This window comes from Amphiura filiformis, chromosome 13, assembly GCF_039555335.1.
Source record: "Amphiura filiformis chromosome 13, Afil_fr2py, whole genome shotgun sequence".
In the NCBI taxonomy this organism is placed as follows: Eukaryota; Metazoa; Echinodermata; class Ophiuroidea; order Amphilepidida; family Amphiuridae; genus Amphiura; species Amphiura filiformis.
The window spans coordinates 49430640-49539404 of record NC_092640.1 but is presented as its reverse complement, the minus strand read 5'-3'; the positions used below and the strand labels follow the sequence as shown (position 1 = coordinate 49539404).

General features: G+C 36.3%; 2 protein-coding genes across 2 annotated transcripts; both read left to right on the top strand.

The window, feature by feature from the left end:
- The first annotated feature begins 18063 nt into the window (after positions 1 to 18063).
- Positions 18064 to 49892, top strand: LOC140168477 (uncharacterized). The gene is made up of 12 exons (XM_072191875.1): positions 18064 to 18443; positions 25244 to 25460; positions 28173 to 28395; positions 31836 to 31948; positions 33210 to 33307; positions 33746 to 33922; positions 37739 to 38000; positions 38405 to 38602; positions 41136 to 41296; positions 43956 to 44059; positions 45287 to 45694; positions 46747 to 49892. Exons 1-12 carry the CDS (start codon positions 18108 to 18110, stop codon positions 46865 to 46867), a joined length of 2418 nt encoding a protein of 805 aa, XP_072047976.1. The 5' UTR covers positions 18064 to 18107; the 3' UTR covers positions 46868 to 49892.
- A 7943-nt stretch (positions 49893 to 57835) lies between these two features.
- Positions 57836 to 70284, top strand: LOC140167313 (adhesion G protein-coupled receptor B2-like). Its single transcript, XM_072190640.1, has 6 exons — positions 57836 to 57963; positions 58164 to 58397; positions 63802 to 63963; positions 64270 to 64431; positions 67475 to 67618; positions 69976 to 70284. The coding sequence occupies exons 1-6, from the start codon at positions 57927 to 57929 to the stop codon at positions 70158 to 70160; spliced, it is 924 nt and encodes a 307-aa protein (XP_072046741.1). The 5' UTR covers positions 57836 to 57926; the 3' UTR covers positions 70161 to 70284.
- Positions 70285 to 108765: the final 38481 nt, after the last annotated feature.

The following is a 108765-nucleotide window of genomic DNA, read 5'->3' as shown; positions in this document are numbered from 1 at the left end:
TGTCTTTATGACCTAATCTTGTATATACCGAGTTACATGACAAGACAGGTATGTTACTTTTAATAGATTTCGAAAAGGCTTTTGATTTCGTTTCTCACGAATTTATATTTAAAACATTCAATTTTCTCAATTGTGGTTCTTCGTTTAAAATAGATTAAACTCTTTTACAATAATATTCAATCTTCAGTTTTAGTTATTAGTAAATGGTAATGCTTCAAAACAATTCGATTTGGGTGACAGACTGACAGGGAGATCCACTATCTCCTTACATCTTTTTAATATGAGATTTTGGGCTGCCTTAAGGGCTGGGGCATGAACGTTTGGACAGTATTTATTTTGGGACATTAGAGCACATCAGACATATCGAATTGCATTCTGAATATGAAATAATTTTGATTTTTTGAAATTCGCAATTTAATACACATTTTATGGCAAATCATTAAAAATTGATATTTTTGATATTTAACAGTACTTGAAGTAAACTTTATAAATCTGATTATGTTATTTACCTCCCTGAATGAATGACAAAAGACGACATTGCTTTTACGATTACTAAACAATCGCCACGCGAGACAAAATTGACCACGTTGACGAATATCAATGATACAAATGCGAAATACATTGATACAAAATAATATGAAATTCAATGACCGAATAAATGAAATTGCTTTTGAGTTTGTGCGGCTTCGCGGATTTTTTAGGACGAATTTAGACTGTCCTTTTTATGAATATGAATTAGTGCGAAATACTCTGGGAAACCTATATTATACGTAACATACGGAGTCTGCAGGCACCCTAACTGATTTTTCGTCTGAACAATGGACACTTGGTGACTATTATTTCAAGACACAATGCAACAAAGTATGACCCTATAGCAATTTTGCTTACCACTGTAGCACTTTGAATGAACATGCAACTAATATATAATATTCGATAATCATGATAATGGAGTCAAAGTTTTCGATAGGAAAACAATGGAACTCCGTGTAGGCCTAATTGTAAAATTTCACAATTATTTTTTAACTTTATGCAAATTTATGCAAATTTGAAATAAGTCGTTTTAAATATTTCGTTCTGTTAGAAACATGCGAGTATACAAGCTATATCGTGAAGGAATTTCATCATTATTCTCCATACCGTAGGCAGTTGAAGCATAATATTTGCCCAGTGAGATCTACTGCCGAGTTTCATGCAAATTGTACGTACGTGTTTGCTGACAAACGAGGACACACACAAGATTTTTCACCCTAAGCTGTGGACCTACTTCCAACCGAGGACTGTCCTCGGTCTCAAACTGCTGCAAAAGACCTCAAATGCATGCTATATGCTTTAAACGCTATTTGCCTGAAACCGAGGACCACACATGTAAAAACTACCGTCCGCAGGGTGATGGCTAAAATTCCGTTTCGTATTATACACAAAAAAATCCGCCATTTTAGTCCACGGTTAGGCGATGAAAACATCATACACGCGTCCTCGGTTAGATAGCAAAACACAATGTCCACGTTTGGAGGCAAACACAGACAGGTGTGTGTAAAAAAACCCAAGCAAACAACCCCCCCCCCCCCAAATAAAAACCCACTAAATTAGCTCATATCTACCCATGCAGAACATTTTAGATTTTACCTTCCCCGGGGTTTATATTTCAATATGAAATGGATATAGGTCAGGCTGACACGTTTCACGGTAAGGATCATTCGGTGAGAACAAAATGTACAAAATATGGGGTCATTGGGTGAGAGCATGATTTTTAGCATTCAGTGAGAGCAAAATGTACAAAATATGGGGTCATTGGGTGAGAACAGGACCTTTTTAAATGGAACCGTTGGGTGAGAGCCAAAACAGTGCCACAGAAACCTCGAACATTGAATTTGTAGTTCCAAATGGCTTCAAATTTCTTTGGTTTTTTTTCAAATAGTAGCAAAATCAGTGATAAATGAAAGTTATATACATTCAAATTGAAAAATAAGGGTCTTTGGGTGACTGAACAGATGGAAAAATAGCATGTCTTTGGGTTCAGTTCAGTTCAGTTCAGTTCAGTTTTATTTCATCAAATTCCATCCATTCAATAATTACAATGATAAAAAAGCTTTTACAAACATCGTATAATATGGTGAAAATGATGAGGATGCCACTGAACGCAGAGCGTGTTCTTGTGGCACCCTTTACAAAAGTTAGTATTAAATAATTATGATAAGCAAAATTTTAGAATAATAATAAATACAATAGCAAGACATATGCCTTGTGGGTTAGGTATATTAAACTTATTATCACATGAGCTAAGCTTTCAATTATAAATCAATGAGTAATGATGGTGACAGAGCATGTAAACATGTATGGGGTCTTTGGGTGACAACGCTGAAAAGGTGGTCTTTAAACAGCCGGCCCCACATATACGCGTCACCTCCAAATGGGAGTACCCCCTTGTTTACAAGCAAAACCCACAGACTCTCTTCTTTCCACACCAATGTTGTGCGTCCCGCTTTAATATAGGGATAGTCGCAAGGGTTAATTCATTAAATTAAATTAATTATAACATTATCAATCCCCCATCAAATTTGGATCTGTCAATTCTTTATGAGATTTGGATAGAATTGTGTTTAAGCTGTAACACATTATTGTATTCATATGACAAAACTTTCGGTGGCAATTGTGCTGTGGAAAGTTGAAAACAAGTGCGGTATACAGTACGTGTGCCCCACAGTCATTCGTATTATTTTGTTCATAAAATCCCTTTTCGCGGAGGAGCACCGTTTTTTAGATGATCTGAGAAGCCTGAGATGATCACGCATGCGTGCATGACTGACGTTAAGAAATTTCATTCAAAGACGATTAGGGATTGTAGGCAAAGTATTAATTTAAAATTAGATATATTTATACAATTGAAATTCGCAATGTAATACATGATGGCAAATGATTAAAAATTGATATTTTGATATTTAACAGTACTCGAAGCAAACTTTATAAATCTGATGATTTATACTTAAAGGTGGGATGAAAAGCCGACGATCAATTGAAAATTTTGACCTTTCGTATTGAAGATATGGATTTTTTCCCAAAACACACACAAAAATAGGTCTTTTTGGGAAAAAAATCCATATCTTCAATATGAAAGGTCAAAATGTTCAATTGATCGTCGGCTTTCCCCCCTAGCTGCATACACTTTAAGAATATATCATTAGATTTATAAAATTTACTTCGAGGACTGTTATAATATCAAAATGTGAAAAATATCAAATTTTTATAATTTGTCATAAAATTTGTATTATATCGTGATTTTCAAAAAATTAAAATCATTTGATATCAGAAAGACATTCTTCGTATTCAGAATGCAATTCGATATGTCTGATGTGCTCTCATGTCCCACAAAAAATACTGTCGAAACGCTCAAAACGCTCATTCCAGATCCCTTAATTTAATGATAACAGGCATGATTCAGCATTCAACAATAAAGGATCCGTTCATTATTCCTAATGGAGGACCGGGGGCAAACATCAAGTCTTCGGAGGAAATTCATACTCCCTCACCCCTTCCATTATGACCCCTTCGAGCTTCACAAAAACAAAATTAACAAAATAATAAAACAAATTTATAAAGGCATATAATGCAAAATCTAGTGTTGGAATCAGACCAGATTTGAATCCAAGTCTGCAATTGAGTCCTACCACCCGTCTAAAACTAATCATTAGCACCAACATTGTGTTTTGTGGGTATTTTGGGGTACGTTTTTGTCAAAACTTGGGGTGGGTTTTATTTTATTTTTGAGCCTTAATTATTATGACGTCGACACATCAAAAATTGTCAACCTAATTTGCAACCACTAACCCATGAGTAGGCCTAGTTTCATAATTTGAAAGTTCAATCTTGCAATGAAGCATTTTCCCATCCGTCATTTTCGAGTTCTATACCACCACGGTCTAAAACTAATCATTAGCACCAACATTGTGTTTTGGTGTTGTTGTTTTTTTTTTGGGGTGTTTTGGGGGATACGTTTTTGGGGTGGGTTTATTTTATTTCTGAGCCTTAATGACGTCGACAGATCAAAAATTGCCAACCTAATTTGCAACCACTAACCCCCGGGGAGGTGGGGGGGCTCAACTTTGAAGTGACGATATGTGCCTGTATAGGCCCTCTTTTGTAATTGACTATACCCGATGACCCCCTTTTTTTAAAAGTCATACCCGATGACCCCTCCCCCCTTTCTTTAGTTGAGGCTACCCAATGACCTCCTTTTTTGGGTGCGGCTACCCAATGACCCCATTTTTTCTAGATTTTCTAGAAAAGCATCATCAAAATGCAACAAAACAATGTCGAAACATTCAAATTTTGCTCCATTTTTTCAAAATTATGCCGAAACTTTCAAAATTTGGCTTCATTTTTTCAAAATTTCTACCCGATGACCCTTTTTTTGAAATATGATACTCAATAGCTCCCTTTTTTCAAATATTATACCCAATGACCCTCTTTTTGATGTTGTTTATACCCAATGACCCCCTTTTTTAAAATGACGCTTTGTACCCGACCATAGGTTCCTACTTCGCTACGCCTGTATGCACATACCTGTCACTTCTGAAGTTGAGTGCCCCCCCGGCACTAACCCATGAGCAGTTTCATAATTTGAAAGTTCAAGCATGCAATGAAACAATACCCCTGGGCATGTATACACCGAGAACCCGTCCTAAGACCTCTCAGTTATGAGTCCGCTGTCACCCAGGGAATCCATGCTTATTATTATTTTTTATTTATTTATTAATTTTGACATGAAAAGCCCCATTTTTTCAAAATTATGCCGAAATTTTCTACCCGATGACGCTTTAAAAAAAAAAATTATGATACTCAAGTTGAAGTATTGAAGTCGACTATACCTGATGACGCCCTTTTTTTAAAAGTCATACCCGATGACCCACCCCCCTTTTTTTTCTTCAGTTGAGGCTATCCAATGACCTCCTTTTTTGGGTGCGGCTACCCAATGACCCCCTTTTTCTAGATTTTCTAGAATAGCATCATCAAAATGCAACTAAATAATGTCGAAACTTTCACATTTTGCTCAATTTTTCCAAAATTATGCCGAAACTTTCAAAATTTTGCTCCATTTTTTTCAAAAATTTCTACCCGATGATCCTTTTTTGAAATATGATACTCAATAGCTCCCTTTTTTCAAAATATTATACCCAATGACCCCCTGCTGATTAAAAACTTTAAAGAAAATCTCATTTTACGTCACAATTAAGTTCACACATCTTTGTTTTGCACTGAACGATGGTTGCATGAGTATCTGAGGATCAGAGACAGAAAGGTGAAGGAAAATACCAAGAATTAAATCAACCTTAACATTAATACGATAACGTTTTCTACATTATGGTCAAGTGCAACTTTTTATGAAAATATAATTTTTGGAAAATGTGATTATTTTTGACGAAAAATATTGTTTTTTTCAAATGAAACAACTTTGGGAGGGTTGAAAACAATTCCGCTATTCACAGCCTTTTGATATTTTCAAATCAACAAAATGAATGTCAAGTTATGCAAAGAAATGTTGTTGTTGTGTGTTTTTTTTTGGGGGGTATTTCTTTTAAACCTTTCATATATCAAACTTTCGGCGGTGGTAATATCGTGCTGTGGAAAGTTGAAAACAAGTGCATCATTGATATACCATACAAGCTCAAACACGTGCCTCATAGAAGTTCGTACCGGTATTATTTTGTTAATAAAATCCCTTTTCGCGGAGGAGCACCGGTTTTTTAGATGATCTGAGAAGACTGAGATGATCGCGCATGCATGCATGACTGACGTTAATGAATTTGAGGAGAAGACATTTCATTCAAAGACGTTTAGGGATTGTAGGCAAAGTATTAATTTAAAATTAGATATATTTATACAAGTCTGCTTTTAATTTAATGATAACAGGCATGATTCAGCATTTAACAATAAAGGATCCGTTCATTATTCCTAATGGAGGACCGGGGGCAAACATCAAGTCTTCGGAGGAAATTCATACTCCCTCACCCCTTCCATTATGACCCCTTCGAGCTTCACAAAAACAAAATTAACAAAATAATAAAAGAAATTTATAAAGGCATATTAACTATATGCAAAATCTAGTGTTGAATCAGACCAGACTTGAATCCAAGTCTGCAATTGAGTCCTACCACCACCGTCTAAAACTAATCATGTAATCATTAGCACCAGCAGTGTGTTTTGTGGGTATTTTGGGGTACGTTTTTGTCAAAACTCACCCAGTTTTGGGGTGGGTTTTATTTTATTTTTGAGCCTTAATTATTATGACGTCGACAGATCAAAAATTGTCAACCTAATTTGCAACCACTAACCCATGAGTAGTTTCATAATTTGAAAGTTCAATCATGCAATGAAGCATTTTCCCATCCGTCATTTTCGTATCGAGATAGAGTTCTATACCACCACGGTCTAAAACTAATCATTAGCACCAACATTGGGTCTTGGGGGTGTTTTGGGGATACGTTTTTGGGGTGGGTTTTATTTTATTTCTGAGCCTTAATGACGTCGACAGATCAAAAATTGCCAACCTAATTTGCAAAACACTAACCCCCGGGGGGTGCAGCATTCAACTTTGGAAGTGACGGTATGTGCCCTCTTTTGAAATCGACTATACCCGATGACCCCCTTTTTTAAAAGTCATACCAGATGACCCTTTTTTTAGTTGAGACTACCCAACGACCTCCTTTTTTGGGTGCGGCTACCCAATGACCCCTCTTTTCTAGATTTTCAAGAATTGCATCATCAAAATGCAACTAAATAATGTCGAAACTTTCAAATTTTGCACCATTTTTTTCAAAATTATGCCGAAACTTTCAACATTTTGCTCCATTTATTCAACATTTTCTACCCAATGACCCTTTTGAAATCGGATACTCAATGACCCCATTTTTTGAAATATTATACCCAATGACCCCCTTTTTGATTTTGTTTAGACCCAATGACCCCCTTTTTAAAATAACGCTTTGTACCCGATCATAGGTCCCTACTTCGCTACGCCTGTCTGTATGCACATACCCGTCACTTCTAAAGTTGAGTGTCCCCCCCCCCCGCACTAACCCATGAGCAGTTTCATAATTTGAAAGTTCAATCATGCAATGAAACAATACCCCTGGGCATGTATACACCGAGAACCCGTCCTAAGACCTCTCAGTTATGAGTCCGCTATCACCCAGAGAATCCATGTTTATTTATTTATTTTTCCGTTTATTAATTTTGACATAAAAAGTCCACATTGTTCTCAACCATCAACCAATGATTCCATATATTTAGTAGTTTTATAATTTGAAAGTTCAATCATGCAATGAAGCATTTTCCCATCCGTCATTTTCGTATCGAGATAGAGTTCTACCACCACGGTCTAAAACTAATCATTGGCACCAACATTGTGTTTTGGTGTTTTTTTTGTTTGTTTTTTGGGGGGGGTGTTTTGGGGATACGTTTTTGGGGTGGGTTTTATTTTATTTCTGAGCCTTAATGACGTCGACAGATCAAAAATTGCCAACCTAATTTGCAACCACTAACCCCCGGGGGAGGTGTGGGGGGGGGGCTCAACTTTGGAAGTGACGGTATGTGCCTGTACAGGCCGTCTTTTGTAATTGACTATACCCGATGACCCCCTTTTTTTAAAAGTCATACCCGATGACCCCTCCCCCCTTTCTTTAGTTGAGGCTACCCAATGACCTCCTTTTTTGGGTGCGGCTACCCAATGACCCCATTTTTTATAGATTTTCTAGAATAGCATCATCAAAATGCAACAAAACAATGTCGAAACATTCAAAATTTGCTCAATTTTTTCAAAATTATGCCGAAACTTTCAAAATTTGGCTTCATTTTTTCAAAAATTTCTACCCGATGACCCTTTTTTTGAAATATGATACTCAATAGCTCCCTTTTTTCAAATATTATACCCAATGACCCTCTTTTCGATTTTGTTTATACCCAATGACTCCCTTTTTAAAATGACACTTTGTACCCGACCATAGGTTCCTACTTCACTGTATGCACATACCCGTCACTTCTGAAGTTGAGTGCCCCCCTCCCCCCGGCACTAACCCATGAGCAGTTTCATAAGTTGAAAGTTCAATCATGCAATGAAACAATACCCCTGGGCATGTATACACCGAGAACCCGTCATAAGAACTCTCAGTTATGAGTCCGCTGTCACCCAGGGAATCCATGTTTATTATTATTTTTTATTTATTTATTAATTTTGACATGAAAAGCCCCATTTTTTCAAAATTATGCCGAAATTTTCTACCCGATGACACTTTTTTTAAAAATAATTATGATACTCAAGTTGAAGTATTGAAGTCGACTATACCTGATGACGCCCTTTTTTTTAAAAGTCATACCCGATGACCCCCCCTTTTTTTTTTTTCAGTTGAGGTTATCCAATGACCTCCTTTTTTGGGGGCGGCTACCCAATGACCCCCTTTTTCTATATTTTCTAGAATAGCATCATCAAAATGCAACTAAATAATGCCGAAACTTTCACATTTTGCTCCATTTTTCCAAAATTATGCCGAAACTTTCAATAGCTCCCTTTTTTCAAAATATTATACCCAATGACCCCCTGCTGATTAAAAACTTGAAAGAAAATCTCATTTTACGTCACAATTAAGTTCACACATCTTTGTTTTGCACTGAACGATGGTTGCATGAGTGTCTGAGGATCAGAGACAGAAAGGTGAAGGAAAATACCAAGAATTAATTCAATCTTAACATTAATACGATAACGTTTATGGTCAAGTGCAACTTTTAAGAAAATATAATTTTGGAAAATGTGATTATTTTGACGAAAAATATTGTTTTTTCAAATGAAACAACTTTGGGAGGGTTGAAAACAATTCCGCTATTCACAGCCTTTTGATATTTTCAAATCAACAAAATGAATGTCAAGTTATGCAAAGAAATGTTGTTGTTGTGGTTTTTTTTTGGGGGGTATTTCTTTTAAACCTTTCATATATCAAACTTTCGGCGGTGGTAATATCGTGCTGTGGAAAGTTGAAAACAAGTGCATCATTGATATACCATACAAGCTCAAACACGTGCCTCACAGACGTTCGTACCGGTATTATTTTGCTAATAAAATCCCTTTTCGCGGAGGAGCACCGTTTTTTAGATGATCTGAGAAGACTGAGATGATCGCGCATGCATGCATGACTGACGTTAATGAATTTGAGGAGAAGACATTTCATTCAAAGACGTCTAGGGATTGTAGGCAAAGTATCAATTTAAAATTAGATATATTTATACAAGTCTGCTTTTAATTTAATGATAACAGGCATGATTCAGCATTTAACAATAAAGGATCCGTTCATTATTCCTAATGGAGGACCGGGGGCAAACATCAAGTCTTCGGAGGAAATTCATACTCCCTCACCCATGTTTTGTTTTGGTTTTTTTTTGGGGGGGGGGGGTGTTTTGGGGATACGTGTTTGGGGTGGGTTTTATTTTATTTCTGATAAAAGATCAAAAATTGCCAACCTAATTGTTTCCAAATAGTATTTGTCACTGAAAGGCCTAAAAGATGTCATATATATTGTTTCAATTATATAAGTGTTCTATACAGATGTGTTGATGAAGGTGTTCAGCAGTGTTCTAAGGGAACTTGAAGAATCCTGCATATATTCTATATGCAATGAACACTTTCTAGAAACCGATGCATCTAGGGTTCACCATATCCCAATGGTACCATTGTGCAATTTCTATTAATTTAAAAGGGTTAAAGTATTAGCTTCACTCAACTTCGATTTTGCAATCCAAGTCTAGTCCGAGTTCGACTCCAGTTGTGTCTGAGTCTATACCCCGAGTCTAAGTTCAAGGGTTCGATCCCTGCAACACGTGCCAAACCTGTGGCACTCAACTTTAAACGTGACGGTATGTGCCTGTCAACTGGTCCCCGTTTTTGAAGTCGATCGAATGTACCCGATGAACCCTTTTTTAAAACGTCACACCCGATGACCCCCTTCCTTAGGTGCGGCTACCCAACTGACCCCTTTTTTCTAGAATTGTATCATCAAAACCGGGCATCAAAATGCCACAAAATAATGTGGTCTTTCTTTCTTTATCGTGTTCTTTTTCATTTGACACATACATAATAATAAACATGCGAGCTTGATTACAAGCTATACGATCGTGAAGAAATTTCATCATTACACTCCATGTTTAAGCATTATATGAGGGTTGACAAACAAAAGGCCTTACCTCACTTTTGGCGATTTTGAGATTTTGGTATCTGTAATATACCCACAGATTCTTAAAATCATAAAGCCTTACTCAGCTCAACTTCTATGATTACATCTATAGCACAATAATACTTGGTCACATCTCAATGCAAAATATTATTTTACTCATTTTTCTCTTTTTGAGTTAAGGCCGCCTGTTTGTCAACCCTCGCATGATATTAGTCAAGTGAGATCCAATGCCGAGTTTTATGCAAATTGTATGTAAAAAAGAGTAATTAGCTCATATCTCCTATGGACCATATAGTACCCATGTAGAACATTGTAGATTCCCACGGGGGCAATATGAAATGGATATAGGTGTAGGGCTGACACTTTAAATCAGTAAGGGGCATTCGGTATGAGCAAAATGTAAAAAAATATGGGGTCATTAGGTGTGAGCATGATTTTTGGCATTCGGTGAGAGCAAAATGTACAACATATGGGTTCATAGGTGAGAAATGGAACCTTTGGTTGAGAGCCACAATGATAAAGCCGCAGAAACTCGAACATTGAATTTGTTGCTCTAAATGGCTTCAATGTTTTTGTTTTTTTTTTCAAAATAAGTAACAAAATTAGTGATAACTGAAAGTTGCTTTTCAAATTGAAAAATAAGGGTTTTTGGGTGACATGCAGATCAAATGGAAAAATAGGGGTCTTCGGGTGACAGAGCATGTGTTTGTAAACAAATATGGGGTCTATGGGTGACAGCAACGCTGAAAAAGTGGTCTTAACAGCCCTACATAAGCGTTACCTCCAAAGTGAGAGTGCCCCCCTTTTATTACAAGTAAAACCTCAGACTCGATCTCCTCATTCCAATTCCATACACACCAATGATGTGCGTCTGCTGTCGGTTATTCGTTAAAGCCTCTTTTCACGCCAGTCTCCCAATAGCTATACATGTACATGCATAGTAACTTTTTACACTCGCCACAAGCATGACAAGTGCTTATTTCAAATATTAATTAAATTACATTAATTATAACATTATCAATCTACCGTCAAATTTGGAGCTGTCAATTCATCATGAGATTTGGATCGAATTGGGTTTAAGCAGTAACACATACTACACGGTTCAAAAGAACCTCCCTAAAATTACAAAATATTTCTGTGCATAACTTGACATATTTGGTTGATTTTAAAAATTTCAAAACCTCTGAGTAAAGGAATCATTTTGCTCCCCTCCCAATCTTCTTTTTGTAAATCATTTTTGAACATCCTACATGTAAAACGTTCACGGTATCAACGTGATCAATGTTTTGATTGATTTAATAAATTTTTAGTTTATTTCCTTAAATTTAATGTATCCGATTACTTGGTCACCCATGGAGTCATCTTTCAGTATAAAACAATGAACATTGGTATCAATTTTGACATAAATGAGGTTTTCAGTCGGTATTTCAAAAATGGTAAAATCAATATAGGTGTAGAAATAAGGTTTGTAGTGTGATGTTCTTTCGTTGGCTATAATAAGAGATGAAAAATTTACTTGCAAATGGTAGACTGAAACAGTTGCAAAGATCTATAGCAACGGGTCTCTTGAATCAAGACGTACATGACAAAGAAGAAATGACCAGCATCCAGCCAAAAAAATGCAGCCAATATCTTGTTGCCACATCATGAGTGTTACACCTTTATCCAAGACAGCCGTTTAAATCAAAAAGCAAGATGCTTCGACCGACCCAATACAGGTAAATGTTTATCCTTTTGGTCAGATGTATGCGTGGAGAGCTCATTTCTCCTTCCTATAGTGATTTTATCATTATTTTTGAAACAACTGCTGATTAAAAACTTGAAAGCACTGAACGATGGTTCCATGAGTGCCTGAAGGATCAGAGACAGTGAGAAAGGTGAAGGAAAATACCAAGAATCAAATCAACCTTAACATTAATATCGAGAACGCTTTGTAAATAATGTGGTAGTGCAACATCATCTTTGGAAAATGTTTATTTTTGACCAAAATATTGTTTTTTCAAATGAAACAACTTTTTGATTTTTTTTTTAAGTCAACAAAATGTATATCAAGTTATGCAAAGAAATGTTTTTTTTTATTTATTGGGGGGGGGGGTATTTCTTTTAAACCCTTGATATGTCAAACTTTCGATGCCAATATTGTGCAGTGGAAAGTGCATCTTACAATACACGTGCCTCACAGTCATTCGTATTATTTTGTTCATAAAATCCTTTTTCGCGGAGGTACACCAATTTGAGATGAGCCCGGGGGGTACTCAAGTTTGGTTTTGGTAGGAACGTTCCGCTGAGATTTTGGAAGTAGACCCATAAATATACCGAATTTACCCAAAATTGTCTTAGTTTTTACAAATTTTCCCAACATTTTGGGAAAATTTTGAAAATTTTGGCTAGATTAAGGAAAAATTCGGCTGTTTTCCGAAAAAATTGAGAAAATTTTGAAAAAAGGACCCATTCATATACCAAAATAGGCTTTGAAAAAGGGGTCATTGATATACCAGAAGGCTGAAAATGCTACCCATGTTTGCGGCACGTCCCCGTATGGTCATTTGTACTCCCCAGAATACCCCCCCGGAGATGAGCTGCGATTATCACGCATGCATGCATGACTGACGTTAATGACTTAGAGGAGAAGACATTTCATTCAAAGACGTCTAGGAATTGTAGGCAAAATATTAATTTAAACTTAGATCATTATAATTATCCAAGCATGATTCAGCAGACTATCTAATCAAAGGATCCGTTTATTATTTCTAATGGAGGGGACAGAAGCAGACAGTAAGTCTTCGGAGGAAATGCATACTCCCCTTTTCAAAGATGAGGAAAACCTTATGAACCCTTTCGAGCTTCACAAAAACAAAATAATACCCTCTTTCATTTTGTTTGTATCCAATGATCCCCTTTTTCAAAATAAAAGTTGAATGTCAGATCAAAGTCATCCGAGGTGAATTAAGTAATGTCAATCACAAATTGTTACAGGTCATTTGAGGTGGACTAAGTTTATATTTGGATTGTCAGAACACCTTCCCCAATCAGACACATTTCTCTTGTTTGGCTTGACTTTGCAAAGAGCGTCTAATTTCGGTCTTGCTAGATTTACTTCGCAACTGTTTTGCTTAAAAGTATGCCCAGCTTAGAAATAAAACCACAATTTGCTTGGATTTTATTTTATTATTGTTTTCTGATATGTTCGGGATAAAATGTTGTGCGTATATTCTTTGTTTAAAATACAAATTAATGGACTTCTTTCTATGCTAATATTACATTATTGTTTTAAAGAGAAAAAAAAAGTATCCAAACAGTTGGGCGCTCATTCCTTTTTTAAAGGAATTTTTATTCAAAATAAGCATGGATAAAAAGCAGAAAAGACAAAAAGACAGAACAAGTTGGAGTAATGAAATAAAGAGTTGACATGAGTTAAAGGAGGGAGTTAATGTTTTTGCTGGTTCAGTGTGCATGTTCTCGTCATTGATGGTTTGGTGGACTGTCATGTAACATGGATGTAAGCGTGATTCTAAAAATGCCTTTCACGGTAACCCAAACTAATTACAAGACCTCTTCGGCATTGAGGCTGGCCTTCCCTTTTAAAGGGAATTTCTTATTTCAAAACAACGTTTTGCATCGATAGGCCCCTACTTCGCATCGCCGGTATAACCGTCACTACTAAAGTTGAGTCCCCCGGGCCAAAACAATGTGACCCCTTTCAAGAACTGAACTAATAATGAGCCTTTTTTCAAGATCTAACAAAAATGACCCCTTTTGGCGTGGTCAAAACCATATGACCCCCTAGTTTTCTCATGTCCCATATTGAACAGCCCTTTGGATGTGATGACACAAAAAATTAAGAAAATTTACAATTAGTGAAGTCATTTAATTTTAAAGATTTATTTCACATTTTTCTACTCGGACTGGACTCGGCTTCGAGTATACGTGACTTGCTATAAAAAAGTTTTTGGCACATTATTTTCACCACATGACGTTTTCTTGTTGTTGGTGATCAGGCCCGTAGCCGTAGCCAACATTGATGTGTGTGTGTGTGTGTGGGGGGGGGGATGCTGATTTTGAAAAAGTGGACTTTTTTCCAGGGAGGGGCAATTTGGTTAAAAGTGGACCCCTCCTTCCAATTTGGACCCTTTTTGACCAAAAAACGGGACTTTGAGACTTTTTGCATACTTTTGCGAATTTGAGGGGGGTGCGTCGCACCCCCGCACCTCATGGTAATGTTGTTGTTAGTTTTAATTGGGTGTTTTTCAGCAAGAATCCAGAGACATTTAAGTATGGTAATTTTCTGTGTGACTTTGAGACAAATAACATCAGTGTCTTCTTAAAAGAAATTGTGTATTTTCGTGTTTCGTTTTATTTCTGCAGCATGACCATATATTTTTTAAATTGAAAAGGCAACTTAGGATATCAAATCAACATCTTCCCATCTTAGGACACAACCTAAAAGTTCGATGAAGCCCTATAAACGAAAGTCCTTTCGTTAGCCATCCCCTCCCCTTGACGTAAGTTTTCAAATATCGAAAATTCCAACCCGGATTAAAAGGGGATACAGGACCGTCGCTATGGTGGATGGGGATGTGGAGGGGTGCGACAATGCAAGGATATTGAACACGTTTATGAAAAACCAAAATGTTATTTTAACTTAAAAATATTTTTCTTCATACCTTTTTTGGTACGAAAACAAATTATGACTCGCTGGATTTTGAAATAAAAAAGAATCAAGGTATTGTACAACTGATTAAAAAAATGAACTTACAAATTGCAGGTTGCAAGTACTGCACTCTATATTGATTTGAAATTATTTTGTAGCAACCATTGTAAAATGTCAATATCGTACTTCTGAAAAACTAAAATTTTAAAATTATATATTAAGTTAATTTCTTAAAAAAAGATCAACTTTGACCGATGTTTTAACTACTTTTTTTACAAACGTAATCGGACTTTTTGACCCCTCCCTTCCTAACGAAAGGACTTTCGCTTATACTTTTAGGGCTTCACCGAACTTTTGGGTTGTACCCTTACACCATTTAGAATATTATTGAAGTTAGTCTTTCTTTCTTTCTATCTATCTTTCTTTCTTTCTTTCTTTCTTTTTTTTCTTTCATTCTGTCTGTCTTTCTTTCTTTCTTTCTCTCTTTCTTTCTCTCTTTCTGTCTGTCTTTCTTTCTGTCTGTCTTTCTGACTTTCTTTCTTTCTGTCTTTCTTTCTTTCTTCCTTTTTTCTGTCTTTCTTTCTGTCTTTCTGTCTTTGTTTCTTTCTTTCTGTCTGTCTTTCTTTCTTTCTTTATTTTTGTCTTTCATTATTTCTGTCTTTCTTTGTTTCAGTCTGTCTTTCTTTCTTTCTTTCTTTCTTTCTTTCATTCCGTCTTTCTTTCTTTCTGTTTTTCTTTCTTTCTTTCTTTCTTTCTATTTTTCTTTCTTTCTGCCTTTCTTGCTTTTGTTTCTTTCTGTATTTTTCTTTCTTTCTTTCTTTCTTTCTGCATTTCTTTCTTTCTGTCTTTATTTCTTTCTGTCTTTCTCTCTTTCTTTCTTTCTGTCTTTCTTTCTTTCTGTCTTTCTTTTTCTGTCTTTCTTTCTTTCCTTCTGTCTTTCCTTCTGTCTTTCTTTCTTTCTGTCTGTCTGTCTTCTGTCTGTCTTCTGTCTTTCTGTCTGTCTGCCTGTCTGTCTGTCTTTCTTTCTGTCTGTCTTTCTTTTTCTTCTTTCTTTTTCTTCTTTCTTTCTTTCTTTCTTTCTTTCTTTCTTTCTTTCTTTCTTTCTTTCTTTCTTTCTTTCTTTCTTTCTTTTCTTTCTTTTTCTTTCCAAGAAGACCGACAAAGAAATAAAATTCATTCAAATCCTGATCAGTATATTGTGTCGGCAAATGGTCGACTTGCACTTTTGTTGTCCTTTCATGGTTTGTACAGACAAAAACAAACCAAAAAAAGACATCAAAATACTATTATATATAGTATATTATGAACATTGGCATGCACGGGTGTCTTTTAGATATGATCTCGCCATTTCATCATTCATTTACCATGTTTACGTTTAGAATGAAATTCATAGGCTAAGATAAATGTGCATGAATTATGTTTCTATTAAAAGGAGGTGATAGCGGCCCTTCAATCCGATCTATAGACAAGGTGCATTCTGTTATAGAGAAAACAAATCAAATAATTATAGGTTCTTAGGGGAGCGAAATTTTTCGTTGAACTAGGAGGGGAAATCTAAAATTTCAAATGGAGAAATTCGTGAAAACAAGGGGGAATCAGAAAAATTTTGAGCGGACGCGAGGGGGGAACGCGAATGTTTTTGTCGACGGGTATTTTTTTCCAAAACGCCCATTCCCGCATGCCGTAAATAATTATCGGTCCCCGGTAGATGAGAGGTGTACATCAGTACCTAATTTTAGGAGCCATGTTGTGAGCACATGAATTTGTCAAAATACGGCGTCTTTGTATGATAGTCTAAACAGACTCAAATAAGCCTTAAAGGAGTATTTCGTGATCCTAGCATCCTCTATTTATGTCATTTTTCATTAGATATCCACGAAAAAAACATATTCCCAAAATTTCAGTTGATTCCGATTTTGCGTTCGCGAGTTATGCATGATTATGTGTATTACACTGCTCCATAGACAATGCGTTGTAATTTCGTTCTGGTGCACCAGAACGAAATTCAAATTTCACAATATCTTTGCTAAACGAATTAATCTGCAAGAAATATTTTGTACATAAACATTATGTAGCCAGAGGTTTCCAGTGATATAAAAATCTCAACTTTTTTTGAGAAAAGTGGTGTTTAGGTGCCCATATACCGCTGTGTAAATGAAACATTGTTACATAAGCCAAACACCGCGACCGGGGTAGGGCCTAGAGGGGCCTACTAATAATTTTGGACACCATGTGATGGAATGTTGTTTGTTCATGTAAGTTCTAACCTTGTTCCAGTCATGCATAGAAAAATTGAAATAAATCGCCCAATGTGTATGTTTATGGTTCTCTCAATTGTAAACCTTGATTTTCCAATGACACATATATCCGCAAATTAAAGCCCGGATACCAGACCAACGTACTAAATAAAATGTGTACTTGAATTAGGTCTTCAACCCCTCTTTGCAATGATTTACTGTTCATTACCAGGCCAATGTACTTGGATTCGTACTTGAAGTCGGACTTCAACCCCTCTTTGAAATGATTTACTGTTCATAGGTGATGAGAAAAACAACTGTTCTACGGGCCCGACCGACCCAAAATTTGCGTTTTGGAGATTTTTTTTTTTATAAGGCCTATATAAATGCTGTTAAAATTATGTAAAATCAGCCGTTTTGGGCCTAGCAGAACATTTTAGAAAATATGTTTGCAAAAGAATCTTCAGATTTTTGTCAGATTTTGGTGAAATTTTAGGGTAATTTTACCCTCCAGAAAAAAATACTGTGAAGGTCCGTACGCCCGTAGAACATGTTTTTCTTTTTTTCATCGCCTTTTTTTACGGTACATTATTTTTTTATATTTTTTATTAAAGGACATTCACTACCGCAATGCCCTATTTGCAACACATAAACAATATTTACAAGTCATTATAAAAACACTATGTTTACAGCTTAAATGTAAAAACTATGTTTACGGCACATAAAAAGTGCCATGAAAATAAAGATCGCATAAAAATGAAGCGCTGCAGCCGCTGCTAATATAAAAACCACGAATGCAGCCAGCTCATAGTGCAGTGGCGTAGACAGTGAAGATGGTGAAAGTACGCGTGTATCTAAGGCCAGCCTGTAACATCACCTACGATTTGTGAAGACAAAAAGAAAGACGCGATGGCAAGTGGTAGTGAGGAGACTGTTAAACGTGGAGAGTATAAAAGACATTTACAAAATACGGCGACCCCGATTCCAACGTCCACGTTTTATAAAATGTTGGAAGAAACGAAGAACCTGGCCACAGAAGAGATGTTGGATCTTCTGAGAGTTGCCCGCCATCAGAAACCTCCAGTCGTAGAACAATGTGCTCCGCAACCTGAGACGAATATACCTAATCGTCTCAGTCCACAACAGGACACTGAAAAGGAACTTATTTATCGTGGCGCTAAGATTACATGCCGAGAATCTATGATTTCCATTTTGAACTTGGCCTCCAGACCAGATACAACAATGGCAACCCTGAGCATTGTGCTCGACTTGATCAGGCTCCATTTACCTGAGGAAGCAGGTGATGTCGAACATTTAAGATCACTATACAAGTTTAGACAGGTAGGCCTATTATCATGTATATACTTTGTTTGAATTCCTATATTGCTTTGCCTATGCTTTGCTTAGGCCAAAAATGTTCAGTGTTGCCCTCAGCGAACGACCCTAAAAATCCTGAAAAATCAGGATCGCATTTCTTTTTGAATGGCGATTTTTACAGATACACTCAGAACGGTAATTATATTGTTGTAGGCCCTACAAGGCTCACTCAGTCATTTATATATGAGCCAATACAAAGAATCGAATTAGGTGTTGAAATGAGCAAAATTTTGAGTTACACCTTTTCAATGTAAAATTAATTTGCTCGGCCAAATGAAAAGCAATAATTTTCATTTTTTTAGTAAATGTCAGAAGGAAACTAGTACTTGGTACTGTATTTTTTTTTTTTTTTCTTTTAAAACTTAGGCTTCTGGTATAAGATTTTCGATTTTCACATGATTCAGGCTTTTAAACTTAAGAGTTGCCCTGCGAGCTTTTTTGGGGGTCAACGTTTTTGCATTTCAAAGTATCATAATTCGTTAACAAAAGATATTTCCCAATTTTCTAAAGCATATCATATAAAGCTATATGTCAGAGTTTTGTTAGAATTTCTGTTTTGATTGCACCATTTTCAATTCCCACTGCCAATTTTGTCAAAATCAACTCGCGAATGTTCCCATGGATGGATGATTTTGCAAGCCACAATTAGAATATCGATTAGTTCTGCTGGTTATAAATAAAGTCCTGGTGAACATTTTGGCAGTCGCAAGTCAACATGGTCAAAAAGGTGAAATCAAGAAGGAGATTCTGATCAAACTATAATATAGGCCCTATAGCCCCCACACGATGTGCCTTGCAGTAGGTGGGAAGGCCTATAAAAAATCACAAAATGTCACACTAAAAGACAATTTCATGCCTAATTTTAACACCAGCGTTTGTTTTTAAATGTATGTCTTAGCACTATGTTTTTAACTGACATTTCCGAAGGAAAAAATATTGCTTTATATTTAATTTGACCGAGAAAATTAATTTCATAGCAAAAAAGGTGTATCTCTGTATTGTAAAAAATCAATGTTTTCACTTAGTTGATGTTTTTTGAAATACTAGTTTTAAATTGATTATCTAATAAATATCCAGTAGTCCAACTGTCCATAATGGAAGAAGCATTATTTATTATTTGGTATTTTTTTAAACTGCCAAAGGTTAAAAAAAAAACCTTTTCCATTTTCCTACTTGAGGGCAACACAATATTTTTGGCCTTATATAACATGTATAAATTCATTAGAATGTAAGCTATAGTGTGCAACGCTGAAATATTCTAGCCTACTCATTTTTAAATAGAAACTTTGAAAAGGGAAATTATCAGGTGGGGACATAACAGACTTCTTTTCAAAAATGACTCGAATATTCTCTTCAAATGACAATAAACTCATTAAATAGATATTGATGAGACTGCAGAGTCATTTAAAACAGCGAATCACGATTATATAAATTATTATTATACATTGTAGAATGCATAATATATAATATTATTCCGGTCAAAAATGAGACAACTTATCAAATTTGAGTAGTTGTCTTATCAAAAATGACCCTACATTTTGAATAGTTAGCTTGTCTTGTCATTGGGGACTTAATTAACAGAATCTTGTCAAAATGAAATGGATAATCTTGTTAAATAATGAGTTGGAGATGTTGTCAATACTTTGGTGAATGTGCATAATGTATCGCCTACCGCATGGAAAGTCCGATTCACATCACGTATCGCAGTACTATTTTAGCACGGGAGTCACCGTATTATAAGTACCGCAACATTCGAACTATACTTAAAACTAAAAACGCGCAAATTGTCAAAAAAGTGGCCAGGCGGGGACATTTTTGTAGGCGGAAATTGCCACTTTTAATATAGTTATAGACACTCAAAATTTTAGAACGGGGGACCGGAAATCGAGACCCGTGTCCCCGCTTGCGCACGTCACCGAACCGATGTTTACCGTGATGTTTACACCGACCAGAAGTAAATGCTTGGTTGGACTAGGGGAGCACCCGTCAGCCCGAAACACCGTCAATCCGAACACCTTCATCACAGTCTAATCTAATTGAAAAAGACATCAACCCTAATATAACCCTAACCCTAACCCGAATATTACACTGGGGGTGGTCACTCACTAAAAACAGGTGTGGGGGTGTGCGGCCACATTGACCCCCATTTTCAACTCCCTCTCAGCCAATGACCCCTTTTTTATTTTACTGAACTCCCTCTAATTTCTGATAATCTCTCACTGAATGACCCCGTTTTTTTCACTATTTTTCCTCAAATAAATTATTTCCAAAATATTTTCTAATTTTTTCATTTTTTTTTTTTTTTTTTGGGGGCTTCTTTTTTTCTAGACTCCCACCGAAAGACCACTAGTTTCGAACTGCTGTCCGCACATCCCCGTCACTTCCAAAGTCGAGTGCCCCCCGGATATAACCTTAATCCAACCCTAACTTAGATTAGATTTTTGGACTGATGGGAGTTCGGTTTGACGGTGTTTCTGACTAACGGCTATAGTGTGAACTACTGGGTTGGACACGCGGGGTGAAATGTTTTTTATTAGTGTAAGTTTATGGTCGTGTGTCTTATGGTGGGACCCCAAAATACCTGGTGACGTTACATTTTTCTCTCCTCTTTCTGATTTAACTTGTTGTCACAGGGCTATTCTTGGTCCAATTGCATCAAGTTTGGGCTCATTATACAGCCTGATTATTCTAATTTTCAAATATGTTTCTCAATTTGGAATGCCAATTTGTTTAATTAGTGACAAATACCAAAATGTTAACGAAGATAAACCTGGTGGATATTAAAGCGGTGGAGGATAAGCGGTGGAGGAGTATGTGCATTCTCTATGGGAGACATGGCATCTTTTTGAATTTTGAATTATATCATTGCCAAATAGTGTGTTATACTTGCAAATCATACCTCAAATGAAAGCTTGATCATTCATTATTCTTATTCAGCTATTAATTTGATCTAATTGTGTTTACAAGTATTCACTGAGAGCCGCAAGTCACAAGAATCTCAATTTTGCCTATTCACTTACACACAAATGTCAAGATTTTCAGTCACAACATGCGTTTTGGCTTTCAATTGTTGTGTCTTGAGAATTATACACCCTAAGATAGGAAATGTATACATTTTTGGAAAGCTTTTTACCCCAGGATCCAAATATGCAGTTAAAATAAATGTAGGATACACTCTAAAGAAAATATTTTTAAAAATGTAATCAACATTTTGTGCGTGAAGTTACGTATATTTTCAAACCCTGTATCATGACCACTTTGGTCATTCATAACATAGCAAAAGTATAAATCTTATTCAAGCTCATAGTGTTGCCTGCCACAAAATTAGACTACATTTGATGTATTCGATATCAGTAGTAAATGCAATAAATTATCAATTTACTAGTAAAATTTTTTTTTTTCATGATATCACCCGATATATTTTCTTACGCACCCTGTATACCAACTTCATTTTTGCATAGTTGGATTCCTTGGAACATAAGCTTTCCAAAAATGTATAGTTTTGTTGGTGTGAGATGTATAGTCTAATAGACATGCAACAATTTTAGTGAAAAGGAGGACAAATTATAAAAATCAGGGCTTGTAACGCAAATGTGCCCCACCATATGACACATGACCTTATGCCGGGTGTATAAGGGGCTGGCATTTTTTTTTTTGAAGGGGTGGGTTCCAAGTATGCGGGGGAAGAAAAAAGGAAAGAAAAATATTTTGATGACCAAATATAGGAGTCACAAGATGACCACAGATAGTGTGTATATTTTATTCAAAAAGGTTGATTTCAATACAAATTTCTTTACTGTTTAGGTGGTAAAGGTGTATCGGTGGTGGTGGGGTGGGGGTTAGTCATAGTAATTGGCTCCGCTCATTATCATTTACATTGTGTATTATCTTTTAAGCTCATTTAAACGTACAAATGATTATGAAAGGGTTCGATCTTCATATAGTTACTAGGACTAGGGTGGGGTCATAATTGTTTTGCTCCCTCCTTCCGAAGAAAATGCCAGCCCCCTAACTCAAAAAAAATTAATGTGAACACGATAGGATTGGCTTTTTGGAACAAAGGCAGTGCGATCAACTTTCATTGTGCAGAGTACCGTAAAACCCCGTCTACAAGCATATAATGTTTTTTATGAAAACTAAATTAATTCGAAGCAAGCGTAAATATACCAATACAATAGATTGGTCTTAAAATAATACTTGTTTGTATATGCTTGGATCCGTAATTTATTTGCTGAAACTCCATATTTTGGCGTCTGGATTATTGTAGCTTTCATTAGAAGCGCTCTATATTTGTAGACGGGGTTTTACGATATGTTGATGTCGTTAACCATGGACAATTTCTTGTTCTGATACTATATGCACAAATTTTTAATTCGTCGGTGCATCACATACCTACTAGTACGTGACTGCTATATTCGACGCAACACACCTTTCGGGAAAAAATTGAAAATTTTGTTGTTGGATTTGGCTTCATACTTTACGATGGCAACATCGCGACCTCTTTTGTTCGACATAAAATGTATACGGGTTGGTGAAAACGGTGTTACGTATCATGCAGATTTCTATTGTTCTACAAGGCTCACTCAGTCATTTAATGAGGCAATAGAAACGATCTAATTTGTTGTTGAAATGAACAACGTTTTGAGTTGCACCTTTTCAAAAAAATTAATTTTCTCTGCCAAATAAAAAGCAATAATTGTCATTTTTTGCAGAACATGAAATGGTATCAGCATATAATAGTATATGTTACTTCCTTACTTAACCTTTTGGTCTGAAATGGTCTGAAATGAAGGTATGACCCCCGAGTGGTATGAAATGAAATAGATAAAAGTAATGACTAGAGCAACTGTGCCCCTAAGTTAGGCGGATGACTGTGACGATCTGATCCAGCAGCCAATGTGCTGGATTGTATTAATTTTAATAAGACTGTTTCATTAATTGCCGTTTTAATATACCTTGATCATGGAAAGCTGGCATTTTGAAAACTTGACCCTTGACCTCTGTATGATCCTTAATGATCTTAAATGAATTTTAAAATATTTAAAACATGTTAAGAATGTCATAAGGATCATTGCATTTAAATTTCAGCTCAATTGGAGCATTTTCAGTTAAAATGACCTTTTTTTGACCCCTTGGATGACCTCTGACGTTAAACAACCCATAACTTTTGTAGCCAGCTACCCAATTATTATACTGCTTGTGACTGAGTTTGGTCGAAATCCAATCAAGGATGTGGAAGTAGTAGCAAATTGTGACAAGAAGAAAGAAAGAAAGAAACGGCAAGAAAGAAATAACTTTAATATAATAAAAATTATTTCCTCACCTGGGGTGACACTCCCCATAAGCCATGTGTCAATATTCATATTTTGGGTCCTTTTCATATCTCGAAATGCCAACAAGGTATGACCCCCCCCCCCCTCCACCACCCCGAGTGGTGTCAAATGAAAGAGAGAAAAAACTCGGTAAAGAATATAATAAAAATATATTCCTCACCGGGGATCACACTTCTAATGTCCGAAACATGTAACAGTGGTATACTAAAATATACTGCCAAAGCTACATGGCCACGGTTCAGCTCTAGTTCAGTAAATGTCATAAAAAACTATAATGTTTGGAAGTATTTTTTTAATCCTACTGTCTGTCCAATTAACTTAGAGACCCGGTTTTTATTACTTATTTCAAAATAAATATGTTTTCAAAAAAAAAAGTCAGGAAAGAAAAGTTGTTAGTGACTTTTGTCGAAATATAGTCAAAATTGAATAAAAGTTGACATGAAGAAAAATATTTTCAACATGTCACCGAAAATCTTGTTAGGTCCGAGGTCCACTAGAACATTTTCTTTCATGACTTTTTTCTAACCCATATATTTTTCCAAATAAATAATAAAAACGGAGTCTCTAAATTGTGTTAAACAAAATGCGTAAAATTCAGTCATTTAGTGTTTAGGCTTCAACTTGGCACGCGAGGTTTTTTGTTCGATCAACATTTTGGCTTTTCAAACGGTAATATAGTTCGCTAATAAAGGGTTTTCCCAACTTTCTATAACGCACAACACCGTAAGCTGTATATCACACCCGGGATATCACAGTTTGTCAGAATTTGGTTTTACAATATGATTGCACCATTTTTCAATTCCGACTACCAATTTTGTGAAAAACAACTCGCCAATGTACCCATATGGATGGATGATTTTGCAAGCCACGATAAAAATATCGATTAGTATGGCAAGCCATACATAAATACGACATTTTTTTGTGGGACATGAGAGCACATCAGACATATCGAATTGCATTTTTGATTTTGGCCATTTTGGACTCCTAAAATCACAAGTTGAAAGTGACCAAAGGGTCCTATAAAAACTGTATGGACTCCTTAATTTTACGATACTCAGAGGCATAAATCAGTAAAATAATAGAATTTCGGACAGATGGACTCCCGTGTCTCCCAACTCTGGAGGCTGGAGCTATTTCGCTAAAACACATTTGCCGGCCAAATTTTCAACATTTTGTTACGTATTACCGTGCTCACCAACCCGTAATAATTTTCTATCGAACAAAGGAGGTCACGAAGTTGCCGTCGTACTGGAAAGTTGCCGTCGTACTGTTACTCTCGATATTAATTTCCACGATAGTTATTTTTTTAATATAATGAAGAGACTTGGGGGGTTTCATTTTGGTGAAATTTAAAAGTCCGATATATTTGTTGTTGCTCCATATACAAAAGAGAAAAAAGGCTGTTATTTTCAATTCGAATTTTACCAACAGTTATGCGCAGAATCTACACAAACAAGGACTGTCAAACATCACCACGTATGTCCGAAGTGTTGCTATTTATTCAGCGATGGTGAAGATTGTTGTCCTACAAATACTGCTGGCAAGACATGTGGCGGACAACGATGGCATTATGTTGGACAAAGGCGGCAACCAAGTGCGTTTTTTATAGAGATGGATGCTGCCCATCAGATTGAGCAGTTTTTTCAAGGTAAGAACTTCCTTACAATTATCTCCCACTTATAGACGAATCCCAAAAAGACCTTTTTTTTTTTTTTTGGTGTTTTGGGGAAAAAATCCATATCTTCAATACGAAAGGTCAACATTTTCAATTGATCGTCGGCTTTTCATCCCACCTACATACACTTTAAGTATAAATCATCAGATTTATAAAGTTTACGTCAAGTACTGTTAAATATCAAAATATCAATTTTAATGATTTGCCATAAAATGTGTATTACATTGCGAATTTCAAAAAATCAAAATTATTTGATATCAGAAGGACATTCTTCGTATTCAGAATGCAATTCGATATGTCTGGTGTGCTCTAATGTCCCACAATAAATACTGTCCAAATGTTCATACCCCTTCCCTTAAGAAACGGGTTTCTCATTTTTTTATGTTTTGGTCTATTTCCGATTTTAGGCATCATTTTGTGCCAATAGGCGTTTGTGAATTTTAAAAAGTTCATTTTGATGCCTTATATGGTCAATACCTCAAAAAATAAGGCCAATATCAAAAAACTAAAAAAAAAGTTTTTTGAATGGTGCCTCAAGACTAAGAAAAAAAAAAAATTTGGAAATAGTGTTTTTTTGTTATGATGTACCGAACAAAAATTGCCAAAAATTTACTTTTTTTGTGATTTTCTTCATAATTGTTGTTTTTACACCAAATCTGTATTTATATCATTGTATATTGAGATTCATTGATGTCTTGCCTCTATAAAAATGTATGCTTTTATATGTCTTGCGTGAATAATATTACAAAATTATGGCACTTTTACTACATGCATGTCTGAGAGTACACAGCCTCCTTAATATAGTTTTGTTCGTGTTTTTTAAACGGATCTTCATAATTTATAATGAAATAATTCCAACACTCATTCAAATCAAATTCCGATAATAATAGGAATGGATAGTTTAGGATTGACAACCTGGCACTAGCATCATTGTTAATAACATTAGTGAGCTTTTCGATGGTTTTTAATGTATATTGTGATATTTCGGATATTCTCATGCGATTATTGCAGAGTTTGGAATATAAGGTAAGCATACCAAACATGATATAAATTTAATAAGATTCACTATTTGCAAGTGGCCATGCATTTTGAGTTGTCGGTCGGTAAGGCTGCGATGACATAGAAGTATACGGTATAGACGAATCCAACGAGCCAAATCATGGTCAGGATTTGGTCGGCCATCTTTTGGTACCCGCTAGCATACCTGATGTTTTGAGCGTTCAATTGTGCAAATAAAAGCCGCCTAATACCGAGAGAAGATGCCAGGACGAGGGGGGTTAATAGAATAATATATACAATATAGATAATTCCGCTGGTAATCCCGTCGCATCTATTCATACATAGTCCTTTTGTTCGCAAGTACATCAATGCAAAGATACCGCGTGTAGTTAATCCGATTATTATATCACTTCAGCAGAGAATATAGAAGCTGTGTGTTTTGACAAAGGGAACTGTATTTTGTTGTAAACTTTAATCATTCTTTTGTTCACCTGTGTTTTCGCGGAAGGTGTAAAACGGGTGACGGAATGCAGTTTAGAATTTCCGCCAATGCCGAATCATTTCACATTTTGGGTGCATTGTAGCCGTCGGATACCCAACAAAAGGCTGCTAGTCAGGTGTAGGAATGCGTGAATTTGGATTCCTCTATAATGGTATACGCTCATTTCGATCAGGCTGAGTTCACATAAGAGAATACTATGCGAACTCAGCCTGATCGTATAGCGAATACCGTATACTTCTATGTGATCGCAGCCTAATGCGTTACATATCTTCGCGAGATAAAAATTGCATGTTTTTTTCCATTTATATGTTTCACATATTATATACCCAATATAATATATAAAAGTTTACATTTTGCAGCAAATTAACCGAGGATTCCACATATGCACTTTAAAATGTCACAATGGTGTCCCAGCAAACACAAAACGTTTTCGACATCATTCGCAGAAGGTTATAAAAGGTTGTCAGAAAACGTTTAAATGTCGGGTTATATAAAGGGTATATTAAGAGTATAAAACGTTTTCATAACCTTAATTTGTTGTAGTGTGTTTTCATACAAAACGTTTTAAAACGTTATCATGACCTTTATATAACCCGACATTTTAATGTTATTAAAACGTGTTTACCTAAACCAAAAGCCAAAATATAAACAAATGCTGGGTCTGAAAAACAAAAATGTTCGATTTTTGGAATCTTTAAACGGTAAAAGTAAATAGTCTGATCGCCGTGGGTTGGACGTTGTTTTGGCGTTTTTGGTGTCCATATATAGTTCTGTTTGATAGATTTTACATCTCAAGTCCACCAGTTTCAAAAATATGTTTACTGCACCTCTGTCAGCATTGGGCATAGATATGGAATGTCAAAGTTCACAGAGAGGTCAAAATTCAATCTGCTCAAATGATGTTGAAAAGTTGACCAAATTATTCCTCTCGTCACATTTGTCCAGAAAAGATTACCTATCTACGACATTCCCTTCTGGAATTATAGGCAGAAAGGTCAAAGGTCATCATTTGACCCCCACATGGGTCAAAACCTGAATACTCCGATTTTTGTGAAAATAGTCTCAAATTGTTCGTCTTCTATAAACATAATATAAACATGATAACAGCAGAAATTGGGGATTTAACTCAGACCTCGTGATTACAAACCTTCTACCCTCACCACTAGATCATTTTTGTTTTTCAGACCCAGCATTTGTTGAAAATGTAAACCAGACACACGGCAGTCAAGACGGGGCCATTAGAGACGTTTATGACGGCAGTTTGTATAGAGACAACTATGAGTTCCTTCAGCAGGAAAACAACATATCTCTGCTTTGGCACACGGATGGTGTCTCCATTTACAACTCAGCTGACCTGCAAATTTGGCCCATGCAAGCAGTAATAAACGAACTTCCTCTGAGAAAACGGTAAGTATAGTATAGACATGCGTAGCTCCCTTCAAGTTAAGTCAACTCATAATAATAGTAGGTATGTCACAGTGGCTGCACAATAATTATGTCATACTGTGCACGCATACATAACAGTGAATCAAAAAGCGCGCGGATCAAAGTTGGCCAATTTTTGAAAACATACATGTCAAAAAACGATTTCCTCGTTATGTTTCATTGATCACAATAATTTGTCTTTTTAATATATGGTAGGTGAAACATTTCCTAAATCACTATCAACTCCGCCGAAATTAAACACTGCCTAGTTTAAGAGTTAAGACCTATTTTATGAATTTTTTTAGATCGTCCATAAATCAATAAATATAGGTCTCTCGAAATAGAGGACCTAGTACCACCGGTCTGAAATACCAGTGTTTGTTATCATGTATTTTTTTTCCTTGGACAATGAGTGAAACACTTCCCTATACCAATTGAAAACTCGGTGCACTTAGGCAATTAACTGCAGTTTCTTTATTCAACATCACAGCAGGTTCATATTTGACAAAATCATGCTGTATGAATAAAACATTGAAAAAAGTAAAAATTACATATGCCTAATTAACATAAGAATGGCATAAATATATAATTAGATGTAATTAGCTAATTTGCATAATTAATGACTTTTTGTGTATTTTTTGTTACCAAATGAAAGAACTTTGGGTACTTATGTGTGCAAAAAACCGCATCCTCATATCATGTACGGTTCTCTGTTGGCATTATTTTTGCATATTAATTAGCTGGACTTAGTCATTTTTTAAGCTTTTATTTGTCTGCAGGTTGGTCAAAATGGCTAAAATTGTATATTTGGTGGATTAATTACATTTATTCGAGGAGAGATTTTTTAATCTTGTTTTCTTTAACGAAGTCCGGAAAGATATGCAATTAATCTGTGATACTTAAATCAATGCTACCTTTTCAAGTAAGTGTCCGAATAAGCATTACAAATCCCAAAAATTACCATTTTGCCATTTATAGCAATTTGTGGCAGGTTTTCACCCGATTTCCGGGTATCTTCAAGTTGACGTTACATCACTTTGCATTATCCGATTTCAATTCTGTTTTTTGTTTTTTTGAAGCATTCATAACGATGATTCAATTAAAAGCGTCAAATAACATGTTTCTGCTGCGCTTATTTTTTGGGTGATATACCTAATAATAGGCTAAAAGTACTTGTAAGCATCCGCGTGAGTATAAGCAAACTCGAATTTATCATGTTTATAGGGTGGTTTTGATTAGGGTCTCAAAACACTCATTTTGGGTGTTTTTATTAAAGAACAAACAATATTCAATATCCAAAGCAATATCATCACTACAATATGCCCCAAAATTTAACTCCCCCACCCCACATAATCGCAAATTGACACGACAGCTTCATTCCAATTCAATTTATTTCATCCAAAACGGTCCTGTGATACACTTCCCCAATCAAACACATTTCTCTTGCATTTGATCATCTTCTACTCTTCCCTAGAAAAAATCATTATGATACCAAATCCCCGGGACCAAATCTAAACACCATGCCATGGAATTCACCATATCACGTCCAAGCTCACATAATTTGGGCGCCCCATTCCTTTTTTAAAGGAATTTTTATTTAAATTACCCAATTAACGGTCATTAGTGATGACATATTTGTTAAGTTATTCTGCGCAAAAAAGTGGTTTCCGAGCGATTTTACACACCATATTTTAAAAAAAAGTCAGAGCCGACTTCAACAGCACCTTGAATAGCCGATCATCATCACTGAATGACATACCGACGCGCAATATCTATCCTTGTTTAGGGGCAAATTCCTCGCTTAGGGTGTTTTTATTTGAGTAAAATCCTCATTAGGGTTAGTTTGGCAATATTGCGACATCCTCGCTTAGGGGCAATTTTGAAAGTCAATTCACGCGGATGCTTAGGACTTTTTATACATGAGTGGCCGCTGGGCGCGCTTCTCGTGCATTCCAGTCTTAGAATAAGGAATGGTTGAATAAAAATTCCTTTAAAAAAAGGAATGGGGCGCCCAAAGTATGTGAGCTTGGACGTGATATGGTGAATTCCATGGCATGGTGTTTAGATTTGGTCCCGGGGATTTGGTATCATAATGATTTTTTCTAGGGAAGAGTAGAAGATGATCAAATGCAAGACAACTGTGTTTGATTGGGGAAGGTGTATCACAGGACCGTTTTGGATGAAATAAATTGAATTGGAATGAAGCTGTCGTGTCAATTTGCGATTATGTGGGGTGGGGGAGTTCAATTTTGGGGCATATTGTAGTGATGATATTGCTTTGGATATTGAATATTGTTGAATTTCGTTATGCAGGGGGTATATGATGGATAGTAAGAGGATCTACCCCTATGTTGACCAAAAGAAAAGTTTTTATGAATGTATAACGTCTGTGATACATATACATCATAACGTGTGTGATACATATACATCATCTACTTGCTAATACACTGAAAATCTAATAGAGATGAAGGATAAAAGACAATTACAGAACATTCATTCTTCAAAAGTAGCTATATGGGTATACAATGTTTACAAGATAAGAACGTTAATGTTTTGTACATGAACGTAACATCTTTGATACATAGTTGTTAACACACTGAAAATCTGACTAGAGATTTACAATTTGATGATATCCAAAAGAATACTTACTAACTCCAACGCCTCTATCTGCTCGGTATCATTACTACATGCGTTCCATTTTTGAACACCAGTATTCAATATAATCATTCAGAACACTTGTGACACGTCTGATCAATAATGTGTGTTCTACATTATACTAAAAGAACATTAATGTGCAAGGCTTATCATATTTAAAATACACTAGTGTTCTAATTCTAAAGAGACAATTATGAACACCTCGGACGCGTCTGAGAAGCGTCATGTGTTCGGGAAAATTTGCAGTGTACCCTGCTTCAAATTCGTCATTTTTAACATGATCATGCTAAACCAGTCTGTGATACAGGCAGTGACGGCACCTTTTTTTTTTTGGGGGGGCAAGTGAATGGGGGGGGGGGTGGCGAAATCAACCAATTGTGCGGATAATTGCCGCAAAAAAGGGAAATTCTTCGTAAGTTAGGGTTTTTACGAGGGTTTTTAGGGGGGAAGCAGGGAGGCATTAGTTCTGACTGTGGGAGTTCCCCCCAATACATTCCCGCGGCCGCCACTGGATACTGGTCGATATGCTTATGGGCACAACGCTAAATCGTTAGGCCTATTATACGCATTTGGTGTAAATTTGTATAGTTCCGGTTAACAATATACCTACTGAGAGAAATGCGGTAGGCATATATCAGCCTTTTGAAGTTACCGAATTTGCATCTCACGAATGTCTTTTTAAAGACAGTTCTTGTTTTATGGTAGAAATATTCATTTATAACTTTCCTCCTTTTGTTTGACCTATTTCATATTTCGTTATCTATCAGATTTTCAAAGAAGAATGTAGTTCTCTTCGGCCTTTGGTTTGGACCTAGTAAACCAAACATGAACTGCTACTTGGCTCCCATAGTGGAAACGCTCCATGAAATATATGTGAAAGGTGAGGGTATTTTCCTTTTAAATTAAACTATTATACTATATTATAATAGTCACACCACCTTAATTGGATCAAACCATTCTTAATGCATGAGGCCGAGGTTTTTTTCCGTGAGGCCTCGGAACTATTCGGTAATCACTGGTAATGATAAGGCAACGCGACGGGCGAAACAGGCGATATAGCTCTGACCGACCGACCGACCGACCGAACATTTTGACACCCTCGTTTCGTCAAAATGGGAGCATGCATTTAGTTATGTCCCCTAGAGCCAAAAATTTGATCTTTGACCTTTTTGGAAACAATTCAAAAACGGTATCCTATATAGATGAAGATACATTTTGTGACTTCTTATTACTGGTAATAGCGGACTAAATAGTACGTATGCGCTGTAACATAATTAGAAGAAAGAAATAGACTGCAGAAACAGCAAAATCGCAATCTGCGTTTTATATCCTCGGTTCTTCGCTCAACTGGTTCCTCCAATCTTCTCGTTCAATTGCATTGGCTTCCTATCCAGGACCGAATTCTTCTTAAACGTGTGCTTTATCCGGTATGTTTTCAAGTGCTGGCCGTGCCCTTATCTTTGTGAGCTTCTTTCAGCCTATGCTCCAGGAAGAGAAGGATTGAGATCTTCTTCTCACAAGACCCTGCTCAGCCTAGGGCACGTAAAGCAGGACGTAAAGCAGCTGGTTTAAATACTTTCTCTGTCTCTGATCCGATATATGTATGCGGGTGTATGTACGTTTGTAAATGCCTCCAAACGAGGACCTACCGTATGGATACGCACCATACAACGAGGACACGCCTCCAACCGAGGACGTCTTCGGTTTGGTAGTATGACCAGGATGACGTAAATGATGCAAATACGAGTACGCATATAAGATTATAAGATAGGTTCCCCATAGGGGGTATAGGACGGGTCACAGTTGGATATTAAGTTGTCTCGTGTGTCTGTGAGGTCCACGGTGTGTCGATTAAAAACGGGTGTGCGAGTCCTCGGTTAGATTAAGTCGAGGTCCTCGTTTGAACGTATTTACAAACAGAATAGGGGTGTGTATGTAAAAACGTTTGTGTAAAGTGTGAGGAATTTTTATTCTAAACACTACAACGTTATCAGTATAGATGAAAAACTACGTGTGATGCCAATCCCATCGGTACCAAGAACCCTCCGACACCAAAGTTATTTAGTTATTTAATACAGAAATCTAATCTGTGACTTTCCAAAATTCATTCATTATACTTTTATTAACTATTGAATACACAGGTTTCGAAGTGACAATGCCAAATGGCGAGAAGTCCGTTTGTCGTGTGCTTGCTCTAGCCTGTACCATGGATTTGCCCGCAATGTCAGCGGTCAAGGAGGTAAAAAAAGTGCGAGTGTAATTAAGCGTGTTTTAGCGCAGGGAAATTGTACGTTAGACGTACAAACAATACGTTTCTTCTTTTTAACATGTTTTAGATGGCTTGGAACATTCCTCTGAAAATTAATCAATCGACAAAAAGCAAACAAACAAACAGTCAACAGTTTTTTTATTCTTTGAAATAGAGTCGATTCTATTTACAACTGCTGGAAATTCCCGAATTTTACCAAAGATAACATTTTGATATCCGAACATGCTACGGATATGAAAAAGGGTCAAAAGATGTGTTCTGCCATATCATTTGCTATCGGTTTCTGCCAAGAACTCAATTCGACAAAAGTGGAGTTAGAATTAAAGCTCTTCATATTATCAACAATAACCATGCTAATTATTGATCAACCTATCACATATTCATATTTTACATTGTTCTTTTATGCAGGTTCATCAATTCAATGGATCGTATGGATGTGGCCTCTGTGAGCACGAGGGAGTCCTGGCGCAGCGAAAAAGGGGAAAATGCAGAGTCTATCCTTATCAAGGGAACATCCAAATAAGGACCCATCAAAGGATTGTTGACCAGGGAAAAGCAGCGCTGCAATCAGGATGCAAACAAACTGTGAGTTATGTACTTGAGATAAGCAGTGGCATAGCCAGCTCTTTTTCAGTGAGGTGGGGGGGGCAATAAGGGACAAGCAAACTTTAAAGGGGGAAAACTTTGTCAAAATGAGCTTAAAAGTATACATATCGGGGAGGAAAAAAAGGAGGGGGATGTCCCTTTGTCCACCTTGGCTATGCGTCTGGTGATAAGTTACACATTAGTCCACTTTTACATCAAAGCCAAATTCTACGCAAAAACAGGTCTGCATTTCTGAACATCGAAACTCCTGGATGGCATAAGTTAGTTACCGCTGTCCATTGTTATTTCGATAATCTAATTCTAATTTTAATTCTCTCTCTCTCTCTCTCTCTCTCTCTCTACAAATTTTCAATTGATTCATCAATTCTACTGTCTGTTCAATAAGCTTAGTTTCTTGAATTTTTAAGATATTTGAAAAAATACAAAATTGTGGGAAAAGTCATCAAAGAAAAGTGTTAGCACAGCCTTAGACCTAACGTGATTTATACTTTTCAAATTCTGAAGTTCAATTTAAAATCCCATTTCTTCTCAATTTTGGTCTTTTCCCACAATATTTTTATAACAAGCCGTAGAACGTCGGGTAGTACCGTACCATGAACTTTTGGAATCAATCCATTTAGAGCAATGGGGACGAATGTCCTAATGCGATGAGATAGTATTTATTCGACCATCCGCAATTCCGCATCAAGAAGTATTGTCCAACAAAATAGCTATATTAATATTTGCCAGTATGCCTATAAAGCTCTATAATTTGTTGAAATCCTACTGTTGAAACATTACGTTATTATCACGAACTAAATTTTCTAAAATAGGCCCAGCTTATATAAATACATTCCTTGCGTATTTATTTATTTATTTTGCGATTGGGTCTGAGAAGGTGTATGCCTATAGGCCTATTATTATTATTATAAAACTACAAATTTATTATCAATTTTGTAACAAAAGAACTTTTGTACAAGAAAATATTATTTAAAACAATCAGGTTATAGAAAACAATTCTTGTAAAGTCACTATATCTGAAAATGTCAAGCGAATGCTGATATTCTTGGGAAGGAATGATGGTATTAAACAAAACTCAATTTACATTGTAAACCAGTTGAAATAAGTACGAAATCCATAATTTTAATGTCATTGTTTAGGAAAAACAATAATGCTCAGAATCAGAGCTGGCTCAGAATAATGTTATGCATAAAACGTAATCGCGCCATGTAATTTCGTGTAACAAAAACCGGTGGACTAATATCACCTATAGAACCTATCCAATAACCGGTACGGTATAACAATTGAAATGGCAGGAAAGATTTGTAGTAGATTGTTTTGCTAAATTGGATAGGATCTATGCCCCAAGTTGAGAATGGACCGTCCCACTCGATTTGTGAAAAGGTCGCGAACCCTTTTGGTCAGAGCCTTTTGGTGGACCCAAGTACCTATCTAATGGTACAGTTTTTACACAGAAAATATTTATTTGAAAAACCTGCCACTCGGCTTTTTCCGGAAAGGTCACAGGTTTGACGTGACCTGTGCAATAATTACAATTAAATTTTTGTTATTCTAACAGCAATCGTTTCTAAAATGCAGAATGTGGTGTAAGGTGTCATTAATCACCTGTTCATGTGAATGGCCGAGTAATCGTCCTCCTTACAACATAATAAAAACTTCCTTTAAAAGGGAAGGCCAGCCTCAATGCAGAAGAGGTCTTGTAAATAGTTTGGGTCACCGTGAAAGGCATTGTTTAGGATCACGCTTACATCCATGTTACATGACAGTTCACCAAACCATCAATGGTGAGAACATGCACACTGAAACAGCAAAAAACATTAACTCCTATAACTCCTGTCAACTCTTTAATTCATTACTCCAAATTGTTCGGTATTTTTGTCTTTACTGCTTTTTGCCCATGCTTATTATTAAAATCAAGAAATACACTGCAGTTGTTAGTTAATTCGCTATGTTAACTCAACTTACATGCACATTTTATTTTAAAATAATTTTATATTATTTCGCAATGTATAGTTTACTATAAAGTAGATAGTGGCAAGCACATGATAAAGGACTGATCATTCACCACAATCTTCACTTTTATACTGTATTTTTTGAATGTGTTGATTGTTAGTTCGAAACTCCTGCAAAGCTATGGACATGGCATCTTACCTACTCCATTCTGTAATAGTCTGCATTGTGTGTTTTCTCAGTCTTCAATCATTTTGTTGAATGTAATTTTATGAATCAAATAAAAAAGATAGAAATTGGCCTCACTTTAGTTATGTGTCATTTTACAGTATTTATAATTTATAAAGTAAGACAATAATGTATTTATTTTCTATAAGTGCATGTCAAAATATGGGATATATTGTTCAATATTATAGCTAGCCCCTAAAAACTTTATTTTCAATCGGATTTTTCCCGTTGAAAAGACAAAACTGATGTTAAAGATAGCAATAATATCATCAATAACATTTTGAGTCAATTTTATCCATAAAACGATACAGGATAGGATAGATAATTACTTTGACTTCAATGTGGTCCATATAATGAAGATTTTGATTCTACAACATTATTAGATCTGTTATCAACATATCAATTATGCACTCACAGGCAACCAAACATCATGCTATGCTCAGTAGTCCACTGATATGACGTCGTGATCATTCCCCCGCTTTTGATATGCTGATTGCTGAACAAGTTTATGTTTATATGTGTAGGCCTAACCTATGATAACTTTTTAAGTCATAATTAATTCAAACATAACTTTGGCAATACTCAATCGTTTTCGTTCGTGGAAACGGCAAAACATACTTTCTTTTCCTTGCAAAGCGAATTAGCAGACATCAAAAATATTTCCACCATGAGAAATAAAAAAAAAAAATTCATACCAATAGAAGAAGGCTATAATCTTAGCTAATCTTTAGTGTACACAAACCCCATCTCAGAATTAGGTACCAGCCCCATGGGCTGGCGAAAACTGTGACGGTTCCAAATGAAAAATGTCAAATTTACCATCAAAATAATTTGCATTATAACAAACAGGACAGCGCATAGCCGGGATAAGGGTACACGTTACTAGAATCAATTATAGGCCTTTGCTATACCATGATAAATAAATAAATAAATAAATGTAGATATTTATGTAGCGCTTTATGCCGTAAACAGCCTCAAAGCGCTTTACATTTATTCCGCCGACATTAGAATATGTCGGAACCACGTTTGCAGCCTACAATTGGCGCAGGATTCATCAGTACAACGACTGTGACAACCCCTAACAGCTTCCCATTGCACATGGTTGGGGTGAGGAAAGCGAGGCAAAGCGCCTTGCCCAAAAGCGACACGGTGGCGGGACGGAGACTCGAACCCACGCACGTCAAGCAAGCTCTCAGATTATGAGTCCAAGGCCGTAACCACTGAGCCACCGTGCCCGCCCGATACAGCACAAAAAATGACAATTTTGGCACATTTTCCTTGATACCTCTTTATGTTCTAATTCAAATTAAGGGATGGGGTATGAACGTTTGGACAGTATTTATTGTGGGACATTGGGGCACATCAGACATATCGAATTGCATTCTGAATACAAAGAATGTCCTTCTGATATCAAATAATTTTGATTTTTTGAAATTCGCAATGTAATTTTATTAAAATTATTTTCTATAATTTGCGGGCAAAAATAAATTAAATTACCCACCCAGTAAATTATCTTTATTTACCTCCCTGTTCTCCACTATCTACGCCACTGAATGATGCTGGTCAAAGGAACCGGGGAAATGACAGGATCTGTAATACTTTTATTTTGATGAACAGGTATATGGAGTGAAGGGACTCTCAGTGGTCATGTTGATCCCCAAGTGCGACATGGCAACCCACTTCTTACTCGACCATATGCATGGAGTGTGTTTAGGGGTAGTGAAGCGTCAGATGCAGTGTTGGTTTGATTCTTTGCTTAAAGAGAAGTACTGTATTAAAGGAAATGTGGATGCGCTAAACGAAGTATTCTTGCGGATCAAACCACCTAGTGATATCAGAAGACCACCCCAATCTCTACACAGGAAGGTCAACTTCAAAGGTACATAGAGTATGATAAAGTAGCCTTCGGTGAAAACATATCAAGTGAAGAGACAAATGAGCTTTGAATTCAGATAAAGAATATATGCCTAATAACTACATTATTAACGTTTTATCTATAGCATTGTCGTTTTATTAGGAATTTCAAACTGTCCTGTGCTCCCTAGTTATTGTGTTTTCTTTACTGAAACACGTTTTAACGTTTTATAACTATAAACCAGTATCCTGATGTAGCTAATGTGCATCAATTTATTTGTGGAAAGCTTCGTATTAGAGCATTGATAACGGTGTTTGTAACCAGGGGTTTGTAACGCATATCATCATGATCATGCTTGTCTAGAGCAGTCGATGTCATAATCATGACACTAAAAATTGAAATTAAATGATTTTTTTCCTTTCTTTCAGCTTCAGAGTACATGTATTTTCTGTTGTTTTATGGATTGCATGTCCTGAAAGGATGTCTGCCCCCTCTCTACTTTACCCACTTTGCCATGCTGTCAAGAGGAGTATACTTGCTCATGACGGACTGCGTGGAGATGTGTGACTTGGATGAAGCTGACAAGCTACTGGCTGAATGGTTGAAGAATTTGGAAAAGTACTATGGTAAGCTACTTGTGCGAAATGATTGGTTGACCACGGGAATAGGGTTTATGGGTAATATACGTCAACTTATTAGAGATCACGTGTCATACATAGTTTATAAATAAATAAAGAAAATCAATTATGAAAAACTGTCATGCATAGGCCTACTCTTTTAATATACTGTTTTCTCTGTAGCCGTCATAATTTCTAATACACACTATATACATTAAAGCCGTTGTATGATTTTTTTCTTCAGAATTATTTACCTTTGATTTTGTCAAACCTGATTTTGTAATGTTCCAACTTGAACTGAGGTGGAACAACTAAGGGACTTTTCAATATTTACGCTGGTGAGAGTTTTAACAAGAAATAAAATCAATGGCAAAATACACGCCCCCCTCGCATCCGCTCAAAATTAAGTGGTTTTTTTTCTTTATCGTTTTCGCACATGAAAAATAAATGTTTAAATCAATCGCTTTTTCCATTTATCATGTTTATATCTATGTTCGTTTTGTATGCGATAATGTCATGTTATAGAATTTAAGAACCGATCATAGTTGATTTTTTTTTGCTGAACCATGAAATGATATCAGCTTGTATTAGTGCACTATGCCTATATGTTAGGCCTACTTCTTACTTACTTTAGAACTTACTTACTAGGCTGAGCAACCTATTGGGCTAAACTGGACATATCTCGAAATGCCACGAATGTATGACCCCTGATTGGTGTCAAATTGAAGAGAAAAAAGTAAAGAATATAATAAAAAATAATTTCCCCACCGGGGGTGATACTCATAAGACCTGGGTCATTTTTCCTATTTTGGATTTCCCTAATGGGAGTGACACTTCCCACAAGACTCGGTAAATATTCCTACATGTATTTTGAGTTTATAACTTGAAATCCCAAAAAGTATGACCCCCGTTTGACAGTATATAGGCCTAGTAGGCCTATACCACAATATCCAGCCCCATGGTTCAGCTATGGCAATCGCTCTAGTTTAGTTTTTCTTTGTTGAAAACATAAAACAAAAACGATTGGCCAATTATAATACACGGACCTAAAGACAACGGGCTCATAGTGGGCCTTATTCGTTTTTGGGGCGCCCTCTACGGAGGGTGCACCATATAGGCATGACTTTGTGAAACGCTTCTAATTTCACTCTTGCTAGATTTACTTCGCAATTGTTTTGCTAAAATTACGCCCAGCTCAGAAATAAAACCACAATTTGCTTGGATTTTATTTTATTATTGTTTTCTGATATGCACGGGATAAAATGTTGAGCGTATATTCTTTGTTTAAAATACAAAATTAATGTACTTATAAAAACACCTAATAAATCCAGACCTTTGACCTTTGTATGGCTTAACCAGTTTACCGCCTCTTAGAACCCGATAGACAGTGACCAACACTATGGACTATAATAGCCTAATCTCAATGGCATAGTCCAAAAACCTCAAATAAACAATCATAGTGCAAAATTTGACATAATTTGCAGAGTATGAGTTTTGTACCCAAAGTTTACCGTGTGTCTTAGAACCCGATAGACGGTGACATTTGACCATACACTAGGATCCACAACATGCTCATCTATCATGGGAACAGTTCTTAAACCCTAGTACATTTGTACATTCATCCTTGAAGATTTGGGTACACAAACTCTACTCTGCAACTTGAGGTCAAAATTTGCACTATGATTATGTAATTGAGGTTATTGAACTATGCCATTGGGATGAGACTTTTGTGGTCCATAGTGATAAGATCAATTAACGAGATGGCTTTGTTTGCTAATTACCATAAAATCTATATAGCGGTTATTGCCAAAGTTGCAATATGGTGGCACAATTGGGCGGCAAACTGTATGCAAACAACACGGCATACTAATTATACATGTTCTACATTGTTGTATTTTAAAACACTGAAGACCAAAATTGACGTAAATGCCATCGGAACTGCATATGTGTTTAGTTGAGTTGTAATCACATTGACGCTACCCATTAATGTTTGCTTACAGACGTTATACATTTATAAAAACTTAACGTTTTCTATTGGTCAACATAGGTAACCCCCCCCCATATTTTGCCAGGGGAGCTTACTTATTTGTGTCTTCTATACTATTCATCATATACCCCTGCAACAATATTCAATATCCAAAGCAATATCCTCACTACAATAGGTCCCAAAAACAGAAATCCCCCACCCCACATAATCGCAAATTGACACGAAAGCTTCATTTTCATTTATTTCATCCAAAACGGTCCTGTCATACACCTTCCTCAATCAAACACATTTCTCTTGCATTGGATCATCTTCTACTCTTCCCTAGAAAAATCATTATAATACCAAATCTACACACCATGGAATTCACCATTCACGTCCAAACTCACATTGGGCGCCCATTCCTTTTTTAAAGGAATTTGTATTCTTTGTTGAAAACGAAATAAAGATTGGCCGGGAAGATTGGCCGGTCATATCATGGTCATATATACACGAACCCCGGACGCGAACTTCACACTATAGAAAATGACAGTGCAATTTCTTTGTCATGTTTTGCAGGGCCAGAACAATGCACCATCAACGCACATAATGTTGGTCAACACTTAGTGAACTCTGTGCGCCTTGGTGGACCATTATACACGCATGGGTGTTTTGGGTTTGAAAGCCGCTGTGGGGACTACAGTCACATGGTTACCAGCACCAGGAATCCAGCTCAGCAGGTATGTCCGAATGGCTTTTATTTTGTTAGAGTAAGAAAACAAAATGTTTAAATTGATCCCTTTTCAATCCAAATACTAACCCGGGATACTAACCGTTCATTGCCTAGCTGGGGGGGGGGGGGTACAACCCCACAGCTAGGGTCTGTTTTCTTCCGGTTTGGTCTCCGGCTGATATAGCATTAGAATACCTAGCTAGGTATTCTAATGCTATCCCATGCTTCTTTCACCCCAGCTAGGTATTCTAATGCTATCCGATTCTGCTTCTTTCTTCTTCTGGAAACAAAAACTAGGTGATTTCAAAATGCTTCTCCTCCTACATGTTACAGCCTATACTTATGTAACTTGCACATATGTATCGCCTATATCCAGTGCCCATAGGGTGTAAACAGAATTGGGGCTATAGATTATTAAAGGGGTATTTCTGGTATATAACCAAATACCTTCAAAATGCTTCATCTGCCACATATTACATAGCACAATGACATCACTTGCACATATGCATCGGCTTTACCAAGTGCCTATAACTTGAACATGGAATTGGGGTCAAAGGTCATTAAGGGAGTAAAATATTACAATTGCATTATCTGGACATCTGTAAGGGGTATGGGGCTCAAACACGGTGACAACAAATCTTATGACATTTTGTAGGGGTCAGGTCAAAGGTCATGCAGAGGTAAATCGTAGAAATGCATTTCCTGGACATCTGTAGGGGGTATGGGGCTCAAACTTGGTGACAATAAACGTAATGATAAGAGGAACATTTTGGAACACTTTGCAGGGGTCAGGTCAAAGGTTATCAGGGTCAAATCTTATAATTTCATTTTCTGGATATCTGTACGGTGTATGGAGCTGGAGCTCAAACTCAGTGACAACAGATTTCATGACCAGGGGAACATTTTGCAGGGTCAGGTCAAAGGTTATGCAGAGGTCAAATTTTTGAAATGCATTTTCTGGATATCTGTACGGGGCACGGGGCACAAACTTATTGATCAAGGGAACATTTTGGAACACTGCAGGGGGCAGGTCAAAGGTTATCTGGGTCAAATTTGAATTTCATTTTCTGGGCATCTGTAGGAAGAACAGGACTCAAACTTTGTGACAACAAACCTCAAGACCAGGGGAACATTAAAGAACATCATGCATGGGTCAGCTCAAAGGTCATCTGGGGTCAAATCTTAAAATTGTATTATCTGGCCATCTGTAAGTGGCTCAAACTTGGTGACAACAAAACTCATGACCAGGGGAACATTTTTGGAACATTTTGCAGGGGTCAGATACCTCTAAAACACCAACATGCTCCAGCTAGGTTTGTGGTCTATGACCACCATTTGCCACTAGTTCGTTTTCCTATCTCTTTTTACTAAGAAAAAAACCTAAAAACACATAATTTGTTTTATTCTAGTTTTTGTGATATTTTTTGATGTTTGCAATTAAGACCAGAATAAAAAAAAAAAAAAGAAAGGTTATATTAAGGGATCTAGAATGAGCGTTGATGGAGTTTCGACAGTATTTTTTGTGGGACATGAGAGCACCTCAGACGTATCGAATTGCATTCTGAATACGAAGCATGTCTTTCTGATATCAAATAATTTTCATTTTTGAAATTCACGATACAAATAATACAAATTTTATGACAAATTATTAAAATTTGATATTTTTCAAATTGTTGATATATAACAGTCCTCGAAGTAAATTTGATAAATCTAATGATATATTCTTAAAGTGTATGTAGCTGGGAGGAAAAGCCGACGATCAATTGAAAATTTTGACCTTTTATATTGAAGATATGGATTCCCCCAAAAAAAAGACCTAATTTTTTTTGTGTTTTGGGAAAAAATCCATATCTTCAATACGAAAGGTCAAAATTTTCAATTGATCGTCGGCTTTTCATCCCACCTACATACACTTTAAGTATAAATCATCAGATTGATAAAGTTTACTTCGAGTACTGTTAAATATCAAAAATATCAATTTTTAATGATTTGCCATAAAATGTGTATTACATTACGAATTTCAAAAAATCAAACTTATTTGATATTAGAAGGACGTTCTTCGTATTCAGAATGCAATTCGATATGTCTGATGTGCTCTAATGTCCCACAATAAATACTGTCCAAACGTTCATACCCCTTCCCTTAAGCTTACATTCTGAGCATATAAATAAAAGAATAAAACAAATTGAGTGTTTTTAGCCTTTACTGTAAATTAAAAAAAACTGATAGGAAAAGGAACTAACGGTAAGTAAGCCTATATCTGGATTTATTCATTTTATATGAAATTAACTTCAGGCTTGCGTTGGTAACAAGTCATTTTCATCTAGTCCACGGAAATTTTGTCTAAGTCACAAGTAAGTCAAGTCATTTTGCAAAAGTTGCAAGTCAAGCCACAAGTCGCAAAAACATTGACTCGAGTCCAAGCCACACGAATCGAGTCTATACAACTCTGCTACACATATATTCCAATTCTTAATTTGTTTTTCAAATTAAAAAATAAATAGCAGCATGACTCAATGTGGAATCATAGTTTCCACAATTTTTGTTTGTAAAAGAGAAAAAGTTTCTCCATGCATATATTTTAGGCTAATGTGAATCTTCCCAAGTCTTTCATAACTGTATGCATTTACTCCATTCTTTGTCTTCGCGAATATTATGTTTTACAGATTGTGTCTCGTGTTAGCATCGCTCAAGATTACAAGGCTTTGGAAGTGAATGACAGTGACACGCATCCAGAGCTACGCACACTTATCAACAGAGGAAAGAAAAGGTAGTTGTAATAGGGCTACCTATGTTGCCTTTTTGTTCGCGGAGTGAACTTCTAATCCCACTTCCTCCCACATCTCATATCAGGCATGAGAATTTTCAGGTTTAAGCCTGAATTCAGGCTTTTTTGTTGTCCAAATTTCCGCACTTTCTTTTAATTTCAGCCCGTTTTTGGCCTTTTTAGCCCAATTTCACGCACTTTTTCCGGCTTTTTCAAACACTTCAGGTTTTTTCATGGATAATCATTCTCATGCCTGTCATATACCCTCTTGAATATCTATTGTAGCCCACCAACCCTGTGGTTAAGAGGCTAGAAAATAAATCCTAATATTGCAATAATCGTTTGCATGCCTTTTTCTAATTCTGCCCCGCATGACAAGGACAATGTAACCCTTTCAATCTGGCAATGAGACTGTACAGTGTATGAAAATTTTAGCCTCTTTTTCTAATCATGTTTACTATTGGATTCTAGCCATCACCTGATTTTAACATGCTTGGTTGTTATGCTTGATTGGTGAGCAACAAATTTATGGATCCTATGTTGCATTTTGATGTGGCCGTCATGTCCATAATCACTGGAAACTGACGGGTACCAATCATTTTGATACAGCCTATATGCATGATCCGTGAACTTTGTTTTGTTTTAAAGACATTTCTTGTTAGCCTTAGATTGATCCATGCACTGCATGTGCAAGTCTAATTAGATTCGGAATGATCCTTAGGCCGTGCTGTTGCACTACAAATATGTAAATATATGCAAGTACACTGAAAATTATTATGTCTTGCTATATAAAGATCAAACTTAAGAAATTTAAACACGTTCGAGCCCCGCCGGCGCCTCTGCCGAACTAAAATTCCCTTTTTTTTTAAATTTCATATTATGTTAGGAAAATGTGGCTGGGAAGCACGGTTGTACAATGTGCACGCGGTCATGATGCGATCGATATTACCTAGAGGTCGTCTCGGGCTATGTCATAGACACGTGCTCCGTTTAATTTACAACTTTTAAAAATGTACAGCATTTCACTATAACGTATAGTACTGTTATCAATCTTTGTCATTGTCTTTTGGTAGCAAACGTGGCATCAAATTGGAGCTAAATAAGCCCGCAAGATTCTGCACATGACCGTATCAATGAAAATGTCATAACATTAACATGCGCAGGTTTAGATTTATGACGGGTTTTAATACGTATTAAGTGAAACAAATTTTGTATTGTATTTTTTCTTAGAAAATCGAGGGACTTGACACATGGTTTTGTACAGGGAGGAGCTACCAAGTTAACAACTTTGAAAGAGGCGCAAAAGAATGCACTGGTTCAATACGATTCCAGCCTGCAAGATGTTGCGCAGGTACATCAATACAGACGGGTGGAGAGAAGAGGTGTAGTATTCGAGGGGCATTCTAAGATCGACAAAGTGTACTGTGATCAATACGTGAAATACCAACACAACGAAGAAGAACTGTATGGATGCATTGACTTATTCTTATCTGCGAGAGGTCATGAAGTGGCTTTGATAAAGCCCTTTAAGGCAATGCCACAGGCTGACTTGAGTCAGTATACCCCCGACGAATGTTTGGTAAAACTTGGTGTCGGAGGAGTGTCCTTGTTCAACCATATTACCCCGGTGATGAAAAGGTTTGTATTTCTTGTTTGAAGTCTAACATATTTAAACTTTCAATGCAAAGTTTTTTTGGCTAAGGAAAACATAGGACAGTAATCATTTCATGTTTATGTAAATTTCCTGATCTTATTATAGCTTTTTATTTTCTTACATTTCCTGAAGAGTTTCATCCAACACCTCGGGACCAGTAGTTGTGACTACTTCCCCTCAAAACATGTTGTATTTGTATAATATCATTCATTACGTGACTCGGCGTCGTTCACGCGTGTCACGGCGTAGTGCTGCGCTACCCGCGCGGTATTGCTGCGCTACGCGAGCGGCTTGGCATTAGATACGCCCGTGCGACGCGCAGGGCTAGCTTATTAACTGACTCCTTTTTTGTTTACCTAGTATAGCAACCACAGAGGAGTAAGATAAGACAGAGCGCGTACCACCAGTCAAAGTTCCCGTGTATTGTATGATACCAGTTCTCGCATATTCATGAGGGCCGATTGTTCGACGGTGGCGTGTCTAACAATCACGCCAGCGCTGCGTGCCTTCGCGTATACGCGATAGAGCGTTGCGTGCTTTCGCGATTACGCGATAGACCATGAAAATACGCGGTAATTGCGTAGCAGTCTCGCCTGTCGCATTTCACGGAACAATCGGCCCTCATTATCGGATGAGGCGGAGACTTTGACTGGTGGTACGCGCTCTGTCTTATCTTACTCCTCTGTGATAGCAACGGACCACATTTTCACATGCAACATCTTCCGTAGACGCGTACATTATCTGCTTGCTTGCGTCTGGGTTGCGTCTTTGTCAAAGTCGTTGCTAAGCAGTGTCGGCTTCACTACGCGAGTCAAAGTCACTGGTCTAGGTACTTGTTTGTCTGGCCGGGCTGCGAGTGAGTGCAATGGAAATTTGGACTACTGCACTGACGCGGAGTGCAATAGTCATTTTCTACAAATAGCAAAAGTAATCAATAGTAATTGATCAATCAAATGATAAGAATCTTTATACGAGTTATATAAAAACAGTTGTAACACATTTGTTTATCAGCTTAAAATTTGCCTCTTTATTCCAGTGAGAATATCCATGCAGTACCATTGAACAGCTTGCTTAACAAACTGGTGTTCCTCAGCGGTGATAAGGACAGGACCTGGGGAAATGTCATCGAAGTACCCCTTAATTTAGAACATAACTGAACATCAGAGACTGAACATGCTGAATATCTGAACAAATTGAATCAGAAATAGCGAAAGGTGTTACAGTGGAGACAAGATTACGGATGAAGCACACTGCAGAAATGGAATTTGCAACTCTGGTAGTAGCGTTTGGACAGTATTTTTTGTTGGAGATGAAAGCACATCTGACATATCGAATTGCATTTTAAATACGAAGAATGTCCTTCTGTTATCAAATAATTTTGATTATATTTTTAAATAAATATAATACAATACGCCTTTTATGGCAAATGATTAAAGATTGATATTTTTGATATTTCACAGTCCTCGAGAAACTTTATAAATCTAATGATGTGTGTACTTATGTGTACGTCGCTTGCTTTGATGAACTTAAGCCGACGGTCTATAGGAAATTTTGTTACCAGTGTGTTATTAATTTTTTGAGCAAAATGCAAAAAATAGTCACAAATTTATCAAGGGGTGTAGTACCACCTTAATGATACAAATATGAGCTTTCACCTGATACCAAAATTTGCATTTTGATGAGTGAAAAGTGGGGACGAAGCTGTCAATTAGGTTACCCACCTTTAACTTAATGAAATGTTTATAGATACATTTTTTTAACGTAAATGTTTACAAGTCGCTTGAATTTACAAAATTAAAACAATTTTAGGTTTATTGTTGTTAATTTCACGTTGTTTTTCTTATTTTCAATAAGTACGTGTAGACATATACGATTAAGGTGAGGGGAATTAATAATTTGAGAGAACAAAGACCTTTTCCTATTTCATTATTCCTTTTGTGAAAAAAAGTATTTTCAGTTAGCTTTTCATAAAGCGACATACAGGACAAAATTAAGGAATGATTTTATTTTTTGGAAATTCGCCTTTTTGAAATATAACGTGAAAAGAGCAATTTTGTCACTCTCTTCAACAAAATATTGCACATGCATGTACTGATAATGGTGTATATTTTTACTGAAATAAGTATTTTGAAAAAGAAAAAAATGAGAAAACATACTCTAGACTTTGCCAAGTCTATGAACATGTAGGTCGAATTATTCATTTGAGGAGGTTTGGATTTATGTCATGTCACCGTGATGTCAGATCGAGATTTATGTCAGATCGTTCAGATTTTTACGAATGAACGTCAAGTTAAGTTTTTATATTTGTTCTACCGAATTCTGTGCTCGTAGGGTTTTTAACTCTCGCGTAGCACTCAGTCAATTAACGCATTTCAGATCAATTACGAGTCATCATCAGACATAAACCTTTCATATCTAAAAAGGCTTTTGATACGGTAAATAATGAAATTCTAATTAATAAACTTGATGATTATGGTAAATCATACCTAAGTAATATGACTCAAGCTATGCATGTGAATTCTTTACTGTCAGAGTTCAAAACTTATACATGTAATACTGGAATTTCTCAATGCTTAATTTTGGGCCCTATGCTATTTACGCGTATAATTCTTGTTAATTGTTTACCTGATGTTGTAACCTGTAAGAGAGAAATATATACAGGTGATACTTCTCTTGTGTGTAAAGCAAAAATACTCATGACTTTAAAGTGAAACTAGAATCAAACCTAAAAGCTGTTGCTAACTGGTTTAAAGCTAATTAGCTCACATTAAATACCGATAAAACTATAAGTTTATGATTTTTGGAACTTATCATACGCTTGATCATTACAATGATATAACTCTCACAATGTTGACATATTTATTCAAAGAGTTAATGTTTTTAAATATCTAGGTATAAGTTTGATAGTAATATGTCTTGGTCATCACAATATTGACTATGTATCTGGAAATCTTTCCAAGAGAATTGGTATTGTAAAACGTGTAAAGTATTTCCTTCCTCATAATGCCTTAGTTATGCTTTCTAAATCTAACAGTCTAATGCGCTTGTACACAGTGTTTGGTCGAGGGCGAGGTGGCCTGGTGGTCTAAGGCGCTGGACCATTAGGGAGGGTTGAACAAGGAGTCCGCGGTTCGAAACCCCATCCTGCCCGATCCTTGTTGCTCAATCTAAATAGTTCCAATAGGTCAGAAATATCATAATCAAATTCTCTTTCAGTCTAGTAGAATATAATTGTGATATTTCTCCTCGTTCCCATCCACCGTGTAGAATGTACACGGTAGGTGCCCGGTGTCTCGTGGTTTGAATGGTCACGTAAAATGGCGGTTCCGTGTGTCAGGCGAGGCAAACATGTGCACGTAAAAGTTGCAGGCCTTATCGAAAAGAGTAGGGGGATCATCCTACTGCTTGTTACCTGGCACCCCCGGCCTGCACCCTCCCTAGGTCCCAGGGCAGTAGTTGTTGTACATACAGTGATAATATATATATATATTATATAGATGGATTATGATTTTCATTTTGTTTATAAATGTACTTGTATACAATTTTCTTTGTTTGTAATTTATGCTATTTTTATCTGTTTCGGGTTGTGTAAAGCGCCTAGAGGCATTTACATTAGGCGCTATGTTAAATATGTCTTTATTATTATTATTAATCACATGCTTATTCTTACTTTTAAATGTATCAAAAATGCGTGTCCTGAATCTTTATGTAATCAGTTTGACTTTGTTCATAATGCTCACAATCACAATTCACAATACAAGGAGTCATTCTTCAAACACATTGATTGTGCCTAAATACAATATTCTAATAATAGTGGTAAACGTAGGCTACATTTATTGTCAGAGCTGCAAACTTGTGGAATAATTTACCACCTTCATTTCGTGTGAACCTTGAAACTCTGCCATTGCATACATTCAAGACAAGCGTCATTGCTTCTGAATTATAATCATTCATCATTATTGTGATGTGTTTTTAGATTTATTATATTGTTCAAGTACTTAAAATGTATTTATATTTTTGTGTACTATTGTAAATATTATGGTGGGTTTGCTTTTGTAGATATTCTGTAAAACATGTAAATATCATTTAACTTTATGCATGAGGGCCTGCTTGGAAAGCAGTGCTGGTGCTAACCACTGAAGTTGTTTAAACCCCTCAATAAAGATTTCACAAATCAATAAAAAATAATTCATGATCTACATTTGTATGTCGTTTTGTGTTCTTGGGGCGGCGGTAGAGTCTGCATCAGTGCGTACTTGGAATAAGTCTAAGTAAAGTGGGAAAAGTCTACGGCAATTTTTACAAACACGCGTTAAATGGGATGATGTGCATACAAACATTAATGTGCATGTTTTTCCTAGTCTTAGGCCTCCTTAAAGCCATTTTATAACATTTGCTAATTCATTTTTTACACGATCATATTGTACTTTATTAAACCAATATACCCTGCAAAAATCAAGACTCTAGATGCTGTAGTTTAGGTCAAAATCCGAGATTTTGAATAAAACGATGGAACCAGCGTTTTATTATTACGATGGAATTATTTGTCGAACGCATACAAGATGTTCATAACACATAGTACGTACACGGCGTACGGGACGGTGATCTACACAACAAAGGGTCGTACCATAACATGACCGAAGGAGTGGTACGTATTGGCGAAATATGCGCTGGTAGTAAATTCCAATTTTCTTTGCTTTGCCGTAGTTGTTCGGCTCAAAAATAAACGGGGATATATCTGACAGTAAAAACTAACATTTTATGGCAATGAAATGCTAATCTATTTTGTATGAAAAAGTTATAATATGGCTTTAAGTCTTTGTTTTATACGTTGGTTTTCACAGACAACACGTGACTTTTATTTCCGTATTAATTTCATTCTCTTGTGACTTTAAAAGATACTACTTACTAGAAAGAAACATTATAATTGATAGTTTTGAAATCGTTTTTAATGAAACATTCCAATATAAATAATAATTGTAAACTTGTCACTAAATGTATGTCAATTCACTATTTATGTATTTATATTTATATGATTTTTTACATGGAGACAATCAAAACTAATTATGAACTTGAGACGGCCAGATTTAATGACCTTCCCTATCAAAACATTATATTTTGAGTGAGAATGTTTCACTGGCAAATGCTTAATCAATGCTTAATTATTTTGATATAAAAAGTAGGCATACATCAAACAGTCTAGTGGAATAACTTGCATGATGGGAGCAGGAGGATTTTTTACAATTAATTTAGTATTTAGTGTAAGTATCCGATTATAATAGCATACTTCAATAGTAGTAGTTTAGTGGTTCCATCTAATTCAGTCTCTGATGAGAACAGCAATGCAATTCAAATCATAGATGTTTAAGAAGTGTGACCTCAGACCAGCCAGCCAGCTAGCCAAGTTCATGAATTAGTGGCCATGGCCATTCACCTGTCAACTTTCATATTGCAACATCATCCCTATATGTCAAAAAATAACTTCATCATAGGCTACAGAACAGCTGTATGAATATAGTTTTATGAATTTTGTCATGGGAGTGAGGTTAGTTTGTTAGTAGACTGCAGATCCATAGATACTCTGCATTATCCTGTAAAATAATTTTAATGATAACGAAGCAAATGAATTGGCTAAGTACTTCGTTTCAAAGTAGCCAATTTGGGTTCAAAGGACAAGGTCTTGACTGAATGTAATATCGCGAATAAGCAATTACTTACTAGGATACTAGAATAAGCAATTAGCCTATTAGTATATACTAGAATAAACAATTAGCCTACTTAGTATAGCCATTGTATATCAGTCCCCCTGATCATGCTACTGGTTGCCTGTAGAGCCAAGTAATACTTGTCGTGTATCGATAATCTTTAGCTATCTTTGCTAATTGCCCTAATTTATTTTTAAATTTTTTTATTGTTGAAGATTAATAGGTGTGATATGTTCTCCCTCCCCTCTAGCTACTTTAGGGCCTATATAGTGACAGGCCGGGCCTTCAGGGTGTTCTTCCTGTTGTCTGAAAGAGTGACAGTTGACATATCTGGACATATGGATGTGAAATCAGGGCACAGAATGGAAATTGTATAAATATTTGTGATAAAATTAGTAGTGAAACAATTCATATTAAATTATGTAAATTAGTCTTGGATGTTCATCGTAAAACTACAAATAATGCTGTCAGAGGTGATTTAGATAGTCACCCTCTTTTGATTTTTATGCTATCACTCTCGCTGAAAGTATTGGTTGAAAATATGTGATAATTGTTTCAACTTATTCAAGGGATCTGAATCGTTTTAGCTGTTCATGCACTTATTGATATTCTTCATAAAACATCTATTTTCAAACTGTAAGTTCTTGTTTGTCTAATGTGTATAATAATGAATGGTATTGTCAAATTTCTACAGTGCAATCCAAACTTCGTACCTATTGTATTGTACAAAACTCAGATCAGTCAGGAGAAATCGTAATCTTCGTTCACCATTTTGTAAACTACGTGTTAGTGCTCATCAACTCATGATTTAGATATGTCGTTATGCTATAGAGGTTTATATCCACTTTACTCATGCGTGACTTCTAACAAAAGGCGTCAATTCCCGTGGTATGTTCAAACCAATTCAAAGCACGACCCGAGTTACCTGCATAAATGTGGCGGGCTATAAAAAGTCCTAAGGTATAGCAGTCGCTGATAAGATATATGCAACTTATAGAACACGGATAACCTCTATTCCTTGGTTACCACCAGACAGGGTCTAATTCTGCATAAAACCGGGCAAAGTTATTTCTATAGATCTGCTGCGCATTCAAATTGCATTGTATTGCATCGTAATTTCATTTGTGTCTATGCTAATTATGTTTACACAACATGAACTCACGTGTTTTCAAGCAAATTCGCCGATAATAGGTGATCAAAAGCGATCGGAATGTTACAAAAGTACAGATCGCATTCAGCTTACTTCATATGAGATGATCTTTGGAAAAATACGGCATAATTTGTCTTGGTGTTTGCGGAATGCCATGCAGTAAAATATTAATACGTTGCGGCAATTCATGATTGACAACTAACAATCGGCGTGTCCTTCGTATCCTCCACTGTCAATTTCTTATCCACTCACTAATCCTCACAAAAGCTTTGTGTTGATTACGTAATGTGTGGAGGCAAATTGCAATAAGTACAATGAAATAATGAGTAGGGCGGGCTCCGAGGCGGGTTTCTTCTTCATCTTACGTAACAGTATTGTTCTTCAAAAAAACCCGGAAGCTTGTCGTTTGGAGCTCTAGCTGAAATACAGCAAGATAATGTAAGATAGTAAATGTAAACCTGTATTTTAGCTAGAGTATCTCGAGCTAGTTACCACCGAATTTGTCGGCTTTGTGATCTTAATGCCGCAGAAGATGAATTTCATTTTAAAATGAAATGCACTGCTTCAAATAACGTTCGTCTCGATCTTATGTCTAAAATATTAATGATACACTTGTTACCAACTATAAAGAATATACCAGCAATATAAGTTAACTAGTCATATAGGCATACTATCTGAATCCCGTTTTTTAAACGCAGTGAATGAAATTGGCAACTGCATTGGTGGTGTCAAAATCATTGGCACCCATGATAAGAAGAAACTTATCGTTTTCATTTGAATTGTTTGTATCAAAAATATCATCTAATAAGGTCATAAATCTATTACGGATATCGTTATAATTATAAGGAACATTTCACAGTGAAGGGAAATTTGTTCTCCATTTCATTGAGATCACAATATTTACAGATTCTCCGATCTCATGGTTCTGGAGGCAATTTATAGGTGAAACATATCTATCCATTTTAATCCTTAATTTATGACAACTAATTCTTAATTTACAAGAAGTAGATTTATGCTTACGTTTTAATAATGTTACATAATTTTCTAATGAAAATGAACATTTGAATTGACAGTAAGTTCGAAGTTTAGTCTGATGGGTTTTAATATAACATTTAACCATGAATTATTATAAACAGTTTTAAAACTATTAACCCATTGCAATATGAAGGATATTAGAGTAGATTCGTAAATTGTCGTGAAATGCATCTGTCAAAAACTTATTACTATTATGTTCACGTATCTGTGTACGTTTGCAAAAAAAAATCTACCAACTACTTGCAGTTATAGTGCCCACGTACTATTTATTTCAAAAGAAGACTGAAATCGGGTGTAATTTAAATCTGAAATTTTATGCAGACTGTACTGACTTTCCATTATTTTTCTGCATTAGTAAAACATCAATTAATCATGTTACGAGAGAGCATTATCAATTAATACACGTCATTACGTAAAACACTTCGATAAAATAGCTTGCGGTTGTTCATAAATAAAATCATTCTAAAGGAGAGCAGTTGGCGCTAACATTAAATTGCCAATACGATTACCAAAGCCTAGTATAAACACAATTGTTTTGGATCACCAATAATCCTAATAATAATAGTTTTCTTTGAGTTAACACAAAATCTAGTCATGGATACCGCGGGTATACCGCTGATAGTGGAAAACACAGTGAGCAAACTATCCATGCATTTCATAAAATGAGCAGAGGGCAGCAGGCATATTCAACCCAATTAAATTCACGAGGACTAGTACGCAATTTATATTTTGATTGACAGCATGATAATTCGCTACCGTTCGCTACCATTTCTCTACCACTGCCAATAAAAGCATCCTTCCACGTCCCATAATGCAAAAATAAGTGTATTTTTTCATGGGTTGAAAATTCACCCCCTAATTTCATGCCCATGAGTCCTTGATAGAGGATTTCATGCCATGTTCATGCCACATAAAAAACAAAAGATTCGGAATGTCTTGCCATGTTCATGCCAAGAACATGCCATGTTCATGGCATGATTTGCATAGCAACCAGTAGCGAATTTTGGGAATACCCATGAATTTTTTTTGCCTGGGTTAAGAGCTTGTGATCTGAAAAGACCGCCACTTGACGATAATTGTATTCATAGCATGTTTCACCGTTAACGTATTTCTGGTATTTATTCCTAGGTATATGCCTAATGACAAAGGTAAGAAAAATGAGGGCGGATAAAAAGAAAAAATGGGATGAAAAGAGAAAAATACAGAAAAGACGAAAAACGGTCGTGGGCAGTATACAAATAGGTCAAAACTGAGTTTTGAAGGGGGTAACCACCCTTACCACTTTTTGGTATGCTTTGGTGGGCGACAGAAAGAGGCTTTGCCTAAGGCGGCAAAGTCCCTAGGAACGGCCCTGACAATGGCAACCCCTTGGCGTAGTGCATGATGGGATAGAGGAAACATTTCGTTAGTTGATAAAAATCTCAAATGATGGAAACTAAACACTTTTCAAAATAATATTATATTCACCAGGCATCCTGGGAGAATCAAACATTATTATATTGCACTACAGGCATTATGTATTGAGCATACACTGGCAACCCCTTGGCGTAGTACATGATGGGATATATGAAACATGTCGTAAGTTGATAAAAAATGTCAAATAATGAAAATTAAACACCTTCGATATACCAGTATAGTTATTACGGACTAGATTTGCAGGTGTTAATGCAGCCATGTTATACATAACAATAATGTGAAAAATATTAAATATCCTCAATCTGATTATGTCAAACACGAATTGAATTCAGAGAGCAAAGCTAATAAGGTGATATTAAACGTTTTTATCGTCTTATGTCAAACACGGTTTGAAAACAGAGAGCAAACTAATAATAATATAACTGAACCAATGCGAGTATTTGAGTCGGATGTCGGAAGTTAAAGGCCTATTAAGTGATCCCCCAGCGCAAGTGTAAAAACATTATTTTTTTTATCTGCTTAAATGTGAAGGATAATCCATTCAAATTGTTATTTGGTATTTTTTAAATAAAAAAAATGGCACAAGACGAAGAAAACAGCAGTATTGACGAAGTTGAAGCCCCATTCAAATACATGTAGTTAATGTATGTACTGTCAGAATAAACCAAATCACCAATCAGAAACGTTCAGCATGTCAAAAGAAAGATGTGAAAATATGCCTTTTTTGCTGCAAGATATTGAGGTTAAACGTGTCGGAGTATAACCATAGAATTGGCTGTACGTACTTGGTTAGTATACTTGACTGGAGTTCTATGTGTGCGAGAGGTATTTCGTTTGAATGTATAGGAGTGGTCGGTGTATGTATTGGTACGTGGTGGGTTATACTTTCAACATGTTAAACCTCATTTTGTTAATGTGGATAATGGATATAAAGTGTAGTTATTTTTTTTTCTATGTCTGCGCAGTCGGCATTGATTTTGCTACTGGTGGATACATACACAAACTTCTTTCTTCTACTGAAGAATTGCTGTTCCTCGATCTAAAAGAGAGTCGGAGATAATTCCTTTGTTGTTTTGCACCTCGCCTTTGGAATATTATCCCCGTTGACATCAGGCAATCGGTGTCTGTGTCTATATTCAAAAAAATGCCTGAAAACACACTTGTTCCAGAGTTAATCTTTACTTTTTTTCTTTTTTCTGTATTATTGCTTGTGTGTTGTCGCTTTTGTAAGGCGTTGTGGGCTCCGTAGAGCGCTCTATAAGTATTGTGTAATAATAATAATAATAATTGACGCAGTTGAAAATAAAGATTAGGGCTTGGTTTTTATGACACAGTTGTAATTTCTTTTAGGGCGTGGACGTGGTTGATCAACAATTATTAATGATTCAATACAATTATTCTCAAGGTCCAGTGGTCCAATGTTTTATGCATTTATCCACTTCATTTTGCTCAGTTTTATTACAAAATAGTAATAACTAGATTTCGCGGTTCTCGGATTGGGTGGTTCTCGGGTTGGGTGGTTCTCGTGATAGGACTTTCTCTAATTACGCAACACCCGTTACCCATAGGCCTACCTGCCCTGACTTTTTAAACTAACTATGATATACGTCTCTCAATGATGAAGACTCAATTTGACACAATAATCAACTTAGTTGTTTTGTAGCTGTGACGTTTACTTGGCCGTAATCTGGAAACCCATCGTTCGCCTCTTCCAAGCCATGTCCTGCTACCACATATGAGCCCCCCCCCCAAAAAAAAGAATACCCTGGAAATAGCCATGTTCTGAGTAATAGGCCTCTGCACGTGTGTGTTGAAAATATGCCTATTGATCCGATCAGATGCGCCTGCACGATTAGCCACACTGTAATGCTTTCTGATGCTCGCACTGCGCCCGTTGGTACTCTGCGAACTACGTGATAGCGCACCGCGCGGACGCTCGCGATGCAGCGCGGACGCTCTCGATGCGCACCGCGAGCACGCGTTAGTGAGCCGCGCGCACGCGATAGCGCGCGGACATAGGACGGACGGACGGACGGACGGACGGACACGCCGTAATTAGTATTAAGATAATAATAATAATAATACCAATAATAATACTAATAATAATACTAATAATAATAATAATAATAATAATAATAATAATAATAATAATAATAATAATAATAATAATAATAATAATATTTATATGAATATAATATTAATATTTCTACCGGATAAAAATATTAATGCAATGGATATAAGCGGTATGTCACAATAAACAATCATATGGGAGCGTGTTTCATATCAAGAAGTAGCCTGTATGTATTACGTTGATATTTACATTACTAGGTTTTGCAATCTATATTAAGGTCTGTCATCAATATTTGAACGTTATAAGTTAAATAATTAATGTTTATTTGAATATAGCATGCAACCAGTACTCCGCTGAGGACACATTACCAGGTAGTTTTGGAAGAAGAATAGGCATATTACACTAGATTTCGCGGTTCTTGGACCATTGGCCCCACTTTACCTGAATGCGTCTAAACTACACTTTCGTGCTAACAACGAGTTCGTGTACACGGATACACGGATACTTCGTCACTGTAATACACTTTTAATATAACTATATGATCGTCTGAACACGGCTAATAACCAGCTACTGCATGCTTGACTAGGGTTAATACCAGACTGATAAAAGTTAATTGAAAAAAAAAATGAATTATTAACTTAAAACTATTAAAATACGCTACGCTGCTCCCTTTTAATGCTACTTAAGATAATGAAACAAATGTCTTATACGTACATATAGGAAGGTGTTCGTTTCAGCGAGTGTGAGACCTAGGCAATCAGAACTGAATACAGATGATCAACGTCGCGCCATAATCGTTTTCAGACAACATTGAACGACTGTATTAAACAACCAACTGAATGGGCGTAAAAGTGCTTAAACTCCTTTTCTTAGCAGGTAAGTCATTGATCGATCAATCAATAAATAAATCGATCAATCAGTCAATCAATCAATCAATCAATAAATCAATCAATCAATCGATTTATTAGCTGGTACCATGCAGAACTTCATTATAAACCAATAACACATCTTAACATTATAGTTCACATTAATTCATAAGTATAACATCTTACATTTTACTGTTTTCCATTTATTAGCTATCTGCAGCAGAGCAAGCACAAGAACCTGTACAATTGAACGCCAAACAGACACAGGCTCTGGCTTTAAGATGCGATGGGTGTTGCGTGGTAGCCACCAGACAGATCCATGTTCCTGTATAGGTTTCATATTTGGTGGCTTCAATGCAGTTCCTTTGTCAAAATCGGATGAATTGTATGAATTTGACAACCTCAACATGTTTCTGGAAGAGTTTGGATGTTTGGCAGATAGACGTGAGTGTGGTTATGGGTAAATCATGACCCGGGGTGGGGGCATTCTCACGTTTGGGGTGACGCGTATGTAGGGCCGTTAAGACCCATTTTTTCAGCGTCGCTGTCACCCAAATACCCTATATTTTTTACGAACACATGCTCTGCCACCCGAAGACCCCCCCCCTATTTTTCCATTTGATTTGTCACCCAAAGACCCTTATTGTTCATTACTTTCATTGATCACTGATTTTGTTACTTATTTTGAAAAAACAAACGAAGACATTTGAAGCTAGAAATTCGATGATCGATGTTCTCACCCAATGACCCCCATATTTTTTTACAGTTTGCTCTCACCGAATGCCAAAAAATCATGTGCTCACCCAACAGTGGACTTCGGGTATAAATGCGCTTTTATAAAGACGCACGTGACATCTACAAGTCGCCACATACCGTGTTCAACGATGTAAGGTACCCGGATGTACACAAATTCCACACACAAAAGTATAGGCGAAAATGACAGATTACAGGAAAATTGTTTTTGCAAAATAGTGGCATTGATTGCAAAGGGCAAAATAATTTGAGCGAAACATTCTTTATTTGGATTTTCCATTACGGACCAAAAAATAATGACGCAAAAGCTAGATATAGCTGATTTGAAAACTTGTATTTCAGTATTTCCGTCCTAAATGGGCGTGACAATTGGCCATATTGATGACGAAATGTGATTCTTACTGGCATTAAGGTCAGAACTGAGTAGCTCCCGATGATGTTATTTGATAATTTTTGCACGTGATGATAGGGAACTTATGGGGCTTTCATTTTCTTCGGGAGGAATGGGTCATGAATTTATTTATTTGGGAGTCAAGATAAGTATTTCCACCCCCCCCGTAGTGCCGCCACTGAACATATAACCCGGACCCTAATTTTAACTCTAATTTTAACATAAATTGACGAAACTATAACGTTAGCCCTTTGCAGAATAATGACCCTCTCGAACTTAATAGGCTGGATGTCCCCGCCCGACCTCCTCAACCTCAACTTACTCATTCGCTCCCTCACATTCAATTAAGTTCCAAAATGGACGAAAAACTAAATTCAAATGTGTTTTTAAGCACCTATTGTGTCCCCCATACTAAATCGGTAATCTGTACACCCTTTGACGTACACTTTAGAGAATAAATACGTAGATCACTGTACATGATCTAATCATCCCGGCTGGAAGATGTTGAGGAAGACTCGTATACTATACATCACGCTCATACGTTATAATGACAATTTGACGTACAATCACGTATGTTATGCATGGTTTATTCTTCTAGTATGGTCGTCATGCACATTATTGTCATGGTATTATTATATATTGTAATTGTATACGTCAATTTTGGTCAGTTTGGTTCAAAAGGCTTATAAAGTTTTACTTTACACGGAAGGAGAAACTTAGCAAAAAAACCCCAATTAATTTACGAGTGTAAAAGGGGGAGGGTGTGTTTTGCCTAGCCGAAAGGGGAACAAATAATATTTATAACATTATAAGTAAGGCTAAGAAAAAAGGAAACTCTGTTCTACGGGCGGACGGACCTTTCAAGTAGGGTCGGTCGGTTTTTTGTTGTTGAAATAACCCAAAAAAATCACCGAAATCTGTAAATAATTTGCAATTTGAGAAAAAAAAAAAAAAAAAACACATAATTTATTTGTACCGAAAAAAATATTTATCAATTTGTTTAAAATCTGGGTCAGTCGGGCCCGTAGAACAGGGTTTTCTTTTTTCGTCGCCTAAGTACATAAGTAATAATAAATAAATAAATAAATAAATAAATAAATAAATAAATAAATAAAAAATAAATAAATAAAAAGTAGTAATGTTTGTACATGGGGGAGGGTGCTGTGCAATAATCATGATCCTTCGATATCCATGATTTATCCTTGCAAATTTATAGCATCGAACCTCCAGCCAATGTCCCTTGCCAGTGCTAGCCTCGAAACAAGGATTATATAATAATAATATCTTTATTTATTCACGGTAAAACATGTTCAATATAAAAGTCATTGTTCTTCCACATGTCCGTGGCATATACACATTAAAGTAACAGAATTATAAATTAGTACGTACACTTATTAAAACATTATTAAAACAATAGTCAGTATATTACAAAATTATGAAAGCATAAGAACATATAATATTTTTAAAATTTTTAAAACCCAGTAAAACTCATTTCAATATGACATCAAAATCTAAGAAAATAGGCAAGAAGATAAATATAATCACCAGAATAAAATAAAAGTTGTAGACCTTATATTGCAACATATATATCTGAATACCACTTACACATTCACCAAGTTCACACTCGCGCTACAAACGCCTATACACACCCCAAGTACACCCCAACTCCAGCACACCCATAAATACCACACACCCACATAACCACACACCCCTTGCACCCACATCTTACTCCCATAGCGCACCTTCATCCTAAATCCACAAGCATGCATCCATAACACAATGACACGGTTTTAAAATATAAAATAGGTTATAAGCTATATTATAATGTACAAAAATATTAATTAAAAGAAGAGCACCAGCAATATAGGAAAATTAAACCACATTGACAAAAGTCTACATCAAATTCACAATTAAGGCGATTTTACAAATTGCACTAAACTAATACACATTTAAGGAACATCATATTGTACAGGAGCAAGAAGTCAAGATTGAATTTCTATGACACATAAATAAAAAACATTCATATAATACTATCAACATGGTTAAAGCAGTATTTAAAATGTTTAACATTACGGGCAGCTTTTAGATGGTCATCTAGCGCATTCAAGACACAGCACCCCGGTAACTTAGACTTCTCTTCTTAAAATTTGTGTTAGGTTTAGGAATGCTTAGCGCCCGATAGCCACGAAGGTTATATCTCTCATTATTTCTCAGATTAAAACGATCACTTAGATAGGGTGCCGTGTCGTTATTCATAATTTTGAACATTGTAACAACATCATGATAATCACACCTTTGCTTAATACAATCCCAACCTAGAACTGACAGTGCGTTTGAACTAGAATCAGACCATTTAGCGCCAGTGATAATTTTGGCAGCTCTATTCTGGAGTTTTTGAACAATATCCATATCATTAACATTACAAGTAGACCATATTACATCACAGTAGTCTATGTGAGGTGCAATAACACTTTTAAAAATGAGAGACATTGTTTCTGATGGTAATACATTTTTACATTTTCTGAGCATGTATAGACCTGAAAGAACTTTCTTCCTGATGTTGTTTACCTGATCATGCCAGGTCATACTATCATCTACAATGACACCAAGATGTTTACAGTTGTGTACCTGACGAAGTTTAACACCATTTATGTTGACATTGATGTCGTGGTCTTTGACTACAGCAAGACGTTGTCTTGACCCCATTAACATGAATTCTGTTTTGGACACATTCAAACTTAATTTATTACATGCAAGCCAATCACTGACATTTACTAAGTCTTTATTAATAATGTCAACTAAGTCATCAATATTGTTACTAACAGCATACAATGCACAGTGATGTAACGCAAATATGGCGCTAGCCATCTGGCCACGTGCGCATTTATAAAAGCGCATTATATAACCGAAGTCTACTGCCCAATGACCCATGTTTTTTACATGTTGCTCTCACCGAATACGCTGGCGAAGTTACGTAATTAATCGGATTAATTACCACAGCAATAGGTGAAAACATTTTTGAACATATCGCGCTGCACTACAAGCAGGCTACACTCATCACCTGTGTATGTCTGCAATCATAGATTGAATACAATACTGCTCTTTTCAAAGATACTAATCTTACAGGTGCTTACAGTAATCAGCATGATATGGTTCAATGAAGAGGTACCGCGTGAACGTATCAGTACAGCGCTGTATATTCAAAAATTGTTTTCACCTATTGCTATGGTAGTTAATCCGATTATTACGTAACTTCAGCGTATACCCCTTTACTGCAAAATTGCCAGCCCTACACCTATATCGATTTCTTATTGTAGCCCCCACCCCGACCTTCGGAATCATGAGGGATGCGTTGTTTTGTAGGGTGATTGGATTCATTATTCCGAAATATCATTTTAAGTACGCGGATTTACAGGTTGTGAAAGAAAAATTAAGGGCCTTATTAGAACAGATTCATCATCGATATAATATCAACATTGTCATGATGAGTTCGACGTGTTTGTATTTGTGCATGTTTTGGCGCCTTCGGGAGCAGCCCATACCACATAAGCACTGGTTCATGGGGTAATTCCTAATTAACCTTTCTCGAGTGTTATGGTGGTAAATTTGGTAACTCAATTAAAGTGACGACAAAAGAAAACGAAGTGCAATCACGTAGTTCCTAAGAAAGTAACATTTACTTGAGGCAATTCGTTGTCAAATATGTGACCCCTCGGCACAACTGAGCCCGGATGTCGCCAGTGCCACTATTGAGATATGCTCCATCGAACTTAACAATAATCAATAGGAAACAAAGGATTTATTGACTGTTTTATTAATTTTTCACTACTTAAATGTCAAGTACTATAGACACGATATACATCATTTTAAAGCTAATTTCAAGCAGAATATTTTGGTTGAATATCTCAAAAATGATGATTGGCGACTTCAGGGCTCAGTTGTGCCGAGGGTCACATATAATATATAGTTTCACTACATGATTTGGTACGACTACGATTGAATTTAATGACTATATTAAATCCATCACCTCAATAGCGATTCAAATGTATTACTCACTGGTGGGTAAAAGAACATATTAATTAAGCGTTATTTGCACTTGAAAGGGTTCCATTAGATTAAAAGGTTTTCTTCTACTTCGCTTATTCTTTCTTTCTTTCTTTCTTTCTTTCTTTCTTTTTTTTTCTTTCTTTTTTTCTTTCTTTCTTTCTTTCTTTCTTTCTTTCTTTCTTTCTTTCTTTCTTTCTTTCTTTCTTTCTTTCTTTCTTTCTTTCTTTCTTCTTTCTTTCTTTCTTCCTTCTTTCTTTCTTTCTTTCTTTCTTTCTTTCTTTCTTTCTTTCTTTCTTTCTTTCCTTCTTTCTTTCTTTCTTTCTTTCTTTCCTTCTTTCTTTCTTTCTTTCTTTCTTTCTTTCTTTCTTTCTTTCTTTCTTTCTTTCTTTCTTTCTTTCTTTCTTTCTTTCTTTCTTTCTTCCTTTCTTTCATTCATTTATTTATTTATTTATTTATTTATTTATTTATTTATATATTTATTTATTTATTTATTTATTTATTTATTTATTTATTTATATATTTATTTATTTATTTATTTATTTATTTATTTATTTATTTATTTATTTATTTATTTATTTATTTATTTATTTATTTATGTACTTATTTAGTTATTTAGTTATTTATTTATTTATTTATTTATTTATTTCTCATTTCTAGCCACGTGGATGGAATGGGGACCTTGGGATCCTTGTAGCGTGCAATGTGGTGTTAGTACTCAACAACGCATACGGATGTGTTTCCATAACGGTGGTCTTGTAGCAAATACATTTTGCAATGGTGATTCCACTGACATCAGAGATTGTAATGGCACGAATTGTCGTAAGTACTTTGAACTATATCATTTAAATAATACACAAACAGCGTAATGTTATTACAGCATCATTTTATTACTCGGATTTACACTCGCAAGGGTTTCATTAGATTGAAAGGTTTCTTCTGCTTCAATTTCTCAAAACACCTTTTTGTGAAGATACGTTATAATACTGTACCTTTAGACATGAAAGAAGGCTTAATATTACAGCAATACCTTTGCCGTTTGTTTCTTTCTTTGTTTGTTTGTTTCTTTCTTTCTTTCTGTCTGTCTTTCTTTCTTTCTTTCTTTCTTTATTTATTTCTCATTTCTAGCCACGTGGATGGAATGGGGATCTTGGGATCCTTGTGGCGTGCAATGTGGTGTTGGTACTCAACAACGCATACGAATGTGTTTTCAAAACGGTGGTCTTGTAGCAAATACATTTTGCAATGGTGATTCCACTGACATTAGGGCTTGTAATGGCACAAATTGTCGTAAGTACTTTGAACTATATCATTTATATAATACACAAACAACGTTTACAATGTTGTTACAGCGTGATTTTATCACTCAGAGTCAGATAAAATCGCTGCTGAATTGTTAACGGTAACAAGAACTCCAAATAATACTCAGCGTTGAAAGTCCACACGCCTTCGTCATTTAGAACTATTCATTCACTTTGGGGACTTCTTTTATCTCTCAACCAGATCTCACCCAATGCACCTCTTAACGGTTCGTATCTCACCCAATGGCCCCACATTAGGTACACCGAATGCCAAATATCACGTTCTCACCCAACGACCCTATTGTTTTATGTTCGGCTCTCACTGAATGCCTTACTGTGAACGTGCCAGCCCTACATAACAGTCCATTTTATATTGCACTCGGTGATGCAAGGCTTAGGTTAGGAGTAGGGTACACCTTTAAATATAGACTTTATTCTGGCAAACTCCTAGATATATTATATGCTTTTTAATACCCTTTATTCCTATAATCTTAAAACTAACCTCATTAGAAAAAGTTTTTGAACATTTCATATTCACCATGTATAGTAAATTTACTACGTAAAAATCTGACACTCATCCATATAGGCTAACTACAGGTATCAAGGTATCCACCCCTTTCTAAAGCCGTATCTTGCAAAACAAATGTATTTAATCCACGTGCTATCATTAAGGGGGTACTACACCCCTCGATAAATTTGTGTCTATGTTTGCATTTTTCTCGAAAGCTAATAACACACTGGTAACAAAAGTTATCTATATTACAGGGGCAAGGAATCCAATTACTATACTGGAATTTCAGTGACCAAAGACAAGCTCTTCGTTATTTATGATAAGAAATAAGGTACCGCTAGGATGTACCTCGTTCCCTATCATATACAGCCTGTCTCAAAAAAAAATTGTGCAAGTGCAAAGCGCCCTCGGTGGCAATTAGAAAATACCTTTGTGACATAATGGTTACATCGACGTCAAGGGCATAGTCTTAGCTCTCAAATGCCGTTTAGTCTGTTCAATTTGCTTGTTTTAATCTCGAGATATGCTTACTTAACAACGAAAGGGTAAAATCACAATTGTGCCACTTTTACTAGGGAATGGAGCGGTACAAAGTCATGTAAATCAATGATAGCATCAAGTTTATCAAGAGAAATCAAAAGAATGCATCAATTACACAACAATACAAAAGTGTCTTTAATGTTTTATCATGATAAAGGTATAATGATTCTATTTTTCCTCTGACGACAAATTAAACGATAAATAAATATTTCACATTCTGCTGTAAAATAAAATACATGTGCATGTCAATGATTTTACCATGGTAAATACTGTTCTTTTTGTCATTCAAGACATGTTAAAAGACAAACAAATATTACACACTTATGGGTTAATGAACTTTGACAAGGTTATGAAATTTTACAAATCAGACAAAATAATGCACGCGCGCTGGTGTTGATGCGTCTAATGCACGAATCCCGAAGGGGGGAGTGCATTAGACGCATCAACATCAGCTATCATTGATTTACATGTACAGCCCTATCCCTAGTAAAAGTGGCACAATTGTGATTTCACCCTTTCGTTCTTAACTAAACATATCTCAAGATTAAAAAGAGCAAATTGGACAGAACAAACGGTATTTGAGAGCTAAGACTGTGCCCTTGACGTTGATGTAAGCATCATGTCACAACGGTATTTTCTAATCGGCAATGAGGGCGCTTTTCACTTGCACAATTTTTTTTGAGACAGGCTGTATACTGAACCGCTTGTCTTGAGTCACTGAAATTCCAGTGTAGTAATTGGAGTCCTTGCCCCAATAATATACATAACTTTTGTTACCAGTGTGTTATTATTTTTTGAGAAAAATACAAAAATAGTCATAAATTTACAACAGGGGTGTAGTATCCCCTTAACACTAAAGGCTATTCATACAAATACCAAACTCAATCGATTGTATGAACCATAACGTATATTGGAGCCAAATATTGACATCATTTTTGTATATTTTCCTGTATTTACCATGTATATTCATAAATATTGGTGTCGGAAACCACCACTTTATGCAAATTTATCATGCACGACTCATACTAATTACTTGACGCAATTTGCCTTTTGCTTACCTCATCAATATTGCATAACATGTACACATTTCAACAACTGATTTGAACCGATATCCTTCACCGTAATCAGTAGCGCAGTACAGCCCATTCAAACTTGTCATCAACCTATTGATGGTAGTGCATTTGTCGCAGTAGATTGTGGTTCTCGTGGCTGTGTATGCGGTTCTCATGAATATGTGGCAAATAGGCAAATGATGCTCAAATTGTATTGGCTGTGGACGGCGATATGTAAATTGGGTGATGATGTCACAGCCCATTATAGTTTGTCACGCGGTCTGTGGTAACTTGTTGTAATGTTTTTTAGGCGAGGCTCTAGGCACGACCTAGGTCTTGCCTCAGCGAGCCCATACATGTGTCGAAAGGTGAGTTGATGATTTGCATAAAAAAAGTCATCAATAGTACTAGGTAAGGAAAGAAAAACACGCCAGTTGCAATATTGTGAGAGTTTTATATATCCATGTAACATCAATAGTTAAGCAGATCGAACTAGCACAAAAACCAACTTTTGTACATAAAAACAACTTTTGAAGGTTGAAAGTAGCCTAATCTTTATTTTAGGCATCATATGTGTCACAGCCTGAAAAAATCATTCAAATTACCGATTTTTTTTTCGCTGTGTGGGATAATAGGTTGCTAACATTGAGTTGGTAACATCAAACTAGCGCAAAAAAACGACAACTTTTGTACATAAAAACAACTTTTGGAAGGTTGAAAGTAGCTTAATCTTTATTTTAGGCATCATATGTGTCACAGCCTGAAAAAATCATTCAAATTGCCGATTTTTGGTCGCTGTGTGGGATAATAGGTTGTTTACAATGAGTTGGTTTCCTTCGTAGCTTCGCGCCTTGTTGACGCGCCTTCAGTATGGATCGCGAGGGTCGATGGAAAGACTAATCTATATACGATACATATTTTTTACAAAGCTTTCTGGGGTGCGTGGGGCAATTGGAGTGACTGTACTAACAACTGTGGAGAAGGCGAAAAAACACGTTCTCGTATTTGTCATGGTTTAATTGACGGACTGACTTGCACTGGAGAGACAACAGAGTTAGCGACGTGTATCAAGCGTAAGTAAACAAAATACAGAATTTGGATTCAGGATTATCAAATTAAACGACAATTTCAACTTACATAATCTACATTTTCTCCTCAAAACTATTTGAGTTCCAAATTTCATTCAGTTTTTATCCGTCATAAAACACGCACGCGTTTTCGCCCAAATGACCTAACCTAATCGTATATAAAACCTTTGCGCTCATTTTGTGATAACAATTCACCCAGTACCTTACCCGAGGTTAGGACCGGACATCAATTTGTGAAGCCCCAATGATTTTCATTTCTCTCTCATGTGAAATTATTTCAAGAGCTATTGACTTTTTACTTGTAAGTTAGGTGAAAATAGATTTAGCAGAAAATTCAGTGAAAATCGCACTTATGTAGATTTTTTTTCCAAAAATCAATTTTACATAATTTTATCCTTTTGTAAATAGCCGGAATTTCCCAAATTTGCATGGGCGCCCTCACATTATGACGTCATATCGACATTATGTGTACTTAATTTGGTATCACTGGATAGAGAATATCCATAGCTATACATTAGTACTAAATACAATTGAGTAGGACGTTTACAATTTTAAAAAAATGGGGTGGTCTTCGTAGTTCGTGTTACAAAATATGGCTCAGTAGTTCTAGGGATATAGCCCGGTGAAATGGGAGAATGGTGAAAATACGAAAAAAATATGGGTTTGAAGTAGAAGCATCGGACAATCGTTGAAGACTCTAGAGGAAAGGGAATCTTGAGTGACCATGGGTTGTCTGAGTGATTACAAGCCGAGCAGATTTATTCAATTTATTTACATTTTCGTTACACAGCCGTGACGTTGTGTCTTTTTTCTTACAGGTTCTTTCTTTCTTTCTTCTTTTTACACAGCCGTGACGTTAGTCACGGCTGTGTCTTTTTCTTACAGGTTCTTCTTTCTTCTTTCTTACAGGTTCTTCTGTCAACCATTACATTTGCTCTAGCACTCACATGCTTACATCGATTTTGATGGCCACAATGATCATTGACCGTGCCCCTACATGTCACATGAAACTTGTGGGGTCAAAGGTCATGCGGGGGTCATACACGTGATTTCAACTAAAAATGCATCTTCTCCCACAACTTAAGAATACCAGTGACGCCACTTGCACACATGAATTGCTATTACCCAGTGTCTATGTGGTGTACACAGATTTGGGGTCAAAGGTAATTAAGGGGTCACTTCCGGTATAAAACGAAATACCTTCAAAAATTGTATTAGCTAAACAAAACATAGGACAGTAACGGTATGTTCACATATGAATTGTTCTTACCCAGTTTATATGTGGTATTTTTTTAATTTGGGTCAAAGGTCATTAAGGGGTCACTTCCGGTATAAAACGAAATACCTTTAAAATGCATCTTCTCCCACAAATTACGTAGGGCAGTGACGCCACTTGCACACATGAATTGTTATTACCCAGTGTCTATAGGGTGTACACATATTTGGGGTCAAAGGTCATTAAAGGGTCACTTCCGGTATAAAACGAAATACCCTCAAAAATTTTATTAGCTAAACAAAACATAGGACAGTAACGGTATGTTCACACATGAATTGTGGTTACCCAGTGTATATGTGATATTTTTTTTATTTTGGGTCAAAGGTCATTAACGGGTCACTTCCGATATAAAAACGAAATACCTTCAAAAATATTTATTAGCTAAACAAAACATTGGACAGTAACGGTATGTTCACACATGAATTGTGGTTATCCAGTGTATCTCTGGTATTTTTTTTTATTTGGGATTAAAGGTCATTTAGGGGTCACTTCCGGTCTAAAACGAAATTCCTTCTAAATGCCTCTTCTGCCACAAATAACATGGCAAAGTGATGCTACATGCACACATACATTGACATTAGCCAATGTCTATGGGGTTTTCATATATTTTTGGGTCAAATGTCATTAAGGGACCACAACACGGCTGTGTTCGTGGTCTTAGACCACAGCTAAGTCTAGTTAATATTATTTCTTGTCAATGCAATTCATGAAAGATTTAGAGTAATGAAGCTCGGATTAAACGTGCAGCGCCCGACTACGGACACTAGGGTCACGGAAGATTCGAGGTACTATAGCGCAGCGTAGATCACTGGTGGAGACAGTCTAAAAGCAGATGACGTCATGACGTATACCATGCTCACTGACATCTACAGAGGTCAGTCACCAGGTTATTGTCAATAGCCTTAGCTGCATGTCCCTCGACCCATTATGCGTATCAAAACTATTAAACAGGTCGGAGCACACGGGGCGATGACACTGTGTGCCGCGATACTACGATAAATAACTTGATCAGGCATACTCTAGGAAAAACGGAATATTAATGGTACGTTCCTGTCTTCCCGTACAGATAACTTTTGTCGTTCAGATTCTCGTTGTGGCAGCCAATACGCAGCACCGGACGGTGAGCCTGCAAGATGTTTTGGAGGATGTTGTTCCAATAGTGGCTGGTGTGGTGCTACTAGTAATTACTGTGGCTCCGGGTCTGTTGACTACATGTGTTGTAACGGAGACGTCTGCACATCACCATGTTGAGTGGAGTAAATGTCTTCGTGACATTTGGTGTGGGAGGAGGTCGACGTGCATTCCGTAAACTGGAGCAAAAGGCATTTTCAAGCTAAACTGATAAAATACGAGGGTCATTCAAAAAGTTGTACCTCCACCCTAATATATCAACTTTTCAGATTTTTCTTATAACAATATATATTTGAATTTTGACAATTGACCATACGGTTCTTGAAATATACGAATGTTACGAAACTTCCTCATGTTCGGGCCTGTCCACGGATTCAAATATCAATTGACTATCTATAGTAAACGCAGTCAGATTAAAAAGTCGCCACTAGTTGCATCCCCATTTATACAGAGTCTGATGAGTATGTGGTAAAATAATGTATATAATAATTTTCTGTACACTTTCCTTCGAAGGTTGAACCCAAATTTGATTTCAAAAATTTAATCATCGTGAGCATAGGAACCGTTGTTTGAAAATTCGTGCAATTTTAAAAATGACAAATGACGAATTGATCACGCAAAAGTCAATGCATGGTATCAGCTTATTATGTGGCCCGAAGCAATCGGTACATGAATCATTGTACACTAGCCTGGGCACAATTAAGAGAGCGGGGTATTTGATTTGCATTTTGACATGCATGTGTAAACCTTTAATTACAATGAAATTAGACCTCGCAGATGTGTGTAGATGTGTAGATATTGACTAACCTGCCGGCCTATTCAGGCACATAATTCTTGGCACTCACGCTAGCTCCGCTGCATGATATCATACAACTCCCTATGTCATTTTTAAAATTGAACGATGAATAACCTTTTGATAACAAATTTGGTATCAAGCTTCGAAGGAAGGTGTACAGAAAAATAGTATATAAATTATTTTGCCATAAACTCATCAGACTCTGATTAAATAGGGATGGAACTAATGGCGATTTTATAATCAGAGTGCTAAGGCCATCTTGATATAATAGTTTGTCTCAAAGCCCCCTCGCGCATCAGTAAAATCGCCCGTTTTTTCGCGTTATTCCCACTGGATTGAGTAAATTTCAGGGTTTTTTTCTGCTATGTTTTCCCGAATCACCACACAAAAATCATTAGCATAGTCCAAAGCGTAAATCTCAATATTTTCTTATTCCTCTTGACCACGGTGCAACCTCCCTGAAAGATGAAAAGGTGGTCTATCCTTACCACAGATACACAAAATTAAAGAAAGTAAAAAAAAAATATAATAATTAAAACCGCATTCCGTATCAGGTTTATAAGGGGCCGTCAATAATTTTCGCCATTTTCACTTACGTACAAAGCGTACGTAACTTTACCCCCTCCCTCCCTCGAGTTATATAGAAATAAAATGGCAAAGGATTTCCATGAGTAGGCCTACTACTAATAGCAAAATTAAGATGTTGGGTTGGGGTTGGGGTTAGAGTTTTGGTTAAAGGTACGATTAGGGTTAGTGTTCCTGGAGTACAGTTGGTTCTGTAGATAAACTGAGAAATGCTGAAAAACATATTTTTTAAACCATATTTTCCTCAAAACGAGATCAACCAATAAATTAAAAATATAGTTTAAAATGCAGCCCGAATCTGAACCAAATGACTAAAGTACCCCAAAATCTGTTGGACATCCCAATACTCTCTTTTCCACTAAGAACTCCCGGTATCACATCATATCGTTATGAATTCGGCAGAGTGAAGAATCGAGAACTTTGAGTAAATTGAGTTATTGTATGCCTGTGATTATGTTTCAGATGATCTTTTATTTCCCCAAAAAAATTAATGGTGACTGTTACTCCCTGACGTAGATATCGAAATTTTGATTTGGACGGATCGCGCCTGAGTGCAATTAATAAATTCGACCAAAAGACGAATCGTATATGGTCAATTCCAGCCAAACCGGGACAAAATTCTCTCTGGGGGCCATTTTGAAAATGTTTTCCTTTTCAATTCTAGACTTATCAAATGAGAGGATCATATCTAGTGAATCATCAGGTGGAAGTGCCATCGGATTGAAAAATAACTTTTCCTACTAAACCAAATAAAGTGTTAAATGCGCATATGCATGTTACCCACGAATTCAAGCCTTTTTCACCTGTTGTACGCCATAAAATTTCACTTTCTTTAATATCTTTCAATATTTTATGTGTGACTCATTTACACTAGAAATCGGTGAAGACTTTGAACTTAAAATAGAATTTTATTACATATATCTACAAAGAAATATTTTGGTTATTACAAATTTTAAGAAAGAACCAGGTGTACAGTTAAGATTGTGTCAATTCTTCGAACTCTTTCCAAAGTGGCTGTCATTTAACATTACTGTATTATTTCGAAAGATTAGAATAAATGCTTCATATAAATATAAAGTTAGATTTTGTATCTCGTCGCAGGATGAGGATCTCGGATGGATTCGTGGGTAACAGCGTCTGGAAAATAGCAATTCCTATTAATTTTTTTTGATAAAAATAAAAAATACTTTTCCGTATGTCAATAATTCAGGCTGCAATGGCACTAAAATGAATTTTAATCAAAACACAAACTACATGGAATATTTAGAATGGATCATTATGGCATTTTGGGTATAAAAATTTTGAGAATAATGAAGTTGCCAAATTCAAATAGACAGAGCAAACAGTTTTATATTATTATTTTAGTAAAATAATTCCATATTTTCATGCAGCAATATTCTATTAACTCGTGTTTGACAGTTCCTATGAACTAAAACACTATCAATACATTGTTAACTATATAATTTAAGTAGGGATTCGTGGGTAACCAAAATGTTCGTGGGTAACATATATTTGAAGGTATGTATTGGTAAGCGGCAAAATAGAAAATATTACAGAAGGCTGGAAACCATCATGCGGTTATTCCTCCATTGTGTTTCAATGATTCCCGTTTCTCTAACCGATTGCATTTACCCAAAAAATGGTAATTTAGGATAATCAATCAAAACTTCATGATATAGCTTCAGTATACCTTCAAGAGGACGCTATTAAACAGGACTGTTTTGGAACCTATTTCGCATGTTTTCAAAATCTTAAGATGCATAAGCAACATATAATTTACGAGTAAATCCTTGGATTCGTGGGTAACGCCGAATTCGTGGGTAAAGCTATAAGTACTATAATACCGTTTGGGGTTTGCGTTTCTTAGGTGCATAAACTGTAAGTACTGTAAAAATTATAGCATACCCATGGCTTGAATATGTGCTGATTTAAACTTAAAATTAACAATCTCCTTGTTTTTCAAGGTTAGCATCTATTCGGGATTCGTGGGTAACAAAAGTTTAAACCGTCGTAGATTCTTTTTTAAAGCGGTGAACTTATTTTTACGATTTACAATTTCAAGCGCTTGTCAAACTAAATTCAGTGTCCAAAGTCATTAAATGTTAATTTAAGTTATGGCAATTATATTTGCTGGACTCGTGGGTAACAGTTGATACGTGGGTAACGTCAAATTTGATTTTATTGAATTTTATGGGTAAAACGTATTTGCATAAAATAATCACTTGGACCTCAGAATTATAGAACGAAACTTCGTTTCACGATATAGTCATTTATGGCATATTCACTTAACATTTTTCAGAACGATCATTTTATTTTTGATACGCGGGTAACAAAATTATTAGCCAAATTGACTTAATGGCCTCTAGAGCGCACAAACTTTGGTGGAATTCAATCGTTTTACATATGATGAGAGATCATGCAAACGTCTTTCTAATGGTAATAATTTCATTTTGATTGAAGGACATTCAATGACATATATGGTGCTTTATCTTTGAATTCGTGGGTAACGCCAATTCATTTAAGCCATCATTACTTGTCCCCTGGTATGACTTGCTAGTAAAGGCCTATGCACAAAGAGAGCACATTGGACGTGACATGATATGCTCCATCAATAACGTGATTTCCTTTATTAATGGCATTTTAAAGTGGAAAGTTAACATAGAGAGAATGTTGTCCCGCTTTCGCTGGAATTGACCATATACTTATCTGTACAAATCAGGTTGATCTGTAGTATTGTATAGCTGAAAACCCCAAATTTTCTATATTAAGTGTCCTATACTATTATATTTGATACCAATGGATAGCTATAGGTGTCTTCTATCCACTGATATAAGTACAAACATTCTCCACATGATATCGCTATGGCTTTATAATGTGAGTGCGCCCTCGTAAAATCCCAAAACTTGTATGCAAAATATAGGTCAATATTGTTATTTCTGGTTTTGCTAAATATTACAGGGACGATTTTTTTATAACTTATATATCAAATGTAAAGTCTACAGCTTTTGTACAATCAGTAATTTCTACACGAAAGCCCAAAATCAAGAATGCGTGCTATGGTTTACACGCAGTTGAATGCGTATTCGACCTCGTATACAACTATTTGCGCAGCGGTAGAGACATTTTGGATTCAGCATAAAGCCGAATACCTGTAAATACCCGTTTTGAGGGATGATATCGATTGTTTCAGAACATCTAATTATTTGCAAATAATTCGTGCACATTCACTGCTATAATATACATTTCAAATGAGTGCTCAAGAATGTCCTTTTGGAAGGACCAATGGAATGGTACCAATATTTACGCCGTTTACTCAGAACAGCAATTTTGCGTATTCGGCACTCTGGCGTGTTCATAACAATATTATATATAGGGGGAACCAGGGGGACATCGGCATGTTTGGTGTACATATTCTTCCAATGGGTTTCATGTCTTTTGTCGCACCACTGACAATGCACACTTGGGCCTTTGCTGACATTGGTCCTAGCGCAGATAGGAAATACTTTTTAATGTATATTGGTATGAAATGTGCATAGTAGACTACAAATTAAAGAGAAAATCATTGTTTGCATATTATGTTATAGAAATTGTTAAAACGAATTGAACAATTTTAGGTTAATTATTGGTTATAAGTTATAAATAAAATATTGAAAAATACTATAAATTTTAACTTTCATTTTTTTGCTCAAACAAATCGCCATTTTTTTACGTACACATACCCAGGATTTTTACCCACTCCCTCCCTCTAACGTACGCTTTGAACGTAAGTGAAAATGGCGAAAATCACGGACGGCCCCTAACTTGGGAAGACGAACTATTAAGATTAAAAATTAAGATGGCCTAATCACTGCTCATCATCAGCACATGATGCGTCTGTTCTCATTGATAGATATTGACTTTGTGGAAAGGCTTGAAAATGAGAGAGTTTCGTAAAATTAGTTATTTAGTTACGTTTGGTTTATGCGTTAAAGCAACCAACCATTAGAGTCTGACGATACAGTTCTTTTAGATTTCACACCACCAAATCAGAGTTCCATAGAGATATGTGCTAAAGTTGCGCTTTTGGTTTTTCTGAGAATTGAAATGAACGCCGCACAACCATATAATTCTATTTGGTGGTGTGAAATCTACAGGGACCTTTTGTAGCTACTACATAAGCTTCGTTTCAATAAAATCGGTGGTCTACAAACGAAGATATGGCCAATTGTGTAAATTAGTCCTGAAACAGATTGAGTTGAATCATGAACCATCTGGTCGATGCTAATACGATGGGTAATTTTAAACAACGGGGCTTTTAAAGTGATATTTTAATTGATAAAGTTTTATAATGTCGATTAAGTATGAGGAAAATTCATTTTCATTGTTCTCAACTCTTTGACGATAAGCACGAAAGTTCATTTTACGCGGAACAAACTTGAAACGTGCGAACATGGCAAATAAATATTTTAGAAAATGGGATTTTCTTTTCTTGGTGAGTTGTTGCATTTTTTTTAAAGTGGGTCACGCTAAGACTATGGGGTCATCAATAAGGGGCGTTTGCATTACTGTCTTTTTATTATTATTTTTTCTTGTTTTATTTGCATTTTGTACTATGTTTGCTAGAGGTAATAAAAGCCCTAACGGGCACGAAAAACTAAATAAAACAAAAATATACGTGACTCATACATGGGCGAAATTCCGGGGTCGGTCTGTTATTCCGCACGGCGTTATCACGAAGGGGAGTTATTCCGAATTGAGAAAGGGGGCATTACTAAAGGATTTGTGGGACGGGTAAGGTTACGGGTTAGGTTTAGTGTTAATACTTACTCCCTATTCCATAAAAATCTCATTTTTTTGGATTAAAAATCCTAATCCTTTAGTTAGTCCTAACTGGCAATGAAAGTAAAATTTTAAAGGTGCATTTCGTGATCCATATCCTCCTCCCCCCAAAAAAAAAAAAAAAAGTTGAGATTTTTATATCACTGGAAACCTCTGGCTATATAATGCTTATGTACAAAATATTTCTTGCAGATTAATTCGTTTTGCAAAGATATCGTGAAATTTGAATTTCGTTCTGGTGCACCAGAACGAAATTACAACGCATTGTCTATGGAGCAGTGTAATACACATAATCATGCATAACTCGCAAACGCAAAATCGGAATCAACTGACATTTTGGGAATAGGTTTTTTTCGTGGATATGTACTGAAAAATGTCATAAAAGGAGGATGCTAGGATCACGAAATCCTCCTTTAATATTAATTTTAATAAATCAATCATTGTTTTATACTGAAAGATGATTGCATGGGTGACTGAGTAATCGTATTCATAAAATTTAAGAAAATAAAACGCGAACGTTTTTGTACATTACATGAATAGGATGTTGAAAAGTGCAACTTATTCTGAAAGCATCATTTTTGGCAAATGTGATAAATTTTGACCAACAAAAAATATTAAAAAAAAGAAAAAAAAAAAGAAAGAAGATTGGGATGGTAGCAAAAAGATTCACCTAATCAAAGATTTTTTTTTTCAAATTTCGTTTGAACCCTGTATTTAATATATTCATAAATAGGTATAACAACGATTTGACATTTTTCCTCATTAAGTGATTTAAATATCAAAATATACGTTACGCCTAGTGGTGGTGCCAAGGGGTGCATGGAGTTTCTTTTTGTCAAGTGGCTAAATAAACACGTGTATAATCGTGTCAGGCTGTGCATTAAGGTAACAACATCAGAATTTACGAACGCTTTACTGCCATTAACTATAAATGTCTCCCTCTACATGTCCTGTATCATCATCTTGGATTCAAACAGCATAATCTAACATCAGTCCATTCACTGCTGAAAGCGGAAACAATTTTTTAGAAATTGAATAGCATGCCGTAGTAGCAGGAATTAGTCTAGGTTAGTCTACATGCACAAATAGTTGTGACTGATATCGCTTGTATGGGAGTCATTGAAATGTGAGCCAGTCCCACCAGACCAAAATATTTCAAATGTTGATTTTGATATGTTGATGCAGCTGTCGACTTTTATCACCAATCAATTGCCTCTCAGACGAATGTCATTTTCAATACACACCTGTAGGTTTTTTTTTTTTTTTTTTTTTAGATTTTTATGGCGCTTTCAACTACTGAGGTTATTTGCGCCAGAACTCACTCCTTTGTCAAATTGCACCTGTTTATCTTCGTTCAGTCACAATACGTAATTATCTGCTTCACTGCATCTTGTTATTTCTATCTTCTTCGTGCCTAGCTCGTTGTATGTCTCTTGCGGTATATGCTCGTACGATGAATCCGAATTTGTTTCTTAGTAGACGTGGTAAAAAAACAAACGGTATCTCTTCAGAGCCACACCAGGCTGAGTCAGCCGAGGAAGGGCTAGAACGGGGTCAACACTTTACATGATCCTCCGCTAGCTTGACTTCCTCGCATCCAAGCCCTTTCCCCAGAGCCCAAGTTTGCGTTACCCATCCGACACCACGTGGAGGTTTGGGTTGAGTTGCCCGCGAGCAAATACTATGCCAGCTCTGCGGGCCTTGCCGGACCACACATGTTGGTTACTCATTCCACAGTTATATACTGCCCCTAGCTTGTGTGATAACCTAGTTATTTGATCACCACTGGAACAGATTAGCAACACAAGTTCAGGCTGTATAGCCATTTGTTAGAAGAATTACTTTGGTGTGATGGGCGAACTGAAGTGATTAAAATCTTAAAGGATGATATAAAAACTCGATCGACGGTCGGACGGTTTCTTTTGGTTGGAGCCGGTTTCTATTTTTCTAAGCAATGAGACACGGTTCGAACCGTCAGTCGAGTTTTGATTTTGAAAGTAATGTTGTAATATTTCCAGAAAAAAAAATAAAGATCCATTTTTTCCCATAAACTAAATGTAGTGTAAATGACCATCTCAGGAACGGGGACAACCCTAAAAATCTAGCCATGGACGACACAATACACAAAGTGGATAAGTGAGTTTATCCGAACGTGGAGGAAATCACAGGCAGGTATGCAGTAGAGTCTAATAAACAGCGACGAGGGGGCTTTCCAACTCAGTAGGGGGCCTAACATTTATGACCAACAGATCCAGATAGCGTCATCTTCCGATGACGAAACAAGTGGTTTTTGGTACATTTACCGAATATGGTGCAACATGCTAGACTTGACATTACCACGATCATGGGCGTCAATCCTGGGGGGTGGGGCATTTTTGGTTCTTTTCAGCTACTTTTGACAATTTCGGCCGCACACATTTCAAGCCACAATGTGCAGGGAAGATGATGTCCTCATAATATTGTCACTCGCCCTCATTGCTAGTAAAATATGAACGTCCCCCTCTGCATCAATTTGTATCTTCTTGATATATGATAGCAGCACATCTTATACCATCTCTTTCTTCGCCCGTGAAAGGTAGGAATAATGTCCCATGAAAGATATATTTTAGAATATTATAAACTATAATATATTTAATGTTAGTGCTTGACAAAAGCTTGGAATATTTTTTTCACGAAGTGCTATAATACTCGTTTCTGAAAGGGGTTTGCACAAACGCATCTCTGGGGTGTGCTAGGGATGGAGATTTGCTTTACATGACTTTACAGTATGGTTGTTAAAACGTATTAGGTTTACAAAGAGCATTCGATATAAGGAGACTGGTGACTGAATTTAAGTTGGGGGGAGAGCTGAACTTCGGAATTTGTGCAACTTTGTCTTGTTATTATCATATTTATTGTGAGGTGATATTGCCTGACTTCGAGAGCAATTATTTCGGTTGTCAGAACAAAAGAACGCTTCTTATGTAGCAGTTCAGAAAATGGGAGGTGTTTACAAATATGGCTTTCAATATTGGTACGTGCTCAGAATGCTTGAGTGCCCCCTGTCCCTGGAGTCAAAGGTTATAAACTTAAAGATAATGCAAAAGGTACCATGTGAATGATGACTGTCTCATTATCTCACAATATTTCTCTTTGTGCTATAAGATTATAACATTTTAACCAATCGACACTTAAAATTTATCCTCCTTATATCCATCATTTTAGGTAAATTCACTTAATTATGAACACGATAATGTTAACTCATGTAGAGCACATTTCCAGCTCCAAAATATTTGTCACACTTCACCCGCCACATCTCAATGAATATGTATAACCCTTTCAAAATAATATTGACACTTTTTTGGTCAACTAATGAAACGGGGAAAATCGTCCAAATGAGTAGTAAAAAATCGCTACCAAACTTTTATGAAAATAAAATAAACAAAACTTCCATGCTCCCACCTGAAATTCTGTCTGGTGCGACCATAAATTTAGCATGGGTTTGGCGTTGGTTTTCAAAACTAAATTCTTTAGTTTGAGAAAGTTGTTGATATTTCGAAACAAATTTAATATTGTTAACCATTTATACTGTTGAAGAAAGCTCACTCTTTCTGAAAATAAAAAAGTTTTCTTTCGTCCTGCTTGTTTTTTCTTTCATGTTTCTTTCTTAGTTTTTCCCCAATGTAAATCATGACGCCCGATGTAGCTGTGTAAATGTTGCGCAAATAATACAAGTCTCGGAGTATTTTTGCATAATGGAAAAGTCGCCTCGTTTCGATTTGCCTCGCATCAAAAACATCAAACATGTGTAACGGGAAACAAGGAATCGACTATTATACAAGTGGTCGGGCGTTGGACAGGTTGCGTGTTTTTATATAATATATAAGATATCGCATGGATCGCAGGGGACTCTTGTTACCAACATTAAGGAGGGCACATGTTGAACTCTTATTCATTTTAACATTATTTGCTTCTATTTTGATATTGTTAATGAAAACATGAAGGCGTAAACTATATGTGGGTGACCCTATGGGTGTACGTCGCATGTGATTTGATGAGCGTAAATAGAACGTAAGAAATCCGCTATTGCGGCTTATGCTTTTTGTCTTTCTATAATTATTGAAAATGTGTGTATGCGCAGTTCCAAAAGTATACCTACATGAATTAGGAGTCCATGTTTTCCTTTTTTTGTGCGAAGTATTAAAATTTAAAAATATTTACATTCTAAAATACTGTCTCTTATAATTTGGATGCGTGCGTATAATAAAATGCTTGGTTTATTATTCTTTTTCTTAAAGATAAACAAACGTGTTTTAGGTGAGATTAAAATATTCCAATCCATTTTATCTTTAAGGGAATATAATTTCTTTTACTTTTCCCAAGCTTAACCTATAAAGGTCTCCCAGCGTAAATGGAGAGAGGGCTATTCTAGTTGAAATCCATACACCCCTTATGAAAGACATGATTTGAATCCCCCATACAGCGGATGTAGATTTCAAACGGATTTACCCATTCAGGAATTCGCACTCAATGTATTATTAAGATGATGTCATCGATAGGGGGGTGTATTGATCTCAAATGAAATAGCCCAACTCATTCCATTAGATGCAGACATTGTCAATATACATATACAAACACAAAATGTCTCATTGACATTTAAAATCGATAACAGGTGGACCATTAAAATCAATTTTGAAGAAGGAACATCGTTTGTAAGATTAAATTGAAGACAATGAAATGTAATTAATTATATGTTACTCCCTTCAATATAAGCGTTTGATCATTTGTATTCTACTGTTTCCATGTGTTTTGTTACTGCTTTTTCACATCTCCTTTGTGTATAAGTATTATAGGTATCCTTGGTTTGAACTTTCATGCACGTATCCTGAACAGAAGCTAGGGATTGACAGTAAACAAAATGTGTATTCTTTTATTTTCCACAGGTGATATACTGCAGGGAAAGATCCACGTTGGCCCGTGAATCAACATCAGTTTCGAAAAAGGAAGAAACTTAATTATTGTTGTTGATTTGATAGCGAGGCGTTGCTTCTTGTTCTGAATGTCCTATTTTCCGTGTATGAACGGACGCTAAAACTGTTCCTTAGTGAGTAGCCTTTTTTAATCCATTGCTTTTACCAGTGTTTCTCTATGTTGTGTATTAATATTCCGCGTATCGTTTTTCGGCCGAAATAGCAAAGCCCGGTAACAGAAACAAACTAATTCGTCCTTTCGATAGGACATAGATGCTTGTATCGATGCTTGGTCGATCCATATGAAATTAATTAATTAATCTACGATTGTTAATTGTGATAGAATATCACTCTTTTTGCCTGTAGTGATATTAATCATTATACATTAAGCTTTAACTCTGATTAATACGTTGCTAGTTTTATTAATAACAATCATCGAAGCAGCATCAATGGTCGAATGGGAATGGGAATCGGAGCCCAAATCCGGTCATTTGTCGGACATTGAACGATCGGATATAAGACGCGTGCAGGATTATTAGCGGCCACAACGCATAGAGAGACGAACGAGAATCGGACCCCCAAATCCGGTCATTTGTCGGACGTTGAACGATCGTATATAAGACGCCTGCATGATTATTAGCGGCTACAACGCATAGAGAGACGAACGGGAATCGAACCACCAATCCCACCGAATCTCCTGCCGGACTAGTGATTTTTCCACCGGATAAAATATTTTTGTATACGGTGATGTTCGTTAACCCAGTCCGTCGTAGTGTGACAGAGCTATAAAGAGTTTAACTTCAACTCTACACTATTTTTCCTTTAACTGGAACGTTTTTACAAGTTCGACTTGGGTCTTCAGCAGATGATGATGCTGTGATACTGCCCCTCGCTTGTGTGATAACTATTTTGGTCACCACTGGAACAGTTCGGACTGTATAGTCATTTGTTAAAAGAAATACTTACACATTTTGTTGGATGGGCGAACTGAAATGATTAGAATCTCAACAGATCAAATCAAAACTCGATCGACGGTCGGATGGACCCTTCCGGTTGGAGCCGGTTTCTATTTTTCTAAGCATTGAGACACGGTTCGAACCGCCAGTCGGGTTTTGACTTTGAAAGCAATATTGTACGATTTTCAGAAAAAATACATTTAAAAAATTCATTCACTAAATCTGCTGGAGTGTACTGAAAATTACCATTACCATTTTACCAACTGGGACAATTCTAAAATTCTAGTTATGGACGACACAATACACACGATGGATATGTGAGTCTATCTGGATGTGGAGGAAATCACAACCAAATATGAAGTTGAGCCTAATAAACAGCGACGAGGGGGCTTTCCAAATCAGTAGGGGCCTAACGTTTATGACTAAAAGATCCAGATAGCATCATCTTCCGATGACGAAACAAGTGGTTTTTTCCTTGAATTATATTGTAATCAATTTCGTTGTGAATTTTGGATCACCCATCCAAGGATGATAGAAAGTCACCATTATTACCCACACTCATGGTCATCATCCATCTTTCGGCAAATTGACCCATTGTTATTCTTTTCAGCTACTTTTAAACAATTTAATGTTGTTAACCATTTATAACCTACCTGACCTATGGCGTTCACTCCAACTTGGGGTTGAGTGGTGCCATCTGCTTCATGATGTTCTGCCACTTCATTCTGTCTTGAACTAGCCTGCTAGCGCTGACCAAGGGGCTGATGTTTACTTTATTACAGTCGGCTTTCAGGCAGTCACTCCATCTTTTTGGTGGTCTCCCTCTTGGGCGTTTGCCATGGATATGTGCCTCAAATGCTAGTTTAGGAAAACGTGATGGTGGTATTCTCTGTATATGGCCGAAGTACCGGAGTCTTTTTGTTGAGATTCTGTCCAGGATGTTATATTCCATGTCGAGGGTTTTGCGAATGGCGGTGTTTCGGATCTTGTGTTCTTTTTGGTGATTGCCTGTACTTCAGTTTTTCCTATGTTGATTTTCAGACCCAGTGTTGTACTACTCTCATGCACAAGGTTTACCAGAGTTTGTAGGTCTTTTTCACTCCCAGCTACAAGTGCGATGTCATCCCGCGCGAAGCGTAGGTTATTGATAAGCTGCCCCTGAATGTTTACTCCTATATTTGTGTCATGAAGTGCGTAACATGACCAGCTCAAGAAGGATGTTAAATAGCTGAGGTGATATCTCGCACCCTTGTCGCACTCCAACTGCAGTAGTAAACCATTCTGTTAACTCTCCATTAACCATTTATACTGTTGAAGAAAGCTCACTTTTTCTGAAAAAAAAACAGTTTTCTTTCGTCCTGCTTGGTTTTTTTTATGTCTATTTCTTAATTTTTATCCCAATGTAAATCATGACGCCCGATGTAGCTGTGTAAATGTTGCGCAAATAATACAAGTCTCTGAGTTTTGTTGCATAATGGTAAAGTCGCCTCGTTTCGATTTGCCTCGCATCAAAAACCTCAAACATGTGTAACGGGAAACAAGGAATTGACTATTATACAAGTGGTCGGGCGTTGAACATGTTGCATGTTTTTATATAATCCATAAGATATATCGCATGGGTCGCAGGGGACTCTCGTTACCAATATTAAGGAGGGCACATGATGAACTCTTATTCATTTTTACATTACTTGCTCCTATTTTGATATTTTTAATGAAAACATGAAGGCGCAAAATATATGTGGGTGTATGGGTGTACGTCGCTTGTGATTTGATGAGAGTAAATAGAACGTAAGAAATCCGCAATGGCGGTTTATGCTTTTTTTGTATTTCTATATTGAAAATGGGTGCATGCACAGTTCCAAAAGTATACTTGCATGACTTAAAAGTCCATGTTTTCCTTTTTTGTGTGAAGTATTAATCTAAAAATATTTACATTCTAAAATATTGTCTCTTATAATTTAGATGCGTGCGTATAATAAAATGCTAGGTTTATTTTTTTTTTCTTAAAAATAAGCAAACGTGTTTTAGGTGAGATTAAAAGATTCCAATCCATTTTATCTTTAAGGGAATATAATTTCTTTTACTTTTCGCAAGCTTAACCTATAAAGGTCTCCCAGCGGAAATCAACAGCGGTCTATTCTAGTTGAAATCCATACACCCCTTATGAAAGACATGATTTGAATCCCCCATACAGCGGATGTAGATTTCAAATGGAGTTACCCATTCAGGAATTCGCACTCCATGTATTATTAAGATGGTGTCATCGATTGTGGGGGTGTCTTGATCTCAATTGAAATAGCCCAACTCATTCCATTAGATGCAGACATTGTCAATACACAAATTATATACAAAAAAAATGTCTCATTGACATTTAAAATCGATAACAGGTGGAACATTAAAATCAATTTTGAAGAAAGAACATAGTTTCTTAGATTAAATGGAAGACAATGAAATGCAATTAAGTCTAAGTTACTCACTTCAATGCATCCGTCTATCTTATAAGCTTTTGATCATTTGTATTCTACTGTTGCCATGTATTTTTGTTATCGCTTTTCCACATCTCCTTTGTGGATAAGTATTGTGTAGCCTTGGTTTGAACTTTCATGCACGTATCATGATCAGAAGTTAGGGATTGATTGTAAACAAAATGTGTATTCTTTAATTATTCTTAAGGCATATTTAGAAAAAAAATACTCTTTGACTTGGAACATTATATGAAATCAAAAAAGCATATGGAGATTATTATTGTGCTTGCTTCATATAGTCAATTGTTATGCATACTAGAATACACGTGTTATTGAATTTGGCTATAAGAAAACCCAAACTGCTCGGCAAATTAAAGAAATGTGAAATTGGAGAAATAACTTATAGACTTGTCAAAAGTTAGAAAGACGTAAAGTAATATGTAAAAGTTGTGTTGTGCATGTATGATTGCAATTTCTTATAGCAATCTAATTAATCTCACAACAACAACATACCGAAAATAGCGCTAGGTTATTATAACTGTAATTGCTACGCGAATTGAAGAAATGTGAAGATTTGAGTAGTACATCGTTCAAACTTTTAAAACATTACAATGACGTTTTAAAGAAATATATACAATTTTATGGTGTGAATATGTGAATACACTTTCTTTACAAAGTTGTACCACCACAAACATACATACTCATCTGTCACGTCAATGTTCTCTGACCCCTATAGCCTTGTATACTTATAAAATGACCTCTGTATGTGTTGGGTACAAAAACTCGTAATCAACTATTAAAGGTCATCTTTGAAGTTATGGTTGTTGGATTGAGCGCTTATTGAACTTTGCAATAATCCATGGTGTTACTTAAGTTCATAATGTAACAACAACACTTCTGTTACGAAGGAAGCGTCTCACTCTCAAACTTTAATTGCTGTATCACACCACGCGTTAATGTATCCTATTGTTAAATTCTCAAAAAAGTGCAATATTTATATTTCAGCTTAAAATATATATAGCAAACTCTATAATTGCACGTTGTAATTACAAAAGTACAGAACATTAACTCATGTCATTGTAAGATTATAGTATAATTACATTGAAAAATCACGTGGCCGTGGTGGATAATCTGCTCGTACATGATAAGAACCGACGTAGAATACGTTTCAGAAATCATTCAGCGATTACTCATAATGCAAGTGTGTGTGGAAATGTGAGATTGCATGTGATCATGCCTTTCAAGGTAAGGATTTATGTAAAATAAACAAGATTGGTAGCAATAAAACAATAAGTAATATACATTCAGGCAGGCACGCTGACTGTTTGTCATGATAATGGGATTAGTTTGTCAAATATGCATATTAAAGTGTTCAATTGTATTAATATACATTCATTCCACAGGCCATGGGTTTCCTCGTTTATGGGCTGTGCAATAATTTTGAGCCCTAAACCCACCCAGGGTTAAATTTTCATTCAAATCGCGTGCCACAAATCGCTTGACCCCCACCCCGGGCCTGCCCCAAAACCACATCCCCACCAACACCATTTGCAGAGACGACAAACCGGGTCTTTCAAGGTAGGGATTTATATTTATGTAAAATAAACAAGATTAGTAGCAATAAAACAGTACGTAATAATACATTCAGGCAGGTACACTGACTTTTTGGTTTGATAATGCGATGGCATGTCAAATATGCATATTGACGTATTAAATTGTATCATTATACATCCATTCCGCAGGAAATGAGTTTACAGGTTTACATTATCGAGAAATATTGATTTGTTATACATATTTTACAAATTGCAACAATAATATTGCAAGGATCGACATTATTTTTGTCTCTTGTATTATACTCACGTTATTGACATGTCGTCAGCCTGCTACGTTAATTTCCTTGGTCATTTTTTGTAATTTTGAGAACAAAAAACAAAGATAATGTGGTTCAAGCATGTATTAGTTACGTAATCACCATAATTATTTCGGATTATTCACTTTTATTAGTATCATTATCATTTTGTTCTTGAGCAAAAATTGGTGAATAAATATGTTTAAATGCATGCTGAAACATATTTTGTACTTTGTTCTCAAAATTAATTTTGGTAATTAGCGTCGCAGGCTGACTTTTTTTTTTTTCAACTTACCTGTCATCTTTTATAAAGGGAACGATGGTGATGTTTGCTATCAACAACGTGATTGTTGCTTCACTCATGCTTATGGTCTGCGTTGATCGTGTTGCAACTTCGGACACGGGTAAGTAATTCCACAAAAATAATAATTAGTCAACTTCTCATCTAGACTAATAATACAGCTTCCGTTCCTGAAGTAATTCTTTCAGGATTCACATCATCTAATAGACTTTAATCACTTTATATTATTATATGTGCCAAAGACACTGAAGAATTTTTTTTTTATTGTTAAAATTCCGTGGTGCATTCATAACATTATATATTCGATAATGGTCTTAGCATGAATGATCAAGTCAATACCCTGTGGCTCAGTTCTGTTAATGTCCACCTGCGCAGTCTTGCAAAAATACGATGTTTTATTGGTCAAAACTCGTGTTCACATGCAGTAGAGATAGTTGATCTTTTTTTTGGCTGGATTATGGCAACTCCCTTTTAGTTGACCTTGGCTTTCAATCCGTGATATGCAAGGTCTCAAAATCGCGCGGCGCGTCTTATTTTACAAGTTAGCAAGCGCACTTTGTTGCGGGAGTTGTATTGGTTGTATGCCCAGCAGATAATCAATTTCAAGATTTGGTAGGATTTTATTCTTCTAGCGAAGCGTCTGTCATTTTTCTTATAATATCAATATTAGAGAGGGGGGGTGGGGTAATATGCGCTTTTGTAGGTTCAGGATCTCCAACGAAAGCAACCATACTTTTCCTAGACCAGGAATCTTCGATGACCTTTAATATGAACTATCAAACATAATATAATATTATAACATTTGTAATCGATGACATTTAATATGAGCTATCATACATAATATGTAATAATTAAAGCTTATATTATGATCCATTAATACAAATTTCATCTACAAACTAATTGTAGATGCAATAATTGTCCTCCCAGCCAACTTGTTCAATTATTACAGAGTGTGTCTATTCGATGTATACATTTGATGTTATTTTAAGTCAAAAATATGCCAATTCGCGGGCTTGCGATCTGTCTGCGCTCTTTCGAGGCAGATGTCCACACACAGGTTTTCGATAATTCTTCATTCGTTCGCGGTTATTCCAGTTTGCGTGTGTACGTTAGTATGCACGAGCTCTATTAGGGCATGCTAAAACCTTGAATTACAATTTCTTGGAAATATTCCAAAAATGTGTGTGAGATTGTTTTTAAGCCAGCTGGAATTATTTATGCAATAATTCTTTATGCAACATTCATATTAATTAAAGAATAAAGATATTTACAAGAACCGAACAATATGTTACATGCAAGCTATCATTTTCAATATCGTGCCGGTTTTCAAATTTGAACAAAACCTAATTAAATGTTTTGCAAGAAACAAATTGTTAAAAAAGAACGAAAATTATTTCACCGAACAAAATATGAACCCCATTGACAGTTAACCACTAGTGCGCATTGTGTTGAATGATCTTTTTTAAAACTTGAAATAAAGTCAATCGACGCTAATAATAATAATAATAATAATAATAATAATAATAATAATAATAATAATAATAATAATAATAATAATAATAATAATAATAATAATAATAATAATTATATAGTCACAAGCTCAAATGCTGCAAATCTTAATGACAATAAGTTGCACACATATGTCCCGCTCTCTCCATCAATTTTAGGAAGATGCCAATCGAGGAATATAATTCTTGATGGACTCGGTTCAGACGTCTTTACCTTGATGCCTCCGTATTACCCGCACGAATATCCGAATAACCTGATATGCGTCTGGAATATATACGGACCTATCAACGAGATAATCCTCATGAAAATTAACTCCAATTTTTATCTAGAAGAAGGTTTTGATATTCTTAACATTGGCGAGGGGCCAAACTCGGTTATTGAGGAGACAACAATTGTAAGACTCACTGGAAATATTATGATAAGGAACTTAGCATCAAGGTTGTCTAGTATGTGGGTTACCTTTATGACGGATTCTTCTGGAAGGGGCACTGGCTTTAGTATTGAGATAACACATGGAAACAATGTACAGCTTCAAGGTATGATTTTTTCAGTGTTTTATCAGGATTTCGTAACCTAAAATGTACACCTATACCTAGAAGGTAACTTAATGTCAGGCAAAAAAAATAAAAAATCACGGGTATTCCCAAAACTCGCTACTGGTTGCTATGCAAATCATGCCATGAACATTGCAAGACGTTCTGATTCTTTTGTTTTGTATAGGGCATGAAAATCCTGAATCACGGATTCATGGTTGGTTAATTTTAAACCTATTAAGATTGTTGACTCCCTTGAATAAAGATTTATGGGCATGGAAGAAGAGAAAATTTGACATTGGGCGCGATTCGTGCCCATGAATGAGTTACCCATGAACATGCCCTGAACATGTCAAGGCTCTGAATAAACGCATGAAAAAAAAAAGCACGCAAGGGCGTGAATATTCATGTGTGAGCATGAACAACCCATCCAAAATTCCAAAATTCATGCCCGTTGCTAGAGAAAATAGTACATGTTCATGACAAGATCTTGGGATATTTATTGTTCATGGACATGAATCCTGTCTAAATGTTTGCCTGGGATACGGCCTTTGAATATACCTACTGTCAATATAAGGGGGGGTTGTCAACGGCCCCATATCTGAAAATGCCACTGGAACTATATGTATTTCATATGTAATAATTCTAACGGACAGGGGATAGTTGCAACTCTCAATTGAGTTTCCTTATAAAATTTCCGATGTCTATAATTGTGGGTATGGGTCTCTTGTTTGCATTGATATCAATACATCCAAGTACAAACATCCTGAAAACTACGTTACAATGACTTCATAATCAACCAATTACTAAAATCGTTATTTTTTAGTCGTTCCTGTAAAAAGTTTCAACAAATTGGATTCCGGCCTAAAATCATAGAAACTTTTTGCAGTCTTTATTAATCGCAATGATAGGAAAGACTGCAAAATGTTTTGTTATATAGACGTTTCATGCCCTTAATTTGAGAAAGCCAACGACGTAAATATATACTTTGCTTCAGCATCCCCTTAACCTCTATGTTGGACAGCCTACCCTACCCTACATCAGTTTTAGGGTCAGGTTGCTTGATAGATTGAGCACAAAGGTTAAATACCACTAATAGGCCTGGGCGATACATTGAAATATGTGATGCGATCAAGCAAAATCAGTCGGAACTCGGAAATAATAAATATTCAGTTTCTTATAAGAGAGTAAAAAACATTTACAAAGCTACATTTAGCAGAAAACCCAATTCTAATTGAACAACCAGTTACAAAACAATAGGAAACAAAAGGAAATACTTCCTTTGTTTGGCTATATCTCAAAATCAATATTTCCGAGTTCCGACTGATTTTGCTTGATCGCATCACATATGACGAGTAGCTATTTGTTTTCATGGCATTCGAAAAGACTGCATTAAAATCGCTGAAATTGATCAAGTTATATAGCCAAAAAGGTACTTTTTAGAGTTTGATGCTTCAAAATGGTACATTTTCTCTCATTATGTGACATTTTTGTTGTAATAGTACCAAAATTCATACGCACGGCTTCGGTTTTTAGTAAACATTCGCCCTATCATATTGTAACTTTCAGCTTCGAGGGCGCACTGTCATTTTAAGGTGTTTACGGTTCAATGCGTTAAAACAAGAAAAGTCTCAGGTCAACCTATGTTGAATTTTTGATCATTTGGCATCTAAATCATATAGTTTCACCTGATATTAGTGGCATTGAACTGTGTGAGTTCTGAATATGAGAAAATTCCACCCGAAATTAGGCATTTTCCCATTGAAACCCGTGTAATACATAATTAGTGGTATTTAACCCAAATAATAGTTGGAATATTACATTGGGTGGTTTGGTGGTTTGTTTGGCCGTTCTAATTCACTCCTTTCGCATGTGTTTAGATATTTGTAGAGGAAGTGATTACGACTGCGGTAATGGAGTCTGCGTAGCTGTGGAAGCACTTTGCAATGGATTTGACGACTGTCTTAATTTAGCCGATGAGATGGAATGCGGTAGGACTTTTTTTTCTCTAAAATATCACCGTAGCTTTGATAGCACGCTACTTTGTCTCGTCCTAATGTGCTTGTCTTGAAATCCTAACCATTAAAAATCAAGTTGGCATCTTACCCTCTATCTAAATCAGTGGCGTACCGTGGCCGCTCCAACCCCGGGGGCTGAAGAAAATTCAATTTTGCCGCCCCTTCCTCAACAGCCCGAAAAGGTTGACCCATTTTTTTCTCGGTCGTTTGAAAAAGTGAAGAGCAAAAAAAAATAAAAAAAAAGGGTTTCAGGCGCAAGCGCCCTAAAAGCAACACATTTTGATATATAGTACCATTTTTTCAAAAATGTTTATGCGTTATCAAATTTGTCCGCCCTTATTTATTTACTAATTCTTTTTACCGCCCCTTCCCTTTTTGCCGCCCCTGTTTTTGCCGCCCCTTCTTCTTCCGCCGCCCCTTTCAATTCGGCCGCTCCTTGCTTTTACCCCCGGGGGCTGGCGCCCCCAAAGCCCCCCCCCCCAAAAAATACGCGCATGTAAATATTTCCGAAAAGTAATAATAATTTCCTGTTTTTTTAATAAAACGGCGGAACACGTCATTTAATTCATACGATTGAAAGTATTGGTATTGTGGCAGAAATCTTCCTTTTTGTATGAATCATTGATGTAATAATACCACCTTTACAAGATGAAACTACAATGAAGTGCTAATCATGTGAAATGTGAAATGTGAAATAAAGCTCCGAAGGTGACAGCGCTGGTGTTCTACCAATGGATAACTTATCAAGAGAATCTCATGTCAATACCAGTTAATACCCGTTACAGAAAAGAACAAAACTGGTTGGCTGCTGGGGAAAGTACCGCTTGAATAAAGTCGGGTCTGACAAATGTCTAACTTCATCAGACAAAAGCAAAATGTGGGATGAGCTCATCGCAGCCAAGCTGTTCAAATGTAAGCAAGCGTAAGTCGAGCCAGTCGGTAAACCTAATTGCCACAACACACGAGATGGGAAGACAAGGCTAAACGACAGAAAGAGCTACCACCACCAAAAAACAAAACAAAACAACAACAAAAAAACACCAAAACAAAACAAGGAGGGTGTGCCCATTTGAACTGTGTAAATCTTGATGTCAAATAATACACCAACCTACCAAAAACATCTGATAATGATGCTTGGAAAGCCTTAGATGAGCTATGAGTTTTAAAATGGACGAGACGTAGTCGAGTTCAATATTTTAAAACTCATACTCAAGGCGAGATTAAGAGATATTGGGCGTAATATATCATAATTATATTTTGTTCTGTTTTGGATCCACAGTTTTCACAAATGTGGATTCTTCAAAAATATACTGAGTTCAGGTTTGACTAACATCAATGGGTTATTCCATTTGAAGTACATACATCCCGTATGTAAGACATGCCTTTAATCTTCAACACAGGCAGTGTGAATTTCGCAATAGGTTACCTGAATGGTTGACTCCATCTACACTCCCTGTCTGAGATTAAGGTCATGTCTTCTATATTAGGTGAATTTACGGAATAGTCCAATGGGTACGGTAATTACCCTAACGTATACAACTTATAGAATATATTTCTTGTCCTGGATCCTACATATGTGATGATAAACCAGGAGTGGCCATCAGATCATGTGTTCGACTTTTTCATATATGTGACGGTAGTATTGAATGCCCAGCTGGGGATGACGAAATTGACTGCAGTAAGAATTATAGTTAATGGACGACGTGACTTTTTTTTAAAGTACATTTTATTATAATGTTTAAGTAAGGACGAATCATTCTAAATAAAATGGATATATTAGGACTGACATGTTCGAAGTAAATGGCATTCGATGAGAGCAAAATATTAAAAATATGGGGTCATTTTGGGTTAGAGCATAAGTGTTGGCATTCGATGAGAGCAAAATGTACAAAATATGGGGTCAACGCGTGAGAGATGGACCGTTTTGATGTAAATTAGGGGGCATAGGGTAATAATATCACCCTTTTTTCAAAATTGGATCCACTCCTTAAGCTTCGGGGGAGACCCAAAAGAAGCAATCGACGAACTGATAGTTGTAAATGGTTTCAAATGGCTTTTTTAATTAAAAATAAATTAAACAAATAAACAAATCAGTGATATCAAATTGAAAAATAAGGATATTTGGGTAACAGATGAAAAAATAAGAGATCTTTGGATGACAGAGCATGTGTTCAAAAAAAAAAAGATACGCACATACGCACCTGCACAGTTGGAGTGCCCTCACCCCCGGGGCTTGTACAGTCACTTAAACTTTCCGATTGAATATTGAATCACAAATATGCTGTCGATTGCTGTTACGGAAAAAACATATTTACTGAATATTCGGACGAATGATTTACATTTTCGCACACTTTAATAACTCAGCTCACTTAAAAGGTTGTCGTTGACCACTATGGCCAAATATCATTCCATAAACCATTTACCACAACTCGGGAACTCAGTAGGAATTATTTACAATCTTTTATCAATTGAAGATAGTCGTAAATGTTTTATGATTGAATATTCGGTCAAAAGGGTTGATTTTCATTGTTTTTCAATCTTTTGCCGACTGCAGTGAGGGAAAAACCTTTCCAATTAAAAACATTAAAAACTCTCAACCATATGCAACACAAGCCGTTATGCAGTACATTATAGCAGTAACACTTGAATGAGTTTTCAAGAAAATCCAAAACATCCATTTCAACTATTATTCCAATCTACTTAGATTGAATTCTATCATGCCTATCGTCAACCTGCCACTTTTTAGGAAACTGAATAGAATGTTATATCCAAGGGTCTTTTTATCTTTTCAGTTTCCGTAAGTCTTTTGTTCAGATACGAAAACGCAAGGGATTCATTAAGTTACTGTAATCTGACTTTATAGTTAACTCTAAAGTACCAATCAGCTTATTTCAATAGAGGTGATTGCTTATGTCAATAAAACCGGGAGAGAAAAGATCACGTTAACACCAGTGTTTTTAATGGTCTAGCGCCCTCTCGTCTTTACATTGGTAAATTGATCTATATTAATTTGACAAAACGCATGCCAATCCGAATGACAAAGTCCACTTTTTTCTGCAAAAACGTTGCAAATAAGCCCTAAAATCGCAAAAGGTCCGCTTATGAGCCTGTCGAACCCCAGAGCACTTGTGCATGGCCACAGTGTCCCCCTTCCATCAATGCATATTTCTACTCCCTATTTTGCTTCCTCCTGCCCCCCTCCCCCCATGATCAGTCTCCCCACCCCCTCCCGGTCCATACTCTCTCCACCCGAGTTCTTCTTTTCTAGTCTTTCCGTCTCTCCCTCTCCTCTCTTTCTTCCTCACCCCTCACTTGTTCAGTCTCAAGTATGTCCATCCCTCCCTCCATCTCCATCCCTTGCGACATTTATCAGTATGATCCATGACTGAAAATAAGCTCTGCAAAAATAAACATTTAAAATAAACCCGAGCCTTGCATATAGACCCAACCAATTATCAGATTAGCTTGCCATTGGTACAAATGAATAGAATACATTATCTTTGCTCCAATGCAATTCTTTTGTATTGCATTTCAATATAAAACATGATTCCCAAATCACCACTTGTACGCGCCTCATTGGGAGGTATTTGACTATTTTAGACGCTCGTTTCATCGCCAATATGAAAGACTTTTGCTTATAATTTGGCAAATGGTTAGTACATATTTCAATGCAAGACTATTTTTACGAACCACTTACGTCTAGGCGTAAGTGCATATACACCAACCACAAGTCAATTGAAGCCGTACAATTTACCGCGAATTTAGGACCGTAAAATTTAGACTCTTCGTTTGTCTAGATTAGCACCCAACCGCACATCTCAAGGTTTTATGTAAAAAATCAATATAACTTACCAAAACGAAAACTGAAATTCACGAGCTTCAAATTTTCAGTAACTAACAAAAGGCTAGAATAAAAGATTGGTCACACCTGGGAGACTACCACTTCAGAATAACAATGACTTACAAAAACTATTACGGAAACAGAAACTGAAAAGATAAAACGACGGATAGTACCTGCACAGTAAGTTAATAAAAGAATATTCATGTGTAGGATTAGAAATGATCATATAATAATAACTAGTATAATTGTATTGAAGACGAGGGCAGCAAGATGCATTGCTACACGTTTGTAAGAGCCCAATACGTAACAAAAGCCCAGTACGTAACAATTTGATTGGGCTCTTACACATGTCACGTTTCGGTCACACAAAAGGAATGGGGCTCTGAGTGACCCATGTACACGAACAATAATACTGAAGACCGAACTATGTTATTTTGAAGCAAAGTCAGATTCAGCTACTACACACTCGGAAATGTGCTTATGATTTGATTAAAATCATCAATGAATTTTAAATATTTAAATTAAAATTTCAAACGTATATTATGATATGCAATATTTCGAGAGCCAAGGCTGCGTACTTGACGTTGATGAAAGCATCATGTCAGAACTGTATTTTCTAATTGCCAAAGAAGGCGCTTTTTACTTGCACATTTTTTGAGACAGACTGTATAAGGCCAGAATATGCTGATATGTAAGTAGGACAAACATTTTTGTAATATTGTGAGACCCTGATAGGGGTGTTACCAAAATGGCCATTAACTGCCTTAGAATTTGGACTGGCGAATCAGTACGACAGTAGGTTGTTCAGTAGGGACCAAACGCGTAAATGCCGCCTGGTGAACAAAAAGTCAGATACTTTAAGGGTTGATGGAATAGTTTGTTAAATTTCCAAGAAATGGGAGGACACTGTCGTGTTAGCTGTGAATGTTTGCCTAGGAGTAGTAATTGCCTGTTGTTAACGATTAAAAAAACAAAACAAAACAAACAAAACCCTTATATATCTACAGATTTGAGAAGGTGTCCAGGAGGTTGTCAATGCACATTTGTGAACGGTATTGGTGAGCTTAGATGCGACACGCCACGAAGGGTACACTAATTCATGTGTCTCGATTAACAACGTCAATGTAAGAATTTAAACCTGATGGGTATTTTCAAACACAATTACATTTACATTAACCCTAATCCTACGAGATGGTAGCGTACAACCCCACTTTAAGAGCCTTAAAATGCGCACTATTATGCCAAATGCGTTAGATAATCGTCATTTGCGCTCATTTTAGGGATAACATTGTAACCCCAGCAGCGCGGGGTCAGCACCCTGCGTTTAACTCGTTCGTCTTAATATTTCGTAATAGGTTGATATGACCATTTATATATACTCGATTTAGTCTAAACTTTTCAACGTTATTTGCGAGGTTTGAAAAAAGAGAGACCATTTAAAAGGAATTTTCTCTGGCTTTGGAAAAATAATGTTTGCGTTCGGACTAAAAAAACAGAATGAAAGATTATTATTTCGAACTATTTTTTGTTTTCTTACTGCTTCAATAAATGTTTCAAAAACGATATAATTATGTTGACAACAAGCACACTTTAAAATTATCAGAGATGTTTTAACACACAAGTACTGTTTATCTGTTAAGAAAGTATTAGGATACCGTGCTATGTTCTCTACGTTTTTTCATATAACAGGACTCTTTCCAGTGGTCAGGAGCCTAGACTGGAAACATGTACATTCAATGGTGTACCAGATTTAAGAACACTGTAAGTGTATGACTTTTGTTAAAAGAGGTTTCTCATAAATAATAAAATATTTGGTTGTAGTCGCTGCCGCAATCCCTGGTAACTATAGAACGGTCATTTTGTAATATAAAACCGATAGATGTTATCTCTTTCTTTCTTTCTTTCTTTCTTTCTTTCTTTCTTTCTTTCTTTCTTTCTTTCTTTCTTTCTTTCTTTCTTTCTTTCTTTCTTTCTTTCTTTCTTTCTTTCTGTCTTTCTTTCTTTCTTTCTTTCTTTTTTCTTTTCTTTCTTTCTTTCTTTCTTTCTTTCTTTCTTTCTTTCTTTCTTTCTTTCTTTCTTTCTTTCTTTCTTTCTTTCTTTCTTTCTTTCTTTCTTTCTTTCTTTCTTTCTTTCTTTCTTTCTTTCTTTCTTTCTTTCTTTCTTTCTTTCTTTCTGCAAAAACCCCCACATTTCCATGCAGTACGTTGTAAGAAATCGACAGGATCGAGGTTTTAACTACAGTTTGCGGAATCATTTTTGTCAGCAATGTTGCAACTCTTTTGTGTAGTGTGTGTATGACTTAAGTTAATAATAAACAATTTAAATTACAGCTAGAATGTATGGTAGATAAACTGGACGTATAGTTTTGGTTTGTTGATGTTTTTTTTTTTTTTTTTTGGGGTTTTTTTAATTTTTAATTTTGAACATTTTGGATAAATTTAAAGCCATTTTAATTCAACCAATCATGTTATTATTATCTTAACAGATCATTGATACGGAATGCCTTCTCACTTATTGAAACTGGTGCTTTCGACACGCCCATACATTTAACCTGGCTGTAAGTTGCATTGCAATACGATAATTAACCTTGTTTATCATCATAAAGAAAGAAATTAATCTTACAGAATATAATATAATAAAAACCCTAACAAGTCCTACACAGTAACTTGAACCGTTTTTGGACTCATGACCCTTCGATATGCTCCACTAAAAAAACGTGTAATTCGTTGCATTCTGCCATGTCCCTAACAACGTAATTTAAAACTGCACAGATGGGACGCAGCTGTAAAAAAGGGCTTGGTTAGCCTGAACATAGATTTTAAAGATGAAAAGAAGAGATATGTTATTATTTTGTTTATAGGCCAGTGTGCACTCCCATCATGTATTATTCCAAGGGAGTATGATGCCGTACATTAACCCCAGACATTGTGTGTAACTGATATTCCCCAAGTGCTTTTGGGAACTATGTTGTCTTAAGGTAGTATAATTATAGTATAAGTAAGTTATAAAGGTTACAAACAACACACAATCTTTAAATACGTGCTAACATGTAAAGCGAGGCAGAGAAATAGTATATCACCCCCCTGTTTTTATTGTTAAACAATAGAGGGCGATCCAAATGCAAACAATACCACATTTGCCTATCTTGATTTCTTATTATGTTGTAAATAAGAAATCTATCCTTTTAATGCCGGTTTGTTTTTCAGTGATTTATCATATAACACGAATTTGACGTATTTGCATAAGGACACGTTTGTAAGCCTCGTATTGTTGGATAGCTTGTAAGTATCTTCATTTTTTCTCATTAACACATTCCATAAGCAATAGATTATCACGTAAACAGCTGTCCTGTATTAAAAGCAAGTCCTACTAGATTAAAACAATATCAAACTAAAAAAAAACACATTTTGCACTTTTTCAGCCTCCAAAAAAAAGTAACATGACTCAGTGTCTTAAACGCGCGTGGCCCATAACATTGGAATTTACCGACGGGCATTCGGTAAACACATTGCCTGAAGTCGACAATAATAGTGTATGCTTATGCCGCCGGACACTTTTGCTAATTTTGAGAGATTGTGATATTTTATACATACTCGTACGTCATTTGAAAGTTAAAGCAATTCAAACTCAATGTCCAATCAAACACAAAACGTTTTGGACATCATTTGCAACAGGTTAGACAAGGTTGTCAAAAAACGTCTCAATGTCGGGTTATATAAAGAGTGTATAAAACGTACACACATAACATTCAAAAACATTTTGATAACTTAATCAAACTATTGTAACTTACTGTCGTTTTATCTTTTCTGTTTCGGGAGCTCAGCTTATTTCAATACAGATGGATACCTGTTGTACAAAGACAAGATTATGGGAACACCCACAGTGTGTGGAAGACCGGTGTTTTTAGTGGTCTAGCGCCCCTTTCGCTGGCCAATGAATGACAAATAATATACATTTAAAATAGATTTGAGTCTGGCAATTTTCCTGAAGCAATTATCGGATTACCAATTCCGATGAAAGAAATCAATTAGTTTCACTTCAACGCACTTCTTTGGTGTTGCATATTACCAAGTTTTAAGGTGTATTTGGGACGAAAATAATTCCCCGTTTCATCTCTACATAATCATGTGACCGATTTTTGCGCGATTGCACGAACAAGCATACGTAATTCTTGGCAACACTGATTACTAGTGATTAATGTATATTTCTACGCTGGGCTATATTCACGAGCTACCCCCGCCTAGGCTGAAGTACCTATACACCCAACGCAAGTCAATTGAAGCTGTACAATTTATCGCGAATGTACGACCGTAAAATTTAGACACTTCTTTTGTCTAGATTAGCATCAACCCTCTCATCTCAGGTTGTTCATGTCAGAAATTAACATAACTCCCGAAACCGAAACAGAAGTTACCTTCGTTCAACTTTTCTGTAGTCAACAAAAGACTAGAATAAAAGGATTGTTCACACGTACCATGCTAACACTTCAAAATAACAATGAGATCCGAAACCGAAACCGGAAACCGAAACCGAAACCGAAAAGATAGAACGACAGTTAATACGTTTGTGAAGGTTGTCATTCATCCAGGTATAATCAAATATAAAATTAGATTCTTAAAAGCTATTCAACTGGACTCACGGTTTTGAGAGGCTGTAGATTTAGAGCCAAACTTCGTTGGAATGTTCTTAATGGAATTGTAGGTTCACCCCTGGGGTTCACCCAAAAGACAAGCCGCCCAAAGACAAACAGAGCAATATTGTCAATGCTATTGAATGCAAGGTCAACAATTTGTAAGACCAATCTATTAGTTAGGGGAAAAAGTTCACTTTGGTGACCACTCTCTGGCTAGTAAGGTTTGACGATTGATTCGACTTCTATGGACCATTTAGAAAAAAAATATCCACCATGTCCCTCGCAAAAATCCCGGCATTTTTCGCTAGAGGCCAAAATCCAAAATGGCCGCCACCACCATTTTGAAAATTTAAGTTTTGAACCAGAGCACCTATAATCATGCACAAAGACACTTTTCGGATATGTCGAGTACAAGGATTCCGATTCTGACATTAGTTTGACATTACGGCATCATTTTCACCCAGAAATCCAAGATGGTGGCCGGCACCATCTTGAAAAATTTAGTTTAGAACAAGAGGACCTTAAATCGTGTACAAAGACACTTTTTGGATAAGTCGACCACGAGGATTTCAAATTTGACATTACTTTGACATTACGAACTCATATTTACCCAGAAATCCAAGATGGTGGCCGCCGGCGCCATCTTGAAAAAATAAGTTTTGAACCCGATTACCTAAAATCGTGTACAAAGACACTTTTTTCCGGTAAGTCGACCCCAAGAAATCCGAATCTGACATTGATTTGACGTTACAAAATAATTTTTGCCCAGAAATCCAAGATGGCCCCCATGTGGTAGAGCGTAAATGTGATTTTTGAATGAAAGCAGAAGCATAAATGTGTCATTTCCGCCTTATCTGGGGTTCATGTCCCTTATATGGGGTTTAAACTGCCTTATCTTGAGTTTACATCCCTTATCTAGGGATAAGGCGCCTTACCTGTGGTTTAGACGGCCTTATCCTGGGTTTACGTTCCTTACCTGTGGCTAAGATGCCTTAACCTTAGCATATCGCAGTCTAAACCCAGATAAAGCATCTAAACCCAGATAATGCGCCGTAACCCCAGATAAGGGACGTAGACCGCCGATAAAGCAGTCCAACCCCCAAACAAGGCGCTTTAACCCTAAATGAGGAACATAAACCTAAGATAAGGCATCTAAACCCCACATAAGGTGCCCAAACTCTAGATACGGGTCGTTAACCCCAGATAAGGGTCGTAAACCTCAGATAAGACATCTAAACCCAAGATAAGGCGCCTTAACCCCAGATAAGAGACGTAAACTCAGATATGACAGTTTAAACCCCGATAAGGCGCCGTAACCCCAGATAAGGGACGTACACCTCAGATAAACCAGTCCCAACCCCAACTAAGGCGCCTTAACCATAAATAAGGAACATAAACCTAATATAAGAGAAGTAAAACCCAGACGGCGCCTTATCTGGGGGTTAACCTGCCATATCTGAGTTTACGTCTCTTATCTGGGGTTAAGGCGCCTTATCTTGGGTTTAGATGCCTTATCTGAGGTTTACGACCCTTATCTGGGGTTAACAACCCTTGTCTAGAGTTAAGGCACCTTATGTGGGGTTTAGATGTCTTTTCTGGGGTTTATGTTCGTTATTTAGGGTTAAGGCGCCTTATTTGGGGTTTAGACTGCTTTATCTGGGTTCTACGTCGCTTATCTGGGGTTACGGCGCATTATCTGGGGTTTATATGCCTTATCTGGGTTTAGACTGCGATATGCTATTAAAGGTTAAGGCATCTTAGCCACAGGTAAGGAACGTAAACACATGATAAGGCCGTCTAAACCACAGATAAGGCGCCTTATCCATAGATAAGGGATGTAAACCCAAGATAAGGCAGTTGAAACCCCATATAAGAGACATGAACCCCAGATAAGGCGGAAATGACACACTTATGCTTCTGCTCTCATTCAAAAATCACATTTACGCTCTACCAAATGGGGGCCATCTTGGATTTCTGGGCAAAAATTATTTTGTAACGTCAACTTAATGTCAGATTCGGATTTCTTGGGGTCGACTTACCGGAAAAAGTGTCTTTGTACACGATTTTAGGTAATCTGGTTCAAAACTTATTTTTTCAAGATGGCGCCGGGGCCACCATCTTGGATTTCTGGGTAAATATGAGTTCGTAATGTCAAAGTAATGTCAAATTTGAAATCCTTGTGGTCGACTTATCCAAAAAGTGTCTTTGTACACGATTGGCTAAGGTCCTCTTGTTCAAAACTAAATTTTTCAAGATGGTGCCGGCCACCATCTTGGATTTCTGGGTGAAAATGATGCCGTAATGTCAAACTAATGTCAGAATCGGAATCCTTGTACTCGACATATCCGAAAAAGTGTCTTTGTGCATGATTATAGGTGCTCTGGTTCAAAACTTAAATTTTCAAAATGGTGGTGGCGGCCATTTTGGATTTTGGCCTCTAGCGAAAAATGCCGGGATTTTCGCGAGGGACATGGTGGCTATTTTTTTTTTTTTTTGGTCCATAGAAGTCGAATCAATCGTCAAACCTTACTAGCCAGAGAGTGGTCACCAAAGTGAACTTTTTCCCCTAACTAGTGTATAAAATTCCACGTGAAAGACAACGCCTGAAGTGCTTTACAGTTAAATCAAGTTTTTATATTAAATCCGGATATCTCCGGTTTATTCCGAGTCGAGTGGTTACTAAACATATCACGTGCGTGTGTATTATTGGATTATTGTACCGATAATTTGTGTGCGCAATATAGGCGCAATATAGGCGAGGTGTCATGGTTAAGGTTAACAGTAACATCAAAAGTGTTCGATCTTTGGATTGACTGTCGATGTTGATTTGATGCTTCTTATTAATGAACTGTCAATCTATATAAAGGTATAATGCGTAATATCATTACTAGTAAAGAAAATAAAGATCAATCAAGCGTCGATCGTCGATCGAAAGAACTTAACCATTGTCCCCATTTTGAGGTCATTTTTTATCAAGTTGAAACTGGCCCGGACCATGCAGACTATCTTGAGTGCTGATGAAAGCAAATTGAATAATTTTTCGACGCTCCTTATGAGCAATCCGACCATGAACTATTCCTTATTTAGAATGCTACCCAGGCAAAACAAAATCATGGGTATTCCCAAAATTCGCTACTGGTTGCTATGCAAATCATGCCATCATGAACAGGGCATTCTTGTGTTTTGTATATGGCATGAAAATCCTCTACCAAGGATTCATGGGTAGTTAATTTTGAACTCTGTAAAATTGTAATTGACGCCCTTGAATAAAGAATTAATGGGCATGGAAGTAGAGAAAATTTGACATTGACCATGATTCATGCCATGAGTTAGTTACCCATGAATAAGGAATTTATGGGCATGGAAGTAGAGATAATTTGACATTAACCGCGATTCATGCCCATGAGTTACCCATGAACATACCCTGAACATGTAAAGGCTCTGACTAAACGCATAAAAGCATGCAAGGGCATGAATATTCATGTGTGAGCATGATCAACCCATCAAAAATTCCCTAATTCATGAAAATTCATGCCCGTTGCTAGCGAAAATATTGCATGTTCTTGGCATGTTCGTGGCAAGATCTTGGCATGTTCATGGGTATGACTCATGCCTAAATTTTTGCCTGGGTAAACATCATTTTTGTTCGGAAAACTGACCACCACTATTACTTTATTCTTATCTATTGATTAGGTACAATGATGACCATAGACTGTGCTGCTTCTTCGACAATCTTGAAACATGCCGGACAGTTGAGACATATTCACCCCTATTTAACTGTGGTAGTCTGATTAAAAATCAAGTTATGCTAGTATTTATGTGGGGATTAGGTATAAGCGCTGTTGTTGGGAATGTATTCGTTATTGTTTTACGTATGAGAGAGAAATCTGCTTCTGAAATCCAGTCTAAACAGCGTGTATTCATCTTTCATCTGGCTCTTTCTGATTCTCTTATGGGAGTTTACAGGATCATTCTGGCGTGTGCTCACATCTATTACGGCGATGAATATTTCAAGTTTTCTGGCGCTTGGCGTAACGGTATTGTGTGCCGAATCACCGGCTTTTTTGGGCTTCTTTCAAGCGAGGCGTCTGTGTTTTTCATTTCCCTTATTACGATCGATAGGCTCATATGTGTAGCGTTCCCATTTGGTCGAGCTAAAATGACGTTGACATCATCAAAAACCGCCGTTGGTGCTCTGTGGTGCGTTGCTTTGGTTTTGGCTGCGGTGCCCGTTTGGTTAGCTGGACCAGAGTCGGACTTTTATGGTCTTTCGGACGTTTGTATTGGATTACCCCTTTTTACTCGTCCTTCTAGCTTTAACTTTGAGTCAGAAGATCTGGGTGAGACATTAAATTTCAATTTTCCCGTACCCACAGAATCCAAGCCAACGTGGTACTTCTCAATTATCTTGTTTCTCGTGGTTAATCTCGCGTGCTTTGTAGTCATATTCATCTGCTACGTCATCATGTTTGTAAGAGTGAAAACCAGTGCTCAGCAACACGGGAACAAGGAAAGTTTCGACGATGAAATGAAAATGACGATCAAAATGGCCGCCATCGTTGGTACTGACTTTATTTGCTGGTTTCCAATCATCTTGATGGGGTTACTTTCTCAGTTAGGATCAGTCGTAATTCCTCTGGATGCGTATTTTTGGTCTGTGGTGTTTATTTTGCCGATTAATTCATCACTGAATTCGTATATCTCAATACGATTACTACATTAATTTCTGATAATAAGAAGCGTTAGATCAACTAAATCGACCTTATTGCCTTATTCCATAAAGCCACTTTGAAGGCGATATTATTATTTTCGAGTGTAGGGTTTTGCGCACCGAAAGAGTAGATCTTGAAGAAAAGTGTATACTGTAATACACGGACATTGATCTACATATTGTTTGTCACAAGCACTAAGAGTATTATTAAAATACTTACTATTAATTATTACTTGCCTAACAAACACTCTTGCAGCTTCAGTTTCGATCCGTGTTAAAGCGGAATTGCGTGATATGTATCATTGGCCATACGAGTCATAACCACCCGAATTTCTGCTAGGAGAAACTCCAGCCAATGAAAGCGCTCCTTACAGGTCTAATTTCAAAAATATTACTTCTGATTGGTTAAAATTATCCTAGGTGAAATTAATAATTTCTCCTTGGAGAAATTAATTCCCTCTTTTAGAAAGTATCATAGGAAAAATTACTTTCATGGGTAATTTCCATGCAGAAATTAACCATTTTCTCCTAGGGGAAATTCCGGCCAAACGGAGAGCTATCATTGGCTGCAATTTCTCCCCCGTAAATAGCCCCGTAATTAAACAGATATTTCGAGGCCAACGATATTTATGATATAATTTCAACTAATTAATGGCACCCCGTGAGAAAAAAATGCACCCAACATGAAAAGCGAAGTGCAATACCTGGGGGCTGGGTATTATATATTTTGCTTCTACAACTGATTTACCTTTGATGTGTAATATCATTAATCTTGTAATAATCTCCAATTTGTTAACACTAACCTGTCATTTGGGTCCTCGTATCGTTGATGCCGAGATAGCATAGGATACACACTGTGTATTACACAGTCTGTGACATCGATTTTGTTTCTTTTTTTTGATATTACTGGCTCGTTGTAAAAATAAATATTTTTTCCCAATTTTTATTGCAATTCGTGTTGAAATCTTTGACCTTATATGAAGCTACTTTTGTTGTCTTATCGAGCCGTGCACACTTAATATTACGGGACAACACCGACTAAAAATAAATTGACCCGTTTCATTGCAAGCAACCACTTTTGGGGTTCTTTTTGGCTACAAATGTGGTAGTTGCAATAAAACGGGGTCAATTTATTTTTAGTCGGTGCATTTTTGACCCCCCCCCCCCCCATGTTTTTAAGAGTGTAGGAGTCCCTACAGTGTCGGTAAATCCCATGAGCCTTTGGGATTTAACCCTACATAATGCGCACATCGTTCCTGCGTATTCACCGCGCGCAAAAACGATGGTCGTTGCCGTTACATGCGCATATCGCCGCGATGTGTGCAGGGTCACATTGCAGAGGCTTATGAAATTGGCCGAAAAGGTAAATTTTTAAATGTAAGATGCTAACTGTATAGACAATACATGAAGAGCGCAGATGCAAAAAAGTGATATATCCATTTTTCTCGATTTGAGTCCAAAATTATTATGTATGTATTATTTTTTTCAAATTATATACATTTTTCAAACAGTGTATCTTTAATAGTATGATGCGCACTAATACTTCTGAGGAATAGACTGTAATCACGCTGTTGTATTTGCAATGAAAAATAAAATACTCTATTACAGAAACCACAGTGTTTTGAAGTAATTATTTGTGAAAGGGTATTATAGTTGATACTAAACCATTTCCGCATTTTCTAAAATCCTTGGCGAGTGATACCGAAATTACGTCATGGTTGTTTTCATCAATGTGCACGCAAGAACAATAAGATCATCAGCCCTTATAAAGTACTTTTGGTAAACAACAACAATATAAAACCACCGTTTTTTTGTTCTGATTTTTTTACAATAATAAAAATAATAATAACAATTAAGTACATTTATAGAGCGCTATAAACGCAGTTTCAAAGCGCTGTACATTAAAATAACAAAATAAGTTTTACAAAGATCAATATTCATAGCCTGACCACTTAAAAAGTGTACCAAAGTAAATATTACAAACAATTTATAAAACACTATGAACCAGCACAGAAAAAATTAAAAAAAAAAACTTTAAAAACAACAGTTTATGCACACAATTATACTACTAATAATCATTGGTAATGTAACCCTAAGCAAAACATAATATTTCAGACACACGACATGTTATGGCGAAAATTATTTGAACAAAAATACCCTTTAAAACAACAGTTTATACACACACATCTAACAGTAATGTAAATAATACGTCAATACAGTCTTCCAGTAGAAATGTAGTTACTATGGATCCAAGTCACGTGCTAAAAGTCACAAGTAAAGTGGCTACTACAGCTCTCTGGAATGTCAACCCTGATCTTAGACGGAATGGTAGTATTGAGAGTGTCACTTATTGACTTCACCTTGTCATGGAAAAAGACACCAACGTTGTTTGCCAGGGTTTTTGCACGGGTGTGCTCAGGCAAAGTTTGTGCAGAACTAGTCCAGTCAATCTAAACAAATTTGTGGTGTCACCCACCACTAATTGCAACAGAATTTTTTTCACTTTTATACATTTTAGAGATGTCCCCTGAACATCATACCAAAAAATATACTAAAATATACTTGGTGGAAAGGTAGTTTTTGGCGGGAAAAGGTCATACAGGGGTCAAATTTCAAAATTGCTTTAATCTTTTTAAAAACTATACCAAAGCATTCCTCTAGTCTTAAGGATTCAGAAAAAGTATAGTTTGTCATATATGTGATGTACCATTCTCAAGTTATAAGCAAAAAGGTCAAATGTCAAATTTTGGGCTACACGTGGGTCAACTTTGAAAAAATGCTCCGATCTCCTTAAAAATGGTCTCAATGTGTTCGTCCTGTAAAAACACTAAAAATAAGAATAGTTTGCCATATCTTGGATGTTTCGTTACCTAGGTAGCAGGGTAAAAGAGGTTATTGACCATTGAACTCTATTGACCCTGACCAAGTTTTCGATGTTACGCATGTAATTAAACAACCTTAACAGTACAAATATTCTTTAAATGAATTATATTTGCAAGACGAACAATTTGAGACCATTTTGGTTAAAATCAGACAGTTTTTAGTTTTTTGACCTCTGTTGAACCTAACATTTGACCTTTGACCTTTTTGGTTATAACTCAAGAACTGTACATCACAGATATGGCAAACTATATTTTTTTCTGAATCCTTATGACTAGAGGAATAATTTGGTATAGTTTTTAAAATGATTGGAGAGATTTTGAAATTTGACCCTGTATGACCTTTTCCCCGCCAAAACTACCTTTCCACCAAGTATATTTTAGTATACTTTTTGTATGCTGTTCAGGGGACATCTCTGACATTCATAGCAGTGAAAAAAAATCTGTTGCAATTAGTGGTGAGTCAAAACCCACGTTGACTGGACTAAACAGAGCTTATTTACACTACGGAAGATATCTTTGTCATCACTCTTAAAAATTTCAGTCTGGTAATAAGATCTTTATAATGTCTTGCATTGTTCCTCATAAAGTTGTTTGTCAATTTCGAGATTGGACTTGACCATTTTGCGTTCCAGACGTCGCTTAACCCGTTTTGCTTCACGAACATCTTCCGAGTACCATGGTGCATTTTGGTCTCAGTGTAACGTTTTTGGTCATTTCAGGGGCATGATTAGCGAGTAGTTCACGGAGCGATAAGTCACGCCCTTTTATTTAGTTTACAACTTAGGGGTAACATCATAAGTGTGCCACTTGTACTGAGCAAGTGTAACATAAAAATTACTAATCCTTCAAATAATGTCCTTTTATTAACTGTACATGTATGTGGATTATATTCAATTTTCTTAAAAGTGGCACAAAATGGTTTTCATCCATTTGTGTTTAGTGAAGCGGATCTCTGGGTTGCCGAACCCAAAATAAATGAAACTAACAGTATTTAAAAGCTACAACCATGGCCAAAATGTGTTGGGACACTTATGGAAAACGTACACTATAGTATGACCTTATTTCCGTTATTAACGTGATAAAGTGGAGGTTTCTTTGGTGTCAAGCCTAAACACTTTCCTAACACCCCAACCCTCCCCTTCCCCACCAATCAATGTTGGGTGCCACAAGGCTCGTGTGACCAAAAAGTCGAATTCAACATTGATCGGGGAGTGGGGGGCTTATTTACATTACCCTATCAAACCGTCCCAACACTTATGGCCAGCATTGTCTCTAAGGTACAAAAAATCAAATTTTAAAATGTGTGTTTTGGCCCATATCTCCTCAACCATAGCTTGGATTTTCATCAAATTTTACATGAAAACGGAGAAACTATTTATCTTTTCACTTATATAAAATTATTGCATTTTCCCTATGTGATTTAGGGATACGGTCACGTTTTATACGCAATATCATGTATTTTACAGTGCGTTCTGAACATTATTAGCCTATGCCAACTACGTATTTTGCGTAAAATGACGTTTTATTTTGAAAGAGTAGTGATTTAATCGCCAGAAATACATGATATTTGTTGACAGGAATTGATTGAAGTCTTTTAAAAGAGTGATTTTGGGAAAAAAATACTTAAAATTTAAAAATAAAGCTAATTTTTAGAAAAAACAACAACAAACTTTAATAATTTTCATCGTTTGCATCAAAAACGTATGTGGTATTTGCAACGAGTATATCGTGTAAATATAATCATAGTCGGCAGGAGTAGGCTTAAATTACATTTTATGACTGAAATTTATTAAAGCGCTTTCAAAGAAACTTATAGTAAGTATAGAAAGTAAAATATAGGTAGAAAAAAAAAAAAAAAGAAGGACGGACATTGGCAAAA

Bases quoted from the DNA above. Each gene is read 5' to 3' on its own strand.
- LOC140168477 (XM_072191875.1), top strand. From the start codon at position 18,108: ATGTTGGAAGAAACGAAGAACCTGGCCACAGAAGAGATGTTGGATCTT. The intron at 28,396-31,835 runs GTAAGTATAGTA...GTTATCTATCAG, and splicing joins GAACTTCCTCTGAGAAAACG to ATTTTCAAAGAAGAATGTAG. The intron at 44,060-45,286 runs GTAGTTGTAATA...ATTTTTTCTTAG, and splicing joins ATCAACAGAGGAAAGAAAAG to AAAATCGAGGGACTTGACAC.
- LOC140167313 (XM_072190640.1), top strand. From the start codon at position 57,927: ATGGGCGTAAAAGTGCTTAAACTCCTTTTCTTAGCAG. The intron at 57,964-58,163 runs GTAAGTCATTGA...TCCATTTATTAG, and splicing joins TAAACTCCTTTTCTTAGCAG to CTATCTGCAGCAGAGCAAGC. The intron at 58,398-63,801 runs GTGAGTGTGGTT...TCTCATTTCTAG, and splicing joins TGGATGTTTGGCAGATAGAC to CCACGTGGATGGAATGGGGA.